Source organism: Corythoichthys intestinalis, chromosome 4, assembly GCF_030265065.1.
Source record: "Corythoichthys intestinalis isolate RoL2023-P3 chromosome 4, ASM3026506v1, whole genome shotgun sequence".
NCBI lineage: Eukaryota > Metazoa > Chordata > Actinopteri > Syngnathiformes > Syngnathidae > Corythoichthys > Corythoichthys intestinalis.
In genome coordinates this window covers 63,084,523-63,228,701 of record NC_080398.1, presented here as the reverse complement: position 1 = coordinate 63,228,701, position 144,179 = coordinate 63,084,523, and the positions used below count along the sequence as shown (strand labels likewise).

General features: G+C 40.4%; 3 protein-coding genes across 12 annotated transcripts in view; 1 reads left to right on the top strand and 2 right to left on the bottom strand.

The window, feature by feature from the left end:
- Window positions 1-25,806: 25,806 nt before the first annotated feature.
- ano10a (anoctamin 10a) lies at window positions 25,807-113,804 on the bottom strand. Of its 5 annotated transcripts, none has more exons than XM_057833539.1 (15): window positions 113,536-113,804; window positions 108,483-108,619; window positions 102,146-102,187; window positions 96,720-96,911; window positions 87,682-87,816; window positions 68,492-68,611; window positions 59,094-59,278; window positions 57,268-57,652; window positions 50,524-50,579; window positions 50,363-50,437; window positions 48,795-48,950; window positions 48,504-48,695; window positions 42,844-42,972; window positions 27,580-27,696; window positions 25,807-25,963 (listed from the first exon to the last, which is right to left on the bottom strand). In XM_057833539.1, exons 2-15 carry the CDS (start codon window positions 108,604-108,606, stop codon window positions 25,913-25,915), a joined length of 1,959 nt encoding a protein of 652 aa, XP_057689522.1. In that variant the 5' UTR covers window positions 108,607-108,619; window positions 113,536-113,804; the 3' UTR covers window positions 25,807-25,912. The 5 variants fall into 5 exon arrangements, with proteins under 5 accessions (XP_057689522.1, XP_057689524.1, XP_057689523.1 ...); XM_057833541.1 differs by having other exon boundaries at window positions 48,828-48,950; XM_057833540.1 differs by lacking the exon at window positions 113,536-113,804 and adding an exon at window positions 111,746-113,227.
- An 8-nt stretch (window positions 113,805-113,812) lies between these two features.
- On the bottom strand, window positions 113,813-119,173 carry LOC130914395 (uncharacterized). The gene is made up of 2 exons (XM_057833544.1): window positions 117,883-119,173; window positions 113,813-117,566 (listed from the first exon to the last, which is right to left on the bottom strand). The coding sequence occupies exon 2, from the start codon at window positions 115,683-115,685 to the stop codon at window positions 114,165-114,167; it is 1,521 nt and encodes a 506-aa protein (XP_057689527.1). The 5' UTR covers window positions 115,686-117,566; window positions 117,883-119,173; the 3' UTR covers window positions 113,813-114,164.
- Window positions 119,174-140,862: 21,689 nt separating this feature from the next.
- The window catches only part of pomgnt2 (protein O-linked mannose N-acetylglucosaminyltransferase 2 (beta 1,4-)), a 7,410-nt gene continuing 4,093 nt past the window's right edge, over window positions 140,863-144,179 (top strand). For 3 of the 6 annotated variants that reach the window (XM_057835425.1, XM_057835428.1, XM_057835423.1), the window contains exon 1: window positions 140,864-141,093. The gene's annotated coding sequence lies outside the window, so the exon portion shown is untranslated. Of the gene's footprint in view, window positions 141,094-144,179 lie in introns of all 6 variants that reach the window. The other 3 variants (XM_057835426.1, XM_057835427.1, XM_057835424.1) reach the window with 2 other exon arrangements.

Below are 144,179 nucleotides of genomic sequence, written 5' to 3'. Positions count from 1 at the left end.
TTATTGTATCACAATCTAGTAGTTACATTTGGAAATTTGGTTCTAGGACATTTGGTTTGAGCGCAATCCTCAAACTTAGTTAAAAAAAGCCATTTAAGCTTTTTGACAGTGAGATCTACGCGATTCGGCTGAGAAATGTAATTTGGATGTTAACTCCCAAACCGCTGCGCAGAAGTCAACCAAACTTCACCCAGTAGTGTATTGTATCACAATCTAGTAGTTACATTTGGAAATTTTGTTCTAGGACATTTGGTTTGAGCGCAATCCTCAAACTGAGTTCAAAAAGCTGTTCTCCCCTTTTGACAGTGAGCTCTACTCACTTCGGCCGAGAAATGTAATTTTGATGTTAACTCCCAAACCGCTGCGCAGAAGTGAACCAAACTTCACCCAATAGTGTATTGTATCACAATCTAGTAGTTACATTTGGAAATTTGGTTCTAGGACATTTGGTTTGAGCGCAATCCTCAAACTGAGTTCAAAAAAGCTGTTCTCCCCTTTTGACAGTGAGCTCTACTCACTTCGGCCGAGAAATGTAATTTGGATGTTAACTCCCAAACCGCTGCGCAGAAGTGAACCAAACTTCACCCAATAGTGTATTGTATCACAATCTAGTAGTTACATTTGGAAATTTGGTTCTAGGACATTTGGTTTGAGCGCAATCCTCAAACTGAGTTCAAAAAAGCCGTTCTCACCTTATGACAGTGAGATATATTCACTTCGGCCGAGAAATGTAATTTTGATGATAACTCCCAAGCCGCTGCGCAGAAGTGAACCAAACTTCACACAATAGTGTATTGTATCACAATCTAGTAGCTACATTTGGAAATTTGGTTCTAGGACATTTAGTCTGAGCGCAATCCTTAAACTGAGTTCAAAAAAGCCGTTCTCACCTTTTGACAGTGAGATTTACTCACATCGTTAGAGAAATGTAATTTGGATGTTAACTCCCAAACCGCTGCGCAGAAATTAACCAAACTTCACCCAATAGTGTATTGTATCACAATCTAGTAGTTACATTTGGAAATTTGTTTCTAGGACATTTGGTTTGAGCGCAATCCTCAAACTGAGTAAAAAAAAATCCGTTCTCACCTTTTGACAGTGAGATCTATTCACTTCGGCCGAGAAATGTAATTTTTATGTTAACTCCCAAACCGCTTCGCAGAAGTGAACCAAATTTCACCCAATAGTGTATTGTATCACAATCTAGTAGTTACATTTGGAAATTTGGTTCTAGGACATTTGGTTTGAGCTCAATCTTTTAACTGAGTTCAAAAAAGCCATTCTCACCTTTTGACAGTGAGATCTATTCACTTCGGCCGAGAAATGTAATCTTGATGTTAACTCCCAAACCGCTGCGCGGAAGTGAACCAAACTTAACCCAATAGTGTATTGTATCACAATCTAGTAGTTACATTTGGAAATTTGGTTCTAGGACATTTGGTTTGAGCGCAATCCTCAAACTGAGTTCAAAAAAGCCGTTCTCACCTTATGACAGTGAGATATATTCACTTCGGCCGAGAAATGTAATTTTGATGATAACTCCCAAGCCGCTGCGCAGAAGTGAACCAAACTTCACACAATAGTGTATTGTATCACAATCTAGTAGCTACATTTGGAAATTTGGTTCTAGGACATTTAGTCTGAGCGCAATCCTTAAACTGAGTTCAAAAAAGCCGTTCTCACCTTTTGACAGTGAGATTTACTCACATCGTTAGAGAAATGTAATTTGGATGTTAACTCCCAAACCGCTGCGCAGAAATTAACCAAACTTCACCCAATAGTGTATTGTATCACAATCTAGTAGTTACATTTGGAAATTTGGTTCTAGGACATTTGGTTTGAGCGCAATCCTCAAACTGAGTTAAAAAAAAGCCGTTCTCACCTTTTGACAGTGAGATCTATTCACTTCGGCCGAGAAATGTAATTTTGATTATAACTCCCAAACAGCTGTGCAGAAGTGAACCAAACTTCACCCAATGGTGTATTGTATCACAATCTAGTAGTTACATTTGGAAATTTGTTTCTAGGACACATGGTTTGAGCGCAAACCTCAAACTGAGTTCAAAAAAGCCGTTCTCACCTTTTGACAGTGAGATCTATTCACTTCGGCCGAGAAATATAATTTTTATGTTAACTCCCAAATCGCTGCGCAGAAGTGAACCAAACTTCACCCAATAGCGTATTGTATCACAATCTAGTAGTTACATTTGGAAATTTGGTTCTAGGACATTTGGTTTGAGCGCAATCCTCAAACTGAGTTCAAAAAAGCCGTTCTCACCTTTTGACAGTGAGCTCTACTCACTTCGGCCGAGAAATGTAATTTGGATGTTAACTCCCAAACCGCTGCGCAGAAGTGAACCAAACTTCACCCAATACTGTATTGTATCACAATCTAGTAGTTACATTTGGAAATTTGGATCTAGGACATTTGGTTTAAGCGCAGTCCTCAAACCGAGTTCAAAAAAGCCTTTTACGCCTTTTGACAGTGAAATCTACTCATTTCGGCCTAGAAATTCAATTTTGATGATAACTCCCAAACCGCTGCGCAGAAGTGAACCAAACCACCCAGTAGTGTATTGTATCATAATCTAGTAGTTACATTTGGAAATTTGGTTCTAGGACATTTAGTCTGAGCGCAATCCTTAAACTGAGTTCAAAAAAGCCGTTCTCACCTTTTGACAGTGAGATTTACTCACATCGGCACAGAAATGTAATTTTGATGTTAACTCCCAAACCGCTGCGCAGAAGTTCACCAAACTTCACCCAATAGTGTATTGTATCACAATCTAGTAGTTACATTTGGAAATTTGTTTCTAGGACATTTGGTTTGAGCGCAATCCTCAAACTGAGTTAAAAAAAATCCGTTCTCACCTTTTGACAGTGAGATCTTTTCACTTCGGCCGAGAAATGTAATTTTGATGTTAACTCCCAAACCGCTTCGCAGAAGTGAACCAAATTTCACCCAATAGTGTATTGTATCACAATCTAGTAGTTTCATTTGAAAATTTGGTACTAGGACATTTGGTTTGAGCGCAATCCTCAAACTGAGTTCAAAAAAGCCGTTCTCACCTTTTGACAGTGAGATCTATTCACTTCGGCCGAGAAATGTAATTTTGATTATAACTCCCAAACAGCTGCGGAGAAGTGAACCAAACTTCACCCAATGGTTTATTGTATCACAATCTAGTAGTTACATTTGGAAATTTGTTTCTAGGACATTTGGTTTGAGCGCAAACCTCAAACTGAGTTCAAAAAAGCCGTTCTCACCTTTTGACAGTGAGATCTATTCACTTCGGCCGAGAAATGTAATTTTTATGTTAACTCCCAAATCGCTGCGCAGAAGTGAACCAAACTTCACCCAATAGCGTATTGTATCACAATCTAGTAGTTACATTTGGAAATTTGGTTCTAGGACATTTGGTTTGAGCTCAATCTTTTAACTGAGTTCAAAAAAGCCATTCTCACCTTTTGACAGTGAGATCTATTCACTTCGGCCGAGAAATGTAATTTTGATGTTAACTCCCAAACCGCTGCGCAGAAGTCAACCAAACTTCACTCAATAGTGTATTGTATCACAATCTAGTAGTTACATTTGGAAATTTTGTTTTAGGACATTTGGTTTGAGCGCAATCCTCAAACTTAGTTCAAAAATCCATTTAAGCGTTTTGACAGTGAGATCTACTCAATTCGGCCGAGAAATGTAATTTTGATGTTAACTCCCAAACCGCTGCGCAGAAGTTAACCAAAATTCACCCAATAGTGTATTGTATCACAATCTAGTAGGTAAATTTAGAATTTTGCTTCTAGGACATTTGGTTTGAGCGCAATCGTCAAACTTAGTTAAAAAAAGTCATTTAAGCCTTTTGACAGTGAGATCTACGCGATTCGGCTGAGAAATTTAATTTTGATGTTAACTCCCAAACCGCTGCGCAGAAGTCAACCAAACTTCACCAAATAGTGTATTGTATCACAATCTAGTAGTTACATTTGGAAATTTGGTTCTAGGACATTTGGTTTGAGCACTATAATCGAACTTAGTTAAAAAAAGCCATTTAAGCCTTTTGACAGTGAGATTCACGCGATTCGGCCGAGAAATGTAATTTTGATGTTAACTCCCAAACCGCTGCGAAGAAGTCAACCAAACTTCACCCAATAGTGTATTGTATCACAATCTAGTAGTTACATTTGGAAATTTGGTTCTAGGACATTTGGTTTGAGCGCTATAATCGAACTTAGTTAAAAAAAAAGCCATTTAAGCCTTTTGACAGTGAGATCTACGCGATTCGGCCGAGAAATGTAATTTTGATGTTAACTCCCAAACCGCTGCGCAGAAGTCAACCAAACTTCACCCAATAGTGTATTGTATCACAATCTAGTAGTTACATTTGGAAATTTGGTTCTAGGACATTTGGTTTGAGCGCAATCCTCAAACTCAGTTAAAAAAAGCCATTTAAGCCTTTTGACAGTGAGATCTACGCGATTCGGCCAAGAAATGTAATTTTGATGTTAACTCCCAAACCGCTGCGCAGAAGTCAACCAAACTTCACCCAATAGTGTATTGTATCACAATCTAGTAGTTACATTTGGAAATTTGGTTCTAGGACATTTGGTTTGAGCGCTATAATCAAACTTAGTTAAAAAAAGTCATTTAAGCCTTTTGACAGTGAGATCTACGCGATTCGGCTGAGAAATGTAATTTTGATGTTAACTCCCAAACCGCTGCGCAGAAGTCAACCAAACTTCACCCAATAGTGTATTGTATCACAATCTAGTAGTTACATTTGGAAATTTGGTTCTAGGACATTTGGTTTGAGCGCAATCCTCAAACTTAGTTAAAAAAAGCCATTTAAGCCTTTTGACAGTGAGATCTACGCGATTCGGCCGAGAAATGTAATTTTGATGTTAACTCCCAAACCGCAGCGCAGAAGCCAACCAAACTTCACCCAATAGTTTATTGTATCACAATCTAGTAGTTACATTTGGAAATTTGGTTCTAGGACATTTGGTTTGAGCGCAATCCTCAAACTTAGTTAAAAAAAGCCATTTAAGCTTTTTGACAGTGAGATCTACGCGATTCGGCTGAGAAATGTAATTTGGATGTTAACTCCCAAACCGCTGCGCAGAAGTCAACCAAACTTCACCCAGTAGTGTATTGTATCACAATCTAGTAGTTACATTTGGAAATTTTGTTCTAGGACATTTGGTTTGAGCGCAATCCTCAAACTGAGTTCAAAAAGCTGTTCTCCCCTTTTGACAGTGAGCTCTACTCACTTCGGCCGAGAAATGTAATTTTGATGTTAACTCCCAAACCGCTGCGCAGAAGTGAACCAAACTTCACCCAATAGTGTATTGTATCACAATCTAGTAGTTACATTTGGAAATTTGGTTCTAGGACATTTGGTTTGAGCGCAATCCTCAAACTGAGTTCAAAAAAGCTGTTCTCCCCTTTTGACAGTGAGCTCTACTCACTTCGGCCGAGAAATGTAATTTGGATGTTAACTCCCAAACCGCTGCGCAGAAGTCAACCAAACTTCACCCAATAGTGTATTGTATCACAATCTAGTAGTTACATTTGGAAATTTGGATCTAGGACATTTGGTTTGAGCGCAGTCCTCAAACCGAGTTCAAAAAAGCCATTTACGCCTTTTGACAGTGAAATCTACTCATTTCGGCTTAGAAATTCAATTTTGATGATAACTCCCAAACCGCTGCGCAGAAGTGAACCAAACCACCCAATAGTGTATTGTATCATAATCTAGTAGTTACATTTGGAAATTTGGTTCTAGGACATTTAGTCTGAGCGCAATCCTTAAACTGAGTTCAAAAAAGCCGTTCTCACCTTTTGACAGTGAGATTTACTCACATCGGCACAGAAATGTAATTTTGATGTTAACTCCCAAACCGCTGCGCAGAAGTTCACCAAACTTCACCCAATAGTGTATTGTATCACAATCTAGTAGTTACATTTGGAAATTTGTTTCTAGGACATTTGGTTTGAGCGCAATCCTCAAACTGAGTTAAAAAAAAATCCGTTCTCACCTTTTGACAGTGAGATCTATTCACTTCGGCCGAGAAATGTAATTTTTATGTTAACTCCCAAACCGCTTCGCAGAAGTGAACCAAATTTCACCCAATAGTGTATTGTATCACAATCTAGTAGTTACATTTGGAAATTTGGTTCTAGGACATTTGGTTTGAGCTCAATCTTTTAACTGAGTTCAAAAAAGCCATTCTCACCTTTTGACAGTGAGATCTATTCACTTCGGCCGAGAAATGTAATCTTGATGTTAACTCCCAAACCGCTGCGCGGAAGTGAACCAAACTTAACCCAATAGTGTATTGTATCACAATCTAGTAGTTACATTTGGAAATTTGGTTCTAGGACATTTGGTTTGAGCGCAATCCTCAAACTGAGTTCAAAAAAGCCGTTCTCACCTTATGACAGTGAGATATATTCACTTCGGCCGAGAAATGTAATCTTGATGTTAACTCCCAAACCGCTGCGCGGAAGTGAACCAAACTTAACCCAATAGTGTATTGTATCACAATCTAGTAGTTACATTTGGAAATTTGGTTCTAGGACATTTGGTTTGAGCGCAATCCTCAAACTGAGTTCAAAAAAGCCGTTCTCACCTTATGACAGTGAGATATATTCACTTCGGCCGAGAAATGTAATTTTGATGATAACTCCCAAACCGCTGCGCAGAAATTAACCAAACTTCACCCAATAGTGTATTGTATCACAATCTAGTAGTTACATTTGGAAATTTGGTTCTAGGACATTTGGTTTGAGCGCAATCCTCAAACTGAGTTAAAAAAAAGCCATTCTCACCTTTTGACAGTGAGATCTATTCACTTCGGCCGAGAAATGTAATTTTGATTATAACTCCCAAACAGCTGTGCAGAAGTGAACCAAACTTCACCCAATGGTGTATTGTATCACAATCTAGTAGTTACATTTGGAAATTTGTTTCTAGGACATTTGGTTTGAGCGCAAACCTCAAACTGAGTTCAAAAAAGCCGTTCTCACCTTTTGACAGTGAGATCTATTCACTTCGGCCGAGAAATATAATTTTTATGTTAACTCCCAAATCGCTGCGCAGAAGTGAACCAAACTTCACCATATATCGTATTGTATCACAATCTAGTAGTTACATTTGGAAATTTGGTTCTAGGACATTTGGTTTGAGCGCAATCCTCAAACTGAGTTCAAAAAAGCCGTTCTCACCTTTTGACAGTGAGCTCTACTCACTTCGGCCGAGAAATGTAATTTGGATGTTAACTCCCAAACCGCTGCGCAGAAGTGAACCAAACTTCACCCAATAGTGTATTGTATCACAATCTAGTAGTTACATTTGGAAATTTGGATCTAGGACATTTGGTTTGAGCGCAGTCCTCAAACCGAGTTCAAAAAAGCCATTTACGCCTTTTGACAGTGAAATCTACTCATTTCGGCCTAGAAATTCAATTTTGATGATAACTCCCAAACCGCTGCGCAGAAGTGAACCAAACCACCCAGTAGTGTATCGTATCATAATCTAGTAGTTACATTTGGAAATTTGGTTCTAGAACATTTAGTCTGAGCGCAATCCTTAAACTGAGTTCAAAAAAGCCGTTCTCACCTTTTGACAGTGAGATCTATTCACTTCGGCCGAGAAATGTAATTTTTATGTTAACTCCCAAATCGCTGCGCAGAAGTGAACCAAACTTCACCCAATAGCGTATTGTATCACAATCTAGTAGTTACATTTGGAATTTGGTTCTAGGACATTTGGTTTGAGCTCAATCTTTTAACTGAGTTCAAAAAAGCCATTCTCACCTTTTGACAGTGAGATCTATTCACTTCGGCCGAGAAATGTAATCTTGATGTTAACTCCCAAACCGCTGCGCGGAAGTGAACCAAACTTAACCCAATAGTGTATTGTATCACAATCTAGTAGTTACATTTGGAAATTTGGTTCTAGGACATTTGGTTTGAGCGCAATCCTCAAACTGAGTTCAAAAAAGCCGTTCTCACCTTTTGACAGTGAGCTCTACTCACTTCGGCCGAGAAATGTAATTTTGATTATAACTCCCAAACAGCTGCGCAGAAGTGAACCAAACTTCACCCAATGGTGTATTGTATCACAATCTAGTAGTTACATTTGGAAATTTGTTTCTAGGACATTTGGTTTGAGCGCAAACCTCAAACTGAGTTCAAAAAAGCCGTTCTCACCTTTTGACAGTGAGATCTATTCACTTCGGCCAAGAAATATAATTTTTATGTTAACTCCCAAATCGCTGCGCAGAAGTGAACCAAACTTCACCCAATAGCGTATTGTATCACAATCTAGTAGTTACATTTGGAAATTTGGTTCTAGGACATTTGGTTTGAGCTCAGTCTTTTAACTGAGTTCAAAAAATCCATTCTCAGCTTTTGACAGTGAGATCTATTCACTTCGGCCGAGAAATGTAAGTTTGATTATAACTCCCAAACCGCTGCACAGAAGTGAACCAAACTTCACCCAATAGTGTATTGTATCACAATCTAGTAGTTACATTTGGAAATTTGGTTCTAGGACATTTGGTTTGAGCGCATTCCTCAAACTGAGTTCAAAAAAGCCGTTCTCACCTTTTGACAGTGAGCTCTACTCACTTCGGCCGAGAAATGTAATTTTGATGTTAACTCCCAAACCGCTGCGCGGAAGTGAACCAAACTTAACCCAATAGTGTATTGTATCACAATCTAGTAGTTACATTTGGAAATTTGGTTTTAGGACATTTGGTTTGAGCGCAATCCTCAAACTGAGTTAAAAAAAAACGTTCTCACCTTATGACAGTGAGATATATTCACTTCGGCCGAGAAATGTAATTTTGATGATAACTCCCAAACCGCTGCGCAGAAGTGAACCAAACTTCACCCAATAGTGTATTGTATCACAATCTAGTAGCTACATTTGGAAATTTGGTTCTAGGACATTTGGTTTGAGCGCAATCCTCAAACTTAGTTCAAAAAAGCCATTCACGCCTTGTGACAGTGAGATCTATTCATTTCGGAGAGACAGCGAGAACCAAAAGTGGTATTTGCCATGTGGCAAAAATGTTTTGCCATGTGGCATTTTTTTTTGCCATGTGGCAAAAATGTTTTGCCATGTGGCATTTTTTTTTGCCATGTGGCAATTTTTTTTGCCATGTGGCAATTTTTTTTGCCATGTGGCAAAATGTTTTTGCTATGTGGCAATTTTTTTTGCCATGTGGCAATTTTTTTTTTTGCCAAGTGGCAAAATGTATTTGCCATGTGGCAATTTTTTTTTGCCATGTGGCAAATTCTTTTGCCATGTGTCAATTTTTTTTTGCCATGTGTCAATTTTTTTTGCCATGTGGCAATTTTTTTTTGCCATGAGGCAAAATGGATTTTGCCATGTGGCATTTTTTTTGGGTTATGTGGCAAAATGAATTTCGGTTTGTGGGGGGGTAAATTGTATTTTGGGGGCTGTTTTGCAGGCCATACAAGTCCATGCCATTGACGGCTATGCACGTCCAAATTGTATTTTCATTTTAAATGGCAGAAAAGCATCTGTGGCTGTGTTTTTTGACCGTACACTTTACATTAGAGCATATCGGCATTCAACTGGAACCCCAAGTAAGGCTCTGCCATTGACGGCTACGCACGTCCAAATTGTTTTTTCATTTTAAATGGCAGAAAAACATCTGTGGCTGTGTTTTTTGACCGTACACTTTACATTAGAGCATATCGGCATTCATCTGGAACCCCAAGTAAGGCTCTGCCATTGAGGGCTATGCACGTCCAAATTGTTTTTTCATTTTAAATGGCAGAAAAACATCTGTGGCTGTGTTTTTTGACGGTACACTTTACATTAGAGCATATCGGCATTCAACTGGAACCCCAAGTAAGGCTGTGCCATTGACGGCTATGCACGTCCAAATTGTTTTTTCATTTTAAATGGCAGAAAAACATCTGTGGCTGTGTTTTTTGACCGTACACTTTAAATTAGAGCATATCGGCATTCAACTGGAACCCCAAGTAAGGCTCTGCCATTGAGGGCTATGCACGTCCAAATTGTTTTTTTCATTTTAAATGGCAGAAAAACATCTGTGGCTGTGTTTTTTTGACCGTACACTTTACATTAGAGCATATCGGCATTCAACTGGAACCCCAAGTAAGGTTCTGCCATTGACGGCTATGCACTTCCATGCCATGGATACCAGTGTTTTACCAGTGCAATTATTATAATTTTTTTTCTGCCAGTCAAGTGATTTGGATATGGGGCCATGTTGGACAATCCCTTTGGGCTCCGTAATTATCAAAAGGTTAAGATGCTCTGGTCTAGAGGATCCACACATGTGCACAAAGATACCAAATGCCATACAGTCCGTTTTTACCAACTTGTCAGTTTTCTTCTAGTGGTATGTGCTGCTTTTACTTGCCTGTCAGTCTTCATCTGGCGACATTTTCAGTTTTGTTTTTCTGTTGCTAACCAGTAAGAACAAGAAACATTCAAGCTCTAACAAAACATGTGTGATTCCCTCGGTTTGGGCCGAATACATGGGCCGCATACCAACACAAAATATGTCGAGTGGTAATGGTAAATGCTGTTATAATTGTATAGCGCTTTTCTTGCATTTCCATATGAACAGCTGTTGTCTGTCAGACAACAACTTGCCAATTCTGAAGCACAAAAGCAAGGTCATTTTGGCCACCTCCAGGTTTTTCTGCGGGAGAGGCCAAATCGGCCATTGCTAGGGACTAATAGGAGTACCAGAATTCTCTGGGACTTCAAGTAAAAAAAAAGGGGAAAAAAAGAACAATTTTACAATCATGAAAGGCAAAGTAACAATCCATCATAGGGCATTAGTATCTCACCATGAACTTTTTTGAGATGCTGTATAAAAATTGTGTCCCTTGATAATGGTTGAAAGTTGCAGGAGGGGCAGTGGTAATGTGCTCTTTTGGTATCTGCTGATTTATCCCCACAGAAGCAGGCTACCACAAACTTCTCTGTGGGACAAAAACACCAATGGTCTCACTTCTTTACTTATATGAAAAACTATTGCTATCACATTGCATTACAGACAAGTAGTAAATATTAGCACTCCAAGCACTGCACTTAACAAGCTCATACGCACTTCTAGCCCTCAACTTGAAAATAGCCCTAGCCCAAATAACATACCTGTTTTATCAAAAAAATATATTGCTCCTTTCAAATGTTTTTTTTTCGAGATGCCCTTCATTTGCCAGCTGTTTTTTTTTTTGGGCAAAATAAACACATCTCTGCGGTGCACGAGAAGAAGGTTTTGGTGTCCTCAAAAAATTGGTGAGAACCTGCAAAAGTCAATGTGCACAAGAGAAAAACAATATGTTGTTAATTACTGTACACTCTGTCCCATGTTTGGTCAGTTTAGTTCTAGAAAGCAACATTTTCTATTTAGCGTTGTATTTAACAGAGCGAGAGGCCAACACCTTAATAAACCTGACAATATCAAGTCAGCATTACTTTGGAATCCAATAAATACCTAACCCTTTGAATTACACTTATCTTAACTTTTAAAAAGTAATCTACCCATCGCCAAAATCATAAAAAATAAATAATAATAATTGTCTTATCTTTTCTTACCTTACCTAAACACGTCACACTTTACGAGTCTTTCCTTATGTGTTATTAAATGAAGTTTGCGAACTTAACACAACAGGATTTTCACTGAAAGAAGATTTTCAAACAACTTACCACTCATGTTGTCACTTTTTTTTTTGTTGGGTTACACAGTAAATAACACTTAATGCTCGTTTATGCAGCGGCGCGGTGACCGAACAGCACACTCACACTTTGCTAACTGCTGTAAACTACAGCTTCACGTTCATCTCACCCGAGGGACAACGCCCCCGCCCGCAAAGGAGCCGCAATTTCAAGTAAAAATGATGTAGTATTGATGTCATCCTCAGCTATAGTTGCCACATACATTGTTTTTTATTACTAGCAGCGAAATTGGAGTGGCAGCCTTACAGTTGTTTGGACAGACGGAAAACTAGAATCAATACATTGCGTAACAGTGTTTCAGTATCTGTGTGAAAGGAGAATAAAAGAAAACTGAGACGTACAAATTATTTTATTTTTAAACATACAAAATAATCATATAAACACATAAGCAGTATTATTATTAAGACTTACCTGTAATTGTTGACGTGGCTACTGAAATATCCTGGTAGTCAAACTGCGAGCGTAGTGACCGTATACCCAAGATTCATCAGTGCAGAAAGACAGCTGACACCGAATTTGGCCGTGCGTAGCCGTCAATGGCAGAGCCTTACTTGGGGTTCCAGATGAATGCCGATAAGCTCTAATGTAAAGTGTACGGTCAAGAAACAAAGCCACAGATGTTTTTCTGCCATTTAAAATGAAAAAACAATTTGGACGTAAATAGCCGTCAATGGCAGAGCCTTACTTGGGGTTCCAGATGAATGCCGATAAGCTCTAATGTAAAGTGTACGGTCAAAAAACACAGCCACAGATGTTTTTCTGCCATTTAAAATGAAAAAACAATTTGGACGTGCATAGCCGTCAATGGCAGAGCCTTACTTGGGGTTCCAGATGAATGCCGATAAGCTCTAATGTAAAGTGCACCGTCAAAAAACACAGCCACAGATGTTTTTCTGCCATTTAAAATGAAAAAAACAATTTGGACGTGCATAGCCGTCAATGGCAGAGCCTTACTTGGGGTTCCAGTTGAATGCCGATATGCTCTAATATAAAGTATACAGTCAAAAAACACAGCCACAGATGCTTTTCTGCCATTTAAAATGAAAATGCAATTTGGACGTGCATAGCCGTCAATGGCATGGACTTGTATGGCCTGCAAAACAACCATATACCCCCCAAAATACCATATACCCCCCCACAAACCGAAATGCATTTTGCTACATACCCCAAATAAATGCCACATGGCAAAATCCATTTTGCAACATGGCAAAAAAAAATGCCACATTGCAAAAAAAATTGCCACATGGAAAAAAAATTGCCACATGGCAAAAACATTTTGCCACATGGCAAAAAAAATTGCCACATGGCAAAAAAAAAATGCCACATGGCAAAAACATTTTTCCACATGGCAAAAACATTTTTCCACATGGCAAAAAAAATGCCACATGGCAAAAAAAATTGCCACATGGCAAAAACATTTTGCCACATGGCAAAAACCACTTTTGGTTTTCGGCACTGCTGTCATTTCGGCCGAGAAATGTAATTTTGATGATAACTCCCAAACCGCTGCGCAGAAGTGAACCAAACTTCACCCAGTAGTGTATTGTATCACAATCTAGTAGTTACATTTGGAAATTTGGTTCTCGGACATTTAGTCTGAGCGCAATCCTTAAACTGAGTTCAAAAAAGCCGTTCTCACCTTTTGACAGTGAGATTTACTCACATCGGCAGAGAAATGTAATTTTGATGTTAACTCCCAAACCGCTGCGCAGAAGTTAACCAAACTTCACCCAATAGTGTATTGTATCACAATCTAGTAGTTACATTTGGAAATTTGGTTCTAGGACATTTGGTTTGAGCGCAATCCTCAAACTGAGTTAAAAAAAAGCCGTTCTCACCTTTTGACAGTGAGATCTATTCACTTCGGCCGAGAAATGTAATTTTGATGTTAACTCCCAAACCGCTGCGCAGAAGTGAACCAACTTCACCCAATAGTGTATTGTATCACAATCTAGTAGTTACAGTTGGAAATTTGGTTCTAGGACATTTGGTTTGAGCGCAATCCTCAAACTTAGTGTAAGAGCCATATTCCTGATTTGTATTATTATATGTAATTTTACTCCTCGCCACTGGAGGCTGTCAATCGCGTCTTTCCACTGACCTGGAATCAGCCCAGGTACGCTTAAAATGTCAGCTAATCATGTCACAGGTGTTGGCAGTTAGGAGGGCAAACAGTTTTTGACTGTGGCTTAGTAGCAGCATGCAGGAAGGAATGTACTCATTTTGGTTGTTTGTTGTAAATACGTTTTGAGTCTTTTGGTTTGTTACTTTTATTTGGACAAAGTGCTTTTGAGTTAACTTATTAAACGCCACCAGAATAAACTAGTTGAACTGAGAAATGGACTCGCTGGTGTTTGCTTCGCGTCTCCAACTGCACTGAGCGCACGTCATCACTACAATCCCCTAACTATCATCCAGTACTAGACTGAGAACAGGGATCAGTCAGTACACTTAGTTCAAAAAAGCCATTTACGCCTTTTGACAGTGAGATCTATTCATTTCGGCCGAGAAATGTCATTTTGATGATAACTCCCAAACCGCTGCGCAGAAGTGAACCAAACTTCACTCAATAGTGTATTGTATCACAATCTAGTAGTTACATTTGGAAATTTGGTTCTAGGACATTTGGTTTGAGCGCAATCCTCAAACTGAGTTCAAAAAAGCCGTTCTCACCTTATGACAGTGAGATATATTCACTTCGGCCGAGAAATGTAATTTTGATGATAACTCCCAAGCCGCTGCGCAGAAGTGAACCAAACTTCACCCAGTAGTGTATTGTATCACAATCTAGTAGTTACATTTGGAAATTTGGTTCTAGGACATTTAGTCTGAACGCAATCCTTAAACTGAGTTCAAAAAAGCCGTTCTCACCTTTTGACAGTGAGATTTACTCACATCGGCAGAGTAATGTAATTTTGATGTTAACTCCCAAACCGCTGCGCAGAAGTGAACCAAACTTCACCCAATAGTGTATTGTATCACAATCTAGTAGTTACATTTGGAAATTTGGTTCTAGGACATTTTGTTTGAGCGCAGTCCTCAAACTGAGTTAAAAAAAAGCCGTTCTCACCTTTTGACAGTGAGCTCTACTCACTTCGGCCGAGAAATGTAATTTTGATGTTAACTCCCAAACCGCTGCGCAGAAGTGAACCAAACTTCACCTAATAGTGTATTGTATCACAATCTAGTAGTTACATTTGGAAATTTGGTTCTAGGACATTTGGTTTGAACGCAATCCTCAAACTTAGTTCAAAAAAGCCATTTACGCCTTTTGACAGTGAGATCTATTCATTTCGGCCGAGAAATGTCATTTTGATGATAACTCCCAAACCGCTTCGCAGAAGTGAACCAAACTTCACCCAATAGTGTATTGTATCACAATCTGGTAGTTACATTTGGAAATTTGGTTCTAGGACATTTAGTTTGAGCGCAATCCTCAAACTGAGTTCAAAAAAGTCGTTCTCCCCTTTTGACAGTGAGCTCTACTCACTTCGGCCGAGAAATGTAATTTTGATGTTAACTCCCAAACCGCTGCGCAGAAGTGAACCAAACTTCACCCAATAGTGTATTGTATCACAATCTAGTAGTTACATTTGGAAATTTGGTTCTAGGACATTTTGTTTGAGCGCAGTCCTCAAACTGAGTTAAAAAAAAGCCGTTCTCACCTTTTGACAGTGAGCTCTACTCACTTCGGCCGAGAAATGTAATTTTGATGTTAACTCCCAAACCGCTGCGCAGAAGTGAACCAAACTTCACCTAATAGTGTATTGTATCACAATCTAGTAGTTACATTTGGAAATTTGGTTCTAGGACATTTGGTTTGAACGCAATCCTCAAACTTAGTTCAAAAAAGCCATTTACGCCTTTTGACAGTGAGATCTATTCATTTCGGCCGAGAAATGTCATTTTGATGATAACTCCCAAACCGCTGCGCAGAAGTGAACCAAACTTCACCCAATAGTGTATTGTATCACAATCTGGTAGTTACATTTGGAAATTTGGTTCTAGGACATTTAGTTTGAGCGCAATCCTCAAACTGAGTTCAAAAAAGTCGTTCTCCCCTTTTGACAGTGAGCTCTACTCACTTCGGCCGAGAAATGTAATTTTGATGTTAACTCCCAAACCGCTGCGCAGAAGTGAACCAAACTTCACCCAATAGTGTATTGTATCACAATCTAGTAGTTACATTTGGAAATTTGGTTCTAGGACATTTAGTTTGAGCGCAATCCTCAAACTGAGTTCAAAAAAGTCGTTCTCCCCTTTTGACAGTGAGCTCTACTCACTTCGGCCGAGAAATGTAATTTTGATGTTAACTCCCAAACCGCTGCGCAGAAGTGAACCAAACTTCACCCAATAGTGTATTGTATCACAATCTAGTAGTTACATTTGGAAATTTGGTTCTAGGACATTTGGTTTGAGCGCAGTCCTCAAACTGAGTTCAAAAAAGCCGTTCTCACCTTTGGACAGTGAGCTCTACTCACTTCGGCCGAGAAATGTAATTTTGATGTTAACTCCCAAATCGCTGCGCAGAACTGAACCAAACTTCACCCAATAGTGTATTGTATCACAATCTAGTAGTTACATTTGGAAATTTGGATCTAGGACATTTGGTTTGAGCGCAGTCCTCAAACCGAGTTCAAAAAAGCCATTTACGCCTTTTGACAGTGAGCTCTACTCATTTCGGCCTAGAAATTCAATTTTGATGATAACTCCCAAACCGCTGCGCAAAAGTGAACCAAACTTCACCCAGTAGTGTATTGTATCACAATCTAGTCGTTACATTTGGAAATTTGGTTCTAGGACATTTAGTCTGAGCGCAATCCTTAAACTGAGTTCAAAAAAGCCGTTCTCACCTTTTGAGAAACTCCAACAAAACTCCAACATGTGATGTGGCAGATTATTATCCTTAAACCTTGAAAATTTTTGGGAAACAATGTGGTCAGGGAAAACTTTAGATCGTTGTAATGGCCTCTGCGTGCTCCTAAAATGTGTTGTGTTATTAAAGCAATTTGTCACTCCATATATCTAAATTAGATTATGAATAGTATTATGTTTATAATAATTTACTGTTTGTTGGGCCTAAGAACTGTATGTTTATAGTTGAACAGACTGTACAAGTCAATAAAAATTTACAGTTGTCCGCATCCATATTAACTTTCAGTAATAATTTTGGTGTTACCTTGTGTTACCACTTAACCCCCTTTAGCCATGCCCACAATTGCCATTGTAGGCATGGCTATATCACTCATATGAATGCTAGACAAAATCAAAAACTATCCCCTATGGTGGTCTAAATACCATTATTTGAGATTCTAACCCTTCTTTTTAAAAATAAGCCTAATAAATAATATTGATCGTCAACAACCCTGGTAACAAGTAATCATTTTGTCGAAAGATGAGAGTTATACATTCATTACTACGGTGTGTGGTTGTCTACTCCAAGTTTAAACTGTTCACTGTTTACCAATGCAACAATCAATGCAAAAACATTTATATGTCTTATTATTTCCAGTTTACAAACCCCTCATGTCCAATTCAGATCCAAAACAAAGCCACTTAACAATAATTAAAATATTTATGTCTTGGAAATTGATGCTTTTTCTATTGTTCCTTATGTCGTTCAAAATATCATCATATATGTCGTTCTCCCCTTTTGTGAAACAATTGGTTCCCCAGAAAATAATTGCAAAATAACAAACCAGTGAATAGGATCAATAGAATAAATGCAAGCCAACCAGTTTTTTTGTTTTATATATTATATATATATTTTACACAAATTAAACGATGTCCTCCAAACAGGCAAATGTAAAATATAAAGATATTTTATAAAAAATGAAAAAATGCAATCCCAATATAAAAATAGAATTTTTTAGAAAATTTCTAAAAAAAAAAAAAAAAAAAAAAAAAGAAAGAAAAATACAGTTAGCACAGGCATGGATCTAGACAACACTTTCTCCAATCCCCCCCCCCCCCTTTTTTTTTTGAAAGATTATTCAAGTCCTTAAAGATAAAAAATCTGTTACATAAAGGTGTCCAAAGGAATGGAAAACTATCACATGAGGGTAATTCATCAAAGATCAAAAATCAAAATCAAAAATGAAAACATAAAAATTGTCTTATACTGGGGAAATTGTATTCATAGGCGGTAGACTTGGAAAACTATTCTGAAATTAAAGTAACTCATCTCTAGATTCTATCTAATTATTGTTGTATCTTTCGAGTATTATTCTTAACATATTTAACATAAGCAATTTCCCCAGCATAATAAATTGCATTTGGCACGATGCCCGTGTTTGTTTACGTTCTCAAATTTAATTCCTCCCCTCTTACGTAATTTGTTAATTAGATTTCTACTGTGGTCTTTTTCCTAAAAAAAATGGTTGCTAATTTCCCCTATAATTTCAAAGCAACAAAATTTATCTACATTGGTCTTGTCTTCTCATCCCAGATCATGAAGTTGGTGAAAATGTCTTTTTTCCCCTTTATTTTATTCATTTATTTATTTATTTTCGCAAGGATAACCCAATTCTATCCGCAGGTGACCCAAACGATTATATTTTAGTGAAATGTGGCATTTTGAAGTCCTTTAAAAACCTAAATCCACTTTTACATTGTCCCGTATGTCAAAATTAACGCATGTAGGAGATTCTCCCTCCGCATTCTTTCGGGAGTCAATAGTGGCTAGGGAAGGACTGTCTGATCTATTGTTTTACCAAAACAACTAGAGACTTGAGCTTGAGATGTCCCACTTTAAAACTTTGCTCTCTCCTAAACTTTAACCCTTTAGGCAAGGCATCTCAAACTTAAATTAGCTTCTATAGACTCCAAATTAAACGGAACTACAAAATAAATCAAAAATCAGTTTTACGAAAGTGCAAAAGAAAAACAAAATATATTAAATGAAATTATTTCCTTCAAAGGTCAACAATGAAAAGCAAATATCCAAGTTAAAATAAAAATAAAAACTAATAAGACTTACAATTTATCTCATTCTGGGAACATTATCTCCGATGTAAATTTGGAATCGTGGTAAGTGTTATGAAAGAACAATTTGCCCTTTTTTTTTTTTTTTTTTTTTTTTTTTTTCCCCAACTCCAAAGATGTTCTAGTTACTTTAAGGGGTGTTACGATTGTCAATTAGCTCAAATATTTACAATTCTTATATTACCTTATTACAGGTTTTATAATCGCTCCGTATTTAGTAATTTGTCAATCAAATTTGGTCGTGGCCTGTCTCGACAAAGTTGGCCACTTATTTCCTACTATATTTTCAGAACAGCAAAAATTAGGTCAATAATAATTGACTTCTTATATCAGAACTAAAATCGATAAAGATATACTGTTATTCTTTGGATCACAGCTGAATTCATTACAGCCAATTCTATCAACATGTGATCCAAAAGTGCCACCTTCCCATATTGATCATGCTCAAATCCCTTAAAAATTAAATTGAATTTCAAACTATTCATTATACTAAGAGCGAGCCATGATGCCAATTTCCTCGTTATTCACTTTAAGGTTTTCTTTGTTTTTTCTGCTCGCTTTAGGAGACTCTCCACATTATTTTGTGAGTCAAAACATTGGCTCAAGAAAGCTTATCTAATCTAGGACATTAACAAATATCCAGGGCCTTCAGCCTTATCATTTTCTTAACCTGTGTTAAAAAGAAGTGTCAGTTTTTCACCATCCTCTTAAAAAAGTTTATCAAGCTATCATTTATGTTATATTTCTTCACAAACCTTATTTCAATCTTTGGTCAAGACTTACGAAACTACTGGTATTCTTTTTGGTTCTGGGTATCTGGCCGCAGCTGGAATTGTCGATATCGCGTGATCAAGCCGACGCCAACATGCCAGCCCCGCCGAATAAAACCAATTTCATTGTTTTAAGCAATTTAAGCGGCTTTTGTAATTTTAAAGCATTCTATCATATTCAATCAAGCTCACGGGTTCATTTTCCGCTAATGCCGCCTCTTTTTCACTTTATTAGCTTTTCATCTTGAGTTCTATTTTAATATTCTTCTTTTTTCATTAGTCTGTCAATTTGATATCACCAATAATAAAATGTGCCTGAATGTTGGTGTTTGAATGTTGCCAGCCCTCCTTGCTCTGCTTGGCCAGAACAAGAGCAAGAGGGGCCTCACGCCCATCGGCCCGCGCACCTCATTTTGAACACTGTGTTCCTTTTCTAATCAGATCTACTGATTTTTAAAAAAAAATTTTTACATGTTTTCCCTCTTTGGCTCTCAATTTTATCTTAAATAGTTAAAAAAGAAGGACTGGAAAATTCCCCGCTTGGTTCTAACCTCCCCTTATAATTAATTTTGGCAAAACCCAGCGGATGCCGTCGAGGACCCCATGTTGCAAATAGGGGCCATCGCCGGCCCGCACTCCTTATTTTGAACACAGTGTTCTTTTCTAATCAGATTGTGCAACTCTAGGCGCCCTGCCAACAGCTGTCTCGCGGACCGTTAACAGGGGCGCTTCCTATTTTTTCAGCTTTATTTCGAACAACACTAAGCAAAACAAAACGTCCACTTACTTTAACAAGAGACTACACGACACCATAGCAACTTAACATTGAAACAACAACAGTGGCAGTCTACCCCGGCTTCCCCATTTTAATTGTCACTTGTCTTGTCATGGTCAATTTTAGTGCATTTGTACAACGATCCATATCGGGTCACTAACCTATATTTTCTGCTGGGCGAATGTATGTTCATGGCCATGGTTTTGCTACCACAGCAAAATCGTTCGAGGCCTTCTCTGCTGTTGGGCGTCACTCCAACACCGGCCTTAACCTATCGTGTTTTCTCAGTTGTACCTGGGGCGTCCTGAGCCACAAAAGGTGGCCCAAGACGCCGCAGTGTGCCCTCCCGACAGGTCTTGCACCTATCTTTTAAGGAGGGACCACTCCCTAGGGTTCCTCCACCCAGCTCACAATCCTCCGCCTCGTCAGACGCGAGGTGGGGAACCGCCACGTTCCAGTCCCGGTGAATTTGACCCGGCCTGACGCTGCCTTGCCAGTCAATTCACTTCCTATGGACAAGTATATATGCGCACCTAATCTACAATTACATATACATACCCATTCATATCCCATGCATATATATTTTAGGGCTGTCAGACGATTAAAAATTTTAATCGAGTTAATTACAGCTTCCAATTAATTAATTGTATTTAATCGCACTATAAACCATCTATAAAATATGCCAGATTTTTCTGTAAATTATTTTTGGAATGGAAAGATAACACAAGAGGGATATATACATTCACCATACGGTACATAAGTACTGTATTTGTTTATTATAACAATAAATCAACAAGATGGCATTATTATTAACATTCTGTTAACGCGATCCATGGCTAGAAAGACTTGCAGTTCTTAAAAGATAAATGTTAGTACAAGTTATAGAGCTTTTATATTAAAACCCCTCTGAATGCTTTCATTTTAATAAATTTTGTAAAATTTTCAATCAAAAAACAAACTAGTAGCCCACCATTGTTGTCCATAAATACACAAGGCTCATGGGTGCTGAGCCCAAGCGCCAGCAGAGGGCGACAAAACTCCCAACAAACACAAGTAACAAGGCGACATTGCACTGTGCTGTCATTTTAATCTGTTTGAGCGGGGCACGCACGCCAATCGCGTCCAATATTTTAACGTGATTAACTAAAATTAATTAATGCCCGTTAACACGACAGTTTTGACAGCCCCAACATATTTATATATGTATGCATATATGTGCATGTATATATTACGTGTGTCCCACCAAATCAAATCGGGAAACAACAACAATCCGGTGATTGTGTCGCCCAGACGCCAACCAGCATGCGGGAGGGAAGGGAAGCGCTGTTTCCCAACCTGCGGTTGGGAAGTGCGGGGGGGGGGGGGGGGGGGGGCGACTCACAACCCCTTTTCAATTGTTGTCTCTCGCAATTTAATCGGCTTCCGGGGGACACCACGCTTCCTAATCTAAACTTGTCCTTTTATCATTTTTTTTTTTTCACCCAGCCTAAACTACGAAATGGATGTTGTACTTCATGCACCAGTCTATAATACTACCCTTCTAGTGTTAAGACTACTGTTACCAAACTAATTACCCATATGACAGAATGCACCGGGAAGGGAGAACTTCGCGCGTTCTCTCTGACCTTAACCCTTTGTACTGACTCCATGTTCCAAAAGTTTGAGAAAGACTCGCCGAAAGCAGGTTGACAATTTATTCGTCGACAATGGTAAAAACAAGGCAAAAACAGACGACGGAGGGACAATTCTGGATCCAAAACAAGGCTACATGTTTCCGAGCAGCAAAAATCTGTGTTATCACAGTGTCCAGTCTTTTTAAAGTCTTTGCTGAAGCGGGCCGGGTCAAAGGTGTGTCCGAAGGTGTGTCTGGGCGTTGCTTTTGGGTCTTCCCCTCTGTGGCCGGTTTTGGGCGGCTTAGGTTCGTGCGCAGATTGGGACACCCGCTATCAACTTTGCAGTCCGGGCTGGCTGTACTTGTTTTAGGACAAAGCATTTTGTCCTTGGAGTTTGCTGGGAGAGCTGATTGCAAGAGTTGGTGCGTCAATCTTGTGATAAGACGGCATTGTGTATCTCTTCTATTTCTCCTCATGCTATTTATTAGTAGTGTAGTCCTACCGTAAATATGAAAATGATACTATTTACTGATTAATTATATTACGTGTGTTAGAGTAATGCAAACAGTTAGACGGTGCCTACGAGAATCTGTACCATATGTATGTGTTAGACTATATATGTGTTAGACTAATGCAAACAATTATATGGTGTGTGCGATGACGATATCTTTTCCCCTTCAGTATGTATATATTAGGGCTGTTAAACGATTAAAAATTTAATCTAGTTAATCACAGCTTCAAAATTAATCAGGATTAATAGCAATTCAAACCATCTATAAAATATGCCATATTTTTCTGTAAATTATTGTTGGAATGGAAAGATAAGACACAAGACGGATATATACATTCAACATACTGTACATAAGTCATAGAAATTTTTATATTAAAATCACTCTTAATGTTTTCGTTTTAAAAAAATTTGTAAAATTTTCAATCAAAAAACATACTAGTAGCTCGCCATTGTTGATGTCAACCCATAAAATCAGTCGCACCAAAGCGCCAACAGAGGGAGACAAAAAACAGAAGTAACAAGTGGACATGACACTGCTGTCATTTTAATCTGTTTGAGCGGGGCATGTGCGTTAATTGCGTCAAATATATTAACGTGATTAATTGAAAAAATTAACTAACGCGAGCTAACGCGATAATTTTGACAGCCCTAATATATTATATATATATATATAAACAGGGGTGCACGTATTTTTTTCGCCCAGGTTCTCAGAGGAGGACCTGGAGATGTGACTTGGTCCTCATTGAGCTTGAAAGCCGACCCGCCTGATGCGATAAATTTATGACAAGCTTTACTTAGAGCCAATTAACTTTAATTATATTAATAATTAATGCTTGATTAACATCAACTGGCACAACAAAATTGGCATTACTTTGAAGAGAAATGTAAAGAAATAAACATAAAAGCACCAATTCAAAATAAAGGGCATTATGCGGCTCCCACATTAACTCCAAGCCTTTTTAAAAGTGGGATGTCCTCCTCATAAGACCTCATAAGACCTTGAACGTGCATGTTTAGCTTTGTAAAATGCGAGCAAAAACACGTTTGTCAGTGTATGTCGCTGTTCATTACCTGTATTCCGCGGCTTGTCCATAGGGCGAGTGGGGTCATGTCTGACATCGATAGTTTGCTTAATTGCCACATGCTCTCAGGTTTTTTTCGTGCTTTTCAAAGTTTGGATGGCTGAAATTCTTTGACCCTACATAAAATGCGCTGCTCTTATCGCCGACATTGGGATTCTCACAGCACATTTTGTACCGCATTTCCGTGCGAGCATCATTTGCTTCTAGCCATGGTACCTCCTGTAGCCACTTTTCAGCAAAAGTCCTTTTTTTCGGTAGCTCCGGTGACGTCTCTGTCGTCTGTCTGTCTTTTGACGGGGGTGGGGGAACACGGAAGTAATTACTCTGTGTGGCCTGCCTCTTCGACATTTTCAGAAGTTATTTTCTCGTGTCCGCCGCAAATACAGTGGTCAGCCATCGGTACGAAAAGCGTATGGAAGCCGTTGAGGGCCAGCGCGTTTGTCTACGTCCAGTACGCATGCGCGCATGCGGACCACTTATGTGCACCCCTGTATATAAACAAATTCTCCATATATTTTCAACTGCAGGAAAACAAAGTGATTTTTGACCATTTACCAGGACAGCCCAATGACATTGTATACCATTAAATCGAATGTGGCAACACGTGGTAGGGGTGTTCAAAATTTGTTTAAAAATTTTGCTCAACAACGCCACCCTGGGTTTGCACCAGGGAAATAACTAAGGTTAAAAACACGAGAAAGGCTTCACAGTTCGTGCTACAAGGAGAGCAAGAGGCAGTCTGCAAAGTACAAATTCTTTATTTTGTAAATAAAATAAATAAACAAATAAAAAGATTTTAAAATAAATAGCTGAGTCCGCAGGAGGAAATTCTCGCTGGTCGTCACAAAACTAAAGTGATCGGTGCATTTTAGTCAACAATAAAAAGTTCACAGCCATGCGCGTTTTTACCTGTCTGACAGCTGAATGAGCATAAGCGAGGCAATCGGACGTGGGAAACCTCGACACCAAAGAGCAATTGATAGGGTCAAGATAGTTCACTCCTTATATAAGGGTTCTACAAACTGATTGGCATGCTGGGCTGATTAGCCCAAAGTGACAACAGGTGGACAATCTGACCCTGCTGCCACACTTAGATCGGTAAATTGAAGAAAGAAAAAAAAAAAGTCTGACCTTCGTTTTTTCGGGGAAGAATGTAAAAATAAATAATACAGTTCAAGATTCATCACAGACCTAACTGGCCCCAAAACTATCCAGGTGCTGTTGTAGCATGTGCAAGATGTGGTCTTACCCCAGGCAACTTGAGACATATGTGTTGGGTGTGTCCAGGGCTATCTGCATACTGGAGTGAAAAATTCACAACGTTGTCCTCTTTATGTAATAAGAATATTGCCACAAACTGTATACAGCGTTGTTTGGGAATGTCCCATAAAACATATTAGTCTCCTCACACCAGGCCAGTGCAATAGCTGACATTATTCTACTCGCAAGACGCATGATCCTATTTCATTGCAAAAAAAAAAAAAAACAGCCTCCATATTTTAAGTGTTTGATTGAAGAAGTTATGTCCAACCTAAAATTGGAACACTTGCGATATGTTGCCAATGGCTCTCTCCAGACATAAAAAAAACAGTGGCAGCCATTTTTAACTTTTTTTGAGACTGAATTTAAAACATAGCTCTGGGTATTATCTAAGCTGTTAAACCACCCACCGTTTTTTTCTTTTTTAATTCATCCGTAATCTGATTTTCATATATTGTTTCGTAAACAATGTTGAATTTGTGAAATATGTTATGAAATACCTTATAAAATACACCCAGGTGCCTTCCAGTTTTGCCTTCCTTTTGAGCCTCTGTGTTCCACCTACGGTAGATCTCTGTGACTCTGGTGTGGAAACACCAAACTAAGTAGCCGTATTTTGTATCCCAGACTACGTACCTGTGTATTGTTTGCCTATGTTTTTTGCCGTCTGTTGTTCCCCGTCATTGAAAGTGTGCACCGACTGCTGCTTCCATGTCAATTTGTGGATATCATTCAGGGCATGTTTTTCTACTTTTGTATGTTGTTCTGCTATGATTAAAAAATAAAAACGTTTGACTTAATGGCCTTTTAAAAAATAGTAACTGTCTTTTGTGTTCCACACGCTTCTTTTTAATCAAAGCAATGCTTCCGGAGTTTCTGTGATGGTGTGTCACTCTCAATTATAAGTCTTAATGGGGTGGCGTGGCTCAGTGGTAGAGTAGTCGTCCCCCAACCCAGAGGCTGTGGGTTCGATTCTTCGCCCTGATGGCGAGATAGTGTAAAGCGCTTTGAGCGCCTTGAAAGGTGAAAAAGCGCTATATAAGTGTAACACCAACACCATTTAATTCTTTGGTTTATTACAGTTTCATGTTATGGCAACGATATTTTGAAGTCAGCCTTCCAGAAATAAAGGTCGTCATTTGAGTCAGTCATGTTCGTACTTCATTCTTTTTCCCCGGCAACTCTTCTCATCACTGGAAATTCAAACATTTTCTGAAACACAAGAAAAAAAAAAGTCTTCAACTCAAAATTACATTTTTCCATTTTGTGCCCTGCATGTTAGACTGTTTTTATTTAACGTAAATAGATAAAGGGTGACACGCCCTGCAGTGCTGAGATCAAGAATTCATTCCCGGGCTACGGCCTGTGTAGTTTGCTTGTTCTAATCAGTACCTACGTAGGTTTTCTCCGGGTACTCCGGCTTCCTCCCATATACCAAAAACATGCACGGTGGGGTCACTGGACACTAAATTCTCCATAGGTGTGATTATGAGTGTAAACGTGCTCAGCGATTGGCTGGCAACCAGTTCAGAGTGTAACCTGCCTCCGGCTAGCTCCTGTTTGCTGTAATAGGCTCCAGCACCCCCTGACCCTCGTGAAAATAAGCGATACAGAAGATGAATGAATGAGTTGCCAGAGTCCAACCTGCATAAAAATCAGATTTACTGCCAGCAAAACTGACTCTGGCACTGTTCATTAAGTCCTAGCGAACCACACAATGTGGATCCTCTTCCAATGGACTTACCACCTGTAGGAGGGGGAAAGGGAGTTGATTGAAAGACAACTTGGGTGGCAGCCGAAGGCAAGGTTCTCGGTGGTCTGAACCTCAGTTTAAGAAGCTCTCGCGGAATGTGGTATGTGACCTCTCTAGCATTGAAGGAGCTAGTGTGCAAGGTTAAGAAGTTCCGACAAGACATACCTAGGCTCATCTTGACATGCGGCTGAACTCGGTGGCCCGTACTCTCCTCTGAAAGTTGCTAATAAAGTAAGTGTATACATTGGGGTACATGTAGCCAATTGCATGAGAGGGTTGCATGAGTTTCCTACAAAGGATGACTGGGCTCTCCCTGAGCGATAGGGTGAGAAACTGTCTTCTGGGAGGAACTCAGAGGAGAACAGGGCCTCCTCTGCACTAAGAGAAGTAAGAGGAGGTGGCTTGGGCATGTGGTTAGGATGCCTCCCGAAACTCCTGGTGGAAGGTTCCAGGCATATCCCACCGGGAGGATATCTTGTAATGGCCCATGATACGCTGGAGAGACGATGTCTCCCATATGACCAGGGAAAGTCTCACGGTCACTCTCAGAGAAATTGTACGATGAGGCTGTAGAAAGTGAAGTTTGGGCTTCCCAGCTTAAAATGCTGTTCCTGCATTTCTGAGGGAGGGTTAAGGAAGGATGGAAGAAGGAAGGTAAGGAGGATGGATGAATCTATTTATGAAAGCAAAAAAATAATAATTTGATATTACGTTTTTTTTTTTTAACCCTTTCTTGCCAAATGTGTCACATTTGATACACTTAGAATATCATGATTTTGAGACTAATTCAGAATTTTGAAATATCTTTCCTAAAAAAATAATGGATGCAAGTCAACTCATGCATCTGCAAGTTCCATGAGAAAAAAAAAACAGGATTTAGCAAGGGTTATAGATATTAGAGCGCTTATTACACATTTTTTGTTTTTTTACAAATTTGAAAAAAATGTTTAAGACCATATATTTCAAATGTTATGATTCTCTGACAATTGTTTCATATTGCAGGCATTAAAATTCTAACTAACCAAATTAATTGCATGAATTTAGCACCACAGAATCATATTAGACAGACAAATACCTTTTTTTTTAAAGCCTCCATTGATTCAAAATCCAGACGAGCCAGGTTGATCCGAATGTGTTTGGGTATATCTGGAACCAGGAAAGCCACGATAAACTTGAACGCCAGTAACCCATGCTGAAATTCAAGGCAACAAAAGAGATTTAAGTAAACATTTTTTTATCTTGAACGGAACAATAATCATTGGAACAAAGGATTACTTTAAGAAAGCACTAATTGATATTCCATTGATATACAGGGTGATTCAAAAAGAATGTGCCGAAATCATCATGCATTTCAAAATAACTGAAATAGACTGAATGATTGTTATCAAATTATGTAATATATTATTATTAATTGAAATTTATTAATAATTTAATTAGAATTAAAAGCATTTTTAAAAAGTAAGTAATTTTAACAGATTAAAAGTCATAATGGCTTGATGTTGTCCGTGCCATTGGTGGTGGTCACACAGAGCACTTGTAAAGCATGAAATAATAACTTTGTTATATACATATACTTGTATCCAGCCAGTTAGGTTTTTTTTCTATTTTTTAAATATACCGCAATGGTTTTGGCACATTCTTTTTTAATCACCCAGTATAATTCAATTGGTATGGCGGAAAACACAAGGCTGAATAAGCAGCAGAGTATAAGACACATTGCATAAGACATGCAATGTGGGCAGTTTCACCAAGACCTCTGAGGTATCAAAGACTAAATGTACTTTTAATTTTATGGCCTTGCAACCACCTTTAAAATTAACTACTGTTTTTTAAGACAAAGGAATTATTGTGTTCATGTCTATATGTTGCCATTCCAGTTTTATGCCACAACATGCCCCAGGACTATTTTTAATTTGTCCATTTCACACCAGGGATCCCCGATTACAGACACATCGCATCTGCTTTTGTTTCAACCCAGCCACAAAAAGAAGGGAAGTTATTACATTATTCGAATTACCTATCATTTTAATCTTAGAATTATTAGTTGATGTCTAACATTTAGTTTTAAGAAGAAGAATGAATTTAAAAAGTTATTCACTCACGTATTTTAAACTTTTAACCCTTTAACGACGGATGTGTCGCTGGCGACTCATTTCCGCATGCGTACTTTGAACCACTGTAACTCCTAAACGGTTAGTGCTATCGAAAAAATTTCAACGGATCTTGAAAGCTGAGAGGTTGCACTTGACAGCCTAATGTGTCATTGCTGTGATGTCGGTCTCCTCCCGCCAGGAAACCAGTGAATCAGCTCTTCTCTGACATGCCGGCAGTGGCACATTTACGCATGCAACTCGCGACGGACACCCGGAAGAACAGGAAGAGGAAGAAGTCAGCAGAGTGGTAAAAACAGCGAAGACAACAGGTTTTTAATATTTTTTTGCAAGGAAATGCCAGCTAGATAGTCATCCAGGACAGTAAAACCTCCACAGAAGTTTAGACAACAGTTTGGGAGAAAGGGCGCAATGGGAGGAGCAAATGTGCGCATGGCAATCTACGATATATGATGCGAGCCTCGTTGGCTTAGCAGCCATATTTGAACAATGTAACATTGTCAAAGTCTTGTTTCAAAGTACAGTATATACAAATTATTATGTATGTGCAGTAATCCATACATTGTTGGTACCTAACTACTCTGCTACAGTTTGTGTTGTGATGAGGAACACCTATACTGTGTATGTGCGATGAAATGACAATACAATAAGTACTCGTCTTCTTCCTCAAGTGACCTATGCCCTGGTGAGGGCTGTGGAGATGCTGGAGCTGGAGATTCCTGTGTGGTCATAGATCGAAATCGCCAACGCTGTAAGACATGCAATGTGGGCACTTTCACCAAGACCTCTGAGGTATCAAAGACCAAAAATGTACTTTTATTGCCTGTTTATGGCCTGTTTTGCACATTTAGAGGAAAGGTATCTCAAAGTTTATTGTAAATAGTTTTCATAGATATATGGCGAAAAACACAGACAAGACTGAAAAAGCAGTTTCTGCTCTTGCACTCCTTGCACTTGCACTCCTTGCAAAGAAACTGCTGTATTTTAAGCCAAAACAACTGTTGTGTTTGATAGAACAATGTGTCTACATGCTGCCATAGCAGATTCATGGCGCATTAAGCCCCCAAACTATTTTTAATTTGTCCCGTTTTACACCGCAAACCCCTGTTTACAGACGTATCGCAACCGCTTTTGTTTCAACCCAGCCATAAAATGAAGGTAATTAATTATATTTATTATTCAAAATGACTGTCATTTTTAGCTTGGAATCATTAATTGATGTCTAATATTTCGTTTAAAAAAAAAATGACTTTAAAAAGATTCACTCCCATATTTTAAACTTTTAAACAAATTACATCACAATGAAAAAAATGGTGTCTGTAAAAAAGTCATGGATATTTACCTCATAACTATCGCTTAATTGTAATTTTTTGTTACGGTTGCATTTTCTCCGATACGTTAGATGATAAATAGTCGATCCAAACAAAGAAAAGGGGTAACTACATGAAAAAGAAAATCTCGACCACTCCTTGATATCTGCGATTTCTGCACCGCGACCCTTCTTATATTACCATGTTTCACCTATAAAATCCCCAAGAAATCCAGCTGTGGCCATTCACAGCTGTGTCTTGACACTCAGTGATACATGTTACATGGAATTTTTGGATCGAAACAAGGAAAGTATGCGATAGTATCTCGTCAAAGTCATGGAGTCTGTAATTCTGCTCTCGCGTGGTCTCACTTCCAGTTAGGGTATTGCTGTTTGATTTTTTTTTTTTTTTTTTTTTTAAATGCCCTCCTGTTCAAAAATTTTCCTCCCCCAGAAAATTGAGATTTTAAGCTTTCCAATGATGTATCACACATGAATATCAGAGTATTTTGAAATTTGGCCAAATTGGGGGTCTCAGAGCAGAACTTCACGTCACCCGAGTGTTTTCCGCCATATATATATATATATATATATATATATATATATATATATATATATACATATATATATTTATTCAATTTTATACCCGTATAATCTTTTACACACATATATATATATATATATATATATATATTCACTATTTTGCACTGTTCGTCTGCTGTAAATAACCTGTTTTGACCATACCTGCTGTTTTGTTGAATTATCAAATATAAAGCTATTTAGTCTCATGTATTTCTGTTGAATGTTTATCCTAACAAGTTGAATAAATATTATCATGATTCAAAACGTTTGGTCGAGCATATTTGTTTGTCAATGGGACATCAATACAAGAATTTTTATTTTATTTAATTTTTTTATATTGTTGGGTCCAAAATGTTCATTATAATTGGTCAGTGAAGAAAACAACAGTTTAGGCACAAAGGTTATGGTGTCCTGAAAAAAGGGACCCAACCTGGCTATTGTGAACAATTTTTTCTTTGAAATATAAAGGCAACAACAGAGACATGCAAATTCGGCCAAAATAGGCTTAGGTGTTAAAGCAGTGCTTCTCAATTTTTTTCTGTTACGCCCCCCCAAGGAAGACGTAAATGTTTTGCGCCCCCCCCCAAACTCTGCCGTCACTGTAAATAGTATAATTTGTCTATAATATTAATATTATAAGTACACCTCTGCCTCACATTGTATCCTTTTTTTTCTATTAGAGAAAATAACAGAGATCAACTTATAAAGTATAACTTTATTAACATTGTTTTGTTTGTAACAGAAAACACTTAACGCGTATCAATTTGCCTGAATTAAAAAAAAAAAAAAAAGTCACATCCAAACTGTAAAAATACACTCAAGGTAAATTTTTTACCATTTGATACTGAAAAATAAAATCAGTAAATAATAACAAATTCAAATTGATTAGAAACATGAACTCATGAGGACAATATGCCAAAAAATTTGACCGAAAAAACAAAACTGAAGATAAAAAAAAAAAGTGTCTTTTAGTTTTTATTTTCGCTGCTCGCTGCTCACAGTATCACCTCCAGTTTGCAATGGTGTGGGGTTATTTTGCACTGAGCATGCTAACAGTGCTCACTGGTTTACTGTTATAACACTGACAAAGCGGGACGATTGTTGGCAATATTCGGCACGTTTTCGCTGAAAAACAACCAAGCGGCTTATCAATGAGATTGGGGTCTAATGTCTTCAAGTGGAGTCTTAATTGATTTGGCTTCCGGCTGTCCACTATAATCATTTTTAGACACAGTAAACAGTGGTCTTTCCTCATCTACCACTGTATTAAATGTCAAAGCCAAAAGGCAAACCGGCCGAAAAAAGCGCATTCTCGGCGGCCGAGGGAGAACCGTAGGTGAGGGCGGTCGTCGTGACGATCCCAAGCCGAAATTGGCACTTCTCGGGCGGACACGTGGGAACCGGAGAAGACAGTGGGTCGCTGCGTGAGCCTGGCCGGAAAACGGCTTTCGAAAACGGCGCACAGCTCTCCAGCTCTTAATGAGTCTCTTCCGTGTGCTCTTGCTTACTTAAAAAAATACTGCGCGCACTTTGAAAATGAGAGCGCCACTGCCACCCACTGAGTGGATGTGCAAGTACACTTTATTCTAGTACGGCAAAAAAAAAAAAAAAAGCATGTTCCCCGAGGTCACACGCGCCACCCCTGGCATCGCTCTGCGCCCCCCTGGGGGGGCGCGCCCCACTGGGGGGGCGCGCCCCACTATTTGAGAAGTACTGTGTTAAAGGGTTAAACAAATTACGTCAAATTTTTAAGACATTTGTCTATAAAGCGGTCACGGATATCTACCTCATAAGTATAGCTTAATTGTATGTTTTTTTGTTACTGTCGCATTTTCCCCGATATTTTAGATAAATAATTGATCCAAACATAAAAAAATTGAAAAGAAAAAAAAAAGTTTAAAAAGGGCAAATATTTGAAAAAGAAAATCTCGACCATTTTTGTGTCGTGCCCCTTGCTAAATGACCGTGTTTCAGCTATGTAAACAAAACAAATTCCAGGAGTGGTCATTCAGAGCTGTGTCTTTACACTCGGTGATACATTCTACACAGAGTTTTTATATCGAAACAAGTATGCGATAATATCTCATTAAAATCAGTGTGCCTGTAGTTCTATGCATTATGATTGTGCATCAAGTTACTGGAAATGTATCGATAGCCACAAAATGACTTACATTGCAGTCAAACCCTAGCGCAAGAATTATGGACACAAGATATCGATGTATCGATGAAGATACATTAGATGCTTAAATTGTAAAGCCTGAGCCCTAGGCTTCGAGACTAAACACAATAGAGTTATATTAGTGTTATGTACTCAAATTGATATGATCACTTGTATGCATTATGTAGCCTTTTATTTCCAGCAAAGCAATCATGCATCATAATTGAAAAATGATTTAAAAAGCCCACTTGCAAATATTAAACTATTATGGTATTGGAATTTAACCCCTAAAATTCTCCTGCAAATGTTTATTTGCACAGATTAAAATCAAGCCAAAGAAAAAATGTATGCAGTAAAGTTATCATTAATTATAAGGCGAATTCCCTGTTTAGCCATGTTTATTTACAAAATAAAACATAGGGCAAATTAGAATCTACATTAACTAACACACAAATTTCCTTTATTATTGTGCATTCACCCACGTGTGTCTGAGTGCATGCATATTGGTGATCAAAGACTTGAGTAGACTAAAAGGGATGTTTCACCTTTGTCTTAATCAAAGGATTGAGATAACTGGGCTTCTATGACACAAATGAAATAGATCTACACAGTGGTGTACAGAAATAAGGTAGAATGAGCCGGATAAATATGAGATACTGAGGGATGCTATTATAGATGTGGTGTGTTCAGGGAGCCCCAGATCTTTATGACAGATAAGATCAAACTAGAGGTTAGATCGGGTCTAAAAAATCTATTAAAGCAGGACCAGGCCCGATCAATTAACTTGATTTTCAGGCCGGAGCCCGAAACCCCCCCCCCCCGAAATTTTATGTTTTATTTGTCAGGGCGAGTCCGAAAAAAATATAAATTAATTTTTATGTTTCATTTGTAGGCCCGAGCCCGAAAACCTCCCGAAATTTTATGTTTTAGTTGTGAGGAGGAAATGCGGGGATGCAATACGTGGTTGCGTTTTGTGTGATCACATTTGTGATGATGTCTGTGCATAATGATAACAAATTAAAGCCTGTCATTTATAACAAATTCTTCCAGTTAAACAAGACTGTAAGATAGATGCATATTTAATAAACATTTATATCTTTTATATTTGCGTGTTTGTTCTATCAGGCAGATATTGGAACTGATATTTATGTTAATGTCTTCGAGTTGGCAGCAAAAAAAAACAATGTTTAAATGGTCTACATATTTTTATATCATTGTAAATGCATTTACACAACAAAATAACGGTGGAAAAATGTGTTAAATATATTTAATATATTATATTTGTTGACATTCAGCAAAGCTGACACAGGTTTCTGTATAGCATCTTCAACAATCAATTTGAAGCCTTTCCATACCCCACTTCTACAGATGCGTGTTTGCCTTTTCAGTTCCACCATCTTTGTTTTTCACTTCTTGCTGCTCCATAGCGAGAAAGAAACACCAGGATGCGGACTCGCGGAGGGCGCCAGGGGAGGAGGGGAAGATTAAAAAGAGGGCGGGGCTACGGGATTCACGTGCGCAGGCATGTACAGGGCCTTCTTTGTTTTATCCAAATTATTTTATGACAAGTATTCCTCAGTTTAACATCCATACATCGCTTTGGTATATGTAAGTAGTATACGTTATATTTATTTTTTCAAAAAAAGCAAGAGAGAAGTCCGGCCCAACCCAACTCGAACGTAAATAATTGACATTTTGGGCACGACCAATTCGGGTCAGGTTCGTGTTTAAGATCTATCCTCTACATCAAACACAACGGTCAAACAAGGCAGTCAACGAGTTTACAACACAGAGCCCGTCAAGGGTGAGAACAAAAATGACAGTGAAAAGGCTGACAATGTAGAGTACAAGATAGTTTTTTGGTTATCAGACTTCATAAGTGTGTTATGGAGGGTCTGATTTTTTGTTTTTGTTTTGCCTATGACATTCATCATTTCTAGTGCTTCCATTCATCAAAATAAATCAACATTTCATGACTTAAAAATGCTGGCCCAAAAAGGCTCAACGTTGCTTCTATAGCTCTGCACACGACAAATGGGAGAGTGATGGAGAGTGAAGGAGAGATTGGCTTCCTCTCCCAGGCCCTCAGAAGAGTCGTGCAAAAGACTTCTGGGCAGGCATGGAGTAGAGACATGTTTGCCTCGCTCTCCCGCTAATACATCGAACTTTATTCCCCACCTGCCTGATGATTGCTCAACCTTAACTTTTGACTTGTGCCTTGCTCTTTCGTTGCTTGGAGTGTAACGATGCCGCCAAAGCAGACTAAACTGGTCGGAAAGCCCGACGCCGATACCACGCCGGTTAGTGAGTCGATGCTAGTAGCCATATTAGCCGAACACCGGTCGACTCTCTTGGAGGACTTAAAGTCTTCATTTGCCGAACTCAGTGAGAAACTTGACGGGCTCCAACAAACTGTTAGTGACCACGACAAGAGGTTGGTCTCCTTAGAGGAGAATGCGGAGTCCCTTCACCAATGATTGGAACGTGTTGAGACAACATGTGACGCACTTCGGCTCGATAACAAGCGGCTATCGGCTAAACTAAATGACATCGAGGGAAGAAATCGGCGCTGCAATGTTCGCCTTCTGAGTTTACCTGTGGGTATCGAAGGCCCTCAGCCGACAAAGTTCTTTTCCAAACTTTTGAAGGATCTGCTGGGGGGCGGAATTTTCCCAACAGCTCTGGAGCTGGATCGAGCCCATCGTAATCCAACCTCCAAACCAGCTAACGGGAAGCTAAGGCCCGTCCTGGTTTGTTTTCATCGCTACCAGAATAAGGAGCTGCTGGTCCGGGAGGCACGGAAGAGACGCTCGCTCGAGTACCAGGGACACACTTTCAGAGTGTATGAGGATTATACTCCGGAGGTGGTGAGCCAAAGGAAACCCTACGGCGCGGTGATGGCTGCGCTATATAAGAAGGGTCTTCGGCCCTCGCTGCTCTTCCCTGCTCGGCTTCGGATCGTTCAGGCTGACAGCACCCGCGTTTGGTTCGGGTCGGTTGATGAAGGGAATAATTACATCCAAAAGCTTGATGGTGCTGCACATTGACTCGATTCAGTTTTGTTCATGTATGTTTGTGACAGTATTGGTTTATGACCATTGCTCATTGCTGCCAGTTTGTTAGCTATACATGTTTAAATTGCACAACGTTGTTTTTGTTGTTTTGTTTTTCATTATTACCATGTGCTGTTTTTTTGTGTGTTTGTTTCTTTCTTTCTTTTTTCCCTTCTGAAGACACGTGGCATATCGATTCTGATTGTTGCTAGTGTTGGCATTTATTTATTCAGTTAATTATATGAAGGACCTGCTCATACTGAAGTAATGGTGATATTTTATTTATATTTTATTTTTTGGGCAGGTTGATGGACCTGCTAGTTTCGGTGCAAACTCGGGTTTGTTGTTTTGTCCCCCCCACACTTGTGGTCTTTTGTTATAAAGTTTTCAATATGGGGTTTTCACAGTCATGGGGATCATTATGTTATTACTTTAGCGGGTGAGGGATTAGAGTTAGGCTGTATCTGGAAGTTTTAGAGTTAGTTAGGGAAGGTGTGCTGTTTACTCTGACAGCTAGTTTCGCCTTAGGGGTTCGAGGAGGGTTAAGGGGTGGGATTTTCACTCATTGCAAAATTGTCATTTGCTGTCACTTGGTCATTAATGCTGTCAAACTGTTACTATATTTTTTGGTTTAATGCTGACTACTGTCTATATAACATCACACAGAGGAGTGTCATGAACAGCGACCTTGATCTGGTATGCTGGAACGTTAAAGGCCTTAACCAGGTTAAGAGAAAGAAAGTATTGGTCCACCTGAAACGAATGAGGACTGCAGTCGCCTTTCTTCAAGAAACACATCTTCGAAGGTCAGATCATTCCCGTCTGAGATGTGAGTGGGTGGGGCAGCTCTTCCATTCGACCTTTCAAGCTAAAGCAAGAGGGGCAGCCATATTGATAAATAAAAATATCTTTTTTACTCCCACTGGAGTCATAGCGGACCCAAATGGTCGATACATTATAGTACAGGGTAGCCTTTATAATTTAAAGGTAATTTTAGCTAGTGTCTATGCTCCAAATCTTGATGACGCCCAGTTTTTCGTACGACTTATTCAATTGCTCCCTGATGTTAACTCCCATTTACTTATAATGGGTGGAGACTTTAACCTTTGTTTGGATCCTTTGCTCGATAGGTCGTCACATAGGCCTGGCAGGGTTGCATCCAAATCAGCTTCTTACCTTCAATCTTGTTTTTTAGAACTTGGCGTTTCTGATATATGGCGATTTTTACATCCAAAAGATAGGGAATATTCTTTTTTTTCACATGTACATCATACATATAGCAGAATAGACTATTTCTTTACAGATAGTAGACTAATATCCAATGTTCGCTCCTGTGAATACCAAACTATAGTTATTTCAGATCATGCACCCCTTGTGCTGAAGTTAAATTTACCGGAAGCAGGTGCTACCAGCAGGAATTGGAGGTTTAACTCACTTTTACTAGCAGATGAGGCTTTTGTAAATTTTCTTTCTGATCAGATTACACTGTTTTTAGATATCAATACCACCCCTGAGGTTTCTTTTTCAGTAATTTGGGAGGCACTCAAGGCCTATTTACGGGGCCCAACCATTTCTTATATGGCTGCCAAAAGGAGAAAAACCGATGCAAAACTTTTAGACTTGGACCGGAGAATAGCAGACCTTGATAATACTTATGAACAATCTCCATCTCCTGCTCTGTATAAAGAGCGACTTCGTCTCAAATCAGAATATGACTGTGCTTCGTCATACTTTGTGGAGATCTGCTGAATAGGAGTAGAAGTAATTTTTATGAACATGGGGACAAAGTGGGCTCAATTTTGGCTAGGCAACTAAAGGGTGTTAAATCAAAATTTACCATCACCGGCATCACATTGGATGGTAAAATTTTTACGGATCAGCTGGGAATTAATACAGCTTTTAAGGATTATTATAGTGAATTATATACTTCAGAGGCTCCCAGGGACACAGAGGCCATGCTAAGTTTTTTTAAGGATTTGGAATCTCGACAGATATCTCCCGAAATTGTCTCAGAATTGGATAAGCCGGTGACTCAGCAAGAAGTTGGGAATGCCATAGCCGGGCTCCAAACTGGGAAAGCGCCTGGTTTAGATGGTTTCCCCAGTGCGTTTTATTTAAAATTTGCTCGGCAGTTGACTCCCATTCTGACGGCTGTGTATGGCGAGTCCCTGTCCTTAGGTTACCTTCCACCTACTTTAAATCAAGCTTGCATTACATTGTTGGCGAAAAAAGATAAAGATCCCTTGAAACTTGGATCTTACAGGCCTATTTCTCTTTTGAACTACAAACTACAAATACTAGCTAAAGTACTTGCGCATCGCTTGGAGTCTGTTTTACCAAATATTATAACCCATGATCAGACAGGCTTTGTTCAACATAGACGTTCCTTTTTCAATATCCGTCGGTTATTTAACATAATTTACACTCCTAGCCAGTCTGCCTCTGAATGTGTTGTAGCTATGGATGCCGAAAAGGTTTTTGACAGGGTGGAATGGAACTATATGTTCGAGACGCTAAAACAGTTTGGATTTGGGGCTACTTTTATATCTTGGATTAGATTATTATATTCTAGACCTGTGGCTAAGGTTTTAACTAATAAGGAGCTTTTAGAGCCATTTAATTTATATCGTGGGACACGTCAAAGTTGCACTTTAAGCCCTCTGCTTTTTGTTTTGGCCATTGAACCTCTTGCAGTTGCTATTAGAGCTAACCGATATATAACAGGAATAAATAGAGGAGGCACAGAACATAAAGTTTCATTGTACGCTAAAGACTTACTCCTTTACATATCTAACACTCAAACTTCGATTCCACCTGCTCTTGATCTGCTACAACGATTCGGCAGATTCTCAGGTTACAAGCTCAATCTCCATAAGAGTGAATTGATGCCTTTAGATGTTCACAAATTTGAAATTGGTGATGTCAGCTTGGCTTTTAAAGTGAATATTAGTAGCTTTAATTACTTGGGAATATCGGTAACCAAGCAATATAAGGGACTCCGTGAGCATAATTTTGACAGGCTTTTGGTTAGTACTAAGACTGACCTGGCTAATTGGTCACTACTGCATACCTCACTAGCAGCACGCGTTAATGGTGTCAAGATGACGGTATTGTCCAGATATTTATACCTGTTTCAATGTTTGCCTATTTTCATTCCTGCTTCATATTTTAAAAATTGGATTCAATTATTTCTTCTTATATATGGAATAATAAACAGCCACGTTTACGTAAAGAATTCCTGCAAGGGACTAAAAGCGAGGGCGGTTTGGCTCTTCCTAATTTTCAGTTGTATTACTGGGCCGCAAATCTAAATTGTATGGCGTATTGGTTATATTACCATCTTAAGGGGAATGGTCCCACTTGGGTGCAGATGGAAGCATGTGCATGTCTCCCAAATTCATTAGCCGCCTTGTGTGGTGCGCCACTGCCCGTGAAAGTTGGGGTATCGGGAAATAACCCAGTATTATCTCACTCCCTTCGGATACTATCTCAATTTAGGAAAAAAAAATAGTGTAGTTGGTACTTGCCTTTTTAGCCCAGTGGCATCGAATCATTTTTTGGTACCCTCAACAGTCGATAAAGCCTTTCATTTGTGGTCCAGTCTGGGTCTTACACGTTTAAATGACCTTTTTGTGGATGATATTTTTGCCTCTTTTGCACAGCTAGTCCAAAGATTTAATATTTCTAACTCTCATCATTTTAGATATCTGCAACTTAGAAGCTTTGTTAAGAGTATCATACCGCTTTTCCCAAATAAACCTCCTACAATAGTTTTAGATGACGTTATGTCTTTAGATTCGACAGAGAAAGGGGGAATCAAGCGTATTTTAAATCTAATTTCTCATATGGTAGCTCCGTCCTTATCCAGAATCAAAGACCTGTGGGTACGGGATCTTCAAACACCAATCGGAGAGGGACTGTGGTCTAAGGTTTTGGGTAGGGTACATAATTCATCTATGTGCGCTCGTCATGCTCTGATTCAATTTAAGGTAGTACATCGGGTACACTATTCTAAGGTAAGATTGTCCAGAATCTTTCCAGAAATCAGCCCTTTGTGTAATAGGTGTAAGCTGGCGGATGCAACACTGATCCATATGTTTTGGTTATGTCCGAGCTTAGAAATATTTTGGAAGGGTATTTTTGAAGCCCTCTCCCTAGTGTTAGGGGTCGGAATCACTCCTGATCCTTTAATATTAACATTTGGAGTTTTACCGGAGGGTCTGTGGCTGCCTACTTGGGGGTGTAGGGTTATTGCTTTTACCACCCTTTTGGCGCGACGTTTGGTTCTTTTGAGGTGGAAGGAGGCTGCCCCACCCACAACGTCGCATTGGATAAGGGATGTGCTGATGAACCTTAGGCTCGAGAAAATCAGATATATTCTTCGCGGTTCTGAAAAGAAATGTTATAGTACATGGGGACCTTTTCTTTCATTCTTTGACAACACCGCTACACAAGTGCAGGAATGACATATGCCCTGTTATATTGCTAATTTAGCCATGGGGGATGGGCAACGGTACAGTGGCTTTCCATGCTGCTCCTATTTGGTGGGACATTTGAATGTATTGCACTGTATTTTTATTCTGTAACCATTATGTATTGGAAGTGATGGCACGGAAGAACTTTCTATGACTCTCTGGACATTTACGATAAGACAGACTTCATGGTTGGTTGTGTTGGATAACTTCTAGTGAAACATTTATTATTATTTTTTTTTAGTTTGGGGAGGGGGGTGTTCTGTATTTTTGAAAAACCAATAAAAAAAATTTGAAAGAAGAGCCGTGCACTCTGGAAAAAATCCCAAGAACGCCAAGGATATGGTTGAGTATCTGTCTGAGAATCATGGCACGGCCCTGAGGGAACGGTTATATCTTTTTTTCATACAAGTCGATGTGTCCTTTCACCCAGCGACTATGAAATGACAATGAAGGGGGAAATCATCTTTAAGAAAAAGATTTTTTTAAAATTCTGTTACAAAATATGACTTCAAATGTTTGTCATTTATTATGTACCATGATGGGTGCTCAAAACATTTAAGAATTGTTACTTTTGAGTAAGGAGAGTCTCATTTGAAAATTAATGTTTTCACTAGAATCGTTGCCATAAATACTTACATTAAAAATTCAAAGGAAATATTTAAAATATATACAACCAGAATAGGTTTTCATTGTGGTGGATTTCAACCAAGGAGACAGGAAAACTGTGCTTCTCCCTTTCTATCAGTATGTGAAATTTTCAACAAAGTTGGCAAAAAAAAACAAGACCTCCTCTACAGAACATTATTCCGTGAACCTGCCAGTTCCAGACGTATTTTGTAGGGCATTCGAGCCATTACTGACTATCAACCTACAACTTCCACCTATGACTTTCTCAATGGTTTGAACTACTAGTTTGGGCGGTATAATGTGCTAAACTCCACCCCTGTGGTGATAGCCTTGCCTCATCCAGATAAGAAACCTCTCTGGGCGTGTCAATGTCTGGAGAACCCTGAAGAAAGTCAACATTCGAAAAATCTGCCAGTTCTTACAACAAAATAGGAACACCTCACTGCATCAGACCCCAAGAGACCCACCATCTTGGACCTGAATGACTATCCAGTCCCATCATCATGACGTGCCTTGAGAGAAAGTACCATTTCAAAACTTCCAACTTCATTACTCTCATCTCAATTTAAATACTGCTTTAATCGTCCCACAGGAGATGCCATCACTTCTGCTCTCCAATTGAGACTTGAGCACTTGCAAAGGCTAAACGGACAGGTGTGAATGCTGTTCCGAGATATTAGCTCCGGATTGAACACTATTAATCTACAGCACCTGGTAAAAAAGAAAAAAAAAAAAAAAACTTCCCCTTCTAGGATTTCACACCTTGCTGTTCAACTGACCGCTTGATTTCCTAAGAGACCTCAGCTTGTACAAATGTTAAATAGTATCTCCAGTTCCTTCTCTCTTATGACTGTTGACTGCTGCACCAGGTCCACGACTAACCACATTTGGAGTTTGCTGAGAACGACATCCAGAACGACAATGACCTGTATTATAAAATGGAGGTGGAACACAGGTTTAATTGGTGCAGGACCAACTATTGGATCCAGAAAGTGTATAATAAAATAAACCACTGCAGATTTCAGGAAGAGGCAACACACCACTCTGCATTGACCTTGAAAAATTGTGGTGGCTCTGCTGTGATGGTTTGTATATCGTGTCTTTTTCCGGTTGATTTTGAGGAATTTTGGAGTTACTTTCTATTGATATCGGGTCACTGTTGATTTTCGGGCATTTTGGCGTCTTTTCCTCTTGATATTGGGTCACTTCTTGTTGATATGGGGGCATTGCAGGGTCACTCCCGGTTGATTTGGGGACTTTTTTGGGTGAAGTTCAGTTGATATCGAGTCACTTCCTGTGGATTTGAGGGCATTTTGGGGTCACTTCCTCTTGGTATTGGGTCACTTCTTGATATGGGAACATTGCAGGGTCACTTCCTGTTGATTTGGGGACATTTTTGCGCAAATTTCAGTTGATATCGGCTCACTTCCTGTTGAATTGGGGCACTTCGGGTCTCCTCCCACTGATATCAGGTCACTCCCTTTTAAAATTGGGTCACACCCTGTTGATTTAGGGGCATTTGGGGGTCATAAGTAGTTAGCAACACAGTTTGAGCAATTTCTTGAATGTTTTTCTCAAATTCTTGTTTAACACAGCCTCACTTTTGTTAGACACCTAAAAAAATGACCATTCACCTTAAAACGCAAGTTTTTTTTTTTTTTTCATTCAGTGATGCCGATGTATGTCAATGCCATTGACCCCCATGAACGTCAATTCTAACGACAGGAAGTGACCTGTAATCAACAGGTGTCATCAAAATGCCTCCAAATCAACAGGAAGTGACAAAGAAATTTTCAAACTGTGTTATAATTGTTACTTATAAAAAGGGGAGATGTTGGGATTACCCCTCAGTGATTGGGAAAGTTAGTACAAGTTGCTAGTCGCGGGAATAAGTCCGCGGAACTGATGTGCTCCCTCATTTTAGATGCTGGCCTTTGTGAACAATGCACGACTTTCCTACACATGGGAGAGAAACACACAAAAACATACACCGCAACCAGGCTCTTGACTAATTTATATATTACCTCAATAGCCACTGTCCACAGCATGAGATGCATTTCTGAGTCGGGAAAGTAAGCTCTGACTTGAGGAGACATGCCAATAAGTGTACAGTTGGTCACAATAGCAATGACACTCATGGCTTCAAAGGCAAGCTAAAAACGGGGGAGAAACAATGATCAACAGACAATATTTGTCATTATTTGTGCATTTGGGTTGTACGGTGGCCCTGAAGTGCAAAACACAACGGCAAATCAAAAAACAAAACCCCAAATTAAAAAACACAACTGCAAATCACATAACAAAATAAAAAATTGAAAAACAAAATGCCAAATCACATAACAAAAAAACAAATAAAAAAACACAACGGCAAATTAAAAAACACAACGCTAAATTAAAAAACACAACTGCAAATCACATAACAAAATAACAAATTGAAAAACAAAATGCCAAATCACATAACAAAAAAACAAATCAAAAAACACAACGGCAAATTAAAAAACAAAACGCCAAATTAAAAAACACAACTGCAAATCACATAACAAAATAACAAATTAATAAACAAAACGCCAAATCACATAACAAAAAAACAAATTAATAAACACAACTGCAAATCACATAACAAAAAAACAAATTAAAAAACACAACGCCAAATTAAAAAACACAATTGCAAATCACATAACAAAAAAACAAATTAAAAAACAAAACGCCAAATCACATAACAAAAAAACAAATTAAAAAACAAAACGCCAAATCACATAACAAAATAACAAATTGAAAAACACAACGCCAAATAAAAAAACACAACTGCAAATCACATAACAAAAAAACAAATAAAAAAACAACGCCAAATAAAAAAACACAACTGCAAATCACATAACAAAAAAACAAATTAAAAAACACAACGACAAATCAGATAACAAAATAACATTAAGAAAAACACAACGACATTTCGGGTACCGGAAAAGGTAGGGACAGGTCAAAAAGTTAACTCATCGCTGATTGGACGAATCCACCGGAAAGCGTAGTACTGATGAAGAAGGAAGTTTCTCCGCTTCTGGCGTGGAATTTCAAAATGAGCCTTACCGAAGATGCGAACATGGCTGCCGCTATAAAAGAATATTTTTTTTCGGGGCATACGTATGAAGTCCTATTGGACATACTCGCAAAAGGTTTGTGAGACGCACGTATCACTCCATGAGGCCAAATTACAACAGGCACGTGGATGGCTACGATAAACTTAAACCCTTTGGCCTGGCTCTGGGTGTATGGATTCTCGAGAAGAATAATGTGGCTGGCTTGTGGCGCAGCAAACAACAATCCGTCTGTAATCGCGTGCAATTCTATTAATTGCGGCACGGGTCTTTGTGACATCCCAATGAGAATGCGAACAGACCTCAGCACGGAAAATGAGACAATCGCAGCAATACAGTGTGACCTCCGTCAACGTCATTTATGCCGGTGTTCTTTTATAAGGGAGCAAATTTTAACAGAACACCGGCTCATCCACCCACCGTTATGGATCATCAATCGGCAATCAACGGATTAAATCCTGGTGGTCGTTGTTCAGAAGAAGGTCAGTGTGTATATGATACAGAAGAACACAGCATTTTAAACAAAATTGTGTATACCGAAAGTGAGTCAAATTATCTTTTTTTTGTTTTTTAATTCACCTCATATAAGGGTTAATTATTGCCACATAAAATCTTATGTATCCCCAGGTCTCAGTTTTGGATAGACTTCTTTGGAAACCTGAGAGACTATGGAAGTTTCAGTGGATTTGGAAACCTGAGAGACTATGGAAGTTTCAGTGGAAGTCAGGAACTGCCTGCTAGGATTTTGCTTCAGTGGTGGTGTACAAAAAGACCTGGATGAATGCAAGGACCACTGGAACAAGCACAGGATTCGTCCAAGCGGTCTTGCATCTTGTCCTGGAGAGATATCGAATGAAGTATCTCTTGCCCCATAGGTAATTGTTTCATGTTGAATTGTATCACATTTTACGTCATAAAATATACACATTATTCGTCTATCAAAGTGTGTGAATTGTATACATGGGTAAAGCAACTTAAGAATAAGTGCTCTCTATCAGTTTACTATTCCATCACCTGATAAGCAATTATTTGGGACTCTTGAAATATATCGAAGTACAGTTAAATGATTCCATTAGAACTGATTTTCCAAACAAAATGGGGGAAATGCTGTCAATTTAAACTCATTTAGAAGTGATGTCTGAGATTGATGTCTAATTTGATTTGTGTAAGAAAACCTTAATCATATTTTCTCATTTTGCATATATGGTTCCAGAGATGGTGGATTTCCTGTTGGGAGGGAACTGGATGTGTTTCCTGAGGCAAGGCAAACCGTAGGCTTGTGCAACGACCCAAATATTGAATACCTACAGCACGTTGCTCACCAACATTGACTACAGCAAGACTGGAAGTCACCCACAGGGTTGTAGTATTTTTGAAACTCATAGTATGTGACTTTTCTTTCCTCACAATAAACTTGCTATGGTAACATTTTACCTGGTACTTATTATGAAACCCAAAAGGTTAAGCACAAAGAATTTTAAAAATTTTGGCCACTTCCGAGTAAATGTATTCACCCTGTAGTTCACCTAGTAGTTAATTTCTGTAAGTATTGGCTGACTTGAAAATGTACAGTTAATACCATTTTCCAGTACATGCATAGCAACATGGAATGTTTCAAAATATATATACTAGAAAAAATGAGTTAAAAATTAAGTCTGGCACTGTCAATGAAAACTTTATTAAAGATATAAAAATCAAGAGCAAAAAATAAAGCTAGGTGCTTCTCAGAACTTTAGTACCAGTTTCTGCCAAAATTTCCTACATGGGCGAAACGTTCTACATGAGTCGAATTTGACACCAAAAGTACTACCTTGCGCTCTCAACTTTTGTTTAGATCGATGCATACAGGCAGAACGTACTAAAAAAATGCCTTAAGAAAACGTTAATGTAGAAATAAGGACAGTTTAAATACGCTACGTGACTAATGTGGTCAACTGCTTCAAGGCTGACACAGAAAAACACGATGATAAAAAGTATGAAAGGGTAATACATGCAAAAAGTATTTTTGAGGCAAAGGTACTAAAAAACAAAAATAGTGTTTACTCTCCACTTCTAACTGATGTGTGCATACGTGCCAATGCTTGCGCAAGCGTGCTGAGCATTGTGTAGGACGTTTCGCCACGTAGTAAGGAATCGCCGAACACCGGTCAACAGTACCTGGTGAGAACTGGCTTATTAATAAACAGAATAACATACACGAAACAGACAAGGCCACATTTGAGTCCACAACCTCAGAACTCTTAAGGTGCAGGGGGTTACTACTTGGCTAACATGCGGTATTGCAAAAAGGCTATGACAAATCCTAAACTCTGAGTGCCATTGTCAATGATAGACGTATAACCACGTGGCTCTTTTCATACTTTTGCTCTGAATCTGAATCTTTAAATATCACCAGCAGACATATAATACATTTAAAATAGGTGGGGTGACAGAATGAACATCCATTCCTTTGCTAACCCTCCCATTTCAATAGATTTGACATCTAACGTCGTCAATGGCAGGGAGTTAATTGTTACTTTAAAAAATTCACAGGATGTTTCTCAAAACGTCATACAAAAACATTGTAAATACAGTACATTAAAAACACCAAAATCCAGGTGAATTCTGGATTCCAAAGTCCATGTTTTGCTTGAAGACACCATATGCGTCTTAAAATAAAGCTGACAATGTATTGGCACAAGTGGTGGCGAGTGGAACCGTGAGTGACAAGAACTCACTGCGTGGAAGGGGCTGGTGGAAATGCTGCTAACCCTGTAGTGAACATCAGAACTTCTTCCAGGGAAACGGTTGCAACTTTCTCTGAAATAAGAATGGCAACAATGCAGTATGATCATTTGATTGGCATGCATTACGCAATGCTTTTATTCCCAAAATGAAAGTGCATAATTAGGACATGTCAAGGAAATCTTATTAAGGCCTGGTAACCGAATGAATAATGTTAGCTTTCTCCGGTAAGCGTATGTATCATTTTACAGAGGTAAAGAAAGTCATACTGCACCATTTTACTTACTCGAAGGACGTTCTGCGTCATTGACATTAGAAACTTCTCGACGCCTCTTGTCACAGCCGCTGCACCTCTTGTCACAGCCGCTGCAAAAATTAGGTTAAGATTCCACCAACTGCTTTCCACAGGTCTGGCAGTGCATTATACTTCAAGAATTCAGTTGTGTTTTACGTATTTTTGGCCAAATGTTGAACTTCAACCAAAAGCGAGCAGTAACTATCTCTGCCGGTAGGCGCCATCTTGCAGTCGAGTCTTCCGTCTCGTCCAATCAACGATGAGCGTACTGTTTCCGGTGGATTCGTCCAATCAGCGATGAGTTAACTTTTGGACCTGTCCCTACCTTTTCCGGTACCCGAAATGTCGTTGTGTTTTTCTTAATGTTATTTTGTTATCTGATTTGTCGTTGTGTTTTTTAATTTGGCGTTGTGTTTTTTAATTTGTTTTTTTGTTATGTGACTTGCAGTTGTGTTTTTTAATTTGGCGTTGTGTTTTTTAATTTGTTTTTTTGATATGTGATTTGCAGTTGTGTATTTTTATTTGGCGTTGTGTTTTTCAATTTGTTATTTTGTTATGTGATTTGGCGTTTTGTTTTTTAATTTGTTTTTTTGTTATGTGATTTGCAATTGTGTTTTTTAATTTGGCGTTGTGTTTTTTAATTTGTTTTTTTGTTATGTGATTTGCAGTTGTGTTTTTTAATTTGGCATTTTGTTTTTTAATTTGCCGTTGTGTTTTTTGATTTTTTTTTTTGTTATGTGATTTGGCATTTTGTTTTTCAATTTGTTATTTTGTTATGTGATTTGCAGTTGTGTTTTTTAATTTAGCGTTGTGTTTTTTAATTTGCCGTTGTGTTTTTTGATTTGTTTTTTTGTTATGTGATTTGGCATTTTGTTTTTCAATTTGTTATTTTGTTATGTGATTTGCAGTTGTGTTTTTTAATTTGGGGTTTTGTTTTTTAATTTGCCGTTGTGTTTTTTGATTTGCCGTTGTGTTTTGCACTTCAGGGCCACCGTAGGGTTGAATTTTTTTGGCGTATAGAAATAAATATGCATCAAAGCCGTAACCCTCTGGCTTGTTATATTTCATACCATTAACACATTTTGAATTTTAAGTCCCATTGCAAATTTGAAAAAAAGGAACAATAAAATGAATACATTTTGATTCTAATTTTGCAAAATTGGTTGCTCCAGATTTGACGGACATTTCACATCCCACCCATCATGTGAAGTAATCCATATACAAAATATTAAAACCTGTAGTTACTGAGAAAATGTAGTTCTGATATTTAATCGAAATCCAAAAAACAAAAAAAAAGTATGCTGTAACCGCCTCCACAAAGCAATTTTTCTCTCATCACATAATTTATGACACAATTGAATCTTAAAACAATTCAAATGGTACGTATTAAATTGTCATTTTGTGGTCAGGGGGATATTTTTGTTTCATTCCCAAAAAAAAAAACAAATGTTCTTGTGTAGATGAAATAATGTATTTTTGACAGGTGGGGGAAGCTTACTTTCCAAACTGTAAACTATTTGGTGATTTTTAGTTTTTTATTAAAAAGGATACCGATATGCAATGACATATTCACCTGCCAGATCCCGATGTTTGCAGCTGGGTCTGAAAACGGTCGTTTATACAAATTGCACATTTTGAATGCATCAGAGTAAATCTCAGTGATGTTGTTCAAAACTACCAAAACTGCAGCCAGAGGATAAACTGAGGAAAATAAACTGATGTAACCAAACAGGAGGAACAACTCCAGGTAGTCATCAAATGTACCCTGCGAGAAAGTGGGAGATACAGAACATATATTCAGTGTCATCTAAAATTAGTAGACCCTGGAAAAAATATAGAAGCATACTGTACATGTTATATTTACCAAGTAAGTGCTCATGTGAATTTCCATCCGCACCTGCTCATTCAAAGGTATCTCCATCATCATCATTTTATTGCGTCCCCTTTGAAGCCAGTAAGGGAGGAAAGCTTCCATGAACTGATTAATGATTTGACTGGTGATCAACAAGGTTGCCAAATTCTTGAAAAAAGGAAAAAAAGGCAAGAGCAAGAACAAAATGATCATTTTAAGTTATAATGAAAAATATTTTGAATTTCCATTTTAATTGCATAAACAGCATTTTTCTTTAAGTCGTGCTAAGTAACTCAGTGCACCTGGAAAGTTTTTACAGCATAATCCCACGTGGTGGCTTGATGGCCAGCATTCGGGCTGCAACTAAAGATCATTTTCACAATCGACTAACTGGACTGTGAATAGATTCATTGGATAATTGGCACTTTTTTGCAACTACACTACCGTTCAAAAGTTTGGGGTCTAAGCGACCCCAAATTTTTTAACCATAGTGTATCATATGTGATTTTTCATTATGTAGTACACTACGGTTCAAAAGTTAGACCCCAAACTTTTGAACGGTAGTTTTACTTAATAGTTTAAGATGTTTTAGGCACGTTCTAAGTAACAAGACTAAATCGAAGGCTTCCTTCAAAAACAATACGTTTGATCTCTGTAGGCATCCATTAAGTGCAGAAAATTCATTTGAAACTCCTGAAATTACTCTAGAAAATCCCTGACTGAGGAGGCGACAAGTGGAGGCAAAAAAAAATCTTGTGATTGTCATGTCGCAGTTGGTTTTCAAACTTTACAACAAGATGCTGGATTTTAACAAAAAAAAGTACAATTTTCCGGAATATTACTAAGAGATTCATTTCAGCTGGACATTCATACTGTAGCGACTGGTATTTTTTTATGTGCTACGTCCGCAATGTTTCATTGGTAGTTGTGGCAGCCATGACTGAGAGTGGTGGTTGCAGTTGTTATGTTCTGGTCTTTTCTGCTCAATAAAGGCGCGCTCTCCTGGGGTCGTGCGGTGTATAGGGCACAATAGCAGCAAGTGTGAAACATAAAAACAGTCTCTCATTCTTCTCCACGTCGCACGCCACAAAACTGTACACAATGACGGAAAAGTGCTTGCGCATCAACCCCTTTATGGTGTCCTTTTACTATTACTACATTATAGCTGCATCTCTAAATGTTTTGTCTGCGATTCGGTTGTGTTGAGTTCACATTATACAAACCTGGTAATGCTGCACCATACTGCTAGTTTTCCATAAAGACAAATTTAAATAGTTTCTAAAATGATTTGTTGTCAAGTGATTAAAGGAATGTCCAAAATATCGTCCGGAAGAAAAGTAGGGGCATGCAGATAAAACAAAGGAGCAGAATTGTGACAGCATTGTGCAATGAATTTTAGGGGAAAAATGCATTCCAATTGAGACTATTTAGTCTTTCTTAATTAATTGATGAATTTATATGAATCATTTATGCTAAAACATAAGAATGCAGATAAAAGTGGATAGGGTCATACACAATTTACTTTCCAGATGCACTGCAAACCCGTGGGTTGGGGGTATGGGCATTAAACATGGACAAACCTGTCTGAGCAGCACAAGGTCTTGCATTATGAAAGCAATGTAAAACAGCGAGGCGAAGCAGTTTAAGAAGTTGAACTAAGGGGAAAAAAAGAAGAGTTCATTCCCAAATATATGTCAGAATGTCATGTAGTTGTATAGTCAATGTGTCAGTTTAGACGTACCACTAATACTTTGAGGACCAAGTGATTCTGGTAGGAAGACTCAAGCCGGTGGTTTTCTGAAAACACAGGTTAGGTTAGGTTAGGTTAGGTTAATCATTTATTCATATTCCTTACCACTTATCCTCACTAATATGATTAAAAAAACACTGAGTGGAAGTCAACACGATTTAATTATTTGACTGGGTCAGAAAAAAAGGAATGTTGTGAACAAGCCAGCCAAATTTTAATACATTTTATAAGCAGTAAAATAAGGACGGCCCATCAGGCTTCAGATGCCGGAGGCTTGTCCACTGACTGCTCAATCCATACCCCGCTCAAGTGCCAAATGTCTAATTGGTAAAATTAGCTTGGTACAACGTGGATGATGCTTTATCAAGACGTTTCCCATGTCTACAGAACTCGTCTTCCACGCCAGCGATACTTTGTGTAGCATCTCTCTTCCCCCCAGCAGGACTTTGCGAGAGCAAAACAGACAGCCGGTGGCGAGTAGCAATACCGAGAAGCACAGTGGCAAGCGCTGCCTTGTGCAGCTGTTGACATCAGTAAATTCGTATGGTCGGCTACAATGTTGTCTTTTGAAACCCCTTTTTATTTTCGTCTTAAGTCTATTGGACGAAGTACTTATTAATCTTCACCATATTTTAGTCACTTCAAAATGTGTTCATCTTTGGCTAGTTCCCATTGACTAATACTCAAAAAGTTTTCATCTCGTTTTAGTTGACTAATACTCCAAAGTGTTTTCATCTGTAAAAATGAAAAGGATTTAGTCAAAAATAAATAATCAAGGGTTCCAGCTAAATCAAATGAACACTGACGGACGACCACATATCGTGGCGTCTACAAGACTACGCCAACTTTGTCAGGGTTTTCCAATGATTTTATTTGCAATCGAAAGCACAGAGCGCTATAATTATAGGCCTTTTGTAAGAAACAAAAATAACAAAACAAGTGTCAGATGATGCTAGCGACACTACAGTTAATCCACTGAAAAAAAATGACTTTAGGATATTGTAAATTCTATCAAATTGACAGTAAAAATATTTATACATTAATATTGTAACTGGAGGAGAACAAGGAAATTCTAAGTACAAGAATAAATATTTACTGATTTTTTTCGCACTCTATGAAAGAAGGATATCCTAATTTAGATTTGCTGGTATTTTTTAATTGTTTTATTGTCATATGACAAAAAAGTGAAAATATTGAGTAAAATGAATGGATAAGTTATTTTGTGTTGTGCATTTGAATCTGTGCATCCGCACTCTCGAGAGCGGAAAAGCAGGAGAGAGAAGCTCAATGTCAACGACGCACAGAAGTTACTGCAACCTGGACACGTCAAAAGAAACGTAAGTTTTAGTTCTTCTATTTGTTTTGAATTGTACTAATACTTGCAAATGTCTCCTTCTTTGACTGTCGTGTAATGTGGACGATTGGTAATGCCAAAGCACTGCTTCAAATGTAACTCAGAGCTGTGTTCATGCAAAATCATGTCGGGCGAAAATATTGAACTTTTGCGCTTGCTAAGATTCTATAATACTTTTATACACAATTTTCTCTGGATGTCTTGCTTGGATTTTGTCATACCGGCACAATTAATGTACATTTTGCAGTCAAGGCATTATTGTGACCGATCCTCACATCCCCAAGATACGTTGCTACAGCTTGTTGAGACAGGTGTTCTGTCAAATTATAATATTTTTCTCCCAAAGCTGTTGTGGCGGTGAAAAAGCCGTCTTTTACATTCAGTTGGACTCTCGGTGTTATCCAAAAGTGCTACATAAAAAAATTTACATCATAAACATACATGTGCAACACGAATATGGTGTAAATTAATGCATAACGACACGGCGAAGACATCAACAGTGAGAGAGCGGCGTGCAGTTGTTGTGTACAGCTAACATGGCAGGATGTGTCTGCCAACTTTTCTACATGCGGATTTACTTGATAAAATCATTGTAACAATTTGCACTTTTAAGTAAATTTTACTGCTTGCAATATTAAGTTCAGTTCACAAGCAAGTAAGTACTGCTGTGAACTGAACTTAATATTGCAAGCAGTAAAATTTACATAATAGAAGTGCAAATTGTTACAATGATTTTATCAAGTAAATCCACCAGTTATTTTTTTCTGTGTATATTGAATGTTTCAAATATATTTGCCCCTTATTTCATCTTGGTTTACCCTAATTATAAAATGGAATGTGGTGTTTTATAACCACAGCCTGGCTCAAAGAACTTCATTGTTTATACGTCTTTAGAAGTGAATGAGTTAACCACCAGTCACCGTTGACGGTCAGGGTGAAAGGGGGGAGTAGGACATGTCACATGAGTGGAATGACCCAAACACTGCTAGGAGGCTGATTAACTACACGTACAATGAGAAAATATTACATATTCTGAACACATGACGGAAACTATGGTGCATTGTGGTCTCGTTGTCTCATCAGACGAAAACTGGCATTTGTCTTATGTTTTAGTCTCCCAAGACAGGTTATAAGCTTGTTATTGTCTCGTCATAGTCGTGAAAAAAATTATTCATCGATGAAATATTCTCATTAGTGTCATCGTTGATGAGAAGAACAATGGTCGGCCACAATTCACTTGAAATTCAGTGTCTTGACATGTTAAAAAAGGTCCTATAAAAGATTCGAGATAACATGTTTTTAAAATTGAATGAAAAATAACATTTATAACATAATATTCTCAATCGAATGAGATGTCAACTTAAAACAAGGGAAAATCTCAACAAATGACGCTATTTCCGATGCAATTGCAAAGAATTTTTTGTTGTTGTCGTTTTCCGGGTATTTTTTACAGTCACATCTTATGACGTGATATCCTACGTTTTATGCATGCGCACCTAAATTACACTGTAGGCAGAACGTACTTGTGGCCATATAGAGGCAGGGGAAGCCAAGAAAGCCGGGCTCATTGAGACGTCAACAGGAACCCTGTTTAGGTCCAACCCAAAACATCCTGTTATCTTAGGAGCTGAAAAACTTTCTTGTGGTAATTGATCAATTCTCAGCCTGTGGACAGTTTCATCACTTATCTTCAAACATAGTGTATAAATCTTCCCAATCCCGAAGCAAAGCGCATGTACAGGCCGGGACACTTATCACAGGAGTCAAATCTGATTGTGGTCTCTGCTTGTACAGCCAAGGTGTGCATTTTTTTGTCCGATTGCTCAAACTTTGCAACATTAAATACAGTGAGGAGCAGAGGTATTTGCACCCCTTGGGATTTTGCGAGTTACCACCCTTAGAAAATAGATAGAGGTCTGAAATTTCGGACATGGATGCATTCCCACTCATAGAGACAATCTAAAAAAAAAAATCCAGAAATCACATTGTATGATTTTTAAAATCATTTATTTGTAATTTACTGGGGTTTATAAGTATTTGTACCTCTGACAATCAGCAATAACTATGACACTCAGAGTTGTCAGTCTACCTTAAAAAAAAGTTCCACCTTTGTTATTGTTATGTGTTGAGGTTGCCCATCGTTTCAAATGATGACAATCCATCTCAATTTTTTTGTGAGTCCACTTCATGTGGCTGTATAGCCCAATCTGAGATCCACACTGCTTGCCACAGGCAAAGCAAGTGAGAACATTGACTGGGAGTTTGGGTGTGGCATTGGCTTTATGTCTCTTTTCACGTTTCCTGGTCCGTCAGTCACCTCGGTCCTCCTCAAATTTGTGGACGCCGTGATGGAGGAGCTGCCGCCAGATGGATCGTTGGGCTGCAGTAGTTTCCAGCTGGAAAAAAGGTCCCCCTTTAACACCCACAACTTGTTTAAACTCAGTATCGTCACCTGCGCACCCCACAGTCAGTCATAATCCAACTACTAACATGGGCAAGACCAGAGAGCTTTTGAAAGACACCAGAGAAAAATTGTTGAGCTCCACAAAGCTGGAAAAGGCTACGGGAAGATTGGAAAGCAGCTTGGTGAGAATAAATACAAAGTTGCAGCAATTGTTAGAAATTGGAAAAGGCTAATCCAAGCACTAACATGGGCAAGACCAGAGAGCTTTTGAAAGACACCAGAGAAAAATTGTTGAGCTCCACAAAGCTGGAAAAGGCTACGGGAAGATTGGAAAGCAGCTTGGTGAGAATACAAAGTTGCAGCAATTGTTAGAAATTGGAAAAGGCTGAACATGACTTATTATCTACCTCGGACTGGGTCTCCATGTAAAATCTCTCTTCGTGGGGCATCACTCATGATGAGAAAAGTGAGGTCTAAGCCTAGAACGATATGAGAGGAGCTGGTCAATGACCTGAAGAGAGCTTGATGCACAGTTTGAGAGGCCACTGTCAGTAGAACACTACGATGCAATGGTTTAAAATCATGTACTGCTCAGAAGGTTCCCCCATTGAAGCCAGTACATGTGAATGCCCATCTGAAGTTTGCCAGGGACCATCGGAATGATGCAGAGGGGTCATGGGAGAAAGTCATGTGGTCAGATGAGACCAAAGTAGAACTTTTTGGTGCAAACTTTACTCGTGTGTGGAGGATAAAGAAGGATGAGTACAATCCCAAAAACTCCATCCCCACTGTGAAGTATGGGGGTGGAAACCTCATGCTTTGGGGCTGCTTTTCGGCATAGAGGACAGGATGACTGTACTGTATAAAGCAGAGGATAAATGATGCAATGTTTTGGCAGATTTTGAGCCATAACCTCCTTCCCTCAGTCAGAGACTTGAAGATGAGTCGTGGCTGTCTCTTCCAACATGACAATGATCCGAAGCACACAGCCAAGCTGACCAAAGACTGGCTGCGTGAAAAGCATATCAAGCTTCTGGAGTTGCCTAGCAGTCTCCAGACCTCAATCCAATAGAAAATCTGCAGATGGAGCTGAAACTTCATAATTCTCAATGACAGCCCAGAAACCTGACAGATCTAGAGAAGATTTGTTTAGAGGAACGAGCCAAAATCCCTGTTTACACATGTCAAAACCTGGTGAAGAACTACAGAAAGCGTCTGACCTTTGTAATTACAAAGGCTTCTGCACTAAATATTAGCACTTATTTTCCCAGGAGTACAAATACTTATGAACCCCAGTAAATTGCAAATAAATTATTTTAAAATCATACAATGTGAGTTCCTGAATTTTTTTTTTTTAGATTATGTCTCTATAAGTGGAAATGCATCTATGATTAAAATTTCCTCCGTTCGGATTTTGTCAATGTTTCTGCAACGCGTTACTATGCGTTACTACGTTGGTTGAATGACACGAGAAAGTCTGTGAGAGACGCACTCACGGAGACTAGAGGGAAAAGCGGGAGTGGGAAGGACGGACGGGAGTTGTGATGCCGTTGCAAACGCGATGCTAGGTAGCTCCAGTAATACCTGACTGTAGCCGATAGCCTACAAGCTACGCCCACACGGTGCTACGCTAGCTATCTCATGTATATGAACTAGATGCGAAATGATACACTTGCCAGCGTTGGTAAACAGCCACCATCTTCAAGCAGTAGACTTCTTAGAAAGGCTCTGTTGTAGTGAACCTTCCAGCGAACCTAAGTAACTTTTTATCTAAAATACTCCTAAATCAGCAAAATCTTGACTTGAATCTATCTTTAAATGATGAAACAGTTTTAAAACTTTCACATGTCGAAAGTAGACGGAAGGGAACTAATGCAAAAACGGGAGCAATTTAACAACTTTAACGGTTGATTCACAACATTAAATGACTTCCAAACATAGCAAAGGTTACTATGTTTTTTTCTTTTCTTTTTTTTTTTTTGCAATGAAAAAATGAGAGAGAAAAAGTAACACCAGTTACTTTGCCAAGTAACTAATAACTCTTACATTCAGGTAACTGAGTTACTAATTCAATTACTTTTTGGGAGAAGTAATTTGTAACTGCAATTAATTACTTTTAAGTAAGATTAACAACAACGGTCATAAAAATGCAGTCTGCAGAATGAAAAGTGACGGAAGCGGAGATTTTATTCTGCCAATTTGTTGCCGAACACAATTTGGCTGCAACTATTTCTGATCACTTCTCAGAATTGACAAAATAAATGTTCCCTGACTCAAAGATTGCATCGGTAAGTTAATTTTATCAACTGACCTTTTTAATTCTTAATTGGACACACTAACGAACTACCTTCAAGTCGAACTGAATTGCAAGCTGAAGTGCCATTAAGTGCAGCCATCATGACTGATAGAAATTTCCAAAAGTGCTACTTACAATTATAACAAAAGTCACTGTTAAATTTTAGTAACCATGATGTAGCTGAAGATATTCATTGTTCTTTGATTGCACCAGGTTATATGTGACAATATTACCAATAAATTCATATTATTTTAAAAATTGAGTATTATTTTTGTTTCATATTGCCTTGGCCCCGTCCACTGTAAAATCTCCAAACAAAAAAGATGTCAACCCAGAATGTGCTGAATCTGCTACCATGCTATCTAGCCATTGGCTTTCTATTCTCTTGTTGCCGTGTGACCGTTCCGTCATCATGTACTAGCTTGGCAGCTACACATGATCATCAATTCTGGGAATTCATGAAAATAAGTGGGTGTTCCCTGATGCATTATTTGAGTAGAATAACTGAAAGCAGCCGTATTTGAGTGCCAAATTCATTACATGTGCAGAGCAGTCATTTTCATTTTTTGACATGGTCACCATTTCATGGCACCTTTAAGCACTACAACATGAAATACCGCATAAAAATACACCGCCCAGCAACTAGAAGGTACAAATAGCAATTTGTCAATAACGACTTACCCCATTCTGTCAGGAACTCGGCAGCATATCTATAGATGAGATTCATAATCTCTATAACCACTGCATATATAATACCAGGAATGTACAAAAATAGTTTTGTACAAAAAGTAGGATCCTTGTCATAAAGCATTAGAGCCCATCCTTCCATCTGAAAGTATATCATCATGACGTAGAGGGACAGGTAGAGACAGAGCAGGACAAAGGGAAGGGACACAAGGTAGATACGGAGCTGCCGTTTGTAGTTGGGGTAAAGAGGCTCTTCTCGCCCTGTCACTGGGTTGAATCCAAGAATCCCATGGAAACCAGGCCTTGGTTCTTCAAACACCTTCTTTCTGCTCAGCGTGCCCCAATGATAGGCTAGAGAAGCACTGCACCTCTTCCATAACTAGTGGAAAGACAGTTCAGCTGATCATTTATTATATTATTTTAAAACACACATTAAGGTAGGCTACTGTTCAAAATTTTGAACCCTGATAATTTTGCGTTTTCCATGAAAAGTCACACTTTTATTTATCAATTGAGTTGTGTGTCAGGATTTGGTACGTAACAAGTTGCGAAATGAATAGAAATATAGTCAAGACATTGAAATGGTGAAAAATCATTTTTCTTTTTTTATAATCCAAACTTAGTTTTCAGCAACGAATGCTCCATTTTGCCACAATTACAGCATTGCAGGCCTTTGCCATTCTAGCTATTAAATATGGAGAAATTTCACCCCACACTTCCAGAAGGTCCTCTCATAAACTGGAGTGGCTCGTGAAGCAATTCTTGCTTACTATCCAATTCAGCTGCTCCCACAACAGCTCAAGAGGGCTGCGATCCAATGATCATTATTAAGATAAACAAATATTTATTTCTAATCTTGTCAATGTCTTGATCATACTTTCTGTTCATTTTGTAACCCATTTGATAAAATAAAAGCCATTTTTTATGGAAAGCAAATAAATTTGAGAGACCCTAAACTTTTGAAAGGTAGAGGATACTATTTGACATACACTACCGTTCAAAAGTTTGGGGTGAAAGCGACACCAAACTTTTGAACCGTAGTGTATCATCGGGGATGTTTCATTATGTACACTACGGTTCAAAAGTCTGGGGTCAAAGCAACCCCAAACTTTTGAACGGTCGTGTATATGTGCCCATCAACTTACAGAAGTTCATTTAAAGAAGACCTGCCATTAAAATCCACACAGTTTATGGATTACACATGTCTAAATGAGTGTGACCTGGTTGAGGTTCATCATCTATGCAGTTTGCCAATTGGAATTAAATGGAACCCCTTTGCAAGTCAAATCTCTCTGCAAATAGGTCGATTTGACGATATGAAGTAACACTGGCGTCTTATGATTAAACTCAACTGTACTCAACTCAGGACAGCTGACGTGAGCTTAATTCTAGCACTCGTGTGCAAAATCAGCCAAACTAAGACAAGTTCATGAATGACTTCAATGATTTTGGGAGAAGCATTTTACAACAAAGAATAATTGATGAAACAACATTAAATCAGTTACAAGTTGTTGATCTAGTTCCTAAGTTCCAGTGTTGTAATTGGTAATATTGAAATGTTACTGTGTGGTCAATGTATAAAAAAATATATATATTTCATCTATCATCATCAAGGGCAGTCAATGAGTTAATTAGTATCCCAGCTGTCTGCAGAGGCAGGCAAAAAGGACCAAACAGAATAACTTGAAAAATGAGAATCAGGGAATTTTCAATGCAAAATATCATGAACTCAATAAATAAATAAATGTGTGCAAGGTCAACTTTAATGTAAATAGGATATATTTTAACCGTAAGCGGGTAAGTGGAAAATGTTTTCCTACCTCTAGGATCACAGTGCACCAGATGAGATTGAAAACAGCAAAGAAAACATATTTGTCATAATTCTCCCAGTCAAATTGGCAATAGAGCAGCCCAAGAAGGGCCAGAGGCACAAGCGCCATTGTAAAGTATTCCAGGAACGCAAAGTAGAGAGCCAGACCCTCTCCAAAGTAGTGTCTGATGTTGTCTGAAAGTAGAAAGAAAAAATAGATTGAACTCAGCTGTTGGGACATGTATGATCTCAATACATTTGATGCCAGAACAATTTTACGAGGCCACGCAGAGGTTTGAAACCCTATCTTTGTTGTTGTTTATACACACATATACAGTAGGGCAAATAAGTATTTAGTCAAGCACCAATTGTGCAAATTCTCCTACTTGAAAAGATTAGAGAGGCCTGTAATTGTCAACATGGGTAAACCTCAACCATGAGAGACAGAATGTGGAAAAAAAACAGAAAATCCCATTGTTTGATTTTTAAAGAATTTATTTGCAAATCATGGTGGAAAAGAAGTATTTGGTCAATACCAAAAGTTCATCTCAATACTTTGTTATGTACCCTTTGTTGGCAATAACGGAGGCCAAACGTTTTCTGTAACTCTTCATTCTTCGCTTGGTGTAAAGAAATCAACTGTGGGAGCAATTATTAGAAAATGGAAGACATACAAGACCACTGATAATCTCCCTCTATCTGGGGCTCCATGCAAGATCTCACCACGTGGCGTCAAAATGATAACAAGAACGGTGAGCAAAAATCCCAGAACCACCCGGGGGGACCTAGTGAATGACCTACAGTGAGCTGGGACCACAGTAACAAAGGTCAGTAACACAATGCGCCGCCAGGGACTCAAATCCTGCACTGCAAGACGTGTCCCCCTGCTGAAGCCAGTACACGTCCAGGCTCATCTGCGGCTCGCTACAGCGCATTTGGATGATCCAGAAGAGGACTGGGAGAATGTGTTATGGTCAGATGTAACCAAAATAGAACTTTTTGGTAGAAACACAGGTTCTCGTGTTTGGAGGAGAAAGAATACTCAATTGCACCATACCCACTGTTAAGCATGGGGTGGAAACATCATGCTTTGGGGCTGTTTTTCTGCAAAGGGACCAGGACGACTGATCTGTGTAAAGGACAGAATGAATGGGGCCATGGATCGAGAGATTCTGAGTGAAAATCTCCTTCCATCATCCAGCATTTTCAATGCCCTTGCACGTCTCATGAAAATGAGACGTGGCTGGGTCTTTCAGCATGACAATGATCCCAAGCACACAGCCAGGGCAACAAAGGAGTGGCTTCGTAAGAAGCATTTCAAGGTCCTGGAGTGGTCTAGCCAGTCTCCAGATCTCAACCTCATAGAAAATCTGTGGAGGGAGTTGAAAGTCCGTGTTGCCCAACGACAGCCCCAAAACATCACTGCTCTAGAGGAGATCTGCATGGAGGAATGGGCCGAAATACCAGCAACAGTGTGTGAAAAGCTTGTGAAGAGTTACAGAAAAGGTTTGGCCTCCGTTATTGCCAACAAAGGGTACATAACACACAGTATTAAGATGAACTTTTGGTATTGACCAAATGCTTATTTTCCACCATGATTTGCAAATAAATTCTTTAAAAATCAAACAATGGGATTTTCTTTTTTTTTTTTTTTTCCACATTCTGTATCTCATGGTTGAGGTTTACCCATGTTGACAATTACAGGCTTCTCTAATATTTTCAAGTGGGAGAACTTGCACAATTAGTGGCTGACTGAATACTTATTTGCCCCACTGTATATTAGTAGTGTGCCAATACATCGATTAATAGATTCGACATGTGATGATTCGATTACGATTCATAAATGTTCAAAAACAAGGATTTTTCCTGATAACTTAATGACAGCCCGCTGTTAGCGGAACAAAATTCAAGACATGTCTGCTGCCCAGACACCTTAGGCAGAGATCGTCAGGTGTGCCGCAAGAAATTATCCAATATCGCATTTTTTTAACCTCGTCGGGCGGAGTTGCAGTAGGAAGGAAGGAGTAGGAAAAAGGTTGCAGTCGTGTGCAGATGATTGTGTCGCGTTCAAGAACTGCTCGGATTTCTAGCCATCAACCACCTTGCTGTCCGCGACAATGTGCACCCCAGCACGTCTACTGTACATCAAATTTGATCAGACTCGTCAAGTGTCGATGTACACGAAAGTGTCCTTTCCATTTTATCCATATGTGACAACCGTCAATCCTCTCCCTGTGTTTTATTCCAACAAATTGTCGAGGAAGGCAAGGTGATAGATCAGGGGTGGGCAAACTATTCCACAAAGGAATGCTGTGGGTGCGGGTTTTTGCTGCAACCCATCAAGAGGACACCTTTTCACCAATCTGGTGTGTTATAAGTCCAATCAGTTGATTGCAGTCAGGTGCTTCTTGCTTCCATTGAAACCTCATTGGTTAAAAGCTCTGTGCTGGATCAGTTGGAACAAAGACCAAGACCCACTGCGGCCCTTGAGGACCGGTTTGCCCACCCCTGTGATAGATGGTTAGAAATCAGAGTAGTTCTTGAACGCAACACTAGCTAGTGCCATGGTGCCAAGCAAGCTTAATTGTCATCTCTTAAACCATAAAAACGTCGCTTCAAAACAAGTCGCTGGACTATTTTGTAAGAAAAACTACAAAGGTATAAATGAGAAAGCCCTCAAACCCAGTTGCCTTGTTGCTAAATCCAAAAAGTCCCACACTGTGGCAGGGACATTAATACTCCCTGCCTGTAAAGCCATTGTCAGCGAGATGCTCGGCTCTGATGCAGTTAAATACGGGGTGGCGTGGCTCAGTGGGGGGTGGCGTGGCTCAGTGGTAGAGTAATTGTCCCCCAACCCAGAGGTTGTGGGTTCAATTCTCCGCCCTGACGAACACGTCTAAGTGTCCTTGAGCAAGACACTGAACCCCACATTGCTCCTGGTGCTGCGTCACCAGTAGGTGGATGGTGAGATAGTGTAAAGCGCTTTGAGCGCCTTGAAAGGTGGAAAAGCGCTATATAAGTGTAACACCATTAACACCATTTACCAAAGTCCCCGTCTGATAATTCTGAGCTTTTCAAGCCTAAATGCTATGAAAAATAAAAACAGAGAGAGTTGTTGACGAAGATTCCTGAAAAGGATATCGGCTTTGTGTTCATCTAAACAGGCTCAAGTTTCACACTGCGTAAATATAAATATTGAGAAATTATCTTATAATTAAATATACTGTACAGAGAGTAGTTTTGGAACATTTTTGGTTTGTGGTGTGCCGCGAGATGGCTGCAGCGGAAGTTACTGAGTGAGAGATTTACTCCTGTTCAAGACTCAAAAATAAATGTGTGTACGAGACAGGCAAGCAGCGGTTTGCGTTTTGGGTCCTCTTCTGTGCGCAAGTTATTTTTTGCGCACAGAAGAGGACGTGATCGCATCCCGATCGATCGGGTCCGATCACGTCATTTTCAAAGTATCGGAATCGGCAAAAAAATATCGGCCATGCCTTTTTTTAATATATACATATTTTTTAATTAAATCGTTTTCTAATTGTATTTAACGTTACAGACATAATATGTTACACTCATCCAGAATCTTTAGTTTAGGCTTAAGGTAGGGTTATCAAATTTAACCCGATAACGGCTGTAATTAATTTTTTAAAAATGTATCACGGTAAATATTTAACGCAATTAATGCATGCGTTGCACGACCTTTTTTTAATAGGCTAAAGCCTTACAATCCCCCTCCCTACGATTAGAAATATCATGGGAAGCAATGTGGGAAAGCAAGGTAGCAATTGATCTTTTTCTTAACACCTTATGTGATTTCCCAACGCAGAGAAGATATATCAATTGGTAGCACTACACACAGTAATGGTTCCACTTCCCATCATGCATTTGGGTTGAATGGCTGTAGTATCATTTACTGAAAGCTCAACAAATACACTAGATGGCAATATTTAGTCACAATATACAAAGTCACAAGTCTTTCTATCCGTGGATCCCTCTCACAGAAAGAATGTTAATAATGTAAATGCCATCTTGAGGATTTATTGTTATAATAAACAAACGAGTTTTATTCATTTTTTTCTTAATGCATTGCCAAAATGTATACATGTGTACAGTTTTTAACTCTTCTATCAAAACATTTTTAAGTTCTTCAAATGTAGCTTCTGATGAATACATGGTTGAGTCATCAGCGTACATAGTTTTTGCTTTTTTTAAACTAATGTCAGGTCATCACTATATATAGAAAACATGAGTGGTCCTAGACAGCTTCCCTGTGGTATACCACAGCGAACATTTTCCCCATCTGAGAAACTCCCATTCAAAAAGACAGCTTGCCTCCTGTTTTCTAGATAACTCTTAAGCCAAAGTAGTGCTGCTTGACCGAAGCTATAACATTGCATTTTTCTGAACAGAAGGTTGTGATCAATAAGATCAAAAGCTGGGCTAAAATCCAGCAATACAGCTCCTGCCGACCTTCTGTGATCTAATGCCGACAGCCAATCATTTGTCATCTGGGCCATAGCTGTAGCGGTTGAATGCCCTACTCTGTACGCATGTTGGAAATCTGTATTTAAATTATTATCTGAGGAATATTTTTGATTTTGCTCAAAACAATCCTCTCCATAATTTTACTCTGTTAGGACTGTTAGGATCACAGAAAGGTACGATTGCACTTTTTGGTAATGGCAGAATTTTAGCTGTTTTCCAAGCATTTGGATAGACTCCCTTTTCAAAAGGTTTAAAATGTGAGCAATAGAACTCCAATGAAGCTTGCAGCAAGTTTCAACAATTTAGGATCAATATTATCTACACCCGATGGCTTCTCTTACATTCTAATAGTTTTTCTACCTGGCCAGCAGTAACATTAACAAACTGAAATTTTTCCCTTTCCATAATACAATTCCTTACAAGAAACTCTGCTTTTGAGTTATTAGTTTCTCTCATATCATCTCTTAACCTATTGATAATTGTTTAAGTTATTGGCTATATCCATTGGCTTTGTGATAAACTGACCCCCTGAGTCAAGAAATGATGCAGTGAATTTAACATTCCTTCCCAGCATACTGTTCAGGATACTCCATAGTAGTTCAAGCCTCTTATTGTTTTAATATTGATGATTTTGGCAAAAATGTCAAGAAAAAACAAAAATCCCTATCTAAAAAAATTTGCATATTTCATCCGACCAAGACAAAAAAAGTGTTTTTTAATACTAAAAAAGTCAGCCGTCAATTAATTATATCAGCTATGCACTCAATACTTGGTTAGGAATTCTTTTGCAGAAATGAATGCTTCACTGCAGCGTGGCATGCATGCAATCAGCCTGTGCCACTGCTGAGGTGTTATGGAGGCCCAGGATGCTTCGATAGCGGCCTTAAGCTCATCCACAGTGTCTGGTGTCTCTCAACTTCCTCTTCACAATATCCCACAGATTCTCTATGGGGTTCAGGTCAGGAGAGTTGGCAGGCCAATTGAGCACAGTAATGCCATGGTCAGTAAACCATTTACCAGTGGCTTTGGCACTGTGAGCAGGTGCCATGTCGTGCTGAAAAATGAAATCTTCATCTCCATAAAGCTTTTCAGCAGATGGAAGCATGAAGTGCTCCAAAATCTCCTGATAGCTAGCTGCATTGACCCTGCCCTTGATTAAACACAGTAGACCAACACCAGCAGCTGACATGGCACCCCAGACCATCACTGACTGTGGGTACTTGACACTGGACTTCAGGCATTTTGGCATTTCCTTCTCCCCAGTCTTCCTCCAAACTCTGGCACCTTGATTTCCAAATGACATGCAAAATTTGCTTTCATCTAGAAAAAACGCAACAGTCCAGTGCTGCTTCTCTGTAGCCCAGGTCAGGCGCTTCTGCCACTGTTTCAGGTTCAAAAGTGGCTTGACCTGGGGAATGCGGTACCTGTAGCCCATTTCCAGCACACGCCTGTGCACGGTGGCTCTGGATGTTTCTATTCCAGACTCAGTCCACTGTTTCTGCCGGTCCACCAAGGTCTGGAATCGGCCCTTCTCCACAATCTTTCTCAGGGTGCGGCGACCTCTTCTACGTGTGCAGTGTTTCCTACCACACTTTTTCCTTCCCACTGAGGCGCCTTGATACAGCATTCTAGGAACAGTCTATTCGCTCAGAAATTTCTTTCTGTGTCTTAGCCTCTTGGTTGAGGGTGTCAATGGTGGCCTTCTGGACAGCAGTCAGGTCAGCAGTCTTGCCCATGAATGCGGTTTTGAGTAATGAACCAGGCTGGGAGTTTTTACAAGCCTCAGGAATCTTTCGCAGGGGTTTTGAGTTAATTTGTTGATTCAGATAATTAGGTTAGTAGCTTCTTTTAGTACCTTTTCATGTTATGCTAATTTTTTGAGATAGAGATTTTTGGGGCAGAACTGTAAACATGTTTATGTAGCCAACGAGTGACACTGTGGAAGTACGGCAACGCTGCCCAGTGATGTCACCGCACTGCGTCGTCAAGAACAATGACGACCTACTTGTTAAATTTTTCAAATTTTATAAAAATGAAAATATTAAGACGGGTTTAAATATCAAATTATTATAACTCATACTAACATTTATCTTTTAAGAACTACAAGTCTTTCTGTTCGTTGTTCCCTTTAACAGATTTGTACAGATGTAAACTACTTACAGATCTATAGTTTCCAAGGCAGTAATGTAAAAGACCGCAACTTGACAGCGTCAATGTGACCGACAGGCTGTGTACTGTAAAACTGAATAAGCAGATGTTCCCAAATGCAAACTCCACACTGGAAGGCAGGATCCGGGAGTGAACCCATGACCTTAGAACTGTGAGGTGGACGTGCTAACTGCTGTCTCACAGCCTATCACTAACACAATGAATATGTTAACACTGTTAACTCATTCATTCTGAAGTGTGCTTCAGACTGTTTTCCAAGCTTAACGATGATTGACACATTTGTGCCTTTGATCGTAGAGCGACCGGGCATTCTCAGGCCAGATCAAAGCTACAAATCTGTCACCAACAGGCCGTATACTGTTAAAGTGAATGAGACTATGTTCCAAACTGCGTCACACAATGGATGTAGTGAATTATTATGACCACAAGGTAGCAGTAATTCACTGTAAAGTGTAAACTGGCTCTAAACCATGGCAACTCAAGCCACCGCAATAGGATTTTTTGATACTTGAATGCACTCTGTGGTGCAACCGGGACACATCGTTAGAAATGTACCCGGTGTCATAGGGTTTTTCGGGTCTTACATCAGACACCCTCACCTGGGCGACCCAGCCGGGGTTGATCAGGCCCGGACTTGTTTCCAAGTAGCGCACTTCACCACGTGCCCCCCCCTCCGTAGCCAGAGCCACCGTGAAGCCCTCTCAGCAGCCTCCAAGATGGCTCTTCTCCTCCGCAAATCCCCAAGAGTCCCGGGACCCGATGCAGAGACTGACCTTAATTATATATAGCATAAATTAAAAACCTGATCCTTTTCATCTGATTCAGATCCTCTGAAAAATGGCTTGATCAGCCCGATTTCCAATCACGTAATCGGATCGGAACATTGCACTTTGTCTTCTTCCAACAGTACACCTAGGTGATGAAGCTTTATGGCCGATGTACTGTTGTGGTACGCCAACTAGGAGTGGGAACCTCAGGGCACCTCATGGTAGGATACGATTCACGATACAAGGCTTGCGATAACGAGGATCTTACCATGTTGCCATACAGCGATTATCGATATATTGGCCAGGAAATTGATATATGATATTCTACGATACAACTGTTAAAACGAAAAACAATGTATTTCAAAATAGAAAAAAAATCCTGTTTATTGAGTCATTTATTAAACAGTGACACCTTTTCTGTGCAAATTTGCTGTAAAATATAAATGTACTGCAAATTCTTTAACTGCCCATATAGAGGGAACAAACCACAACCACTGATATCTCTAGCCCATCCCATCCTTCCTCCCGCAGGCCAGCAAAGGGGCCATCGTCACCCCCTGGGATCCAGGGTGGTCCACCGGGCCACCTGCGCCCCAATCTACCTGCCTTCAGGGATGGGAAGCGGGGACGCACCACCAACCCCAGGCCCACCCCCGTCTGCCCACCCGGCCAACGAGCCACAGCCCCCAATCCGGCACGGCACACCACGGGACCCCCAACGGCCCTCCAAGCCCAGGGCAGGGCAGGGTCCCCTGCCAGAGCAGGTGACACCCAGCCGACACACCGGCGTCCAGCCAGCGACCCGCGATGGAGCGCAGTGCGGATACCCAGGCAGAGAAGAGAGGGGAAGGCGGAAGCAGGAGAACGCCGAGGAGCCGCCGCGGGGCGACGCAAGATCGGAGGCCCGACCTCCTACCACTCCCGCGGCTGGCCACCCAGGCAGAGGGGAGGCCACGCCCTGGGAGCAAGGCCATAGAGAAAAAGTGTGGGAACCACTCACCACTCTATTACCGTGGCTGCCAGGTCCCCGGTTAGCAACCATTACCCAGCACCATGATGGGATTGTGTGGGGAGGGTAGTGCAATGTATGCATTAAAATAGGAGAGCTCAGCTTGGGGCAGTGGGAACGCTGCATGGAATTTCTAGCCAGCTGCCCGTCCCACCGCCCTTTGCTGGAGCTCCCCCGTGGAGGATGATGTGTGTGGTGCGTTAAAAAAGGTGCGGGAATGGCGGGGCCTGCCATGAGGAGGTAACCGTGATGTCACCCCCCCCCCCCCCAACAGGTCCCATCCATCCCACAACCTTGGTGTGTTATGCATTAAAATCAATGGGGAGCCTTACTTCCTTCCTTATTGGTGTAAAATTAAAAGTGCGTCCGCACGTGTGAGTCGTAGGAATATTTTTCTCACTTTTTTCCTCCACCATTCTCTTTTTTTTCATCCCACTTGTAGCTTCCTCTCTTCTTCTCTAGACAACTTGCGCACACTTTACCTTCGCCGCCCTTCTTGATCGCCCCTAGTGGACCGCCGAGGAATTGCTCGACGAACATTGAATGAGCAGTTTACAGCATCCATACACAATATGTCAAATAAAAGTCTCGATACTTGGCGGGAGCATATCGATAGCCGATCGGGTTGCAAAAATATCGTGATTTAGCGCCATATCAAGATACTGTCACACTATTAACGCCAACTTGGCTTTACAAAGGCTGCAGATGACCCCCAATTTAGGACTTCATCTCTCTTTTTTCCCACCCTAAACCTTGGTATCTCAAGCCGGAATCTTATGCTGGTCGACGCATTTACGCCATCGATGACGTCGACTCGTCGGGATGGATTGTCAATATTTTTTCATGGCATGTGTCTAGTGATGCCCATTCATACATCTATCCAGGCTCTTGTATCTAAGAGGATATTTAAAAATAGTTTCAAAAAGGTGCTCTTTAATAAAATGCCATCGCTTTATTTTCTTACCTTCTCCTACTCACCAAGAGGTTGAAGTGATGTCTTGACCTTTTTGTACCACTTAAAAGATAGTCTCTTGAGTTCTTCTTTGTCATGCAGTGGAAACATTTGGATCATTATTTTTTTAGATTGAAGTCTCCGAACTGAAATAACAAAAAAATAATAATTATCAGTTTTGATTGCCATAACCTAAGAATCCTACCAGATCTGTTGCCATTCTCCTAATAGTTGCTCTCTCCTACCGCATTTAAATTGGTTACACAGTACATGCTGTGTAATATTAAAGCCATGTATGACACTTTCATCCTTCTACTGCAGGGGTATCCAAACTATTCCATATAGGGCCGCAGTCGGTGCTGGATTTCATTCCAACAAAACATGACAACACCTTTTCACTAATCTGTGTCTAAGCAGTAATTTCATTGGTTAAACCAAGGGTTGGCAACCCAAAATGTTGAAAGAGCCATATTGGACCAAAAAAAACAAAAAACATATCTGGAGCCGCAAAAAAATTAACTCATTCACTCCCAGCCATTTTCCCAACGCCCTTCGCTCCCGGCCGTTTTACTGGATTTTGACTGATTTTGCAAGGCCCACAGAAAATTCTGTTCAATTGCTATATAAACATGGAACCCACCAAAAGAAAGATTAGAGACTCTTTTTTCAGCAGGAAAAAAATTAGTTCATATCTTTTTCCATTCTTTAGAAATCAGCATTAAAAAAATAGTTTAGTTTGAGCAATTTTCCAATTTCTGATGAAAAAACAGAAATTGAGTTTTTTGTAAAAGCATACATTTCAAACATAACTTGGACTTAAACAGAGCTATTTTTTGCTTATGTGACATCCCAAACATCTGAATAATGTTTTCCTTTTACAAAATAACAACAAGACAAATAGAGCTTTTGATAACAAAGTAACAATTTATTTGAACATAGCTGGACTATTGGGCTGGGAGATGGCACTGTTGTGGCCGCCTGTGGCTGTCTCGGCGGATGGGGTGGGCTTTTCCCTCGTCACTGCCTGTAGTGTCTCATCAAGATTGCCACCTGGCATCCTGGACGTCCTCCCGATCATCCTGCTCGGACTTTCCCGCGCCTGGCGTCCTGGTCGTCCATTCGGTCGTCTTCCGCCGGCGCCCGCCCTTGCCGGGCGGCCCGGCCATTCGTTCCGTTGAATCGGGTTGCGGGTCTTACCAAATGCGCTACTGCCCTCAAGTGGCCAGTTTTATTGCTTTAAAATGGATTGTCAGCTTTGGTCTTTGGAGCAAAGTTGCATCAGATGTCTCTTGTGAAAAAAAACAAGACATAAGCCTCGACGTTAAAAGACGTAAAAATACGTTTTTGGAAGCAAATGAGTTAAAAGCCATAATAAACCTAATAGTGAAGGCAACAAATGCTGTATGTATCTGTATTAGCTATATTAGCCTACTAACAAAATGACTAAGTTGGCTAAAAATACAGAATGAGCCTTCATGATTTAATGTTTATTTTCCCTACAGTGCATCCAACGCACCACGTGACTACTCTGCTGTATGATGCCACCAATTTAACATCTTTACAATATTAATGAATTGTTTCATTGATTTTATGAAATTATAGAAATGCAAGAAAGAAATACGATTTTTGATGTCGTTCTTCTCATGTATTATTGTCTCATGTAATTTAGTGATGATATTGTCTCATGTACTTTAGTGATGATAATAATTATAATAATCACTGTCGTACGTTGTTTCAATGAAGTCACCCTTCTCTCATTGAAGTCGTCCATCTTCCTTGCTTTTTTCGGGCGAATGCAATAAGTGATCTAATTGGAGGGTGTAAATGCAGGTAATCTTCATTCCGATGTAATATAATTTAATATAAGTATAAAAGTTCAAATATTTTATTTGTTTCGAATTTAATCATTCATATATATGTGTGCTTTCTCATTCTGCAGCATTCTTTTGTGCAATACCCAATGCGCCATAGGGTAGCGATGTTGCGCAAGCATCCTTGGTTGGCCAGAGCTTCAGATTCGTGATTTGGGGGAGGCACCGCTCGTTACTCGTAAAAAAAGAAGGTTATAGAGGCCAGTGAAGAGAAAAATAATAAATCCAAAATCGTTCAAGAGTGTCCATTAAAGCTGCTGTGCTGTTACCACTGTTAAAATGACTTTTTTACTTTGCATGTGAATTTTCATTGTTTTGTATTGTGTTACCGTCACTTTAAATGAAAACAGGTTGTAGTACCAGATATGACCTCTGACTTGCCATGTGACCACAAAGTCAGGAAGTTGAGTGTCATGTGACCACAAAAGTCAGGAATTAAAACAAGCATGGCAGCGGGGTTGTTGTTATTGTCACCTCTGTCAATCTAGTTGAATCTGCAACCATCTTATGCCTTTCATAGCATCGTCGGTACGTATTTGATTTCGAACTTGTAATTTTGCATCTATAGACCATTATTTTTGGTAAATTTAGTTTTTGTTACTTATACATATAGCTCGTCTTTTCAACACAGTCTTCGGAGGAAAGAAGCTGTGTCAAGGTTGGCATTATTGCAAATCAGAGTGCACGGTGGAAGAATCTACACAAGCATTGCACGTGATTATTCGGACGGTGCAGAATGAGACCTACAGCCAAGAGATCCAGTACATCCAAATACATGAGCAAATTCCGAAGAGCAGTCCTCTCAAAAACCTGGATCCATTCCTTGACAAGCACAACCTTCTGAGAGTTGGTTGATGCCTCCACAATGTAAACCTCAAGTTGAAAAGACTCCCTTGATTGTTCCCCGGTAAGCATCATGTTGCAGCCTTACTTGTAAAACATTACCATGACCAAACTCAACACCAAGGCCGCCTGTTTACGGAGGGAGTTGTCCGTACAGCAGGGTTTTGGATAGTTGGTGGCAAAAGAAAAGTGAGCAGCATCATTCACCAGTGCGTAACCCGTCGAAGACTCCGAGCTGTTCAAAAAATGGCAAATCTACCTGCGGATCGCCTATCGACAGATCCTCCCTTACCAAATGTTGGATTGGATGTCTTCGGCCCTTTGAATGTTTGTTCCCGTCGAACGAGAGGAGGTCTTTCACACAGCAAACGGTGGGCTGTCCTTTTTACATGTATGAGTGTCAAGACAGTTCATATTGAGATCATAGAATCTCTCGACACGTCCATCTTTATCAGTGCGTTAAGGCGCTTCCTTGCAGTGCGCAGTCCTGTGAAACACATTCGTTCAGACTGCGGCACCAATTTTGTCAGTGCTTGCAAAGACTTGAAGATACCATCAAAGGTTGATGGCATAACAGTGAAAAACTCCCTATCAAACCAAGGTTGTTCTTGGACCTTCAACCCTCCACATGCATCTCATTTCAGCGGAGCATGGGAACGGATGATACGACTTGCAAGAAGGATTTTGGACTCAAATGTTCCTCCGCTTGAAGGACAAACTTACCCACGAAGTGTTGGTTACATTCATGGCAGAAGTAGCAGCAATCATCAACAACAGACTTCTTGTTCCTGTGACAAGTGACTCTGATGATCCATTCATACTTACCCTAGCTCAGTACTTCTCAAATAGTGGGGCGCGCCAGGGGTGGCGCTTTTTTTTTTGCCGTACTAGAATAAAGTGTACTTGCACATCCACTCAGTAGATGGCAGTGACGCTCTCATTTTCAAAGTGCGCGCAGTATTTTTGAAGTAAGCAAGAGCACACGGAAGAGACTCATGAAGAGCTGGAGAGCTGTGCGGCAGCGTGCGCAGTTTTCGAAAGCCGTTTTCCGGCCAGACTCATGCAGCGACCCACTGTCTTCTCCGGTTCTCACGTGTCCGCCTGAGAAGGGCCATTTTCGGCTTGGGATCGTCACGACGACCGCCCTCACCTACAGTTCTCCTTCAGCCGCCGAGAATGCGCTTTTTTCGGGCCGTTTGCCTTTTGGCTTTGACATTCAATACAGTGGTAGATGAGGAAAGACCACTGTTTACTGTGTCTAAAACCACTTAAAGACATTAGACCCCAATCTCATTGATAAGCCGCTTGGTTGTTTTTCAGCGAAAACGTGCCGAATATTGCCAACAATCGTCCCGCTTTGTCAGTGTTATATCAGTAAACCAGTGAGCACTGTTAGCATGCTCAGTGCAAAATAACCCCACACCATTGCAAACTGGAGGTGATACTGTGAGCAGCGAAAATAAAAACTGTCCTTCTGTCCAAAGACACTTTTTTTTCCCCCTTCTATTCAGTTTTCTTTTTTCGGTCAAATATTTTTGGCATATTGTCCTCATGTGTCAATGTTTCTATTCAATTTGAATTTGTTATTATTTACTGATTTTATTTTTCAGTATCTGTTAGGTTTTGTGTTTGTTTTCTCCTAGTGTGACTTGTCCCTGTGATTGCCCATTGATTTCACCTGATGTGCCTTCTCCCAGTCTATCCTCCTGTGCCCACCTGTTCCTTGTTGTCTCGTTACCCCTTGTCTACGCGTGTGTATATAAGCTCCCATTTTCTTTTCACTCCTTGTTGCGTCATTGTCAAAGCCTGTCTACGTCAATGTCTCACGTCCATGGTCTGGTCAGCATTATTCAAAACCCTCATGTTCCGTGTAAGTTTTTGAAAAACAGTCTTTTGTTAGTGATAGTTTTGTTTGCCTCAGTGCTATCTTTTGATTACCACATCCTTTGTTTTTCGTTGGCTTTAATTAAATCATTTTTGCACCATTCATCTGCCTCGCCTACATTTCCCTGCATTTGGGTCCACCTTGCCCGCCCGCGTTACCTGACAGTATCAAATGGTCAAAAATGTACCTTGAGTGTATTTTTACAGTTTGGATGTGACTTTTTTTTTTTTTTTAATTCAGGCAAATTGATGCGTGTTAAGTCTTTTCTGTTACAAACAAAACAGTGTTAATAAAGTTATACTTTAAAAGTTGATTTCTTATTTTCTCTAATAGAAAAAAGGGATACAATGTGAGGCAGAGGCATACTTATAGTAGTGATATTATAGACAAATGATATTATTTACAGTGGCGGCAGAGTTTGGGGGGGCGCGAAACATTTATGTCTTCCTTGGGGGGGTGTAACAGAAAATAACTGAGAAGCACTGCCCTAGCTAACTTCTGAGACAAAAGGTGAACCCTCTTCCAGCACCTCCTGGTGAGTTTGGAGCTTCAGATCTCTACAAGTGCCAGTGGCGACAAGTCAGACACCTGTCAAACACATTCAGGGATAGGTGGCGGAAACAATTCCTCCCGACACTGCATCCACGCACAAAATGGCAGACCGTTCATTGAGACGTCAAGCCAGGGAGTGTTGTTCTTCTCAAAGACAGTCAAACACTAAGAAATGAATGGCCGCTTGGACTTATAATGAAGACTTTCCCAAGTCAGGATGGAAAAGTACGTCAAGTCGAGGTCAAGGTCATCAAACACTTTTCTACACTTTTCCTCAGGCCCTTTCACTGAGATCCTGCTTCTTGTTCTTTCAGATACATAGCCAGAATATGTTAGTATTTGGTGGCATGTAATCACGGCAGGCGGAGAGTGCTGTTACCACTGTTAAAATGACTTTTTTACTTTGCATGTGAATTTTTATTGTTTTGTATTGTGTTACAGTCACTTCAAATGAAGACAGGTTGTAGTACCAGATATGGCCACTGACTTGCCATGTGACCACAAAGTCAGGAATTGAGTGTCTTGTGACCACAAAAGTCAGGAAGTAAAACAAGCATGGCAGCAGGGCTGTTGTTATTGTCACCTCTGTCAATCTAGTTGAATCTTCAACCATCTTAAACCTTTCATAGCATTGTCGGTACGTATTTGATTTGTAACTTGTCATTTTGCATCTATAGACCATTATTTTTGGTAAATTTAGTTATTGTGGAATATTGTGAAAGAATTTATTTTGCCACTGTGTGTGATGGTTGTAGCGTTCTAATGGCCAGTTAAAGAGAATAAATACAAGTGATAATTATAATTGATAAAGATAATTAATAGTATAAGTACGTGTTTAAATTAGAGATGTCCCGATCCAATATTTGCATCGGATTGGACGCCGATATGGGCAAAAAATGTGCATCGGTATCAATCGGCCGACACGAAAAAACTCCGATCCAGTTTTTTTTTTTTGAAAATCCGGTCCGGGGTTTTCCAGCGCACCGATATACATACCCCATTCCAGTTTTTGCTTCGGTTTCCCTAAAATCCAGTCCGCATTTTACGGCACACCCTCAACACACTACATTACCATCTCCCAATTTACCGAGAGACTTTATCGGTAAAAATGTCAGCTGTGCGGGATCATTTCACCTTAAAGGACGACAAAGACGAAGAGGCAGAGTGCAACATATGCCACAATAAAGTCAAGCGTGGTGGTAAAGCTGTAAGAAGTTTTAATACAACAACCTAATCAAGCATTTAGCGACATACCACCACAAACAATATGAGGAGTATGTTAAGAAAACCGAAGACAAAAAGAAAGGTCCTACGCAACACTGGCAGAAACCTTTGCTATGCGTGACAAACTGGCACTCGACAGTCCCAAAGCCCAGGGAATAACAAGAGTTATTGCCGAAGAATTCATTCTGGGTGACGAGCCATTATCTCTCGTGAGTAAACACGCACCATCCAACACTTATGCTGCATTCCAGAGGAGTGGAAAGTCGGATTTATCCCACTTGGATGGTACCAGTTCCAACCTCAAAGCGTTCCAAGCAAATGTAAACAACAAAGATGGCTGATCGCGACGAGGTGTTTTTTATTTTGGCCATCCAAAGACATTTTGACCTCCAGCGAACCTGCCTTCATATAAGCGATCAAATGGTAGAGGGAAAACGACGGCTGCGTTATAGCCCACACTGTAAACTACCTTTTTTTAGTTACATCCTTTGCTGATCGTCAATATAAAAACATAGCACAACCAAGATAATTCACTGTATGAGAAAAAAATACATGGCATCTCAAATAAACTTGATTTACTTCATGATTGTGTTTTCATTCAATACGTTTTCTTGAGCGCCATTTTGTCCAGTGACGTCAGATTGAAACAACTGGGAAGTCGGGGTAGTTATTTTTTCTCCGACTTCGCGACTTGGACCTCCCAGTTCGAGTGGCGTTCCAATTATATTTTCCTAGTCGGAGGTCGGAAAAGTCCGACATCCCACTTTTCGGGAACGCAGCATTAGAACCACGGTACAACATGCCCAGACGTCATTACATCCTTGAGCGATTCGGCCATGGAAGATTCAAGAACGATTCACAAACATCCAAATTCCGATTATTGAAATATGTCAATTAAAGCGGAACTAATACACAGCGCGGTCTTCGGGACGCAATGAGAAACGGACCGCATTGCGTCCTGAGAGTAAACATCATGCTTGTCCAATAGATATCATATGTATATAGAACTAGATGCAAAATGACAGACTCGATGGCGTTAGCAACACATGCAACATTAAAAGCATCTAGTTTGGGGGGTTTGTGGGATTTTCCACTGACAGTTTACAGCAGACATGTCCAAAGTCCGGCCCGGGGGCCAAATGCGGCCCGTGATCAAATTTCATCCGGCCCCCAGCCTCTGTCATAAAATCAATAAAGTCTGGCCCGCACACACGTATAAAATTGGTCAGCAGTACAGGTACCAGCATATGAAGTAGCTTACACACTAAATGCTGCACCTCATTGGCCCACTAAAAGGCAGCAGCACTCTAAGCAACATTACCCCGTGTGATCCTTTACCTCCAATATTTTGAATAGCGACAATCAACAAAAAAAGTTGACTGTGACGGCCGACGCTTCAAGGATAGGTGGAAATTGGAGTATTTCTTCACTAAAATACACAACAACTGAGTCTGCCTCATTTGCAAAGAGACAGTCACTGTTTTTAAAGAGTTCAAAATGTGAGGCGATATTACCAAACGAGACAGGCTGACATGTACGACCAGATTACAGGGAAGATACGCAGCGAGAAATTGAAGCAACTTGAAGCTAGTTCAATTTCACAGCAGCAGTATTTTGCAAGAGCCCGAGAGTCGAAAGAGAACCCGACCGAATGGGTTGCTAAAATTTGCTTAAATATATTGTTCTACGTAAAGGACGTCAACCAAGGTCGGCCCCCCACATTTTTACCACACCAAATCTGGCCCCCTTAGCAATAAGTTTGGACACCCCTGGTTTACAGTATTATTTGCATGTTTTACTGACTGACTATGCCATTTCTGTTTGTTATTTATAATGTTTTGTGTTTGTCACTGAATAAACAGGTCAGTTTCTTGTTACCAACCATTGTGTGTTATTCAAACTCACCTAATTCAGCTGGCTAGTTGTTATCAAGAGTACTAAAACCCTTTTCAACATGAGTCTCACAGCTAAGTAAGGAGGCTAAATAACTTTAATGCACGCTCAGATAGGCCGGTATCGGCCAGTATCGGATCGGAAGTGCTAAACAATATCGGTATCGGATTGGAAGTGCAAAAACCTGGATCGGGACATCCCTAGTTTAAATAGCAGTTGAAAAGCAGGTTGGTTTATTTCATTGACAAATTCAGTATATTTACATTGTATAAGTAAAAGATACTCAATTACTCTTTACACGATGTCAATAAACCTTTGGACAATGGACAGCTGTCTTCAGAGTCGTGAAGACAGCAAAGAGTAAAGAGTTATCTAACTGCCGAGTAGTATCCAGCGTTTATATAGACCCTACTCACATGACGTCACAACCACGCCCCCGCGCCATACTGTCCGTCAACTCGTCGTGTTGATGCATTACCGCTACGTAAATTCCTCCTATCATGGCGTGTTTTTCTGCTCGTTAACATTAATAATCAAAATGGTGAAGGCGTGTGTGGCGGTCCGTTGCAATAACAGAGAAGATAGATGGAGAGACTTGAAGTTCTACCGTATTCCAAGAGACCCGGAGAGGAGAGCGAGATGGACTTCTGCAATTCGACGAGAAAACTGGGCTCCAAACGATTACTACAGATTATGTAGTAGTCATTTTATATCTGGTAAGATGTATTTAATATATATTTAGAGGGTTTTGGGCTGACAACCACAATTAAGATCATTGCTAGGCTAATCGCCGACAACATACCGTTTTAAATTCAAGATGCTTATTTCTTCCACCATCTTAATTTTTTGAATAATATTTAGCTGGTAACAAGTGAAAGAAGCTGGCCTCGTCTACGGATCATCGGTTAAACAGGGGTGTCCAAACTTTTTGCAAAGGGGGCCAGATTTGGTGTGGGAAAAATGTGGGGGGGCTACCTGGGCTGATTTACGTAGAACAATACATTTAAAGAAATTTTAGCAAGCCCTTCTGTGTGTCACATTTGCTTTATTATTATTATTTTTAATTCATAATTTCAACAATCTCGCCTTTGTGGCGTTCTCTTTCGATCCTCGGGCTCTTGCGAAATGCTGCAGTGAAATTAAATTAGCTTCAAGTTGCTTTAATTTCTTGCCTGTCTTCTTCGACGGTCTCTTTGCGAATGAGGCAGACACAGTTGTGTATTTTATTGAAGAAATAGTCCAATATGCACCTATCCTTGACGCGTCGCAGTCAACTTTTTTTTTTTTGTCGCCATTTTAGAAAATTGGAAGTAAAGGGTCACACAGGGTAATGTTGCTTAGAGTGCTGCTGTTAAAGTTTTTCAAAGTTTCTTGAGAATAGGCTGAGTTTCTGTGGACAAGATAGTTGTAGATATCAGGGTAGCAGATGTCAGGCAGAGACGGCGAAGACAGCGGGTCGAAAAACATCAATTTAGGCATCAAATATGGATCTGGCGAATGGATAAACTGAAGCTTTTCCACATAACGCCTTTTATGCAATGCATCCAATGAGTTTACAGCGTCAGATAACACCGGGGCTTCCATGAATTGCTCTATAAATTGCGCGACTAATTGAAACCATTGAGAATAGGGCTAAACAATGACGGACAATATGGCGGCCAGATACAGCGACACGTCATTTTGTGACGTTGGTGAGTAGGGTCTATACCAGGGGTGGGCAAACCGGTCCTCGAGGGCCGTAGTGGGTCCTGGTCTTTGTTCCAACTGACTCAGCACGGATAGTATAACCAATGAGGTTTCAGCAGAAATGAGAAGCACCTGGCTGCAATCGACTGATTGCACTTGTAAAACAGCAGATTGGTGAAAATGTGTCGTCTTAATGGGTTGCAACAAAAGCCCGCACCCACTGCGGCCCTTTGTGGAATAGTTTGCCCACCCCTGGTCTATACCGAGGGCAGTACAGCTGCCGACCCAGTCATCATTGTTTTTACAGGCATGAAAATCTCACCTTTCGGCGAAATTCGCCGTTTTGAAGTAAAAAAGGATGACCTACGTGAATCGTGTAGATCCGAGGAGAAAACTTTTAGGGGGGGGGGCGGGGGATCAGGTGTAGGCATGTGCCGGTTACCTTCACGGTTTACCAGGCTATGAAAACGTCACGGTTACAAAACCACAAAAATTTTCCGTCATACAGTAGTACGTATTCGTTTTTTTTTCATGTGTCGAAAATGCAGCCAGAAGTGGCTTGGCGCGGCAGCGCTTACCCCTTCCCCTGTTTGATGCTGCGAGTGCGCTGTTCCAGCAAACCCAAAAACAAACACTCCAAACGCAAGGCGTAAATTCTTCAATTTATTGATCTCTCAAATCGTGGTAACTGAAATATACCAAATGAATACATTTAAAACGTTGTACAATCGTATTTTTCCACGTGTGGGTCGCTTCAACAGTTTAGCTTCATGAAAAAGTTTGCCAAAAACAAAACACACATTTTCCTTTCAAATTCAATACACAAAGTTACTAAAAACTTAAAAAGACAAATGATAGGCAAAGCTTAGCTAGGAGAGCAACTTCATTGAGGTTAATCACAGCCGCTAAGAGAGCAACAAGCGGGGAGGAAAAAAAAAAAAAAGAGCGTCAAAGATCGCTAATTGCGACAGATGATCTTGTCCTAAGCACAGATTCACGTTCGCTGGACAAGGTGAGGTCTCACTCCCAATTTTTTTAGATGAATGCATTTGCCAGCATATTGAATTTTGTGAGTAACGGTTTTAATCGTTTTCATATTTTGCGGTATGACAAAGTTACTGCCGTTTGTTGCAGCTTGCGTTGAACACTGCCAGAGCGTCCGGTGAAAAAATAGCTCCCGTTAAGGTAGCATCAATCTAACGCGTTCATTTTTCTAAATCAGTAATCTGAGTAAAATTACTTTCCTTGATGCCTGTACATTACTATTTTCAGGCATGAAAATGGGTCAGGGGTTAAAAAGGTGAGAAGGGTGTGGAGGAAATATATTCCAGTACACTGTATTGTACGCCCCAACAAAATATTGAGCTCTGTCGACCCACACTGTGTTTCAGCAGGGCCATGCAGAGACCGGTGGAGGGGTGGGTGCTCGTAGATCAAAAGGGGCACATGAACAAGTATTTAATACACCTTAAAACAACATAACTTCAATTTTAACCAGCTTTAGATAATAATTGGCTGTGACTGTGACATACTTTAATTGGGAGGGGGCAACAGTGAATAGAAATCAAAACTGTCATCAACACTTTCTGGCTGTGACTCAGTCAGTCTGCCTCTTTTCTTCCTTCAACCTCTGCATCAAAACTTCCTTCCTCAACTTGTTCATCTGAGAACAAACCATATCAGATGGTCACTGAGCCACCAACAGCACAGTTTTCTTAAAACTATTATTTCATTATTATCCATACTTAACAACTCTAGCACCTAATGATTAATAAAGCAATGACATAAAAATCTTATAGAAAAATAACATTGTAATTGTGTTTATAATTGGATTTAATACCCGACTATCCTTGCAAACTTGTTCTTACCAGGTCTGCTATTCACCCAGCTGATGAGGTATCCACTGCCTTTAGCAGCCTCATCTAACTCCTTTTTTATCCCTCAATCTCCCTTCCCTACGACGCATGTCTATGTAATGAAATATAAATATTTAAAAAAACAAACAGTTTCCCCGGTGGCTTTTAGTTTTAAAGCTTTCTTAATTTCTTTCTCACTCAATAACGATGGAGTTAGATTTGTGTTATTATTATTCAATCAAAAAACAAAGTTACTTCTATCAAAAACAAAGTTGCTTCAATCAAAATACAGTATATACTTTTAATCCCAAAAAGTAGCTTCAATAAAAAAATGTTTTTGATTGCAATAATAAATTTGAGACAAAAAAAGCATTTGAAAACTATTTTTCTTGATTGAAACAAATTTTTCCATTTAAGTAATGTTTTGCGTTTGGGCCACATTTTGGCTAGGACATTTGTGTCTTTATTATTCAATCAAATAAGTTGCTTCAAACAAAAAATATATATATAAAAAGAAAAACTTTGCACATGTGCCAATCACCGTTTACCAAAGCCTGAGAGGGTTTGAGTAGACTCACTATGAAGCTTTTAATAAAGCCAAGCATTTTCTAACTACTTTATTGTTTAAAAATAATTCGGTGGGGCAGTAACATGTTTAAAACTTATCATAATCCTTACATTTTGAAGTGCTTGAAAACCATTTATAAATGATACTTTGGTGAAAAAAGTGAAAAAAACATGTCTTATATATATGTATCTTTTTTCCAATGTAAAATCTGAATAAATGCATTGAACACGCACAAAAAAATGGGGGGGGGGGGGGGGGGCGCTACTTCGCGGTTTTCACTTATTGCGGCGGGTTCTGGTCCCCATTAACCGCGAAAAACGAGGGATCCCTGTATTTCTGGAAAGCTTTAAGAAGCAGGACTCATTCCCACAACTCGTCGGGCCGCTGTTCCGACACCGGCCGTCAGCTCAAATCCAAGCCGAAAATAACGCGTCTCCGGCGGACGACGGGAGCGATGTGAGGCGAAAGAAATTCTAAATATCCATCTTGCCTCCTCAGCTGTAGTTTTGGCTAAGCAAACGGCTGTCTCTAAGGTGCTATAGTCACATGATCTGTTCGAAAAATAATTTGGACCCATAGTGAAATAGTTTGAAGTATTCTTTTTCATTTCATTCATTTTTGTTGTTTATTTTATTGCTCTAAAACTTTTATAGACAACATTTTAATGGCCATATTCAATGGTCTTTATTTTAAAGGTGAAGTTCAGAATTTTTTACATTAGGCTTAATCTTTGAGTTAGCCGGGGTTTAATTAGTCTATGGAGTTGATTTGAACAAATTCTGTGCAGTTTGCCAGTTGTTAGTTTCAGGGCTCCGGAGTGGCTAAGCTAGCGCGAGTCAATGGTGCTTGAAATCAACTCCTTCAACTAATTAAACCCCCCGCTCGAATATTAAGCCTTATGTGAAAAATTAAAATGGTCAAATTCGCCACATCTACATGTTCTACGTTTCGCCGACAGGACATTTTGGCAGAACGCCGGAACATATTTCCTCCACACCTTTCTCACCTTTTTAACCCCTGACCCATTGTCATGCCTGTTTTTAGCACCCTTGGTCGGCTGAATAAGTTTTTACGGTGCTCACGAGACTGGGGAGAAAAATAAAAGAAACTGGACCATCAGTCGAGGCTACGTCGTCTTTTTTGGTCCAAAGGACAGCTACAGAGGGCAAACAGCCAACCAGTGTACTTCCGCTACCTCTCTGATTGGGAGAGCTGATTGGTTGGCTTCGTGACACGTTAGTAGCGTGTACTGAACTGAGCGAGCAGAGGGGAAAAAAACTGAAGAGCGCAGGAGTCCGGGGGGGGGGGGGGGGGGGGGTGACGCATTCGCTCCCTCCCTTGGTTGGCTGGGGCAGTGCCAGGGCCCTGGGGCGGCCCCCAAGCAGCACTATCCACTTTTCTGCAGGACTACCACACATCTAAGTGGGTTCACACATGACTCGGTGCAATTAGACACACTCAGGTAGAGATTGTCGGTGCCCGGATTAGCGATAAAGTAGCATAGAATAAGATGTCAACATATCCACACTGACATACAGTGCCCTCCGTAATTATTGGCACCCCTGTAAAAGATGTGTTTTTTAGCTTCTAATAATTGGTTTTTTTTTATTCAAATAATACGGGACCTGAAAGGGCAACTGAAGAGCTTTTCAGATTTCGCTTTTAAGTGTTTTACTCAGTTGAATTGTATTAAATGCGTCATTCGCTCTCTCAAAAAGTCACAAAAAAAAAAAAATAATAATAATTGACCGCGTAGTTTTTGAGTTATGGCCATAGCAACACCATAGCAACGAGGGACGCGCCGCCCTGCCGACCCCTACCTCATGACGTAACTTCCAGGAAGCCTCGCCACCACTCTGAACACGGAAATATAGCACCACGCTATCCTCGCCATATATTGCAGACATTTTCTGGGTTTTACTCGCGGGATTCGTCATGCCATCTCGATGTGTAGCGATGAATTACTCACAGGAAGACTCGAGACTCTAGGAGTGGTCCAAAAAAAAAAAACTTCTCCTGCAAAGGTTTGGACCGTTTTTGTTAGCATGCATACAGGTCCCCAATCGGCTCGTTTTCATCATTTCAGCCACGACAGCTTTGAAAACCTACAACAATGCAACCTTGGTTTTTACAAAGACGTAAGTAGAACATTAATAGCTTTTTTTTTATAAACGAGGGGGACTCCTACTGCCTGTTTGTTGAAGTGCGACTTTTTTTTTTTTTTTTTTTGCTGTTGGCCTGTCATAAGTAGATAGGTTGGCTGACATGTCGTCTACTCATGTGATTTTATTACTATATCAATAGGTGTTATGTAAATTCAAATGTCCCCAGCACCAAATAGGTCCTTGGCTCGTTGTTTTTTATACTTCAACATCAAGGTCTGCCTATTTGAAGAGGGAACAATAGCATCAAATAGATGCTATGACTGGGGCATTATTATTTGATCACCAAGAAATTATTATTAAATTAAAATTAGGATTCATCCAATATTTTCATGCTGCTGTGATTTTTTTTTTCCTCCAGGAAGCCAAACATAAAAAATTAAGTGGCGGAAACCCTCAACACGATGAAAAAAGCGTTGCAAGTCAGTTGCCACCCAGTTTCCCAAAATCAAGAGAGAGTGGGTCGAGTCATATGATGACCCAAGTGATGCGGTGTCCAGCGATGACGACTGAAGAGATCCTATGAGGCCTGCCAGATGCTGAATTTCTTCTGTCTGCGACATCAGATGACGATGACTTAGGAGAAATAAATGTAGCAAATTTTGATGACATGAAATAATAAACTAGTCATATATACACATTTTTTAAAAGAAAAATCTAGTTACCTTCATATTTTAATGATAATGCATTATCTTTGTATAGAGAACACTTCATGCTACAGAAAAGAGTAAATACATATTTCCCACTGCCATTATCATTTTTCAATGTTGCGCTAGTCGGTTGCTATCCTAACTTTTTGTTGCTTACTAAAATTAGTAAGCAACAAAATTATGCTCTTTGATGTGTGCCATTGTCTGCTTGGTATAACATATGTTGTGTCACAATCTGACAACGAAAGCTGATTCAACATAAATCTGGTATCATTTATTATTGTGGCCTATTGAATATTTTTTCAGAATGTAATATAATTGCAATATATTATATACCAATAGAATACATTAAACAGTCAACAAAATGTGTCAATGTTGTTAACAATTTATGGTTTTATTTTTTTAATGTAATTCATGCCCCTGTCAGTGCTTCAGCCTCCTCAAGTTTGGCTCTCACGCCTGGGATCTCCTGATGACACAGGCATACTCTTGGAAGGGTAATTACTTGACGGTTTACAGCAACACCTGGAAAATAAAATGGTTTTGTCATTTATTTTGAAATATCAATAACATACCATTCATTTAGCCACATTTGGGCTAGCTTTATCATATTTAGATCGGTAGGAGCTGTCCCATTACTTAATATCCAGTTTTAGCTATGTGTAGAGCATGGAAAAATGTACAACCATGTAATTGCATTCTAATAAAAAAATCACGATGCTGGACTTACCACTCACTCTCCCGTTCGTGAAGTGTCGAGCTGTCAATTGGCGTCATGACGCCATCTGCTGTGTCAAGTAATTCACCGTCATCTGACGCCTCAGGTTCAAACATGTAGGGATTAATTGTAGTTCATCTTTCCTGGGAGCCTTTGCCATCGGTAGCGTCACGAAAGAGCGATCCTGAATGGTTACTTTTGGTGGAAATATCACTGACATCGTTGTTGCTGCTATGCTAGCTGTGGGTAGTCTTCTGTTGCCTACGTCACACTTCCGGGTTTGCGACGGGACCATTAACGGAGTGCAAAAAAACTAAAAAAAAAAACGCAAATTATCCTTACAATTACGTGTAATAAAGTTACACCAAAATCCAGAAAGGTCTTCAGTTGCCCTTTAATGGAAAAAAAGAGAAAAGTCCAACCTTCAATACAAGTGCATTCATTCAGTGGGGAAAAAATCCCACATAAAGAAAAAATTAAAAGCTCAATCTTGGTCTCATCTGACCAAAGCACACGGTCCCAGTTGAAGCCTGGGACCGTGTGTATTTTTGTGTGAGACCAAGATTGAGCTTTTTTGCAACAAACACTCTAAGTGGGTCTGGCATGCCATGAAAGATGCGCATGCTGAAAAGCACCTCATACCCACTGTGAAGTATGGGGGTGGGTCAGTGATGCTGTGGGGCTGTTTCGCTTCCAAAGGCCCAGAGAACCTTGTTAGGGTGCATGGCATCATGAATGCTTTGAAATACCAGGACATTTTAAATCAAAATCTGTTGCCCTCTGCCCGAAAGCTGAACATGGGTCGTCACTAGGCCTTTCAGCAAGACAATGACCCTAAACATATGGCCAAATCTACACAGAAATGGTTCACCAGACACAAAATCAAGCTCCTCCCATGGCCATCTCAGTCCCCAGACATTTTTTTGTTGGCAAAAGGGGGTTGTACAAACTATTAACACCAGGGGTGCTAATAATTGTGACACACATTATTTGATGTCAAATATTTTTTTCTTTATGTGGGATTTTCCCCCACTGAATGAATGCACTTGTAATGAAGGTTGGATTTTCCTCTTTTTTTTCCATTAAGGTCCCATATTCTTTGAATAAAAAAAATATATTAGAAGCTAAAAAACACATCTTTTTCAGGGGTGCCAATAATTATGGAGGGCAATGTATAATTCACATAATACGATTTGTGTACGCTCCACCCAGCCTAATCACGTCCCCTTTGACTTGCCTCCACTCCTTTTTCTCCTTAGTTATCAGGCCCCCCACATGGTTTCCAAGATTAACTATACTTAGCTTACGATAGCACCGTTATGGTCATAGTAGCATAGGCGTAAAATGTATTTGTTGTTTGTTCCCCTCTTCTATGCTTCATTTCATCTCTACACACCCCCTAGAAACCTTACCTGTTCGCTGCTTTCTCATAATGAATAAAACATAATTAACAACCACAATGGGAGTATATCAAGCTTCCATGTGATACATTAAAACTGTTCAGAAACCATAAGGAAACTCAGATTCCAACTCTCCGTGTCTAAGCATCTGGACAACAAAAGGACAAGTTGAAAAAATAAAAAGACAGAAAATTTATCGATACATGTGTCAAGAAATCATTCTCCGACATTTTTTAGAACAACTACTAAACAGAAAAACAAGCTATTTTCATCCTTCCGCTGTGATTTGGAATGAGTTTCACTAGTAGACGTCCAATCCATTAAAACTGCGAGGACGGATTGGAAGTCTATGGCTGTCAGTTGCAGCCATTGCCTGGCAATGAGCTCATTTTTGGGCATTTCGTGTCATTTCCTGTTGATTTTCGTTCACTTCCTTTTTAGACAATTACAGGTGACTTCCTGCTGATTTTGGGACATTTACAAGTCACTTCCTGTTGTGTTTGTGTTACTCAAAAATAAGTGACTGAATGTTCCCAAATCTGTATAAGTCTGTGGTAAAATTCGCAGGAGGTAACGTGTAAATGTCCTAAAATGAGCAGGAAGTGACCTGTAAATGCCCACAAAAACAGGCTGCTCTAGTTTCAGTGCCACTGACGGCAGGAAACATCCAATCCGGTTAAAAATTAGTTGGATGTCGAACGCAGTCGATGGTTGCCAGTGAGCTAACATACTTTAGAAACTATTCTCATGGAACATTTTGGGAGCAACCTTACTTTTTTTTTTTTTTGTGACCTTTTTAAAACGATATATCGATATTTCTGTTGGGAACATATCGATAACCTTTTGGACAAGAAAGTATTGCAATATTTTTGGTGGCTTCAGTTTTGCTTCATCTGAGGTCATTCCCCAAAAGGAAAAGTATCTTGGGGTCTTGTTCATTGGAAGATAATGGGGTGGGAGATCCACAGGCAGATCGGTGAAACTACTGCAGTGATGCGGACTCTGTATCGGGCTATCGTGGTGAGGAAGGAGCTGAGCCGCAAGGCGAAGCTCTATTTGCTGGTCAATCTACATTACTACCCTCACCTACGGTCATAAGCTGTGGGTCGGGACCAAACAACAGGATCTCAGATGTAAGCGGCCGAAACTAGTTTACTCTACAAGGATCGTCGGGCCTCGTCAGGTCAAAAGGTCGTAAGGTGAGGACATTGTAACCTGATGACTCACTGTATACATAGCCAGGATGTGTCGTCATCAAGTGGACACAGCGCGCACTCCAGTGGGTGGGAAATGGACCGCAAAGAAAGAGACCATTTAAGAAGAATAATCCGATTGGATTTAGTTTGTTTCTCCAGTATGCAGAAAACTGTTGGATGATTGCAAGCCTGCTCCCCCTTTGGGGAAGGATACAATTCTGTCAAGAATTGAAAGGTCGCGCTAGTGTTTCTTTTGCCTGCCCCCGTAGGCTCCAAGCCTTTGGGCAGCGAAGAGACTCAGCCCAGATTCAATTCTGTCACTCAGGAGACAAAGATGGAACAAATTATAATCTTTGTGTGTGTCTCAATTGGGGAACACGGAGAACAAACACTCCTTGGTGATTTTGTGATTATATTCCAGGGGTGGGCAAACTATTCCACAAAGGGCCGCAGTGGGTGCGGGTTTTTTTTGCAACCCATTAAGAGGACACATTTTCACCAATCTGCTGTTTTACAAATGCAATCAGTTGATTGCAGTCAGGTGCTTCTCATTTCTGCTGAAACCTCATTGGTTATACTATCTGTGCTGGGTCAGTTGGAACAAAGACCAGGACCCACTGCGGCCCTCGAGGACCGGTTTGCCCACCCCTGCTATATTCATTAGGGCTCCTAATGGCAAATTTCCAACAATAGATGAAGATTGTAGACTCACTAATCGATTTCCCAGGGTACAGCTTAGCTTGTGCATATCCAGGAACATGTGTCTCATCTTTAGCCCGTAACGTCTCCAACTCATGTTTAATGATGTACTGACACTCTGCCATGCTGAGAAAGCCGTCACCATCCCCTAGAAAAACAGCAGCGGTCATAAACAAGTTGATCAATAAATTCACAACACAGATACAAGGCAAATAAAAGACTGAGACAATATTTCAAGTCACACAACTCAAAAGGTGTGAGAAACTCACAGGAAGACCGGAGGCTTGGCTTCGATCCTTAATCTCAGAACTGTTACATACGCTGTGCGTAAACACATTCGACTTTGTCTCACTGTCTGAAGTTAGATCCTTTTGCTTAAGGTAACTTTTGACCTAAAATAATATAAAATTCTCTCCCTCATTGTTGTGGCATTTAACATAATTAAATCATTTGGTAATCCTACAGGAGAGGTTTAGTCTTACTAGATTTAGAGAGACAAAATATGAAACGTGTATTTTGCAAAGTGTGTGTTCGTTCGGTCATTCATTCTGCACACTTGTGTCATAGATGAGCCTGATCTGATCCCACGATCGGAAATAGAATCAATCATGCCATTTATAAAAATATCAGAATCGGTTGAAAATGATCGCTTCTTCTTCCTGCCTTCGACAGGGGTGGACGTGTTTAGCCACTGCTCCTGCTCTTCTGCCATCTCTGTCAGTCTAGTCTGTCACCTTTTTTGGTACTTTTTCCCCTCTGAGGACCAGCAGTTGTCGACTCTCAACTTGAACTCGTTTTGTTCCTCAATTTTGTGTTGTCGCTAAGCCTGTCGCGATATGCAATAATTTCATTAATCGCATAGTAAATGAAAATGGAGGCGGTAATTTTCCCGCTGCGATTTATTGCCTCACGTGCGTGCGGCAGACGTGCTGTTAAAAGTTCGGCTTCCTTGTTACCAACAGCCCAATATGCTGTCACGAGGAGTCACTCTGTTTTATTGATTCTGGGTATGTTCGTTTTTATACATTTCAGTTTGCGTGACCATCATTCAATTGGGAGAGGCAGGGCCGAGTGCCCTGTCGGCGTACAGCAATGAGCGAGCAGAGTGAGCCAAACACCACAGCCCCGGTGTGGGAATATTTAGATTTTAAACCAAATGAAAATGGTGAGGCAACCAAAAAGGATGAACCAGTCTGCAAAATATGTTTGGAGGTTGTTTCAACAAAAACAAAACAAATCTACATGCTCATTTGAAACACTATTAGGGGTGCACGATATCCATTTTTTGAAACAGATACCGATAACTTCCTGCTCCTCAAGGCCGATACCGATACGATAACCAATAATACTGAATATATATAATTTTTCAATGTACATTCACCTGAGTTTTTGAACACCTGTAGGTCAAAAATACTATTGGTTGATTCAAGTTAGATTTGCCTTTGACTGAACCAGAATTTTCATGATGACATGAACATTATTATAATGAACAAAACAAATACAGTAACAAAACTTTGCATACTGGAAAAACAGGAGTGGCAACAAATGCACAAATCCCAATCCGATACAGTGCCAAAAATATTAATAATAGGGCCGATAATATATTATCGGATTTATTGGGATGACGTAATAATTCCTATTATCGAACCGATAATTATCGTGTTATCGGACCGATAATTATTGTGCACCTCTAAACACTATCACCCTCTTTAGTTTTCACTGCTTGGTAAGAAAACTGCATCGCAACAAGCGGAATCTTCCTCGTCACAGCAATCGACAATTACAGAGGTAATCGCTTGATTTGAGAAATACAAATGAGATCGCGCAAAATGGCGTTCCTTCACGGAAATTGTAGTCCGCTACATTGCGGAAGAAATGACACCGTTTTACCTCTGTTTAATGTTGTTTGACACTTCTAGATTGACTCTGCAGGTCTTAACGCACGAATACAATTTTTTAGTGTTTTTCCGACTCAAGTGAAGCATTAACTTGTCGGTCTGAACGTGACAAGTCGCATTGAAGTGGACCATTTCAAATCTGATTTGGGTCACTTTCGTATGTGGTCTTAATCCAATCTGGGCCACATTATTCCAGAATGTGGCTGGCGGTTTGAACTTTCAAGTGTCCCAAATCGGAATTCATGTAGCAATGACGTCAGCAAAGCGAAAGCGCAGGCAGGACGGGATCGATGTAACTGTCCATTAGCCTCTAGCTTGAACTCTGCTTTCAAAAAGAAGCGGGCTTGACCACAGTCGTAAAAAAATAAATAAAAGGATAAGCCAGACAATTTTCGATTTTCATTCTATGCGCCGAATGAGCAATATTTCAGTACTGCCCACATGGCCGAGACACACCCACGTCAGGTCACGCACACAAGTCAAGGCTTATGTTCGTGCGTGTATGCGTTCTATCAGTCCATATAAACTTTGAATAAAAGACTAAACGGGGATGATTGATGTCTGGTATTTGTGTCCTCTTTTTGGAAATCAAAATATGATCACCCTGGAATGACATATAGCTAGCATGTGTAATTTGTTTTGTAGCTTCTGCGCATGCGGGTCACTTTGCTGGCTCTCGGAATGCGAATTAGTGCGCATGCATGTACTTCAACGGGCTCCCTGGAAAAAGGCATTCTGAACGGGCACGCCAAAAAACCAGACATGACACAAAATCGGATTTTTGCATTAAAAGACCTGCAGTATGAACCTAGCCTTAGTGAAGCCAAATTTTTGTTATTGCCATTTAATGTATTTTTCTCTTGTTGTTGAACTGCAATTGTTTGTGTTACAACAACTTTATACCTCAGTGCCTAAATACTGAAGTTATTGAAGTGCAATTTTATTTTTTCTTGAAAAAGATTTTATTTATTCTGTGTTTCTGTGCGGTATTGAGTAAACGTTAATTGCATTTAAATGGGTGTACTTAGTATTATTAATATATACTGTAATCTTATTGTGTTAATGTAAATTGGTTAAAAAAATGGGGTGGGGGGCGCAATAATATCGCATATTGCAATAATTTATGAGAGAATTTATCGCATTATCGCGACAGGCCTAGTTGTAGCCTCATGTTCGTTTATGACAGCTGAGTCAAATGTGCGGCCCGCCAGGGGGTTCTCTCCGGCCTGCGGGGTTGTTCTACCTAACCGACAAGTTTTATGTACAGTAGCTCATTCATACTGTACCTACAAAATCACAAGATTTGATATTGGCGCCATAAAGCTGTAGATTTTTGATTTGTGTAATTGAGTGCGTGCAATACTGCACTTGGCTCACTTGTGTCCGCAGTCACATTTGTTCGCCTCCTCCCAGTAAAAATGGATTGGACGGCTAGCACCATCAATTGCAGCCAATTAGTTAACAAGGAAGTCACCTAAAAAGGCCCTAAAACCAACAGGAAGTGACACAAAATCAACAGGAAGTAACCTGGAGATGTCGGGAAAATCAACAGGAAATGATCCAGAATTTACAGGAAATGACCCGTAAGTGTCCTAAAATTACAACGAAGTGATTAACTCATTGCCTGCCTTTGCCAACAACTTAGGGGCAGTTTACATGGCGACTCAGTGACACGAAGACGCAATGACTGAGTAGCGGAATGGCCTCGCGTGCATATGGTGTCGGCGAAGACGTAAAATTCTGAATCCTGCCTCCAAAGTGGAAGAATTCGATTACGGGGGCTTGAGGGGGGCTTGCTCCGCATGTATATCAAAAGCGTCCGCGGCGCGGAATCCGCGCCGATAACATCAGCACTCGTACACGTCATATTGGGCGTGCGCAGCGGTGCTATTAAACATTAAAAACAGTAAATCGGCTTTAATTTACTGTTTTAATAATATTTTTAAATTGAAATATATTTAATGTTTCCATTTTTGTGCCTTTTGGAGCAAAAGAAAATGCCATTGCTTGGAGTGGTCGGGCATGTTTTTTTCCGGGCTGAGGCACTCTCTTCCTCCTTTCGGCTACGAAGCTTGGTGGGGTCAAAGTGCATCATTCACTGTCGCCTTGTAAATCTGCACTGCCCCCTAGGGCCTGGCATGAATACTACATCGTTTTCATGCAGAATTGCGACATTGTTCGAATGGAGACGGAACCATATAAATGCAAATTTGAAATTTTTCGTATTCTCGGAGAATCACCATGTAAGTGGCTCCTTAAACTGGAAGGAATGCTCATCTTTCAGTGCCATTGACGGCGCTAGACGTCCAATCCATTTTGACTGGGAGGGGCAAATGAACGTCTAGCATCATTACAAATTGTTCTCCTCTTTGCATCATCTCTGCAGAGTGGAAGCGCGGGAGCCTAAAAAAAACTGACAAATGATCTGAACGAAAAGATTATTCGACATTGTAGTTTAGGGGGAGGTTACAAAAAGCTGTTCAGCTGTCAATCTCCACTGTGAGGAACATGGAATACCGCAGGAACAGTTCAAGTTAAGGTCTGGAGTGGCAGGCCAAGTAAAATCTCAGTTAGGCAGAGGCAAAGGATGGTTAGAAGAGTCAAGTTGAGATCACAGACCAGCTCAAAAGAACAAAAAGAAGATCTTGCTACTGATGGTGTCAACTATTCAGCATTTTTTGCACAAGAAGATGCTGTATGGAAGAGTAATGTGGAAAAAGCCTTTGCTGCACACATGCCACAAATGGAGTCGCTTGAGGTATGCCAAAAAACATTTGGATAAACCAGCCTCATTTTGAAATAAGGTTCTGTGTAAGTATGTCCCGATCCGATCACATGATTAGAAATTGAGCCAATCGAGCTATTTTTCAGAGGACTGGAATTGGGTGAAAAGGATCAGGTTTTTAATTTATGCCAGATATAATTTAAAAAATCCTATTGTGCTGGCTTGTATGTGGTTAAAATCCCTTCTGGGCCACATTTTTCAAAATGTGGGGGTGGTGTGAACTCTCAAGTCTCCCAAATCAGAATTCATGCAGCAATTACATCACCGAAGAGCAAGAGAGTCAGGGAGGACGGCAGCGATGGAGTTGTGCATTACTGTTAGCATCTAGCTTGAGCTCAGCTGTTAGGCAGGAGGCGGGCTTGATTAGAGTCATCAAAAATTAAGTGAAATTAAAGGGATATGCCTGGGAATGCTCGGTTTTCTTTCTGTGCGCCAAATGAGCAATACAGTGATCCCTCGCTACTTCAAACTTTGCGCCCTCAGTCCATCGCAGATTTTTTTTTCCAATAAAAAAAAAATAATAGATGAATGGTCCCGAGCCAGAGATGCATGTAAATCAAAGCTTCAAAGGGCTGCATGCGTGAATCATCATTAAGCCTGTCGCAATATGCAATAATTCCATTTATCGCGCGATAAATAAAAATGAAGGCGATAATTTTTCCGCTGCGATTTATCGCCTCGCGTGCACGTGCGTGCGCGCGTGCGGCAGACGTGCTGTTAAAAGTTCGGATTCCTCGTTACCAACTGCGCAAAATGCATCTTCGTTCCAGGTCCGGCAGAAAACTAGCGCCGGAGCCAATCGTTCCCATTATATCCTATTGTTCAACGTATACCGGCTGCGTCAGTCCTCCAGAATGACTGTAGACCATCTATGGCGCGGCGGTGTTGTTGACGTGTGGGCCCTCCAGTCAGGAGTGACATTTCACGCGGGGCGGCTATTTTTCGGCACGCCGGATATTTACAACGAAGTCCGCCAAAACATTGTTACCGACTTGGCTGCTACGAACAACCTCGCTTTGACAACGAACAGCTGCTTCAAACTCGTCCTGTTCATGAAAGTCGATTGTCATATGCTAGTGTTGTGTAGCAATGAGCAGACGTGACTTCAGGCTTCAGCGGCGCTTGCTAACTTTTTTAATGCGCGCACACACTAGATATCATGAAATGGCAAACTAGATGTACTACGTCCCATGCCATTGGCTACGTGAGCCCAGAGTGATTATCGGACACATAGTCCATATCATTACCCGTGTCATTACCCGATCTTGACGGGTCGATCGATTGTGACGGTTTGCTACTGCGCGTGCGCAGATCGACGCCATTTTCTGTTGTAAATATTGTTAATTCAGTACGTGACACAGATGGATTCGGACACAAATAGGATGTCTTGCTCATGTAGTAAACCTAGCTGCTAAGAGAGCTGTAGCAATTAACCGTGTGCCCTGCCTCACTTTACAAACAGTAAAGATTGTTCTCAGCACTTTTATACATTTTTTTTTCAGATCAGTAAAAAGTAAGCACACAAATATTATGCACTAAAATGCATGTTTATATGATGGTAATTTAATTTTTGCCCGTTGGCAAAAAAAAAAAATATATATATATATATATAAAATTGTTATTTTTTTACAGAGCATTAAATGTATTGAATCGGATCGAAAATCTTGCCCCCCGTATCAAAAATCGTACCAAACCATGACTTAACTGTATCTTTGCATCCCTATGGAAGACCCTTGCAGAAGCTATGACGGGGAAAGTTTTCATTTGCCTAAATGCTTATGTCATTAAGTGCATTTTTTTTTTTTTTTTAAAACACATTTTATTTATTCTGTTTCTGTGCGGTATCAATATTGTTGTTTTTTACTTAAGAGGCATGGTCTATTGTTTTTAGTTGTGATTTCTTAAAAAGTATTTTTGAATTTAAGGGTAAATATTACGTTTAAATGGGTGTACTTGATCTATTAATATATACTGTATTCTCACTGTGTTATTGTAAATTGGTTAAAAAAAAATTGGGGGGGGGCACAATAGTATCGCATATCACAATAATTTATGAGAATAATTATCACACAATAAAATGTGTTATCGCGACAGGCCTTATCATCGTTTAACTTGTTAAAAAGTTGTTTTGGCAACTCATTGTGTCTAAGTGAGCCGCTTGAGAGGTTTTGAGTGGACTGACTCAATGAAGCATTTAATAAAGCCAAACATTGTTCTACTACTTTATTCTTGATTAAAAATAATTCAGTGGATAGTAAGATGTTTAAAACTTATAATTATTACATTTGAAGTGCTTAAAAACCATTTATTAAAATATAAATACACACACAAAAATACACATATATTTTTTTGATTATACTTTGGGAAAAAAGTGAAAAAACATGTCTTATATGCATCTCTTTCCAATTTTAAATCTGAATAAAAACATTGCACAAAAAAAAAAAAAATGTTTTTTTTTGCACAACACGGTTTTTCACTCATCACTGCGGGTTCTGGTCACCATCAACCACGAAAAATGATGGATCACTATATTTCAATATTGCTTACATGGGTGAGGGTCGTGGCAAACTGACTGTATGTGTGCATGCGTTCTATCAATACATACGGCGGAAAACAGGTGACTTGACGTTCCGCTCTGAGACCCCCAATTTGGCCACCTTTCAAAATTGTCCGATATGAATGTTTGATACATCATTGGAAAGCTTCAAATATCAATTTGCTGGGGGAAGAAAAATTTTGAACAGGAGGGCATTTAAAAAAATAAATAGAAAACAGCGAAACTATCTGGAGGTGAGGGCATGAAAGAGCAGAAATAATTATGACACTTTCTGTTGATCCTATAAACTTAATTTCACTCCTCAATATTACTATGTCCAACTGCTATATCAGGGGTCATGAATTAAAAATCCTCTGGGTCCGAAATTAAAAAATTACAACAATCTCGGGTCCAGAAATATTTTTAATGCTTCATTTTTTTCCAAAAAATACAAATGTATCTTTACGTGGCCATGCTTATAATTACAACATTCAAAAATGTAAATAAAATATAAAAAATAAATTTATAGTAAGTAATAAATAATATTTAATAATAATTAATTAGTAATAAATAATAAAGCGATCATATTGAGCCCTTAATTCCGCTATTTTTTTAGAACAGATGGCAGAGTTCACAGGGAAACTTTGTGTAAAAGCTGCGTGCTTCGTTTCATAATGCCTTTTCAAATGGCTGCTTTTTACAAGCGCTTCCGTTGTTCGGCCATTCCTTACTACGAGGCGAAACGTCTACACAAGACGGTTGCTTGCGCAAGGATCCGCACACATGCGCACATCGGGTAGAAGCGGCGAGTACTCACTATTTTTGTTTTTATTTAGTTTTTTAGAACCTTTTCATTGCCAGAAAAATACTTTTTTCATGCATTACCCTCTCATACTTTTAACCATTGTGGCTTTTTGTGTTAGCTTTGAAGCAGTTGACCACATTAGTCACGTAACATACTTTAACCGTCCTTATTTGGTATAACTGCATTTAAGTATTTTCTTAAGGCATTTTTTAGTATGTTCTGCCTGTATGCATCCAAACAAAACAAGTTTAGCGCGCACGGTAGTACTTTGGGTGTCAAATTCGACTAGTATGTAGGACGTTTCGCCAATGTAGCAGATTTTGGCAGAACACCGTCTCTGAACAGATGAGGATAGCGGTCTTGTGCTGCCGCCAGGTAAAATGGACAAAAATGTGTTAGTCTACTCCTCCTTAAACACTGTTTTCTGCATCAATCTTGCGTAGTTTTGAGCACGCCATTTGCCGTACCTTTTCGCTCTTTCCTCCAACTTCATTCGGCTCAGTTTTTGGCTGTCAATCCGCGGAGTCTGGAAAGCGAGTGTGAGACATGCTGTTCTAAAAATAACTTACTTTACGCGCGTCACCGCTAAGGTTTTTGTTTGTTGCCGCTCTGCAAACCTGGAGAAAAAATGTTTTTGTTGTTGCAACGTTTATTAGTTCGGACAGCTTGAGATCCGGTCCAGACGGCTTGGGGGTCCGGAACCGGACCGAGGTCCGTGGTTCCGTGACCTCTGTGCTATATCATATATTTAACTGAAATTTTTGTTCCCAAAATGTAGTCCATTACAAAGAAAAATATTAAAAATGATCAGGTGTGCCCAAACTTTTTCATACCACTGTATTTAAGATCCGTATGTTCCGAAAGGCTCAAAAGTTGTTGTTTTTTGTGTTAGTGTTTTACTAGTGTTCATTAGATTTGGTACACAAAACACCCAGGCGGAGATAAAACCAAACAATGAACCAAAAAATATTTGAGGAGTTCGTGGGAAACACGTTCATGGAATTGATGCACTCATAGTTGATGTTACCATGAAATTCTTTAAAGTTGTGTCTGTTGATGAATGTAAAACTCCTCATGGAGCCATCATTAAACTCCTTGAAAAGACCCAAATCTTCAGCACCAGTGAGTAGTCTTTGCCACGAGGCTGTCACAAGAAAGATGTTTGGGTTTTCTTTCTCTTCAACCTTAGAGCCCAGTGGATCCACAAGCAGTTCAGCACCTGATGTAGCATATAAAGCAAAACATACAAAAATAGAAGAAGATATACTACATTGTAAATCATAAGTTTCCTTTCAAGCATAGCATAGCAAACTGTTTAGGAATATTCTGCTTTATGTTTATGAAAGACAATTTATGGGTAGTTATGTGTGGTTACCGTAGCTCTTACAGTGTGTTTACATTAAAGTAGTAATAAAAGTTGTAAACCGTCAGTTTGAGAGACCATAATTTTAACCGAGATGCTACAGTTAAATCATCTTAAAGTGATCCTCTAGTTTTAAGACAAGTTATTCTTAAAAGATACATCTTAGTATGAGTTATAATAATTTGACATTAAATCCCTCTTAATGTTTTCGTTTTAATAAAATCTGTAAAATTATTTTAACTGATTGTTCGCCATGGTTGTTGACGTCGCAGTGCTGTGACGTCACAAGTCCCGCTGCCGGACTTCAGCGTGTCATTCATTAGCAACATGTCATCGGTTCGTCCCTTCCAATTTGAACCAGAGCGGAAAAGTGAAGAGCAGGACAGCACTGTCGGTCGTTCACAAGACGAGCAGCAAAGGCGAAATGCAGAGCAAGAAATACCTGATGAGGCAAGAGTTGGGCTAAACTTCTGGTGTACTTGCGGCAAGTGCATCTCGATGACAACGGTGCGAGAGAGCGTATGTTGTCGAGAACTCAGGTTTTTGTCAGCAGATCTTCAAGGTGAGTTATTGCATCATCAAACTCATTCCAATATAATTGTGTAGATTGTTAGCATCCAGAGCTGTCGTATGCTTTACATACAGTACAGGCCAAAACACCTTGGCATTCGTGCCTTTTTATTTTCTTGACCATTGACATTATAAACTCTCACTGAAGGCAATAAAACTATGAATGTGTGGCGAGCTAGGGAAGGAGGCGGAGTATCAAACCACGGAGCTAATCCGCGTTGTTTTATTGACATTTAGGCTGCAAGAAATAGCAATGTCTGTCTGGCATGCGACCCGCGGAAGGTAACGTTATTTCCAGCTGTTCCCTTCACAAAGTACCCCCCCCCCCAACCACACAACGTGCCAACATAATTTCCGCCGGTGAATTCTGTTATAACTTGCTACAAATGCACACGTGTGTATTGTGTACTTAGAAAAAAGGTGAAATAACTAAAAACGTGTAATATTCTAGTATCTTCAAAGTAGCCACCCTTTTCTCTGATTACTGTTTGGCACTCTTGCCATACTCGCGATGAGCTTTCAGAGGGAGTCCCCTAAAATGGATTTTGACTTCACATGTATGCCATTCCGGCGATGAGAATTTATTGCTTTATCAATGGGGTTGGGACATTTGTGTTGAATTGAACGAATTGCATTGGACGTGCTTTGATCAGTTTGAGTGGCAGCATCACTCATATTAGCTGAATACTGAACACCCACACTTACTGCCTGATGAACTGACAGTAGAGGTGAATTATTAGCTTCCTCTGTGACTAGCGGTACGCCCGAAGGTTCGCCTCCCGCTGTAGCGACAGGAGCGGCTTGGGTGCTTAAGAGGGCGGCCAGAGTGTCTCGTCCGTCTCGCTTCATTGCGCGCATTTCACTCGATATCCGAGCTGGCTGAGGTTTCTTGTGCGGGAAAGTAGTTGGAATAGCATTTGGTTTTAGTCTGCGCTTATATCTAGCCGCTCCGGTGAGATCTTTCATTAGCTGTCATCTACTAAAATCCTCAAACGCGGTAGGAGAAAAATGGCAACAACAAAGCCTTGGTTGTTCGGGAAGATTTGCTTGTCTACAGGCATTTTCCCAAACCTTTCTCCTCTTCTTGTCAACAGGAAATTTGTGGAGACTCGCATCACTCTCCTTGTTTCCATTTGACTCGAAATTGCATCCATAAGCAGCACATCATGGCATTTTACTTCGCGAGTTAAGCCAGTAATACAGTTGTTGTACACACGCTACACGATTGGAAAAATATCATCTACGTCATCACTCCGCGCCCGCAGAACATGGCGCCAACTATCGGTCAAAATATGCACTAAATATTATAAAATATTTCCATTGATTTAACATTTTATGTGTTTCTAACGACATATTTTAATACAAGAGAACAATTGTGGTTTATTAGAGCCTACATGTCTTTAAAATCGAGGATCACTTTAATAACTTGCTCCACTTTTGTTTCTTATGAGACTTTAAGGGGTGATACCGTCTATTTTTCAGGCATATGTTTTCATTCTAAAAAGCATTCACGTAACAATTTTACTTTCAAGTGTATTTGTGAAAGCTAAACATTTCATTCAAAAATTAAAGTAGAACAGTGTCTCTTTAAGAACCATGGGGGAGGGGGAGTTATCTTAAAGAGACACAATTCAATACACAAAATGATTCCTTTAATACTACCATTTTACGGAAGTCACCTGAAAATTTAACAATAATATGCAAAATAAATAAATATGACAATTCCATAACCCAACTTCCCAGATAGTTCCAAGTTCCCAGAAGAAATTGAGGAGTGGAAACTGGCATTTATAGTAGAAAATAAGTTGCATGGCCAACAAAATCCATCCCTTCTTCGTGAAACCGCATGGCTGTCATTTCATTGACTGTCGAGAGTAACCCCTGCAAGACGAAATCGAGGGTGTTGCTACCTGAATGACACTCACTCGCTCCCTTTGAGTGTTTCATACAGGCAGTTGCCAACTGAAAGACATTTGGTTTTAACTGGGCTTAAAGCAGTAATGTGAAGTAATTTCATAACATGCCAAATAGGGCCACAATTAAAGTAATTAAACATTGTCCAACAAATAAAGCATGAAAAAATAATGTATATGTTGTATATTTGACAAAATAATCGCGTTTCCGAAGTTCGAGCCTGAAAGGGGACGAACCCGGAAGTGATACGTCACACCGGGAACAGCGATGGCAGCTCCATATATACGGCCTTAATACAAAGCCCTTCAAACAATGATTCAAACAGCAATATAAGTGATAGATCGAGCACAAGGGAGGAGATCCAAGTTTTTGAAGAGTTGGAGGAAGAAGAGGAGGTTGGAATTTTATGTTGGACCTAACATGTATTAGCCAGACGCTCATCAGGATGCAAACAATGTGCCTAGACTACCTGACATGGAATGGATACAAGACCCATCGAGATTACAAGATTGGTAAAATATAGGCTTTTATTATTTTCATGATTTGAAGATGCAGGCATTTGCACATAATTTTGTTTTTGTCTATCTGATAACATTGTTAGAAAAATAATAGTCAGACTTCATGTTCATTTTGGCAGATCCGGCAGCTCTCATGCATATAAAATAGTAATATAAGAACGTTGGGGGGAAAGAAGGAGATGAGTCGTTGATGGCTTTCTCCACTTTATTGTAGCAACAATAAGAAAACAAAATAATAGCGGACTGCCGCCACATTCGACCACGAAATTTTGCTTCTCGCTGATCTCCTCTTCGCATCCTACTACTCCAGCATCTCTTAAACGGATCGTGCATAGTGTCTTGTTATGAGCTTTTTGTTTACAAATGTATCGAACATACGACGTGCTGACAACTTTGTTTCTTTATTAACACATGGAGCTAAAAGTACAACACGGCTCGGGGCTCTCGGGAGGAAGTGGTGTCTAATGGCGTGAGGAAATGGTAGTTTTTTTCACACAAGCGAACAGATTGCAAAGCACCACTTCAGTGTTGTCCCGAGACTACATTTCCCATGATTCACTGCGTGACTTGAGCCGCTCGCTGATTCGCTGCGAGATTGACTCAATGCCAACACGCTTGTTCGTCAGCTGTCAGCAGCTCTCGTAAAAAACAAACTAGAAGGCTATCAAGCGATCACCGTGAAAGAAACGCCGAACCGTACAAATTAAATGCAATGCTTGAAGCATGAAGGTGGAAATACATAATACAAATACAAATAAATGTGCACAAACTCACCGGCGGTGTGTGACTCTTACTGCAACATGACCGTGAATTACTGGGACGCCAATCCGTTTATATGCACATCCACACCCCTTTCCCGATTGACAGTGGATTAACCCTTTTGGACAAGATCGTAGATGACGCAAAATTTAAACACGCTTAACCTAGCGAACGCAACAACAACTATGATCAGGGATTGCCACGAGTTAACTTTCGGCTAACGTTGCTAGCTTATACTGTACATTAGAGCTGTCCCGACTAGTCGACGTAGTCGACGTCATCGATGACATAAATCCGTCGACGAGCACAACATCCCGTCGACGGTTAATGAAGGGTTAAAAAAATATATGCGTGGAAAGTTAGAATATCGGATGCTCTGTTTGCAAGCGGGGAAAGCGGCACAAAGCCAAAAAAAAGTGCACCAGAATGTCCAAAACATTGCCTTATTTCAAAGAAACAAAGGAGAGTACACTCTTCTGTCCTGTCTCTTCAATGCCAAGCTTGGCTGCACGTCGGCCGTGAATAAACATCTCAAGCGCCTTCACGCAGTTTATAATTTTTTTTTTTCATTTTTTGTACACCAGAGGGTGCTGTCGCCTTACTAAATAATAATGTTTCATTGACAATGGGCCTATAAGTGCTATTTAGTATTGTTCTTAATGGTAATTGAAAGGTTTATTTCATGTTATGGTTTATTTTATGGTATAGAAAATTATATAAGGTTAAAAGGTCATAAATATATACAGTATATACAGTGATTGCACTCAAGGGAGATATTGTCAATGATAAGGTAATAAATTAAGGTAAGGGCAATTCATATAGGCAATTCATTGATATATAAATAAGGTTTAAAAGGAAAAAGGTGAAAAGTTTTTGTTAATTTCTAATTGTGTTGCTTTATTTGTGTGCACCGTAGCTCTTACAGTGTGTTTACATCAAGGATGGAATAAAAGTTGTAAACCATCAGTTTAAGAGACCATCTTTTCAATCAGGATGCTACACTAGTTAATTCTATCAGCATTTGAACTCATTGTTTATTTGTGATTTATTATTGTTATTTACGTGTTTATTTGTACTCTAATAAATAATTTGAGTGTTCCAATATGTTTTTTGTGAATTGATAAGCGTCAACAAAAATTTCATTGCTAAATTAGTAAAAAAAATAAAAATAAATTTAATTATTAGATTAGTCGACTAATCGTAAAAATAGTCGGCTGACTAATCGGGAGAAAATTAGTCGTTTGGGACAGCCCTACTGTACATTCCACAACAGTTGGCAGCTCTGCTTTGACAAAGTCATCAGTCATCTATCAAAAAAATCACACTTACTTTTTGGCAAATCCTTGATCATAAGAAGACCGGTTAAAGTGCCTGTGACACGAAAAAGCATGTTTATTTCATAATACACGCGGTATTTTATGCCCTTGAATGATATGGACCGCTTGGATGTGTGTGGAAGCGATCGCTATATTTATTTAGTTTTTTGAATCCCGCGCCATGAAAATGAGTGACTTCCGGCTTCGGTCTTGCATTGAGGAGGAGGGCGCTGTGACGTGTACGGTAGAAGACGTTCTCTTCACTATACAGTGTACTGTTGTGTATGAGGACGAAGGATTCAGCTGATTTTGCGGATTAATACTTTTATTTTTTGCATCACGCCAGCCAAACGGCTGCAGAAAAATCATTCTGTATGCGGGAGAGGCGTATGCGCCTTTTTGGAGTTTCAAAAGGTTCCCATTCACCGTGGATATTTACTGTGGGACCATTGGACTTACAAGGAAGTGAGTAAACATCTTGTTTTGTATTATGTCAAATACGAATACAGTGATTACAAAGTAAACACTATAAAATTCCTTTAAATAAAGGACTACTTACGTTTGATCATTGATAGGCATGTAAAAAGCTATCCTCATGCTAATTAGCAGTTAGCTGTTAGCGCGTTAGCTACACAACAACTCCAGCCACCCTCCTCCAGGGAACGAACTGTAAATTGCTCTCCGCCGGGCGGTTTGCCGATCCGCAAAGAAACTCGACAACCGGGTCGTCATGTCAAATAATCCAGGCTAGTTATGTGTGATTTTCCACTTCGAAGACTTTGAAACATCCCTCGGTTCGGGTTAGCATGTCGGCTAGCTGTCACTCCTTCTGGTCTGTTTACATTCTCCGAAGCCGGGGAAGGGAAATTACATATGTCCGATTTAGGTGTCATAAAATATCGTTCGGGAGGTGTGACAGTAAAGGTGAAGTCGACTGTTTTGACCATTATGGAGTAATTTTGCCATTTCGTCTTGAATAAATGGATTTTTATTATTTTATATTCCATTTAGCACAAGATTGTTATTTGTCATGACCATGCCATTTATTTAGCATTTGGGGAAAGTACTTGGGTAAAAAGAATATCCTGTAAAAATATTGAAGTAAAGAGACAGAAACAATGACATTTTGCCGCTCTCTTCGTCGCGTTTTCCTCATTGTGAATAGTTCCCCCTCGACGGGCTGACTGGTCCTTCTCAAGCCATTTATATAGCTATTGGGGAAAAATACTTGGATAAAAAGAATATCCTGTAAAAATATTGGGAGTAGAGAGACTGAAACAATGACATTTTGCAGCTCTCTTCGTCGCGTTTTCCTCGTTCTGAACAATTCCCCCTCAATGGGCTGAATAGTAAAACCGATGAGCCTAGTCTACCGCTGACGTCATCCACCTGTTGGGGACGCTAAAGCCCTATAATGGTAGGCGTGGCTAACCGGCAGATTAAAAGACTAATTTCTCGTCATCTGCGCTTTGCTAAATTGTTGTATATAGTCGAATCGTCTCAAAATATGATTCTAATTCACATAATAATGCCATTTAAGACTTTTTTTCTGGTGTCATATGCTCTTTAAGGAAGCAGGCATCTTCGAAGTGTTTGCAGCAGAGAACACTACTCGATGATGGCGTGAAATTCATTCGCTTCGTGCGAACGAAAGATGTCCATTTACGTGCCCTGCTATCCTTTGGCCACTCATACAACTTTTCGTTTGAGTGAGAACAAAACATCGCGACACACCGCCGTGGCATCTTACCGAGAAGCAATGCAACAAACAATACTGTTCTATGGCGCACTTCCCTCGCACTTCCCGGTGTGGCGTAATTTCCGAAGATTTCCGAATATTGCCGAAGAAAAGCATTTTCGTTGTCAAGGGCGTTGCTATGGGTTAAACAAAGAATCTGGAAGGGTTGCGTTAAAAAAAATAACGAAAATATGCTTATAACTGTTTTGCCATTGATATTATTCAAAAACATGGTTGGCCAACCTTACTTCACATTACTGCTTTAAAGGTGTGTCACGACGCTATCAGAGCAACGAGTATGCAAATTAGCTCCAGATAGTAGCATATTAATGAAAAACAATTTTTTAGAAGAACTCTGAAAAGGACCAATAAAAATGACATTCTGGGCACTTTCAACACAAACTGTCACGCAAACCTGGCAAAATGCCATTAGAGGTTATTGAATATAATATCATAAACAGGCATGAAAATGGGTCAGGGGTTAAAAAAGTGTGGAGGAAATATGTTCCAGTACACTGTACAACTGTCCCAAAAGCCTAATTTTCTCCCGATTTGTCAGCAGACTATTTTTACGATTTGTCGACTAACCAAATAATTTTTTTCCCCTTTTTTATTTTTTATTTTTATTTTTTTTAAAAACTAATTTAGCAATTAAATATTTGATGACGCTTATCAATTCATAAAAACATTTTGGAACACTTAAATTCTTTATTAAAGTACAAATAAACTAGAGCTGTCCCGACTAGTCGACATAGTCGACGTCATCGATGACGTAAATCCGTCGACGAGCACAACATCCCGTCGACGGTTAATGGAGGGTTAAAAAAATATATGCGCGGAAAGTTCAGAATGTCGGATGCTCTGTATGCAAGCGGGGAAAGCGGCACAAAGCCAAAAAAGCGCACCAGAGTGTCCAAAACATTGACTTATTTCAAAGAAATAAAGGGGGGTACACTCTTGTGTCCTGTCTCTTCACTGCCAAGCTTGGCTGCACGTCGGCCGAGAATAAACACCTCAAGCGCCGTCACCGTTTGTAAAAAAAAATTTTTTTTTTTTTCATTTTTTGTACACCAGAGGGTGCTGTCACTTTACTAAATAATAATGTTTCATTGACAATGGGCCTATAAGTGCTATTATTAGTATTGCTAACTGAAAGGTTTATTTCATGTTATGGTTTATTTTATGGTATAGAAAATTATATAACGTTAAAAGGTCATAAATATATACAGTATATACGGTGATAGCACTCAAGGAAGAGATTGTCAATGATAAGGTAATAAATTAAGGTAAAGGCAATTCATATAGGCAAATCATTGATATATAAATAAGGTTTAAAAGGAAAAAGGTGAAAAGTTTTCGTTAATTTCTAATTGTGTTGTTTTATTTGTGTGCACCGTAGCTCTTACAGTGTGATTACATCAAGGATGGAATAAAAGTTGTAAACCATCAGTTTAAGAGACCATCTTTTCAATCGGGATGCTACACTAGTTAATTCTATCAGCATTTGAAGTCATTGTTTATTTGTGATTTATTATTGTTATTTACGTGTTTATTTGTACTTTAGTAAATAATTTAAGTGTTCCAATATGTTTTTTGTAAATTGATAAACGTCAACAAAAATTTCATTGCTAAATTAGTAAACAAATACAAAAAATATTTTTTTTAATTATTAGATTAGTCGACTAATCGTAAAAATAGTCGGCTGACTAATCGGGAGACAATTTGTCGTTTGGGACAGCCCTAAAATAAACACGTAAATAACAACAATAAATCACAAATGAACAATGAGGTCCAATGCAGATACCATTAACTAGTGCAAAAAATGGAATGTAAACAGATTCAGAACACTGACTTAAAAAGGGTGTCATTCTAAAAGTATTTTTAGTGTAGAATCTGAATTCTGAAGTATGTCGGATTAACTCCAATATGTGCTTTAGTTTGAAATGTTCACCGGAAGTACGTTCGCTAAACCGCTAATAGTTAGCTTTACACTCCGCAAAAAAGCTCTGTTAACCAGCGATTTTTCATGTTTGAAGTGTCACCTTTTAACCACATGTTTGCGTTTTGGAGAAGATTGCCAATGTTTTATAGCAGCCTAAAGTAGGTTGTCTTTTTTCCCATTAGGCTCAATTCAGCAATGCTAACGTTTACAGTGTTTAATATAGATGTGTTTCCATATTTTGAATGTCTGAACTTTAATTCTATGGCGTGTTGATGACCAATAAACATCTGTGAAAAGAACTGGAGTCTTATATGCCATCAAAACACACGTGTACACGCACTAGGGGTGCAACGGTTCAGTTAGCCCACGGTTCGGTTTGAACCTCGGTTTTGGGATCACGGTTTCGTTTTGCGTTTTGCATTTTTTTTTTTTTTTTTTTAAACTGCCTTTATTTAGCTTTTAAAAGAATGTAATAAACACTTAAAATGTAAACATTTTCGACTGTTAAAATGCCTCTTAGCTCTTTGGCTAGTGTAGTGACTGACTAATAGTAAAAACATTACTTTGCAAAGTAACTGGTGATACCTTTCATGTTTTTTTTTTTTCATTAAAAAAAATAGAAAATAAAACATAGTAACCTTTGCTATGTTTGGAGGTCTTTTAATGTTGTGAATCAACCGTTAAAGTTGATAAAATTGCTTCCGTTTTTGCATTAGTTCCCTTCTGTCTACTTTCAACATGTGAAAATTTTCAAACTGTTTCATCCTTTAAAGATAGACTCAAGTCGACATTTTGCCCATTTAGGAGTATTTTAAGATAAAAAGTTACTTAGGTTCACTATGAAGGTTCACTACAACAGAGCCTTTCTGAGAAGTTTACTGCTCTAAAATGGCGGCTGTTTACTAGCGCTACTGAGTCTGTCATTTCGCATGTAGTTCTATATGCATGAGATATCTAGGCGTAAATTGTATTCTGTCGGCTACAGTCATAAAATATTGGAGCCACCTAGCCTAGCATCGCGTTTGCTACAGCGTCTCTACAAACACTCTTCCCTCTCCGTCTCTGACTTTTTCTCGCGTCATTCAACCAACGTATTAACGAACATTGTCTCGTTGCAGAAACGGTGACCAAATCCGAACGGATGAAAAAAAACGTAATGCACAAAAAACGTGCAGATTTTGAACGTAACGTACACATTTAAAAATTCAGAGCTCACGTGTACAAATTACGACGAGACTGTACAACTTGACAGGTATGAATTATAGTGGACCGTCACAGTTAGGTAGTAGCACTCTGTAGCACGGGACGTCCAACAAACAGTGGTCAGGGCGAAACTATGTGCTTTAGCGAAATCATCTTCGATGGCTTTGCGTGCCATTTCATAATTGTCGGGGATTACGTTGTTGGAGAAATATGTCCGCGAGGGAACAATGTAACGCGGGTCAAGCGTTGCAAACAAATTAACGAAGCCCGTCGTGTGTTTTCACTGGTGTCATCTTCGGGGTTGTCCTGCCCTGAGAAAGTGATATCTGTGGGTGATGCAGGCTGAGGTGCCAGAGTCATGTTATAAAAGTGTTGCCATTAGCATGGGGAACAAGCGCCGAGCAATGTTTGCAATTTTTTTTTTCAATATTTTCTCTCCCTCTGCATTGTAGTAGTCCACGGGGAAACCAAAATGTTGCCACACTGCAGATTTGAAAGAAGCCGGTGCTTCCTCAAAATTCGGTCTCTCCTCCACTCGCCATAGCGATTTCTTTCTTGTTTCACTTTAACTTCGCTCGTAAGCGAGAGAGGGCGTTACTCGGCTTCTATTACACAAGAGCTTGACAGCGATCCGACATTTACTTGCGGGGCGGGAATTTCTCCACAGCGGTGCTTCACGTCACACACAGGCACACAGAGCTCGATCAATTCATTCCACAAGCGTTCGGAATACATTAATTGCAAAACCGAAAAGGCGCAGTTCATAAAGGCGTACAGGGCGAACCGAACAGTTCAGCTTTAAACCGCAAACCATTACACCGCTAACACGCACGCACAAATGTATGGACGCACGCACGCACACCACGATAAAACGCAGCCGTGAAAATGATCGCCGTCATTTTTATTTACCTGCGATAAATGGACTCATTGCATATCGCGACAGGCTTAGCAACTTCAATAAAACATGTCATTAGTTAGTTAGATGGACTTACAAACTGGGTGATGGCGCTTTGGGTGTTCATTCAAGGCCGACATGCAGCCAAGCTTGGCATCGGAGAGACAGGATAACAGTGTAACCTCCTTTGTTTCGTTGAAAAAAGTCAATGTTTTGGCCACTCTGGTGCGCTTTTTTGGCTTTGTCCCGCTTTCCCCTCTTGCATACCAAGCGTCCGACATTAAAAAATATCTCCTGACCCCCTATACACCTTAAAAATGTTCTCCTCAGATCTACACAATTCACGTAGGTCACCCTTTTTTACTTCAAAACGGCGAATTTCGCCGAAAGGTGAGGGATTTTCATGCCTGCATAAAAGTGTTGATTTTACTCTGAAAAGTGCAGAGCGATAATGACTCAGAAAAAGCGTTAAAATCAACTCTGTGTGAGTCAATTCAACAATGGACTTTTTGCTGTGCAGTCATTTATAGCCAAATTACATACGAAATATGGACTTCAGAAAACTTACATACCCCCATCCTGCTGTTTTTCTCTCATCCTCCTCAGTAGCCATGCAACAGTTTCCTCCTTGGTGTCTGGGGAGAGGACCACCACCACAAGTGGTGAACAAAATCCATTGCCTGAAACCTTCATCATATTTTACTGTAACCTGCAATTGTAAAAAGAAAAAAAGAGATTTCAATTATTACTGTGAGCTTGATACCACGACTGATACCATGATAGCATGTTAAGCAGCCACCATTGACTCATGATAGCTTAGCCGCTATGGACCCCTGAAAGTAACAAATAACTGACAAACTGCACGGAAATTGTTGAAATCAACTCCATCGACTAATTAAACCCCACTAACTCGAAGATTAAGCCTAATAAGAGTGTGACAATCTCTCGATACGGCGATATATCGCGACATTTTGCAAACCCAATTTTTTTTTATTTCATTCTCTTTTGTATTTTTTCTTTGCAAGCAAAATAAATGAAGATATTATTAACAAAGCATTTGTAATTCCAATCATTTTCTGGGAGAAATTGAGCATTATCTGACAGAATTGCAGGGGTGCCAATACTTTTGACCAGCAGCGCACTTTGTGTTTGATGCATTTTTTTAAAGATTTTCAAATGACGTAGTCCGCTTGGGCGAATTTATCGTCTTCGAGGTAAATCTGCTCAATTTACAGTGATAAGTGCTTGGGGCTAGGGCCATATCGCCCAGCCCTAGTTGAACGCAAGCGCCAGATGTACGGACTTAGCAGGCTAACTGATAAACGTCCTATCCATTATCTTTTCGACCTGTCTTGCCGATTGTATTGCTTATTACGGGATGATATCGATGTATTAGATACATTAAATGCTTAAATTATAAAGCCTTGGTCCCAGGCTTCGAGGCTAAACACAATAGATAGATCAATATTATTTGGAATTTTCCATTCACATTGTTGCCTGAATTACTTTTCAGAAGTTATCATGCCACATAGATCTACACAGTGAATTAGGGAATGACCCGGACAAATAGGAGATGCTGACACTTTGAGATGATCCCCCTTTGTCTACTCATGTATTTGATAATCAATATGCATGCACTAAGGCACTAGGACTACACTAGGACAGATAATTTTCTCCAGCGTATTTTACCGACTATTTTTATACCTGTCCACACTTCGTTTAAGGTGCGCTTAAGGCCCCGCCGCTTCTGCAAGGTACGCCTGCAATTGCGCAAACTACGCATGCGTAGAAAGAAGAAGCCGAACATGTTACGTCATCGCACGCGCGGTTTACCTCTGAACCGGAAACATCACTTGCCCGCGGCAAATTTCGAAATTACTACACATTCTAGACTGTCATTATTTTGTGATCACTGTTTTTTTCGTGATTGCAATTGAATGCATCACGCAGGAGCGAGAGTGAAGGGAGAGCATGCTCAGCTTTTCGCACTAAAAACAGCAACGGCATGACGTCCCTTCATGAGTATCGGAATGTTGTACGGAGACAGCAGTCCATATTGGGCGGCGCATAGGCGGTGAGTAACATTACCCGCCTACATTATCCGTCTAACAACTAATCCTGATAATAGACCCTACCCACCGACGTCACAAAATCACGTGATCGCTGTATTGTTCCGCCCCCTTGTCCGTCATTTTGTGTCTGTATTATCAATGGTCTCAATTGATCGAGCAATTTATAATGCATTTCATGGAAGACCCGGTGCTTTCGGATGCCGTAAACTCACTTGATGCGTTGCATAAAAGGCGTTATGTGGAAAAGCTTCAGTTTATCCATTTGCCAGATCCATATTTGATGCCTAAATCGATGTTTTTCGACCCGTTGTCTCCGCCGTATTTGCCTGAAATCTGCTAGCTACCCTGATATGTACAACTATCTTGTCCACACAAAATCAGCCTATTCTCATGAAAGTTTGAAAAACTTTAAGAGCTTGGAGGCTTATAAATACTTTGTTGCTGGTTGGGTGAAACAGGTCCTCGTCCACGAAAATTCGGCAGGAATCTATCTTGTGCTTGGAAAGGTGAGTTACGAAATTTTCAATTCAAAATCTTTTGTTCTTGCTAACATCCACTGTCAAGTCTAATGTATTTCATGTCATTTGTCAATGGAGCTGGGGCTTTTAATGTTTATATGGTTTAGCGATAGCACTCTCACTACATACATACGTGTATGTTGTCGGCGATTAGCCTAGCAATGATCTTAATTGTGGTTGTCAGCCCAAAACCCTCTAAATATATATTAAATGCATCTTACCAGATATAAAATGACTACTACATAATCTGTGGTAATCGTTTGGAGCCCAGTTTTCTCGTCGAATTGCAGCAGCCCATCTCGCTCTCTCCTATCCGGGTCTCTCGGAATCCGGTAGAACTTCAAGTCTCTCCGTCTATCTTCTCTGTTATTGCAACCGACCACCACACACGCCTTCACCATTTTGATTATTAACGTTAACGAGCAGAAAAACACGCCATAAATAGGAGGAATGTACGTAGCCGTAACAGGTAAACACGATGTGTTGACGGACAATTGGGCGGCACCAGTCAGGAGGGCTGAGTTGTGACGTCACGTGGGTAGGGTCTATAGGCATTATCAGGATTAGTTCTGCGGTGAGGGAACGCGTTGCTCTGTAATTCACCGCCAAGCCACTAGAGGGTTGTGGCGTTATGTTTGTACGGTTTTGGGGCATGCTTGTTGACTTCCGCTAGTCTAGTTTAAGGGACAAAAAAAATAATAATGCAAGATGGAACTCTTGAAAGTAAATATTCTGCTCATCAACATTGAATAAATATTGAACATACAAATGTTGAGGGGCAGGCGATGCAGAAGATGGTTTCGAGGCGATCTGGCCGACTTTTGATGCCACACAGAGAGTTTTAGACTCGGGTGGAGAGAGCTAGCTGTGGCGGCTAGCTTCAAACTGCCGTCGAGCACTGCGTTCAAGGTCTGCAAAGCCCTCCAGCCCGATTTGTTTGCCGTGTCCTACAACCAGCCAGTGGGAAGCCATAGCAGATTTCTGGCATCTATGGAACTTCCCAAACTGCATTGGGAGCCTTGATTTTAACGTTATCATAAAAAGCACCGAGGCACTCTCAATCAGTGATGACGTATCATGTGTGAACTGTCTGTTATTGAAAATTAAAGATCAAAACAACAGTTTTGACACCAAATGTGTGCTTTATTCTTCATATACTTGAAGTGTGACACGTAAATAAGTCACTTCAATAAATGATGAAGTGCACCAACCAAAAATACGACATAAAGTGAGAAAGTGATTTACCGACGTGGTCACCGCTTCGTGTGGCCACTCGATTCCGAACACACACGTCTCGGTGGTTCTTCCATTTAAAAAAAATTTTTTTTGTCAATCGCCGACCTTGCCATTTGGCAATCACAATAATGTCTTGATGAGACTTGCTCTTCGATGATACTCGTGTCGGCTTGGTCCATTTTTGCGTGTAGAAAATAATATTTGATTCTATTCTACAATGGCGGTGATCTCGCGCTGAACCGGAAACAACAGCCTGAGCGGATCAATCACAGTCCGTTTCTGCCACGTCATACACTACGCGACGCGAAGGTTCGAAAATTCGAGAGGAGCACGTCAGGCTACGGCGCAGGGTCGTAACTCCGGTCTTCCTTGACGGCGCAGGTCTGACGTGGAAGTATAACTCGGCCTTCAGACATGTGGGTGAATGTTCAAAAATAAAGGACATTGAGTAAATGTAGATTTAATTTAGCTCTGTGTTTTATTTTGTAAATAAACATGGCTAAACCGGGAGTTAGCTGTGTAGTTAATGCTAACTTTACTGCATACGTTTTTTATTTTGGCTTGATTTTAATCAGGGCACAGAAAAAACATTTCCAGGCGAATTTTAGGGCTTAAATTCCAATACCATAATATTTTAATTTTTGCAGTGGGCTATTATTTTTTTCCAATTATGATTACAGAATGTGAATTCATGATTGTTTTGAATCAGAATAAAAGGTTCCATATGCATAACGAGAACATATAAATGTGAGTACAAAACATTATCTATTTTTTTTTTGTATTTAGCCTTGAAGCCAAGGACCTATAATATGCAATCCAAACAGCAGCAACGGTCGAAAAGATAATGGATAGCACGCTAGTCAGTTAGCCTGCTGTGTCCATAATTTTTGCGCTAGCGTTTGACTGCAATATACATCTTTTTGTGGCTTTCCGTTAACTCGAGGTGCGAGCATCATTTCAGACACGCTGATTTTAACGAGATATTATCACGCATTTACCTTGTTTCGATCCGAAAACTCCATGTAGCATGTATCACCGAGTGTCAAGATACAGCTGTGAATAGCCACAGCCTGACTTTGTGGGGATTTTATGGGTGAAACACGGTAATTTAACAAGGGTCACGACGCGGAAGTCACAGATAATAAGGAGTGGTCGAGATTTGCTTTTTAAATATTTATCCTTTTAAACTTTTTTTTCCTCCCAGTTTTTCTTGGTTTGGATCGATTATCACCTAAAATATCGGGGAAAATGCGACAACAACAACAACAAAAACTACAATTAACAGATAGTTATGAGGGAGATATCCGTGACCTATTTGCAGACACTATTTTTTTAATTTCGTTGAGACGTAACTTTATTTTAAGTTTAAAGTATGCAGGTGAATAATTTTTTTAAATCTTTTTTTAAACTAAATATTAGACATCAATTAATGATTCTAAGCTAAAAATGACAGACATTTCAACATGTTTTGCCCCTACCCCCCAAAGTCAAATCCCTCCTATGCCCACAACTGTGTTAATAGGTGTATTTAAAATTTAGAATACATAATGACTATTTTAAATGCAATTAATCAATTTAAAATTGTAATCGCTTGAGAGCACTACGTTGTACATATCAGCATGTGAATGAAAGTCTTTATCTTTGCAAATTATAAAATATGATTCTTTCCGCTGACACGAACATGATGAAAGTGCGGTCTTCACATTAAATAATATTCTGTGGTCAGCCAGAATGTTCTGAAAATTGCTGGGGCTTCAAGCGTGAACAACTTCACCGGCCGAGTATATCTTGGAACTTACCGTGTTGAGCAATGTCAAGGCCGTACTTCCTTAATCTCGAGGAGAACGCCGCTTAATTAGAAGCAAAGCCTTAACACACGCACTCTTATAGACAAAACCCCTTTCCAACTACCGTGCCAATACTACAAACGCAACAAACACCGATCTGACGTCGCGTACATCCGCCATAGTAGAACATCCCAAATAAAGTATAGATATCCCATTGTGAAACTAGATGTTATAGGCGGAGGCGAGGACGTAGGTAACCTCCACCATCTTGCGTCGGTGAACCTCCTTCTGTCTTTTTTAAAAAAAAAATTTTTTTTTTTCATTTTTTTTTTTACGAAACTTTATTTACACAAAAACAAATACACATAATGGGTGAACAATTCGAGAGAGACAATTCACATACAATCAACAGATTTACAAAAATAACAAAACAATAAATAAAATGGTCGGGGTCATTTTTAACACAAGCCGTACTGTTTGCAAAGTCTTTTGGTCCTTATAGCTTTGGGATTCAAAGAGGAACTCAAATTGTCCAAATATAAAGAAAACATTTTCCCCAAAACATGAAAATTTGGTCTTTAATTAGCATATTTTACACAGTGAATGTGAAATTTTGCCAATATTAAAATAACATTTACAACTTATCTTTTATCCATTTCTGGTTCTTCAATGTTGGCTAGGCCAAACAAAATATGTCTAAAAACAATTTTCAATGATGGCACAACTTTGGAATTAATATAATTGTTCAGGTCAACCAAAAAGATGTGGGAGTAAATACATTCCCAAAACAAATGGGAAATAGTTTCCTCTGCATTTGCACAAAAAGAACATAATGTCTCAATATTAATTTTAAATTTAACCATTGTCGTCTTTACAGGATAACACCTGTGAAGTAATCTGAGTAATAAATATTTTCTAGGCAAAAGCCAAGCATGTTTCCATTCAATATTTTTGTATAAATTATTCCAATAAGAAATTGCTGCAGGTTTGGAAAATATCTCCTTTTGAATAAGTCCTCTCAAACAATGGTTGGAGGCTTCAGAGCTTAATAGTGCACATTTATAACCAATTAACAGAGACTTTGGATCAAAGATTGGCACATTACAATTTCTACCTTTAGGAGAATTTTGTAATAATCTTCGAGAGCCCTCTGGTATTGCATCAAACACAAGAGAATATTCACGAGGCGTAACAACCATACTATAAGATAAATAAAATTCTTGATATGTGAAAAGTTGACCATCTTCGTTCAATAATTGACTAACTAAGAATATGTTATTTTGGACCCATCTTTCAATATACAAAGATCTATTTCGATACTGTATATCTTGGTTGTTCCAAATGTAATATCTATGTGGTAAAAAATTGTGTTTATATATCATTGACCATGACATAAGAAGTTGAGTGTGAAATTTGGCTAATTTAACTGGTAACTTTGAAATGTTGTAATTACACCTTAACAGAAAGTCTAGACCTCCTACAGATTTAAAGATATGAGTAGTGATAAAATTCCAAATTGAATTGGGATTTTTCAAATATAATTTAATCCATTTAATTTTAAACAATGCATTCAAAGAAGTAAAATCTAAAGCGTCAAAGCCTCCCGAAGCTACATTATTTATCATAACATTCTTTTTTATGTAATGTATTTTGTTTTTCCAAATAAAGTTGAATAAAATTCTGTCAATTTTGATACAAATAACTTTTGACACATGAAGCGCCATCGCTGCATATATCAATCTTGAAATACCTTCAACTTTAGAGACTAATGATCTACCAGTTATAGATAAATCCCTCTGTAGCCAAAGATTAAATTTCTTTTGAACTGAACCAATCAGGGGATCAAAATTTTCAGCCACCCTTGCACTTTCATCTTTTCCAATTATAATACCTAAATATTTGACTTTATGTTTTACAGTAATCCCAGATACATTCTCATCACACCATTCTTTAACTGGTAGAAGTTCACATTTTGCTATGTTCAATCTGAGGCCAGAAGCTTTAGAAAATACATTTATAACATCAATTGATTTTTGAATTTGGGATGTATCCTTTAAAAATAGTGTAGTATCATCAGCAAGTTGAGTGATGGTTAAAGTTCTATTTGCGATAGTAATGCCCTCTACATTACAATTTCTAAAGTGAATGGATAGTATCTGCATAGGAAGAAGAAAAAGAAATGCTGAAATTGGACACCCCTGTCGGATCCCTCAATGAATGTAGAACCTTTTAGTAGTGCCAAATGGAAGTTTAATGGAGCTATTCGCATTTGCATATAAGGTTTTAATAGATCTCTTAAAATATTCCCCAAAACCAAAAACATCCAAAGCTTTAAACATAAATTGATGTTCAATAGAATCAAATGCTTTGTAAAACCAAAAAAAAAAATGAAACTTTCTTCTTTAATCAAATCAGAATAATCTAAGATATCCAGAACCAACCTTATATTGTTTGTTATGTGTCTGCCAGTCATGAAGCCAGACTGAGTTTCCTCAATTATATCATTGAGTGTCAACTTTATTTTTTTAGCCAAACATATCGCTAAGATTTTGTAATCATTATTAAGAAGTGATATTGGCCTCCAATTGTCTAATAACAAAGTATCTTTTTGTGGTTTAGGAAGGAGAGTAATCAAACCCTGAGTTAAAGACACATGGAGCTTTCCGCTTTCAATACTTTCTACGAATACCTTATATAAAAATGGAACCAATTCTTTAGAAAACATTTTGAAGAACTCTGCCGTTAAACCATCTGTTCCTGGACTTTTGTTAGATTTTAATTTCTTGATAGCGTCTTAATTATCATTACAGTTAGGAGAACATCACACATTTCTTTATTAGCATCTCCAATATCTGCAATATTTCCCAAAGACTGAAAAAAGTGTTCCGTATCATTCGCTAAGCAGTTAGATTGATATAGTGTTTTATAAAATTACTCACAAGCTTCCGCTATCTTTCCTGGATCCTCTGTAATAACTCCATCAAAGCAGAGCTTGGAGACACTATTAAAGGTATTATTTCTCTTCTCCAATTTGAAAAAGTAAGAAGAGTTCTGCTCCCCCTTTTCCAACCACTTCCTCCTAGAACGCACAAATGCCCCTTTCGCTTTGTTTATATATAATCGATCCAATTTCATTTGCATAATTTGAAGATTGGTTTTATCTTCTTGTGATAAGTTCTCAATACCTTGAGAAGAAAGTGAAATAATTTCAGAAATTAATTCAGATTCCTCTTTCCTGTTCTTTTTAGTCATTTCACTTCCAGCTTTTCTTAGGAGTTTACTTAATTCAAATTTTAATAAATCCCAATTGGTTCCATATACATTTTCAGTACACGCTCTTGTCCAACCTTTATGTATTTTAAGTTTGATCTCATTTACCAATGACGCATTCAAAAGAAGAGAATTATTTAATTTCCAATGCGAGTTAACCCTTTTTTGCTAGATGACTAGCATACACACATAACTCCATAAAAATTGTCTTATGATCCGTCAGGGGCGTTGTTAACATTTTGACATCGGAGACATATTGAGATAAGGGATCAGATAACAACCAAAAATCAATACGAGATTGTAACGATCCCGTTTTGTTTTTCCAAGTAAATTCTTTTGCTAATGGATTCTTAGTTCTCCAAATATCAATTAAACCATTTTCATGCATGAAGTTTTGCATATAAGTATTATTTTCTCCAGATTTAGAAGGCCATCTATCTTCAAAGTACAGTTGAAATCCCCACCCAACACTATCTTCATTTCGGCATATGAACTTACGTATGAGTCTATTTTTTACTGTAACACATATATTAAATTCGTATTTTCTTGTTTGTTGTTATATCCATAGACATTGCCCAACAAAAATACTTGATCATTTACAGAAATAACCAAAAGTATGAAATGACCATTTGGATCAATCGTTGAGGAAATGATATTTCCATTAAATCTGTGTTTCAAAAGAAGAGTTCCTGCTGAATGATGAGTGCCACGAGATGCCCACAATTCCTTTCCGGAATTCCAAAAATTGACATCATTAGGACCAGAATGTGATTCTGGAATAAAACAAAAATCCGCATTGAAATTACTTGCATACAAAAATACAGCTTTTCTTTTTGTATTGTCTCTTAGACCCCGAGCGTTAAAAGAAATAACGAATAACGACAAAATGTAAGATTACTAGTGAACGTACACCCTTAGAAAAATAGAAACTTTGACTATAACCCGAACTATACGGTCGCAAACTTCAAAACAGTATTATTAGCAGCTTAAGTATCATATGAAAACAAATAAACAAAGCTACTATAAACAGCGTGATGTTCCAATTAACAATAAGGTCTTAAAGCTCTCAAATAACCAACACACAAATACCTGCAGACTTTTTTTTTTTCCCCTCCTCCCTTTTTCTTCCATCGATGCAAGCTTGCGGTCCCACAAAGCAAGCAGCTTTCCCCTCCTTGCACATGAGTTCCACTTGCAGCAAAGGTTGACTATTCAACTCCGGATCCTATGGAGTAGGTTTCTCATGAATTCCAGTCAATTTTCTTTTCCATCGATGATAGGTCAAGGTCCCACAAAGAAATCAGCTTTTTCCTCCTTGCGTGCTTGTTCCACTTGCATTCAAAGCTGGTTGCTATGTTCAGGATCCTCAGTAGCAACTTGGTCTTCCTTGAACTGCAGTAAATACATTTTTCTCTCATCGATGAAAGTTTGAGATCCCAAGAAAAAATCTGCTTTGCCCTCCTTCCGTGCTTGTTCTATTTGCTTCCAAAGCTCTGATCTGCTCAGGATCCTCAGGAGCAAAGTCTTCCTTGAATGCATTCAGTGTATTTCTTTTCCATTTACGAAAGCTCGAGGTCCCACAAAGTAAGCAACTTTGCCTTCCTTGCGTGCTTGTTCCACTTGCGGCCAAAGTTGCGCCGCTCACGATCCTCAGGAGTGAGGTCTTCCTTGAACTTCAGCTTCCTTGCAATCAGGAACTCAGAGCGTTTTCCCATCTTCCATACGACATCTCGAAAGTGCCTCATGGTGTATTGCAGGATTATGGGTCTTGGCTGAAGAGAAGATGTACCCTTTCGTTTTGGTCCAAGCCTGTGCACTGTGTCAATAACACTCTGAAACTTTTCTTTCTGTTCAGGAGCAATGTTTTGACATACTTCGATGGCTCTTCTGCGCACATCTTCTTCCTCGTTCTCTTCTAGGCCATGAAGTCGCAAATTCCATCTGCTCTTGTACCTCGCCAATTCCATAACTTTGCTTTCCATATCTTGGATCGTTTTTTCCATTTTAATGACTCTCCCTTCCGTTTTTTTTGCCAGCACTTTAATATCTTTCATTTCTGCAGTAATGTGGTTAATAGTGTCCACCAAATCAGCAATTTTTTGGCTAATGTTAGCTCCTTACTCCTCAATGGCCGTCTTCAGCGTCACAATAACAGTCTCCGTCTGGTGCTCTTCTATCGCTCTTTTTTTAGACGGCTGCTGCGCTGGCGAGGAGTTAGGAGTAACAGAGGAACGCTTACCCAAGCCCGAGGTATTCTGCATGTCAGGCTATCAAAAGTCCACCGCTCACGCCAGTATTTTTGCTGCTATTCAACTTTTTGCCAGGACCGCATGAGTTCGTGACTGTTTGCTACGCCGCCATCTTGGCTCCCCTTCTGTCTTTTGTCTATTCTCGCAGTCGGCGTGATGTCACGATGACGTCATATCGCATAGCAACGTGTCGCCATTTTGAGAGGGGGGCACGCACAGGTACACATCCGTAGACAGACGTTGTCTGAAATTCATATATTTCAGCTGTGTTTTGCGTCTTTTTTTTCATAAAAACGTCTTAAAGATGACTTATTATTATCACGAGTCACTGCCGAAAGACACCAGGAAGCGATACAATTTAAAATTAGCGTGTATTGGCCTGCAAATTTGCCCATACAAAGTCGCAGCTGATAGCAGGATAAACAATCGAAAGGAAATGCCTACAGTGGAGTTCGGAAACATCTACAACTACCTCATAAAGTCACCCAGTAAGTTGACCTTTATCAATTACGTGGAATATGTACTATGTGGAACTAAGAAAACTGGTAGTATACACGGAGTGATTATTTCTGCCGTAACCGGTAATTCGCCTCCAAGCGTTATTTAGCCGTGAACACGTCACGGCACAATAACCAATTCCCACCAGGCCAATTATATACCGATTGACCGATTAAAGCAGTTCACGGCAAAAGAAAAATAACGCTTTGCGAGTTGTCGGTTCCAGTAATAATAACAACCACTGCCTAGTCTATTGAATCCTAGCAGCTAATTAGGGGGGAAAAAAAAAAAAAAAAAAAAAAAATGGATTTTTATATCGAAATAATCGATTAAAGTTTACTCACCAGTAATAAAATGTCGGCTGCAAACGTAAATGTGCCTGGTCCACGGAACCGTCTTCTTTTACTATTCCTCGATTGATTGCTTTCAGCCAATTTCTTGTCCTTTTCTTCTCACGAGGAAGAATGAAGAACTTCAAATGCGGCTCCGAACTCTTCCTTGTGTTACAACCCGGAACACGGCAATTTTTAGTCATTCTGACGGAAAAAAAGACGGCAAATAAGACAAAAGTTCAACGCGTTTGTACTGCAATGCACGACAGAGCAACTGCTTGTGACTCGTGTTTTGCCCCCATTTCAATATGGCGATGCTTTGTTGTGGCTGGTGACGCCATTAATGCCCGAATGTCCCACTGCGAGAATACCCCCACTATTAATTTGCAGCTTTTTTTTTTTTTTTTTATCATATGTGTGTGTATATATATATATATATATATATATATATATATATATATATATATATATATATATATATATATATATTATAGATATATGTATTAGGGGTGTCAAACGATTAAAATTTTTAATCCAGTTAATTACAGCTTAAAAATTAATTAATCGTAATTAATCGCAATTAATCGCAATTCAAACCATCTATAAAATATGCCATATTTTTCTGTAAATTATTGTTGGAGTTGAAAGATAAGACACAAGGCGAATATATACATACAACATACTGTACATAAGTACTGTATTTGTTTACTGTAACAATAAATCCACAAATGGCATTATTAACATTGTTTCTGTTAAAGTGATCCACGGATAGAAAGACTTGTAGTTTTTAAAAGACAAATGTTATAGTTACAAGTTATAGTAATTTTATATTAAAAGCCCTCTTCATGTTTTCGTTTTAATAAAATTTGTAAAATTTTCAATCAAAAGTAGAGTTAATATAATAAAAATAAGAATAAAAATAAAAATAACAATAATAAGAATAGAGTGACCAAAGTCTGAGTAAGTTTTACGTTTATTTTGCATAGCTATTTTGATATGGAATGCCAGTTCATTTTGCATTGTTGTTTAACTGTGAGAATAGGGCCTCATTACTATAGACTGAAGTGCTTTTCTTTTTGTGAACATTATTTTTTTGAGATGATAGGAATATTATTTTTGTTGTGCTTTCACTAAACGATACCTATGTTTGTTGTGAAGGAGAAGCTTATGCCAATAAACGGCGCGGTCCAAAGAACGCCTGTGTCTACTCGCCTTTATAAAATACATATCTCTGTACATATCTTACCCAAAATACAACAAGAGACACATAATTGCCACTAAAAGAAAGAAAACTTACCGAAATATGTGTGGAGCACATTTAGCACAATGCAACAGCATAAACGTCTCTCAACTACTAATTCTCCCACGTTTAGAGGGAATAACATTAGTATGGAACAGCGCTTTCCCCAAGCGGCCAGTGGCATTCTCTTCACTCTTAATGTCCATAAACGGCCTCATTGTAATCTGTTTAAGGCAATGAGCGAGCTGGTCATTCAGTGCATGCGTTAATTGCGTCAAATATTTTAACGTGATTAATTTAAAAAATTAATTAACGCCCGTTAACGCGATAACTTTGACAGCCCTAATACATATATATATTGTAATGAATCGGGTTATAATGTGGCGGGGGTGTTAGCATATGTTCCTGAATGCACCGCATGACGTGGAGGGAGGTGCGGGAGAGCGAGGGACGTGCCTTCCGTGTTTACGTTTGTTCTGGCGGGGAGATGTGCGTTGGCTGCGGCAGACAGCAGTCGTGTTGCCAATAGGTTCCCACAAATAAAGAATTGCAATCTGATTCAACGGCTGACTATTATCAACGTTACACTGGTGTCAGAAGTAAAAAGCATTACTCGGTCACGTACTGGGACTCCTGTGTGTACCGCTTGCTGTGGTACGATTAGCCTCTTCGCTTCCCTCGTTTTTGGAGCCATGCCACCGAAGGTACGTCCGGAGATCACGGTGGCGGAAGCGGATGAACTGCCCACTGCTGCAGCTGCTTGGGGCTCGCCTGAACATCGAGAGACCGTGAGGAAGATGACTGCTGAAATGGCCAGGGTGGCGGGATTTGGCTCTACTAGCCGTCGTGAGGTGGTGTCTGACTCGCTAGCTTATCCATCGCCTGCTGGGGCTAATCGTTTGGAACTGCTTGGTGGGGCGATGCCCCCCGTGAAGACGCCGAAATACGATGGCAAGGCTAACTGGGAGGCTTTTCATGCCCAGTTTGAGCTCCTCGCCCAGGCCAACGGTTGGTCTGCTAGAGTGAAAGTGCTCCAACTGGCGATGTGTTTGACTGGGGATGCTCTGTCGTGCCTGCTGCTCCTCAGCCCGGAGGATAGGAGTGATTATGACACCTTGGTGGGGGCGCTAAAGAGACGCTTTGGACTTTGCACCATAGCCAGTCTGCTTCGCTCTGAATTGTGCAGCCGCCATAGACGGCCTGGAGAGTCGTTGCGTGCTTGCCAATGACATTGAAGGACTGGTCCACCGCACTTATGGCCATATGCCCCCTCCCATACAGAGCGAACTGGCCTTGGACCACTTCCTCCAGGCACTGCTACCGAGCGACTTGCGGGTGCAGACCCTGCTGGCCCACCCCAGGACCCTTCAGGAGGCTGTGGAGCTGGCCTCTGAAAGGGAGTTGCTGCATGTGGCGTCCCCGGCAGCTGCGTTTGAGGATTTACTGAGAGGGGGGGCCTCAACGGGGGCTGGGTTGGACTCTAAAGCACCTGCGTGGGTGGAGGAACTGACTCAACTGGTTCGGGCAGCTTCACTTCAGGGAGGTCGTCGATCTACACCACGGCGAAGGATCTGCTGGGGCTGTGGCCAGCCAGGCCACTTGGTCCGGGACTGTCCTAAGGCGCCAGCGAACCAGGGAAACGACCCGGGGACCGCTTAGTCGGGGCGATGCGGTTCCCCGGGTTGTCGCCCCAACCTGGCCCAAGCGAGGAGTCAGTATCGCCCCAGCACAAACTGACTTTGGGGTCGACTGCTACTGTTGATGGCCAGTTGGAGCAACTTGTGATGCTGGGTCGGACTTGGGTGGAGGACTGTTAGTACGCCGCAGTGACTGTGGGGGGTACGTGCTGTTTCGCGCTGGTGGATACGGGGTCTTCGGCAACGTTAGTGAGGTCTGATGTTGTGGGGGAGGGAACACCTGTCTCTCCAACAATGGTGAGACTTCAGACTGTTACTGGCGAGCGGGCCCCTATGCGCGGGAAAGCAGTTGTGACTCTGGGTGTGGGTTCCGAGAGGGTTCGGAGCACAGTGTGGGTTGCGGATCTGGAGGATTGTATTCTGGGACTCGGATGTCCTTAAGACTCTTGGCTGCATATTCGACACCAGAAATGGAACTCTCTCTTTCCCGGACGGTCACGTTGTCCAGCTGTCCAAGCGTCCTGTTGCGCCAGGCCATGCAGCGAGCCACTCTGTTTTTGTGTCACTTATGGGGATTGTTGCCGACACCACTGCTTGTTGTGCTCTGCCCGGGGAGTCACCCAAGCAAGGTGAGGACCTACCTTCTGTCCCGTCAGACCGTCCGTCATCTTCTGGATGTTCTCTGTTGCCGGGGACTGTCTCGGGGAATGAGAGCGGGAGAAGGATCTCATTGGTGAGGGAAATTTTCATTTTTCATTTCACTTCACGCCGCGAGTGTGTCGTGTACTTGGACGACATCCTGGTGCATGGCTCGTCCTTTGAGTCAACCCTCAGTTCTCTCAGGAAGGTGTTGGAGAGGATAGCAGCTGCAGGGTTGAAACTGCATCCTCAGAAGTGCCATTTCATGAGGCGGGAAAACACATTCCTGGGCCACAGACTGGGACAGGGCGGGGTCAGCGCGTTGGAGGACAAGGTGCAGGCTGTCAAAGACTGGCCCACCCCCGGCTCTGTGCAGGACCTGAAGAGCTTCCTGGGATTACCCTCTTATTATCGACGATTTGTTAAGGGGTTTGCTTGCCTTGCCGCTCCCTTGTTCCGTTTACTACAGAAAGGGGAACACTTTGTTTGGTCACAAGAGTGCCAGTTGGCATTCACTTCTCTGCAGACTGCACTCATGAATGCCCCAGTCTTGGCCCCGCCCGACTCTACTTTGCCCTTTGTCCTCGACACGGATGCAAGCAGTGTTGGCTCGGGGGCTGTGTTGCGCAGTGCAGGCCCACGTGGGAGGAGGTTGGCATGTGTTCTCGCGCCACCAAAGGACTCTGGTCAATGTTCAACACACTACGGTTGCAAGATGGAGTACTGCAACGTGGCTGGATGGAGCCGGCTACTGATGAGACTCACTGGCAGGTAGTCGTGCTAAAACTCCTACGGGAACGGGTGCTACAGGCGGTACACGGTGGACTTGGTACGGGGCACTGTGGGGTTGGGAAGACGCTCCATCGACTCCGCAACAGTTTTTACTGGGGATTACATAGGCGGGATGTGGAGGACTACTGCCGCCGCTGCAACAGCTGCACCGCAAAAAAATGTCCCACGGACAGGTCTATCGCACAACTTCAGCAGTGCCCGGTTGGAGGACCCATGGAGAGAGTGGGGATTGATATCCTGGGGCCGTTTCCTCACACAGAGGGGGGGAATCGCTACATCCTAACTGCTATTGATTATTTCACGAAGTGGCCCGAGGCCTATTGCCTGCCTGACCAGGAGGCGGAGACCATAGCGGACGCACTAGTAGGGGGGATGTTCAGCAGGTTCGGGACAGCGGAGGTGATTCACACTGACCAGGGCAGGAACTTTGAGTCTCGACTTTTCGCAGCCATGTGCGATAACCTGGGCTCACACAAGACTCGCACCACCCCATTATACCCACAAAGTGATGGACTAGGCAAGGCAAGGCAAATTTATTTATATAGCACAATTCAACACAAGGCAATTCAAAGTGCTTTACATCACATGAAGACCATAAAAATCACATTTAAATCAACACAACGTAAAAACCAAGACAAATGATCACATCTAATCACAGAATAAAAATAAATAAATAAAAATAAAACAAAAATAAAAATAAAGCAAAAACTACTACTACTAATAATCATTGAAATCAGCAATGGAGATAAGCACAATAGGAATAGAAGGCAGGTAGGTTGAAATATATAGACAGTTATGGATATGCAGTGCCAAACAAAAGCGTTTTTAGCCCTGATTTAAAGGAGCTAACAGTTTGAGCATACTTCAGACGTTCGGGTAACTTGTTCCAGAGGTGAGGAGCATAATAACTAAATGCTGCCTCACCCCTCTTGGTTCTTGTTCTTGGAACATGCAGAAGACCCGTTCCAGACGACCTTAGGGGTCTAGATGTCTCATAGGAATCTAACAAGTCAAGCATGTATTTTGGTCCAAGGCCATTAAGTGTTTTGTAGACGAGCAGTAGTATTTTATAGTCTATCCTTTGACTCACTGGAAGCCAGTGTAGCGATTTCAAAACCGGTGTAATGTGGTCCAGCTTCCTTGTATTTGTGAGGACTCTGGCTGCAGCATTCTGTACTAGCTGCAGCTTCCTGACTGATTTTTTATCAAGACCTGTAAATATACCGTTGCAGTAGTCCAATCTGCTGAAAATGAATGCATGCATAAGTTTTTCCATGTCTTGTTGAGTCAGAAGCCCCTTAATTCTGGTTATATTTTTTAGGTGGTAATAAGCGGATTTAGTGACGGACTTTAGATGGCTATCAAATTTTAGGTCTGAGTCAATAATTACGCCAAGGTTTCTGACTTGATTTGTAGCTGTTAGTGACATTGTGCTAAGTTGGCTGCTTATCTTTGACCTTTCCTTTTTTGGCCCAAAAATGATCACCTCTGTCTTCTCTACATTTAACTGGAGAAAATTCTGGCACATCCATTCATTGATTTGACGAATGCATTTACTCAGGGAGACTAAGGGACTATAATCATGTGGGGACACAGAAATGTACAGTTATGTGTCATCTGCATAGGCGTGATAGGAGATATCATACTGTTCCATTATCTGAGCTAACGGAAGCATATAGATGTTAAATAAGAGTGGTCCAAGAATTGACCCTTGAGGGACTCCACACGTGAATTTGGTTCGTTCTGACTGATAGTTTCCAATTGACACAAAGAAATCTCTATCATGTAAATAGGATGTGAACCACTGAAGAATAGTGTCAGTAAACCCTACCCACTGTTCCAATCTGCTGAGTAGTATGTTGTGATCAACCGTGTCAAATGCGGCGCTGAGATCCAATAGTAGCAGAACAGATGATTTGCCTGCATCGGTATTCCGACGAATATCATTTAGGACTTTGATAAGCACGGTCTCGGTGCTGTGTTGTGGCCGAAATCCAGACTGAAATGAGTTAAAAAGATTGTTTTGCATCATAAAAGTCTGGATCTGTTCAAACACAGCTCTTTCGATAATTTTCCCCAGGAATGTCAGATTTGATATTGGCCTGTAATTACTAATGGTTGAGGCATCCAGATTAGGTTTTTTTAGGAGAGGTTTTATTACTGCAGTTTTTAAAGTCTGAGGAAACTCTCCTGTTTGGAGGGAAGTATTTATAATCTGAAGTATGTCTGGGGCTATGCAATGAAAAACAGTTTTGAAAAAGTTTGAAGGAAGGATGTCAAGGCAGCATGTTGTGGGCTTTAATTTCGACACAATTTCTGTTAAAGTGGCATAGTCCAAGAGGCTAAACTGTCTAAGATTGACGTGGGGGACATTTTGGGAGGCATTTAGTGTAACATTTGTTAATCTGGAGTTGCACACAGTCTGTCTAATCTTTAGTACTTTGTGTGTAAAGAATGCTGCGAAATTATTACAGGACACCTCAGATGCCAATTCCTGAGGTATTGATGCTTGTGGGTTTGTCAGTTTGTCAACAACAGAAAATAGTGTGCGGGTATTGTTAGTGTTTCTACTAATGATCTCTGAAAAATATGACTGTCTAGCATTTTTCAGTTCCTGGTTGTATTTGCGAAGACTGTCTTTGTAGATATCATAAAAAACTAGGAGTTTGTTTTTTCGCCATCTGCGTTCTGCTCGTCTACAAACTTCTTTTTGTTTTATAGCTAGTGTGGCATTTCTCCAGGGTGACCTCTTCTTTCTTGACAAAGTTTTTGTCTTAATCGGGGCAATAGTGTCCATTACAGTCATCACACTGGAACTGAAACTATTTACAAGTTCTTCCACTGGAGCTATTGTAGAGGTTAATGATGAGGCATAGGCCTGTGTGAATAACGCACATGTGTTATCACTTATGTAACGCTTCCTAATCACCACTGTTTCCCTTTTCAGAGGATGGACAGGGGTGGTCATTTTAAACATAATGCAGTAGTGATCAGACAGAGCAACATCATTCACTGTGACCTCAGAGATGTTAAGACCTTTGGATATTATTAAGTCCAGTATGTGCCCTCTGTTATGTGTTGGAACTGTGACATGCTGAGATAAACCAAATGTATCCAAAATATTTAAAAGCTCTCTAGCACATCCTTCTTCAGGATTATCAACATGAATGTTAAAGTCACCCACTAAAACAACACAATCAAAGTCCATGCAGACGGAAGACAGTATTTTGGTAAGCTCATCAAAAAACATTGTGTTATACTTCGGTGGTCTGTAAATTGTTACCAAGGCAGCTCTGCAAGGGCTTTTTAGCTGAATGACAATATATTCAAAGGAATCAAACTGACCACATGAAATATTCGTGCATTGAAAACTGTCCCTGATCAGACTGGCAACCCCACCTCCTTTCTTATGGGTTCTTGGAGCACTAAAGAAATTGAAGTTTGTGGGGGTTGCCTCAATCAGAACTGTCGAACTCTTATCTTGATCTAACCAAGTTTCTGTTAGGAACAACATGTCAAGGTTATGTTTGCTGATAAAATCATTAATTAAGAAAGATTTGCCAGCTAAAGATCTAATATTTAGCAGAGCCAATTGGAGATGCCAGACTGGATTCACTGGTGAGTTTTGGGAATGACTTACTATGCTTAACAGGTTGGCAGAGTTGATTGAACGTTTTTTATTTCTCACCAGTCTAGCCCTTTTTTTGTTGTTTATCACCACTGGGATTGTTGAGCATACATACTGTACTCCATAAGGCCCCGGCTTTTGCTGGGACAGAACAGTCTTTGTAATGTTGTCACAGCCTGGACCCGGTGCACATCATATTGGTGTCGCAAACATGGCTTCCTCCATAGAAGGATAATACCGTGTAATTCCAGAGTTGTAGTGCTTTGGCTTTGCCCCGAGAGAATTCCAGTGGAGGCTGGTTGGTTTGTTGCCATCTTCCCCTGGCACCTGTCGGGTGTGACAGGTACAGGGTGGAAGCGAGGACATGAACTTGAGGAGATCAAGAGACTGGTTAACCTTGCCATCTAGATCCATGGAGTCCCGATCAGGTTGACTCATTATTTCATCCAAACTAAGTCCAAACTAGTCGAACGGTTTAATCGAACACTATCGCAGCAACTTGCAATAGTGATGGCCAAGCATCAAAAAGACTGGGATAGACACATTCCATTGGTGCTGATGGTGTGCCGATCGGCAGTGCAAGATTCCACTTCCTGTTCTCCGGCTCTCTTCATGCTTGGAAGAGAGCTTAGGACCCCTGCTGAGATGATGGTGGGCAGACCGCCTGATCCTCCTGCTGTTCCTGCAGGTCCTGACTATGCCCGGAAATTGCAGGATCGATTGGAGTCTGCATATGATTTTGCTAGGCTCCAGCTGAAGAATGCAGGCGTACGGCAAAAGAAGTACTATGATGTGCATTCCAAGGGAAGACACTTCGAATCGGCGGAATTGGTGTGGGTGTACAGCCCTCTGAGGAAGAAGGGCAGGTGCCGTAAGTTGGACAGCGACTGGGTGGGACCCTGCAAGGTCCTGGAAAGAGTGGGGGAAGTGGTATATAGGGTTCAGCTGCCCCCAAGAGGGAGGAGGGTGGCCCTCCATCGTGATCGTCTGGCACTGTACCAAGGATCTGCTACGAACACGGCAGAACTCCCGAGTGACTCGGATGGTGGTGACCAGCCTTCCCAAGATGGACTGTATGGACTAGACACTACACCTCCTGGGGGTTCGGTTGTGGACTCTGCTTCTTTGCCTACAGAGCGGGAGCGGCCCCGGAGGAACCGTAGGCCACCGGGTGGCTGAGTGACGAGGGTCTTTGAAAGGGGGGGGGTAGTGTAACGAATCGGGTTATAATGTGGCGGGGGTTGTTAGCATATGTTCCTAAATGCACCGCATGACGTGGAGGGGTGAGGGAGGTGTGGGAGAGCGAGGGCCGTGCCTTTCGTGTTTACGTTTGTTCTGGCGGGGAGATGTGCGTTGGCTGCGGCAGACAGCAGTCGTGTTGCCAATAAGTTCCCACAAATAAAGAATTGCAATCTGATTCAATGCCTGACTGATATAAATGTATATATGTGACGGGTCACAATATCAATGTGACGGGTTGCAACTCTCCATCACTGGCGTTCTAAGCATCACAGACACAGGTGGACTGCTATTATTGCCATTTATTACAAAAATCCCTGCAACACAGTGTGCAAGGAGTGAGATGATGGTCGCTTCGACAAGCACGTCTTTATTGTACATCACAGTGTCCTCCTCGCAACTGTACTAACAAATAAACAACAAATTAACAAAAACAATTGTGATCGTATAGTGATATTTAAACAAACAATTGGGCTAACAGCATATAAAATTCACATTTGCAACATTTCAACACAGTAACAAATTATTTACATATTTACAAGTTGTCCCTAAATGCATCACGTGTGCGACGCAGCAGCATTATGGTGAGCCACAGTGAGAGACCGAGCTGTGGGCTCACATCCAATAAACAGAAAACAGTTCAAAAATACCAACAAAATGCATACAAAATAGCACAATAATATGCAGAAGGGCATTTTACCTGCAACACAGTATGCAAGGAGTGAGATGATGGTCGCGTCGACAAGCACGTCTTTATTGTACTGCACAACACATGAACAATGGCGCATTTTCAGTAAGCTTCCGTCCAAAACTGTTCACAAACAAGATTAAACTGAGCACTAACTTTGTGTCACTACAACGATGGGAAGCTATACAGGGAAACCGCTTGGTAGAATGTGCAATACAAGCAATAGATAACTTATTATCGTCATTTATGTCGACCGTTGCAAATGTGCGACTCACCATCACAGTGTCCTCCTCGCAACAGTGCCTTTCCCGCGCTAGTTTGCACACGTCCCCTTCCGCGAGCGAGTCATGACGCGTCACTTCCGGCATAATTTAACAAGCATATTTACTCCCGTTACACACACCCCCCTTAAATTATGCTGAAGTGAGCGCAACACAGAGTAAATACAGAAAACAAAAAAAAAAGTGGCTACGGGGCAATGGCGTACAACGATTGTCAGCATCAAAAACTCCTAGAAGGAGTACGTAACAACAGGGAGGTACCAAACCCCATATTTATCATAGACAGCTAGAAATGCCTTTTACATTTCACACAACAGTACGTATCAAAGCCCCAGCGATGGAGAAGTAACACTCCAGAGACAAAAAAAGGTACTAGCTACACATATGTAAATTAACACCAAAAGACTACAAAAAGAGGGAAGGAATAAAATGACCTTCCTAAACATTCACTAAACCCACACCAATGGAGGTTCCTCAACTCTCTGATATGACATCTCACAAATAAGTCTCGAAGGGGGCTTAACACTCCTCCCACACCTTGTGAAACCTTAGTGTACGTGTGTGTCCTGAGGCCGTGTGCAAACTAGCTCCTCAAGATCAGCATCAACTTGTTCGGTGTCATATAATGTAACTGGCGGGTTGACGGCTAAGTGTGCAGTGTCAGGTATTTAGACTAGGTCAGTGTCTATGTGAGTGGCGTGGCTGTGTTCAGAGTCACAGAGAGAACTATCAGAAAAGTCCACAGACTGGCTACCCTATGAGGCATGAACAGAGGCATCACCACCAGAGGCTACCTCACGTCCAGCTTCAGCCAGGTTAGATGACTGCAAGAGCCAGGTCTTGGTGCGTGTACAAGAATCCTCTTCGTCATCAAGCACGGCGCCGTCAGCACTCCCAGAAGGTGCTACTTCTGAACACGAACGAACCTCATCTTGACCAGGGAAAGTCAAGAAGTCGACAGGGAGTAGCAAGTTCCTGTGCACAACCCTTTCCCTTCCTGTGACAGAATCCTGAATCCTGTACACATTGATTGAAGGTCTCACAGAAATCACATCAAACGGGGTCGACTCCCATCGATCAGCAACTTTCCTTTTGCCTTTCTCACCACCATTAGCAAGCAGAACCCTGTCGCCAACAGCCAACGGTGATCCCTTGACTTTGCGGTTGTAGATCACAGCGTGACGGGACTGCTCACCAAGGGCATGTTTTTGGGCAATCTTGGCGGCTTCAGCAAGATCTCTCCTTAGGTAGTTCACAAACACGTTGTGGCTGACAACAGTGTCGTTCTCCAACACATGATGAAACATGATGTCGACAGGCAAACGTGGGACTCGCCTGAACATTAGGTAGAACGGGGCGAAACCAGTGGTCTCATGAACCGTGCAGTTATAGCTGAAGGTCAACATGTTCAACATCTGCGGCCATTTCGACTCGCACTTCGGAGGGAGAGTTCTAATCATACCACCAAGGGTTCTGTTGAATCTTTCAGCGATTCCGTTGCCCATGGGATGATATGGTGTTGTGTGGGACTTGTGAACTCCCGCCATCTCAAGTAGTTCCTTGATCAGACCACTCTCAAAGTTAGCTCCTTGGTCTGAATGGATCCTTTTGGGGAATCCATAAACACAGAAGAACTTGTCCCACAAGCAGCGAGCAACTTGCTTCGCGGATTGGTTCCTGCAGGGGAATGCAAGGGCCAACTTTGAAAAATGATCCGTTATAACAAGTACATCTGTGGTTTTCTTGTCACCAGACTCTGCCGTCCAGAAGTCAATGCATACCAGCTCCATTGGGGCAGAAGTGCGGATATTCTCAAGAGGAGCACGGGCATGAGGTCCAGGAGTCTTTCCCAAGATGCATCTTTGGCAGTGCTTTACTTGTTTGGTGACATCCTGCTCCATTCCATTCCAGAAGAAACGTTCACTGGCCAGCGAAAGCGTCCTCGAACAGCCCTGATGACCAGCTTGGTCGTGAACACCACGCAAGACTTGTTGCTTCAGAGACTCAGGCACGATGAACTGGAAGATTTTACGATTCATGCGTTGGTCCTTTCTCACTCTGTAGAGGATCCCATCACGAATTTTCAACTCTTCCAATGTCTTAACAACTTGAGTACGCAACTGGGCTCAGAATCTTTTTCACGCTTGTTGGGTCTTTTGTGCTTTTGGACATAGAAGAGCGCTCTACTCACAGAAGTGTCCTGTTCTTGCATGTTGCGCAGTAGACTGAGCGGCATGACAACAGAGGAGTCATCTTCTGGCAACTGCAGAGATATAGGGTCTGCTCCAGGAAGCCATGAGACGCCACCAGACAAGACTGTGGAGACCTCCTCAGAATCAGCAGCACCACTGGACGATTGATCTTTGAGAACCCCAGCATTAGCATGAGAATCAGCAGTATGGACAGCCTGACAGTTGGTGGTCAGACAGAAAGCGTCTTGTACTGTATCCTTAACAACTCTCTTGACCTCATCAAGCAAGGAGTGATACGGCTCTTTCACGAGACGATGACTCACACATGACTGAACGAAGGGCTCTCTGCTTAGGGCGTCAGCCACTGTGTTGTTTGGGCCAGGCACGTATTTCAAATCAAAGTCATACGCCGCCAACTTTGACACCCATCTTTGTTCGCAGGCATCCAGTTTGGGTTTTGTCAGTGGGTTGTTGTCAGACCACGCAGTGAAGTGACGACCTTTCAGCCAATGGGAGAATTTGTCACAAATGGCCCACTTCAAAGCAAGAAATTCTAGCTGGTGAGCTGGATAATTCAACTGGGCTCGTGACAGGGTCTTGCTAGCGAAAGCAACGGGTCTCGCAACCTTCTCACCAGGCTGTAGTTGAGAAAGAATTGCACCGATGCCATCAAAAGAAGCGTCGACAGCATGGATGAATGGCTTCCCAAAATCAGGATGAGCCAATGTAACACTATGTGACAGATCATGCTTCAAGGTGTCAAAGGCAGTATGACACTCAGCAGTCCAATCTTCAGCTTTCACTATCACACAAGTCAAAGGATTGAGCACACGCTTTTTTCCTCGTGGAGCTTTACCACCAGCGCTCATGCCTGACAGGAGCTTGAATAGGGGTCTGGCCTTGATTGAACAATCTTCGATGAAATGCTGATAATATAGTACCATCCCTAAGAATGACCGAATCTTCTTCTGAGAGGATGTGACGCCGTCGCTTTCCATCAAATCAGACACCTGTACCAGGTTAATGGCTTCAACCTTTCCAGGGTCTGTCTGGACACCGGACTCAGAGATGACATGACCAAGGAACTTCACCGATCGTCGAAGAAGGTGACACTTCTTCGGCGCAAGCTTGAGATTATGGTTCTTCAGACGGGAGAAAACCATCTCTAACCTCTCAAGGGCGACCTGTTCAGTTGGACCAAAGACCATGAGATCGTCGAGGTAACACAAAAGGCTAGTGAAGTTTTCATCACCGAAAATGGAAAGCATCATTCTCATGAAAGTAGCTGGACTGTTTGACAGGCCTTGTGGCTTGCGGTTGTACTCATGCAAGCCAAAGGGAGACGAAAATGCAGTGTACTTCTTATGCTCTTCAAAAAGTGGGACATTATAGAACCCTGAAGTCAGGTCCATGGTGGAGAAGAAGACATTTCCCCCAAGTGCGGCAAGAGCATCTGACTGATGGGGCAGTGGGTGAGCATCCCGCAAAGTCCTCGCATTGAGCCACCTGAAATCAGTGCAGATGCGCAAATCCCCATTCTTCTTCCACACAAGGACAAGGAGAGAAGCATACTCACTGGTAGACTTACGAATGATGCCTTTTTCCTCCATCTCATCAAGAGCCATTCTCAGTTTTTCGTACTGGCTCGGTGGCACTCACCGATAAGGCAACTGGAATGGTCTCTCGTCCACCAAATGAATCTTGTGCACAAAATTGGATGCCTCCCCACAGTCCATTCTGTTCCGAGAAAAGATTGACACATGTCTCTCAATGATTTGGAAAAGTCTGTCTCTCCACATGTCTGAGACAGCACACTCCTCCAGGTTCAGGTCATGCAAACCAAGTTTGTCCAAAGCCACTCTGATGTCTTCCTTAGATCTCGGCACAGCAGCATCAGACACAGCTTGAGAGAACATTTTGATCTTGTCAGGCTGGCACAAATCTTCAGAGGCAATGCAGGGAAACACATCAGCCAGTTTAGCATTCCTCTTCAACACGACTTGTTCAGTACTAGGGTGTATGATTTTCACAGGCAGCCATCGGTCACCCCACATAGGTGAAACAACCCGGCCAATCAGAATTTTCCTTGAAACACACCGTGAATTAGTTGGTTCGATAATCACAGTGCTGCCGACAGACATTGGAGCAGAGGCTGGAAGTCTACCCCAAACCAGATGTTCACTTTTAGCTTGTAACATCACACGTTGTTGTAACTTTAGTGTGCCAACTTTGTCAGGAACTTTATCACCTCTCCATTTCTCCGTGTTGGAAAGAAGCGAAAAGAAGTGGTGGCTGTCATCATCAATGTCGCTGCTGGGCTCTGACATGAGTCGCCAATAACTTTCAGTTTTTCTCATCAGCTGAAGAATTTTCTTGATAGCATTACTGCCCAGGATAATGTCATCGGTCTGTCCCGGCACAACAAACATAGGAACAGACAATTTGCAGTCATACACCACCACCTCGACATCACATACTGCCAGGGGGGTCACTTGATGGCCTCCACAACCAACGATGACAATATCTTCGGCAGAGTGCTGACTCAAATCTGGATTGCGTTCCAACAGCCGAGCCAAAGCTGATTCACTCAAAGTGCATCCAGAAGAGCCACTGTCAATCATTGCAGTTAAAGACACACCTGCTGCCATGGCATTCACGTAGAACAAACTGTCAGACTTCTGAATCTTGTGTGTGCCTTGAAACATAACAGTCTTATTTTGTGGGATGCCAGGACTCAAAGACTGCAAAACAGACTCATAAAGAACTGTAGAAATACTGGGAGACTCACTGACACCGTCCACATCGTACTCCCTTGGTCGTGGATCGATCAGTTTCCCAATTGTGCTGGCGAAGAAGAAGTCGCTCGAGTTGGACAGTTGTGTTTTGAGTGATCAGGCGAAAAGCACAAAAAGCAGAGTCTGTTATTACGGCAGTGAACGAGAGCACAATGGCCAGCGTCGCCACATACAGCACATGGTAGATTATTAAGACCTGGCACGATAGGAAGCTTTGATTTACGCTTGAAGGTACCAGAAGTGGGAGCAGATCTCTCCACCAACACCTTCTCCAGCATTGAAATAACACGCTCAAGGGCAGCAGTGTCAGGCGCTGTAGTTGCACGAGCATCTTTCACAACAGGCTTACTTGTTGTAGCGTGAAGCATTTCAACTTTGATTACTTGGACCATTTCGCGAGTTTTTGCACGTGGAGCAGCAGAAGCCTTGGAACACATCTCATTGTGGTACTCATCCAACACAGACTGAACTTCAACTGCAGACCACTTGTCAATAGTCTTCGACCTGAATGTCATGGAAAGATCTTTAGACGGGCAATTTTTGATAAACATTCTCGTCACCTCTTGGGAAGAGCAGTCCTAGTCTTTTCCTTGCTCTTTAAGGTGATCGGTGGCAACGTCAGCAGCATGGTTGAGCCTCAGCCAGTAGTCATAAGCGTCTTCATTAACCAAAGGCAGTGTGGTGTAAAAGACGGCTAGGGGAAGAGGCGAACTTGGAACAGCAGCAAAATGTTGACGAAGAAATGAGTAAATTGCATCGGGGTTCCGAGTCACATCAATAGCGCTGTTTCTTGTGTTCACTTTAACAACGTCTTTCGCTTTACCCCTAAGGTGAATGGACGATGTTTGCCCTCTTTATGTAGTTCTTCATCAGGTCTTCCCATTCATGCATGTCCAGTGTGTCTGTGTCATCACCTCTGAAGGTTGGCGGTTCTCTCACCTTTCTGTGCGGAGCCACTTGAACTTGTGGTGAAGGCAGACTCTGTGTGGATGCATTAGTGGGTGTGTCATGCATAACTAAATTGCTGTGTGTGGTAACATTACGTGTCGGACTGAGGTGTGCAATAATACTATTAGCTATTTGCTGACCAACATGACTAATTATGTCACTCATATGACCAACTAAGTCTGGTGACTGTACAGGATCTTCAGTGTGTGTACCAGTAACATGTGGGTGCAATGTAGAAGCAAAGTTCTGGGGAGGAAGCCTGTTCCCACTAAAAGAAGCGGCCTCAACTGAACCTTGTTGTACCCCCATTGAATGAACTACATTACCCTGAACAGGGCTGTCAAATTGTAAAACAGCAGGAATCCCTCTGCCATGACCTAAACAACTATTCATAGGTGTACTGGCAGACGCATCATTAAAAGTATTCATTTTGCAAAGCCACACAGTGAAAAAGAAAAATAACTGAGTAAACAACAGTTCAACACAAAAAAATGACTGTTTGCGGCACAAGCAAACACTCCGTCCACCCGAGGACGCGATGTGGAAACCTTCCAGCTGGATGGACCCGGTCGGAAGAGCAGATTTGCGATCCACGAGTCACGGCACCAATGTGACGGGTCACAATATCAATGTGACGGGTTGCAGCTCTCCATCACTGGCGTTCCAAGCATCACAGACACAGGTGGACTGCTATTATTGCCATTTATTACAAAAATCCCTGCAACACAGTGTGCAAGGAGTGAGATGATGGTCGCGTCGGCAAGCACGTCTTTATTGTACATCACAGTGTCCTCCTCGCAACTGTACTAACAAATAAACAACAAATTAACAAAAACAATTGTGATCGTATAGTGATATTTAAACAAACAATTGGGCTAACAGCATATGAAATTCACATTTGCAACATTTCAACACAATAACAAATTATTTACATATTTACAAGTTGTCCCTAAATGCATCACGTGTGTGATGCAGCAGCATTATGGTGAGCCACAGTGAGAGACCGAGTTGTGGGCTCACATCCAATAAAAAGAAAACTGTTCAAAATACCAACAAAATGCATACAAAATAGCACAATAATATGCAGAAGGGCATTTTACCTGCAACACAGTGTGCAAGGAGTGAGATGATGGTCGCGTCGACAAGCACGTCTTTATTGTACTGCACAACACCTGAACAATGGCGCATTTTTAGTAAGCTTCCGTCCAAAACTATTCACAAACAAGATTAAACTGAGCGCTAACTTTGTGTCACTACAACGATGGGAAGCTATACAGGGAAACCGCTTGGTAGAATGTGCAATACAAGCAATAGATAACTTATTATCATCGTTTATGTCGACCGTTGCAAATGTGCGACTCACCATCACAGTGTCCTCCTCGCAACTGTGCCTTTCCCGCGCTAGTTCGCACACGTCCCCTTCCGCGAGCGAGTCATGACGCGTCACTTCCGGCATAATTTAACAAGCATATTTACTCCCGTTACATATATATATATAGATATATATATATATATATACAGTGATACCTCGGCTCACGAACGCTTAAGCTCACGAACTTTTCGCCTCAAGAACATTAAATTCGCGAGCATATAGTCTCTGCTGGCGAACTAGTTTTCGGCGGACGAACCAAGCCACGCGGTCGGACAGCGCCACGAGAAGCTGACGCACGCTCACGGCGTCCCAGTTCGTCCCCTCCCTTTCGTTGAGTGCGGACGTGGTTTGTGTTTGATAGACATTTTGGACCATATTGAGTGTACTTTTGCTATTATGGGACCGAAAAAGAGTTACATACAGTCCTTATGGAAGGTGACTCGTGTTACCAATTCGCCCTCGACTGGTAATTGGCGGTGCTTTCAGCTTCCCACCGTCGTGAGAAGTGGACCGGCGAGTCACGTTGGCTCGTTGTCGTCGGTTGTCTTCGGTGCGCCCGATGGCGGCTTGCATACAAACACCCAGAGGTGTCGGATGGCTTTTTGTGGGCACTTTTATTAACAACCAAAAGCATGCGGGGGGCACAGCAGTGGAGTCTACGCTAACTGCGCACTTTGCCGGTAACACTCTCCTTCCAAACAGTAACTCCCTCCCTCCTCCTCCCACTCCTCCCACTCCCATACCATCGCAAAGGTAAATAAAACAACTTTATTATACAGTACAGTTTATTTCTTTAATTATAATACAATAGCACACTTATTATACATAAAATAAGGTATATTTTTGTGTAGTTTTAAGGCTTTAGTAGAAAATTATGTTTTATGGGGACCTGGGAACGGATTATTCTCATTTTAATGGTTTCTTATGGGAAATAAATGTTCGGAAGACGAACTTTTCGCCTCACGCACACTTTCTGGGAACCAATTATGTTCGTGAGCTGAGGTATCACTGTATATATATATATATATATAGATATATATAGATATATATATAGATATATATATAGATATATATATATATATCAGGGGTCGCGTTAACCGAATATTTTTCGTCGTTGACCGATTTTTTTAAAACGGTGACGGAAAAAACTGAAGTCCATCCGTCATTTTGACCGGTTGCAATTCACACCCAGACCACAGGGTGGCGAGTGAGCATATTAATTAGCTATTGTCTCTCTTGATGCATGACGTCGTTGGCCTTACTCTGAAAAAATGCCAAGGCAACTGAGTGTCCGAAGTTTCTTCAAAAAGCCCCAAAACGACGATGGTGTTGATAAAAGAGGTGAAAAAACAGGGACTGCACAAGCGTGCACGCAATTCAAGTCCATGCGCACCAGGAGGAAAGTGTGAGACTACGTTCAGGCCACAGCAAGTGAACTGTTAATTTCATTGTTCCATATGCTACATATGGTAGGCTACCTACTTACTGGGGCCTCAGTGACGTTTCTTATTCTCTCTATATGATTATACAACTTTAACATTTGTTAATAATACGCTCTGTGTGTAGTATCATCCATCGCTTTTCCTTTTTAAATGGGCACTTATAAGCGAACGCAAGAAGTAACAACGGGAACATTTTTAAACAGGCATTTCACGGGAGAGCATTTCGACTCTTCGGCCAATCATATAGCGAGAGCGAGTGGATAGTGAGGGGACCGCACGCGGCTCTTAAGTGTCTCTGTCACGTGACTGTCGTAGCCGGTAACGCGCTCGGCCAAATGGACACACAGGTACGGAAGGTGAATTATGCCAAACAAAGGGTCACCACAATGTCATTATCATCATTTTAAAAATTTAAGTGACGGGTAAAAATAGATTATGACCAGATTTTTATGACCCTGTCAGTCAAAATGACAGACAACGAAAAAGTCTAGCGCAACCTCTGATATATATATATATATATATATACATGTGTGTGTGTGTGTGTGTATTTATATATATACATGCAGTGTTGTGCATGAACACGTTCAATGAACGATCGTTCATGAACACGTTCATATTTTGGGCGAACGTGAATTGAACGCATCATATTTCTGTCTCATGAACGTTCCTGTGAACGCGCTCATTCTAGCGGTTGTGAGCGGTGCTCATAACTTCGTTCATGAGTTCATCACATTTAGAGCCTTAACGACAAAACTGCATATAAAGCCATAGGCTAAAAACACACAATAAAATTTTTTACCTTAATAGTGGAACATTATCCAATATGGCAACCCAAGCTGCCTGTCACGGCCGTATTGTTTAAGCAAATACGTCATCATAACAAGAGCAGCATGGACACAGAAGCTGGCAGCTCTCGAAACCCGGGCCGCTCAAAGCAACTTTCTACACAGTACCAGCATTTAAAAGAGTTTTACGAAAAAGTCAGTACCGACCTGGATGGCAAAAATATAAGAAGACCGTCCGTACGTCGGTAACGTCTTTAGCCAACCTTAAACGGCACATCGAAATAAACAATAAAGCATGCGACAAGCCTTGCTAGGTATCTGCGACTGCGAGCATGTGCGATTAAATAAAGAGACGGCAGCGGTTGGCCAGAGCAGTACCTCTGCCACCCAAATCCCGCTAACAGCATACCAGAGCTTTTCTGTCTCTCCCAGCCGCAGCTAGACAATCTAGTTCTGCAGTATATTGTGGGAGACTCTTCAGCATCGGTGGTCAAATATTCAGGTAGGAAATGAACTGTGATTATTTTCTATAAGCTTTGGAAATAAATACAGTAAATAATAGTTTGCAACAATTTTTGGCGAACAAAAAGAATTGAACTACAAAAGTTCATTTTTTGGAACCATGAACTTTAGTTCAAAATTTTGAATTATGAACTATGAACTGAACAGTTCATTTTAAAATTTGTGAACTGCAATTTGAACTAGTTCATGTAGAAAATGAACTTTCCCAACACTGTATATATGTATATATGTATGTATGTATATATATATGTGTGTGTGTGTGTGTGTGTGTGTGTGTGTGTGTGTGTGTGTGTGTGTGTGTGTGTGTGTGTGTGTGTGTGTGTGTGTGTGTGTATATATATATATATATATATATATATATATATATATATATATATATATATATATATATATATATATACACGGTTGTATAATTGTTGAAAAAAAAAAAATGTTATAAGCATTTTTAAGTATGCAGTAAATTTGCTGCATCGCTGACTTTTATGTGCCGTTTGAAAATCGGTTGAAAAGTGAGCTATTTCAAACTACACGCTCCTTTGAATATAATATATTGTTCTCTAACGGCCCCACGCAAAATGGCTAAAAAAGTGATGACAATCGTCTTTATTGGTTCACAGTGCACAACAGTCATCTAGCTTAATATATGTTATCTCTTCAGGACAGGGGGGGCTGCCATAGACTTCCGACATGTAAGATTAGATCTCTAAAGGCTGAGTCGCTGCGTACGTAAGTTCTCGCCATATTGCGACGGAGTTTATTTCTGGCAATGACAGATACAGAACCAGGCGCGGGTTTGTGACGTCAAGACCCTTCGAACGCACGCTTCGCAGGGTACAGAGCTTACAATGGAACACAGCATGCGAAATGGGTCAGTACTTGGTCTGACACTTATGACGTTTTCAAGTCAAAAATCTGAGTACGGACAAGGATGCATCGTCCCCGGTGTTGAAAATCGGCAGTGCGTCTGTTCAGACTTAAGGCTTTGTGCTGCGGTCTCCGCCCGGTGGTGAGTTTCCTCAAGGTACATGTGTATTAGCGTTTTCATTTGTAACGTTTCCTTAAAATTTTGTGATTACAAACGGTGTTGGTCATTCTGCAATGAGTCAATTGAGTCTTGCTACACCAGACGTTCACTCACTGATTTGCCCAACACGATGTTTATTGCATTGAAAGCCGTTCATGGCAAATTAATGTGCTGCAAAACCAAGCTATGATTGTACAAGATTATATCTTAAAGTGCGTTCATACTTTTTTTCGATTGCATTTGCTCGCGTTATAGCAAGCAATCACTGCAATTACGCGACCCCATCGCCCCCCCCCCCCCTTGTTTTTTTTTTTTTTGTTTTTTTTTTTTAACCCTCATGCATGCGCGTTGAGGTTTTGGCTCGCCTATCAATGCACAGAAGGCGAGTCTTGCGACATTTGCTTGAGTTGTACCTGTCAACAGGACCAAAAAAATTAATACTGTACTAGCATTTATGGTCAGCATTGACATGTACCTGCTTTATATCAAGCTACTTGCACAGCATTCGGTGGGTCAAGGAGCACAAGTTATTTGAATGGGATTCCGCTAGGGCATGGGTTGTCCAAGCTAGGGCCCGTGGGCTAACTGCGCTGCCGACTTTTTGTTGGCCTGCAGTAAAATGAAACGTAACTGTGACACAAATATAAATAACCAGAACTTGGAGACATGTCACTTTCTGGTGATTTTGGGGTAGTTATGGATTACGTCCTGTTGATATTTAGGCTATTCTGGGTCTGTCTTTTCAACAGTGGTGCCTCCAGAAATTTTTCATAGGGGTGGCCAGATGGGGCCACTTAAAATCTTGGGGTGGCACACCAAAACTAAAATAAACTCATAATTTCAGGTTTTCATTATATTATTGCAGTAAAAAGGTCAGGGGAAAACTATCAGAAAGACTTAAGGACACGGTTACTGATATACTTGGTGCATTGTGTAATATTTGATGTTACTAATGATTTAATGTGCATAGTCCATAATCCATAGTCCATAGTTGTTCAGTTTATTCCGTTTTTCACGGCCGTCTGAATAGGGTTCGTCACTCAGCACAAAATGGATTACTCGCTATGCACATTTTTGGTACTTTATTAGGCACAGCAGCACACAGCAGAGCACAGCAGGTAATAACCTAAAGTAAAACATGAGTACAATAAACAAAATGTATCTGTATATAAGGTACAAAATTAAATAAAATGCAACAAATAAGCATAACTTCACTTACTCTTTTATAACTATTATAACTGATATAAACTACAATATATTTAAAACCAGGGGTGCACATAAGTGGTCCGCATGTGCGCATGCATACTGGACGTAGACAAACGCGCTGGCCCTCAACGGTTTCCATACGCTTTTGTGTATGGATGGCTGACCTCTGTATTTGCAGGGGACACGAGAAAATCACTTCTCAAAATGTCAAAGAGGCAGGCCCCACTGAGTAATTATATCCGTGTTCCCCCACCCCCGTCAAAAGACAGACGACAGAGACGTCACCGGAGCTACCGGAAAAAATGACTTTTGCTTAAAAGTGGCTGCAGGAGGTACCATGGCTATAAGCAAATGATGCTCGCACGGAAATGGGGTACAACATTTGCCGTGAGAATCCCAATGTCGTTAATAAGAGCAGCACATTTTATGTAGGGTCAAAGAATTTTAGCCATCCAAACTTTGAAAAACACGAAAAAAACAGAGCATGTGGCAATTAAGCAAACTATCGATGTCAGACAGGACCCCACTCGCCCTATGGACAAGTGGCGGAAAAAAGTTATTGAAGAACAGCGCCATGCACTGACAAACATGTTTTTGCTCGCATTTCACAAAGCTAAACATGCACCTTCAATGAGCTCTTATCAGGAGGACATCCCACTTTTACAAAGGCTTGGAGTTAACGTGGGAGCCGAATATGAATGCCCTTTATTTTGAATTAGTGCTTTTATTTTTATTTCTTTACATTTCACTTCAAAGTAATGGCAATTTTGTTGTGCCAGTTGATGTTAATCAAGCGTTAATTGTTTATATAATTAATTAAAGGTAATTGGCTCTAAGTAAAGCTTGTCATAATTTTATCGCATCAGGCGGGTCGGCTCTCAAGCTCAATGAGACCAAGTCACGTCTCCAGGTCCTCCTCTGAGAACCTGGGCAAAAAAAATATGTGCACCCCTGTTTATAACACAGTATGATTTTACTACTACAACACATTGATTTTAGGATTACGTATTACTATCGTCACCAGTAACTATTACCGGGTATTTCTCATGTGAAATATATGATATGTAAACATTAAGGGTGTAACGGTACATGTATTTGTATTGAACCGTTTCGGTACGTGGTCCTCGGTTCCGAACGGAGGCGTACCGAACGAGTTTCTGACCTAATGTAAAGTGCTGTCAAATTTAGCGCGTTAACGGTCGGTAATAAATTTTTTGAATTAATCACATTGAAATATTTGACGCATTTAACGCAAGCGCGGAATGCCCGCTCATGCATCCCATAATCCCACTGTTACTTCCCACAGAGGGCTCCCTGTTGCTCCGCTGTTGAGTCGTACTGGAATCAAACCCCGGTGTGTTTAAATATGCGTCATTGTAGCATTACCTATCAGTGGCGACCCCGCCCCCCTTCTGACACCCGAGTTAAATCCAACAATAGTCCTGGCTGTGCATTTGGGATGAAATGCATAACTGATGCCACAACAATCTAACGATATACTGGCCACTGGGGTGCCTGGCCACCCCCTGGTGGCGCCACTGATTTTGATTAATTTTGATTTGATTTTGGTTGGTTCTGGGGCAATCTGGGTCATTCCCTTTGGATTTTCTGACGAGGTCGGACCGTTATGAATATTCGTATGCATGTTGAGCTAAATATAAAAGCAAATGCATGTCTTTGCATCAGATGAACAGAAGAATTGTTAAGAAGGTTTAAAATAGGGCTGTCCCAAACGATTATTTTTTTCCCTATTAGTCTGCATACGTTTTCTTTACGATTGTCGACTGGTCTAATAATTTTTTAATGAACTTTTTTTTGTTTGTTTTTTACTCATCTTGCAATTACATTTTTGTTGACAATTATTAATTCACAACAAC

Excerpts from the sequence above, each read along its gene's own strand:
- ano10a (XM_057833539.1), bottom strand. The coding sequence starts at position 108,606 with ATGATGAAGGTTTCAGGCAATGGATTTTGTTCACCACTTGTGGTGGTG. Across the intron at positions 68,612-87,681 it reads GTACCCTGGGAAATCGATTA|TTCGGAGACTTCAATCTAAA; the intron begins GTGAGTCTACAA and ends TTGTTATTTCAG. Across the intron at positions 50,438-50,523 it reads TGGTCCTCAAAGTATTAGTG|TTCAACTTCTTAAACTGCTT; the intron begins GTACGTCTAAAC and ends TTTTCCCCTTAG.
- LOC130914395 (XM_057833544.1), bottom strand. The coding sequence starts at position 115,685 with ATGCAGATACTATCCATTCACTTTAGAAATTGTAATGTAGAGGGCATT.